The following is a 128,817-nucleotide window of genomic DNA, read 5'->3' as shown; positions in this document are numbered from 1 at the left end:
CTTTTAAATATATGTAATGAGGGAGACTGTTTAATGTCAATGCTTAATTCATTCCATATTTGTGGACCTCTATAGCAGACACTAAAGCTGGTACATTTGAATTTCCTAAATTTTCCTTTTAATATACATTTATTCCTTGTGTTGTGCTGATGAGAGGATGATTGTAGTGGGATAAGGTCACACAATCGACTGTTTAGTTTGTGAACCACACTGTACATTGTACAAGCATTGTGATATATGTTACTTTCACGTAGCTTTAGAAGACCATATCTGTGGAAGAGTGGATTTGTTGGGGAGTTTGACAAGGACCAGGTGATCGCCCTTATGGCTTTTTTTTGTAATATCTGAAGTTTAGCAGTGTAAGTGGGATCGGTGTTGCACCATATCACATTGCAATAATTCAGGTGCGTCTCAAACAAGGATCTATACAGTGTCAGCAGAGCTTATGATGGAAGTACATGTCTTATTTTAAACAGTAGGCCAACAATTTTTAAACCAGCTCATCAATGTGTTTTTTGAAATTTTAAGATTTATCAATATACATTCCTAAGAATTTAGTGGAATCAAGTTGTTGGATAACTTGGCCGTCTATTTTTATGCATATGTCTCCATCACAGGATTTATGTCTGTTTGGCAGGAAGACAATAAAGAAGGTTTTGTTAATATTTAAAGACAGTTTGTTGCATTTGAACCAGGTATTTACCTTTACGAGATGTTCATTTAGAAGTTCCCCTAACTGATCCAGGTTTTTATGTGACATAAACAGATTCGTGTCATCAGCAAATAGTACTTTGTGAATGTTGTTGGAACAAAAGACAAAATCATTTGTATAAATAATAAATAAGAGTGGCCCCATAATGGATCCTTGTGGGACTCCTGTCTCAATGATTTTTGTGTCTGAATTTTGTTCCTCAACATGCACATATTGCTCTCTTCCACAGATATAACTTCTAAACCATTGGAGTGCTACTCCTCTGACACCATAGTGCATCAATTTACCAAGAAGAGTTTCATGATCTATAGTATCAAATGCCTTCGAAAGATCTAGAAACACCCCAATACCATACTCTCCTTTTTCAAAAGCATCGTTCATTTTCTCAACAAGATCTAAAATAGCCATACATGTAGTGCTGTTTTTCCTAAAGCCATATTGTGAGGGTACTAATATGTTATACTTATCCAATATTAAGTATCAGTACTTGTAGTACCTGTGCCTGCAGTACAAATACCTGCAGTACTAGTACATGTAGCACCAGTACATGTAGTACATGTAGTATCAGTACTTGTAGTACCTGTACATGTAATGCATGTAGTATCAGTACTTGTAGTACCTATAGTACCAGTAGTACCTGTAACATTAACTTGAAATTGCCATGACACTGCACCAGCAATTTAAAGCCACACTTTGTAACTTTTCTGGTGGAAGTTTGGCTACCTGCTCATGCCCATGGAGATGTTATGTCTGGAATGTTCCACTGTAAGACATTAAACTTATTTAATATATATATTAATATATATATATTAAATATATATATTAATATATCTTATACATTATCTCCATGGAAAAGAACAGGTAGCTCCACCGGGCCAAATGACAAGTGAGATCTGTGGAGATGACCCTGTTTTGAAATAAAACCAGATGTGTTTAATGCCATACTGTGGAACATTCCAAACAAAGCAATAACTCTCCAAGGATACTATCTCTAGAATTGATTAGGATCTGATTTTCATACTTTGGACAAGCTTCTAGATATTTTCTTCTACTAGTCTGAAGTTTCTGACCGTGAGGCCGTCCAGCTGTTGTTGTCATGGTAACGCACAGACAGCAGTTCCACCCCCGACCACCAGGACTCACCCGAGCACATTTGGCTTTATAACAGCAAGGTGGGTTCAGACTATCTCAGACTCAGCTTTTGTCCTTCTGACATCCGGCTGAGTTAGAGGGTTGTTCATTCAAAGCGACTGGGACAATGGCGCGGTGAAACGGGGCTCGTTCCGGCCGGCGCCGTTACGCGGTTGCCCTGGAGACCTGCACTTAACATGGAAAAGTCGCTGTTTTGACGTCACCCCTGAAGGAGCAGATACTGGGGGGACCTGATTTATTTGTGTGGGAGGCGGCTCTGGAGAAGGCTTGAGTTGAGCTGAAGAGAAAAGATATTTTGAAACGTCAAATGGACAAAAAGGATAATGATTATTGAGGTTCTTTTTCTGGTTCTGGTTCTGGTTCCACATCAGACTTGGGTTGGTCTTGGATTTGTCTTTTTCACTATACTGTAATGGAACTACAACAAAAAAACAAAACAAGAGGGAACTCCATAGACCAGACATAGGCAAACTATGGCCCGGGAGCCGAACGTGACCAAATTGTATTAAAATAAGTAAGGGTAAACCGTGTTCAACGTTTTTCTGCTGTGTTAATCAATTATTAATTTAATTAATGCATTTGGAAAACAATTAGTTTGAGCCTTGCATATTCATGCTTTGCTAAATGTTACAGGCCTAATCTCCAAAGTAATATATACATATCCTGGCCTGTTGTGGCCCGTGTGTCAAAAAGTTGCCCACCCCTGCCATAGACCATGATCCTTTGCTGTTTTAGTGCAACGACATGAAGAAACAACTGTTATTAACGCACATGTACACACACGTACACACACACACACACACACACACACGTACACATTCAATTCAATTCATTTATTTTTATAACGCCCAAAATCACAACAACAGTTGTCTGAAGGACGTTCATGTTTTGGTTGATGGGGGAAACCGGAGTACCCGGAGTACCCGGAGAAACTCCACACAGAAAGGCCTGGGTAGTTCCATTACTTTGTTGTAGTTCCATTACAGTATAGTAAAAAAGACACATATACATGTACACATATACACACACGTACAGAGACACACACATACACACACACATGTACACATACACAGACACACACATGTACATGTACACACATGAACACAGACACACATGTACACACACATGTACACCCCCACATGTACACTCACATGTACACACACATGTACACACACGAACACAGCCACACATGTACACACACACAGACATGTACACAGACACATATGTACACACACATGTACACACATGTACACACACATATGTACACAAACACACACATGTACACCCCCACAGACATGTACACATACACACATGTACACACACATTTACACATGTACATGTACACAAACCCACATTTACACATACACACATGTACACACACACAGACATGTACACACACATGTACACAGACACACATGTGCACACACATGTACACACACATACACACATTTACACATGCACATGTACACAAACCCACATGTACACATACACACATGTACACATACACACATGTACACATACACACATGTACACATACACAGACATGTACACACACATGTACAGACACACATGTACACACACATGTACACACACATACACACATTTACACATGCACATGTACACAAACCCACATGTACACATACACACATGTACACACACATGTACACATACACACATGTACACACACATGTACACATGCACACATGTACACAGACATGTACACATACACACATGTACACACACATGTACACATGCACACATGTACACACACATGTACACATACACACATGTACACACACATGTACACATACACACATGTACACACACATGTACACACACATGTACACATACACACATGTACACACACATGTACACATACACACATGTACACACACATGTACACATACACACATGTACACATACACACATGTACACACACATGTACACATGCACACATGTACACACACATGTACACATACACACATGTACACACACATGTACACATACACACATGTACACACACATGTACACATACACACATGTACACATACACACATGTACACACACATGTACACATGCACACATGTACACACACATGTACACATACACACACATGTACACACACATGTACACATACACACACATGTACACACACATGTACACATACACACATGTACACAGACACATGGAGAACATTCACACCTCCTCAGAATCAGCCCATCATCAGAGGTGAAACTATGACTGTATCCAATTCTAATGAGGCTTACAGTGCTGTGGTGCCCTTGGGCAAACACTGTGAGATAAACATGTTTGCATTTCTTGTTTCCCAGCTGCTGTTTCTATGGCGACATGAACGTCTTTGATTGCCCTGTTTGTATATAAGAGCAGATGGGCCGCACTGATCTGACTCCACAGCTGCAGAGCCGTTTCATTCACTTAAACAAGTGTCTGTATAAAAGAGCCGTCATAAAGGGGGCGGGCGCATAACAACGCTGTCAATCAAACCTGCGGCTAATGCTAGCAAGAGTGACTTCGGGGAAAGAAGGCGCCTGATTTGTCTGTTATTAATGTTCATATCTTGATTTACAGACACAATAGTGAAATAAAAACCCCAGGATCATGTAGAGGGTTAATACGAACATTTAAGACCAGAATGAGTCTGAAGCAGCAGAGACAGAGAGAGGGGACACGGTTTTTCAATGTAAAGTGATTTGGAGCCAGAGTCGATGGAGCCGAAGTGCGCCCATGATATAAAAACAGTCTACGGTTCATTAGGAGCTGAGGGACTTCAAGATAAATCGGTTCATGGCTTGTTTTGAGTTGAGTAAAGGCCCCTGGGATAGGCTGATAAAAAAGGGGCTGCCATTCAACGCCATCGAACTCTCAGACCAGCACCATCTCTCACACAGCATTCATACACAGGCCACGTGAATGAACTAGGTGTTTTGCCCAAGGACACAATGACAGTGTGCACAGCTGGTCCAAACTGCGTTCAAACTCACACTATTATAATAAAAGTCTTAAAGCAATATAAAAATAAGTTTTACTTTATCCCCACTCCCCAGTGTTATTTTAAGAAACCCTGTTTTTACCCCAGTCCACACTCGTCTGTCGTCTGATCCGGTCTCAGCAGGGGGCAGAAGGGGAGGGACTTTAGCCTGGACTGTCTCGTGTTGCGTGGAATAAACTGGAGACTGGGGCCTGAGGTGGAGCCAGCCCCACTCCCCTGTGGATTTTGTTTCACCCATTCAACACTCGTCCTCTTTGTATTTTTTATTAGCAGCTCCCTTACAATAGACTTTCCCAGTGTGTTATTGTGGCGGACAGTGCCATCGACTGGGACAATGCAGCTCCAATGGACTTTTATAGTGTGTTATTGTGGCGGAGCTGGACAGTGCTATCAACTGGGACAATGCAGCTCCGGTGGGGAATTCACAGAAATGAGACTCACCTCTGGAAAAACAATATCAGGATTTTCCAAGAGCCAGATCACTCTTTCGATCTGATTACAATTCATGTAAACGCACATTTATATTTCCTTAAAGAGATAACTACAGTCATCGACTTCTGCTGAAAATTCACACACACAACACCGCCCCCAACCTCACTGTTAGCGTTACTACTTCCTGTCCAGTTTTGTCTCTATGAGGTTTTTGCCGAGTCACGTTAAAATGAATAAATGTTTAAAGATGAGGCAGTGGACAAGGAGCTGCAGGTGGGTCAGGGGTTAGAGGTTATGGGGTTAGGGTCAGACAATGGACAGGGAGCTGCGGGTGGGTTAGGTGGGTTAGGGGTCAGGGGTCAGAGGTTAGGGGGTTAGGGTCAGACATTGGAAAGGGAGTTGCGGGTGGGTTAGGTGGGTTAGGGGTCAGGGGTCAGAGGTTAGGGGGTTAGGGTCAGACATTGGACAGGGAGCTGCGGGTGGATGTCACTGACAACATGTTAAACACTACACAAATTAGAGAAGTGCGTGTGTCTCTAACGCTAATGCTAACGCTAATGTTAATTCTAAGGCATAATAATTATAAAAGAACATCATAAACTGGAGTATTCTACATTTAAATTAATTGGGTGAGCTTTACTGTAATTCATTTGAATTTTAATAGTTTGTTTATTTTACACTTTCCAATTTTAATAAAACTGACAGGACAAAAGTGGATTGGCAATAGGTGGTTTAAGCAGGGGCAGCGTCAGACATTTTAGGCTGGAGGAGCTAAGGGGGGCTAAGGTCAGTGAGGGTGCTCACTTAACATTTAAATATATACAGCCTTTTAACAATGGAGCACAAAGACACAATGTAAAGTGAACTGGAGCCAGAGTCGACGGAGCTGGAGGTGTGCCCATGATCACTTCCTGTTTGGAACGAGGCAGCTAGCAGGTTAGCTATGTCTATTTAAATATACAGTCTATGCTAGCAGGTTAGCTCGGCAGACCATAACAGTGCTCATCATGGGCTCCTTCTGTTGCGATACTGATGTTGATACTTCGATACTTGATCCGATATCTGGAATATCTGAAAATTGATACACAATCCACCAAACTGTTCATTACTGACACGGATATCTTATACCAGTATCTTATCAATGCATCATTCATCATTTGGAGTGCTCAAGAAGGCTCGCTTTTACAAGCCAAACTCAAGCTCAAATCTAGCACATAGTGTGTAGCATCTTGTTATCTGTATAAATAATAAAAGGTAAGATACATATAACTCCACATTTTTCTATGCTGTTAACCTGTGTGCATCACAGACAGCTGGCATCGCTCTAGCACTGAACACACACAAGTAATTATGTTATTAGCTCTTCTCAAACAAACATGCTAACCCCAGATGCAGTGTAAATAAACCCATCGCGAGAATACGTTTCACTGTTCCTTTTTGCTGTCCCTTTATGTCACTGTTGATGCATTATTCCCTGTGCCACCTGTGCTGATTTGAATGTGAGGCGTGGCAGTGCTGGGGAGGACACTATAGTGTGCTCTGTGTGACGTGGGCTTGCACTGTGATAAGACGCTGTAAACAAGCCTGATGCCACCTGTGCCCCCTGTGTCCCCTGCGCCCCCTGCCCTTCAGCTCTCCTCTGTCATCCTGGGGCTCACCGCTGCATTCCAAAACAGTCATTGGGATTGTGGAGCTGCCAGCTGTAATCTGTAAAGTCTAAAGATCTTGTTGGAGACACAGGGGACTCTTAGGAGACTTATGGTAATCTGTTGAGAGGCTGTGTGATTGTGTGCATGTGCGGGCGAGCAAAACAGAGCACAAACATGTTGTGAAAGATTATTTTAAGGACACATCTTAGGCTCAGCGTCTCATCAGAGCTGAATAGACTCAATCAGACAAACACAAACACAGTGTTTGTGTTGATCTATTCTATTCAGCTCAATTTTGGCACTGAAAAAAAACAAAACAAAACATGGGATTTTGAATTTCCCAGGGTTGTTACATCACAGGTAAGTCCGGACGTCCACTGCATTGTCACTAAAACACATTCACTCTAAGCGTTTCTGCCGTCAGCTCTTGTTCTTTACAGCTGTGTGCTTCTGTTATCATATAGGAACAAGTTAAATGCCCCATATTACACTATTCTATGAGCTGTTAACTTAAAAACGACTGCTTCATGACAAGCTTCATTCACAAGGTGGAACAGAGCCTTTTGAGCACTGGAGATGTAGACAGACTAATAATAAAAAGTGAAACATGTGTGAATGAAACAAAACAGAACTCCAGGTCTGTTTTTGAGGAGGGAATAGCATTAGAACATGGATTAAAGCTACAAGAGTCAGTTTTGTGTCGTATAGGGCCTTTATCAGGAGCACGATGTCTGCTGTCTGAGGATGACTATGACTGAAGTTCTAAAACATTTCAGGCCAAAGTTCAAGATTTATGTTTAAAGGCCTGTATAATAAAACATAATATCTGAGCTTTAAAGATGCATTCTGTAACATTTTCGTAGGAGAGTTCACCACCTGCTTGTCTCCATGTAGATGTCATTACTTTAGAATGAAAAACAAGCAACCACCACCAGAACAGATTACAGCTCAGCTCTGTGGAGAGGCGACCCAGTTCACAGGAAAAGTTATTTTTTCAGCAATGAAAATAGAATTTGTTTAAGTGTTTAATGCCATACTATGTAACATTACCAGCAAACCCATCTCCAGCCATGGACACTGCAGATGTGGGACACTCTACCAAAAAAGTAGACCTGTCACCATAACACATTTTGAAGTTCAATATATCGCTGAAGTGAATATAGTTGATTAACAATAATATTGAAACCGAGCCAAAAACAATTTTAAACTTAAATATGACAGCAGTAAATAACTGAAAAAATAATGTTTATAATGAGTCAGAGGAGTTCATACATACAACCAAAGAAAAAATCCCCATGTTAAAAACTGACCTGTTTTGTGTTAAATGTTACGTCGATATGGGGACTATCGCAACAGGTCTGCAAAAAAGTTGCACAGTAAAGCTTTAAATGAGCCGTCTTTTGGATTTTGGCAAACCGCTCCTGTGTTTGATGCCAGCTGTATAACAGCAGTGTGAAGTCGCTGGGTGGTTTGGAGCTGAGTTAGCAAACGATATGATTTGTGATCATGACATTTGGCAGCGTGGCTTTTAATTCTATAAAGTTCTATTCCATTACTTGTTTAAAGATCCCCATGGACATCTGAAGTTCTATTAAATGAGTAACATTTTAACCAAGAGCAAGTTTACTGAATGTTGGCACTGGGCTCATATTGTATGGGTAAGAAGAGGGAATGGAGAGGGTGAGGAGGTGCATGAGTCTGCTGCTGTAGTGAAAGATAGAGGAGGGAGAGAAGGTGCATTTATCGATTAATCGGTCGATGGAGTCTGAGTCAATCAAAATCTGTTTTAGTCTAATCATGTTTTTTAGGATTTAGAACGACATGCAGAGACATGAGGGAGCTGGAGGTTTGGAATTTTTTGTATTTATCTGTAAAAAAAGATTCATCTGTCTTTATGTAAATACATTGTTTTCTGTTTTTTTCTGCCCCCCTTTTTAGTAGACAAATCGATGGGCAGCACGTCTTTAGTCAAAAAAGGGTTTCTTTTGTAGAGTACAGCTCTGCAATTTGAAAGAGTGACTGAGAGGTTGTGATGGTGACAGGAGCAGGTTGTGATGGTGACAGGAGCAGGTTGTGATGGTGACAGGAGCAGGTTGTGATGGTGACAGGAGCAGGTTGTGATGGTGACAGGAGCAGGTTGTGATGGTGACAGGAGCAGGTTGTGATGGTGACAGGAGCAGGTTGTGATGGTGACAGGAGCAGGTTGTGATGGTCTGACAGCAGCAGGTTGGATCGTGACAGTGGCACTCCGGAAACACAAGTGCAGCTTAAACCTCTCAGATGCAGGTTGGATTAGTCTTCTCCTTCTCAACATTTCCTCAAAACTTCAAACTTGATTAAAGCTCATTAAGATATTTGTCCCCGTCATAAATCAGACCTATTAAATGTCCCACATAAATAAGTAGGTCATTTAGACTTTTGCCTTGTTATGCAAGTTGATCCAGGAAATTTGTCTGGAACGGGTATTGGCCTCATGATGGCTGGGCCTTTAATTTGATGTTATATGATTATTTTGAACTATTTACAAAATGGCCACTATAACTGCTACCCTCGATGAGCTTCATTTGACTGGAGCTGAACATTACGGGTGGCGTCACACTCACTTAGTCCACTTTCTTATACAGTCTATGGTTTCCTGTCAGTGATGGGAGAAGTTAAAGTCACAAGTAACTGTACTCTGAATGCCACCAAATGAAAGTAACTGTATCAGAATACAAGTACTCTAGATACATTCAGTATTCATTATTCTTAGTACAAGTATTAGTTATTTCCCCACTATTTAAACAATGTAATAATCGTCTCAGGACTGATTTCACGTCTCACATTGAGTCCATTGTGTGGGGGATAAGCCTTTTGTTTCACTCAGGGACTTTTCCTCATGAGGCAGAAGGTGAGGTGGATTTGACTGTTATGGAGGCGACCTAAATCAGCACTGGCCCCCACTGTGCCCCCCCAAAAAACAATGGATTATTATCACTTGGATCCACACAACAAAAAGACCTTCATATTTTTTTTTTTCTTTATTTTTACTACTTTCTACATTTTATAAACACACGGAAGACATCAGATATATGAAGTATGATATAGGGGTAAGGTAAATAACTATAACTATATTTTATATTTAAATCTTCAAAGCTTCCATCCTTTACTTTGTAGAAGAATATTAAGTGGAGTTATTTCACTTTTTTTCCTTGTTACAAAATTCCATATACCTTACTTCATATATTTAATGTCTTATGTTTGTATATAAAATGTAAATAGTCGTAAAAATAAATAAAAACAAACACTGAAGAGATGCGTGTCCAAACTTTTGACTGCTAGTGTAGCAAAATAAACTTGTACAACAGTTCTGAGATGGGGTTCCACAGGGGTTAATACTAGGCCTCATCATATTATTAATTCTGCCAAATAACTAATAGAAGTTTTGCTCAAGGTGGTAAATAATTGACCCAGCGTAGTCCTCCAGGAAAAGACTTAGACATATTTGATGAATCCTGGTCTTAAAGTATATTAATAAGTCACTTGTTACATAAATTAGAGGAAGAGGAGGACATGGAGTGTGTTTTTACGTCAGTGTGTAGTGCGCCTAATTTTACAGGCAAATCAGTGTCCTCTTAGAAAACTATGTGAGTGATAGAGCTGGATCACAGTGTGAAGTGTGATGTCACTCACAGCGTTCAACTCCAAATGAAGCTCATTAAGGCTAGCAGTTATAGGGGCCAATTTGGAGCAGAGTTCCATATTTGGAATTCTGAGCATGAGTATCATAGCAAATTTTATACTTTGTCCACTTTGGTGATATGTGAACTTTATATAGTCCTGTCGATATCTTCCCCAAGCACGGCACGTTCACAGTGTCATCTCCCGTGTCACAGTGATCCACACAGAACAGATGAAACTTTAACAGTTTGTGGGGTCAGTGTGTTTATCATGGGGACTTTCTGTGTACCAGTGTGCTAAACTTTTTTTTTCTGTTCAACGATAACATTTGAGCTGTGGAAGATATAATAATTGATTTCATATTATATCTATAAAATGGAAGTAGAAGAGAGTTATCAGGCTGTATGTGACACAAACATGGAACAAATGTTTTTATATCCCAGATAAACACATTTTATTTGTACAAATGTGAAAAGTTAATATGTGATCTTTACTACAATTTAAGTTACGTTTGTGGGCCTCGCTATGGATTTTAAAAGCTAAATATCAGTATTGGCTCAACCGATCCGTATCAGCCGTCCCTAATGAGTTATCGTTTCTTTAAATCCTGCTTCATGGTGATGGTGTCAGTGTCTTAATGGTCTTTCACTGCAGCACACCCAGAACCATTTCACTTTGTCAGTTTGAACATGAACGAGTCCTGATGAACCTGGACGTGCGCGCTGTGAAACGCACCCTGCTAACGAGCGTCTCCGTGGCAACAGTGATGCGGCGGGATGGGCCCAGTGACGCTCAGGAAATTGAATTAGAAGTTAACAACAGGAGACCACAGACTGCTGTGGCATTTTGACCTTAACGTGCTGACTTTGGAGAATGAGAAAGACGTCTTTGGTTTGGAGGCCAGCGCTGAGATTTGATTTATGTTTTAATGAGGATTCTGTTTAAAGTGCACATTTCAAACACAAAGACATTACAGAAAGGCTGAAATCTGGCAAACTCAAACAAGAATCACATTTCAGAACACGTTTATTCAGATCAAAACTACAGGATTTTAAGCTGTACATGTTGACCACACTCTGAGGGCTCCTGTGGTATTGTCCATATTAATGTAATGATGTTCTGTTTGAAAACTGGGGGTGAGCATTCATTATTTTTTTCTTCACAAAACTCAAGAACTGAAGGGAAATCAACAGAATGAACCATAGACTGTGTATGTAAGTGGACATAGACTATGTATATAAATGGACGTTGCTTACCTGTCAGCTGCCGCGTTCCAAACAGGTGATCACGCTTCCAGCTCCATTGACTTGAAAAACTGTGTCTCCTCTCTCTGTACCTGCTGCAGTCAGACTCATCATTTTGGTCTTAAATGTTCGTATTAACCCTCTACATGATCCTGGGGATTTTATTTTACTTTTGTGTCTGTAAATCAAGATATGAACATTAATAACAGACAAATCAGGCGCCTTCTTTCCCAAGGTCATTCCCGCTAGTGTTAGCAAAAGGTATGGCAGGGGCATTACCTTCAACAGCCTCGCTCCTGATTGGCTCTTTGGTTGCTATGATAGTCACAGTTGGAATTCCAAATATGGAACTCTGTTCCAAATTAGCCCCTATAACTGCTCTAGCCTCGATAAGCTTCATTTGGAGCTGAATGCTGTGGGGGATGTCACACTCCCTTAGTTCACTTCCTTTTACAGTTTTTGACATGAACTTTAAACTTCTAATAAATAAATAAATAAATAAATAACTAAAATGTCTGGATGTTTTTCATCCTTCTGTGTTGACTCATGTTGTTCTTCATGTGATCATATTGTACCTTTAATACAAAGCCGTGCTCTATCTGTATGTCTTTTATTATGACATCCCTCAGCAGAGCGCATCCACCTAACCCTGCCTTTGTCTCCTCAGGGCGGAGCTGCTAACCACATTCTGCAAACAGTCTCCCCTTTGACATTCTGCTCCACCGCAGTGCCCATCAGGTGGATGTGGGTGTGGTTAGTTGATGGCAGTGAGCACCTCAGGCCACAGCTACTTCATCAGTCAAATAGCAGATGGTACATATGTTGACAGATTTTACTTTTGGATTTTACTGTAGATATGTTAGAATTCAATGAGGAGCTGTATATGAAACCGCAGAGCACATGGCTCCTCTTTGTTTATTGTTGTTACCACGTCTACAAACATCTCACTTGTGAATGTGAAAAGGCTGTTCTGTCTGTAAATGTCTCAGACAGGAATTATTTATTATTAGTGTCTTAAAGTAAGCTAGTCCCTACAGTATACTAAGAGCAGGTGAGCGTTTGCTTACATGTTGTTATGGTGATGTCATGGCGACGGCAGCAGAGCAGTGATATAGAATGTGATTTAACCATTGCCAGAACTACTTGTGCCTTATGCAGAATTAATGCACATTGGTTAGACATTACTATTATATCTTAACCCTTTTGTGGCAGATAGAGCGCGGTTGCGGACTTTCCATTACCATAACGCCGAAACCAATATTGTGCTATCATGTAAATTCAAACGGTATCTCAAAGCAGATACATTGGGCTTTTTAAATATTTTACTGTCATTACAGTAATCTGCCTCCGTTGTCCCTTGAAGATGACCAATCAGAGCGCAGGTGCCGCGGGGATTTTCACAGTCAGTTATTCGTTGAGTCAAAGAAAAAATATGGATGGATATGTAAAATAGAGGTAGTTCTGTGAAAAAATGCAGTACATTCTGATACTTTCTTTAACGTAATTTTTATGGCTAAACTGGTCTATAGTGTGCTCAGTCCTTAAAGGGTTAAACATGCTGAAGCTGGTCGTTTCTGTGGTGTTTGGGTTGGTCAGGTCTGTGGGACTAACCTGCTGACCATTGTGAACCATTTCAAAACATCTCACATGTGATGGCAGCATTTGACTATTCATATATGTCCTCAAGCACTATTGTTGACACACAGGGGGCAAAAGAGAGCAGTGGAGGAAAAAGGCCTTCAGGCGTGGGAGTGTATGGGTGTGGCTCACACTGGTGGGAATGACTCCATGCTGACAGCAGTTAGACCTCAAGACCCCCACTCCTCCATCACAGTACAGCATTTAGCATGCTAGCAGTAATTAGCAGCAGGTGTATGTGAAGAATGTGTCTGTTTTCCTCTGGGTGGCTCTGGGTCGTGTTGCTGACAGTTGTTTCCTCCACTCTAAATCATGTCATTTCCCAACAGCGCCATCTTGTAGGGCCTTCTGAGATGTACCTAAAAGGAGTGGACACCTGGCAGAAAGTGAGGCTACCTGGAGTGAGGAGTTATGTAATTGTGTGGGAGTGGGTTTTATGGGGAGTTCCAGGTTCAGTTACAGAGTTAGAGAGCATCAGTGATTTCAGTCACCAGTATTTATAAGTTAAAGTGACTGTCGTAATGGCTGGTGTGAGGCGGACCAAAGAGTGCAGAACTCGGGGCAGATTTACAGTGTTTATTTACAGTTTGTGCAATAAGACAAGAGTTCATTAAACCAACAGGGAGCGGGGAGCAGGGTGCGAGTCGGGGTCCCGGAACGCGTCGCGGAGAGCCGAAACAGGAACAGGGAGCGGCCAGGACGAGGACGAGACCGGGAACGGAGCCAGAGAGAGAGCTGAGCAGGGGTAGTCCGAGGAGCAGGAGCCGGGGCAAGAGACGTGGAGCAAGCCGGAGCCCAAGATGATACAAGGAAGTGAAGACAAGGGGTTGACTGTACCGGAGCTGGAGCGCAGAGTCAGGAGCAGGACCAGAGACCAGGAGCAGGGACGAGAGAGCAGGAATGTGGACACGCGGACGATCTGGCCCCGAGTGTCTGGTCCTAGACGGTCCTGGGAGCAGGGGGAAGACAAACAGACGATCTAGCCCCAAATGTTTTGAGCTGGTCCATCTTATACCCAGCAGGAGGTGGAGATAATTGCGCTGATGGGCTGCAGGTGCACACGGGAAGATCCAGGGGCTCCGCCCAGCTCCAGGCTCAGACAGGTGGGGGAGGGGAAAGCACACAGGGAGACAACACAGGAGGCAGATAATGCGTGCATCATGACAGTGACACTATGTTATTTTATGAGTTAAAGTGACAGTATGGAACTTTATGGAGGTCAAAAGTCAACTGCACAATTCTACTTCAGATTCTCCATGGAGATACAATGTATGCCGTACTCTGGAATATAATAGCTGACGGAACGAGGGGTCGCTCTGCATTCTTCCATCCTTCAGTGCCGCTCGGGCATCAGGAGCAGTGGTGCCGCAGTGCCACGCCTGAGGACCCATCTCCAGATCTTGAGCTGGTCTTAGTCAGGACCATTGCTGGAGGATCTGACTTGGAGGAAACACACCTAGACACAGGGAGAACATGCAACCTCCACACACACACGGAGAACGTGCAACTACACACACACACACACACACAGAAAGAACATGCAAACTCCACACAGACACAGTGAGAACATGCAAACTCACTGAGAGAACATGCTAAGTTCACCCAGAAAGAGTCAAACTCTGAACCTTCTTAGTAGTGCCTGTACCCTGTACTAGTACCTTCTACTGGTACCTTCCAGTGGCAGAGGACTGAGTGGGAGGTCAACCTGCATCAGTGACCCATGAGGAGGCTCTGGCCGCTCTCAGGATGAGTGAGTGCTCCTGGACTTGGTGTTGGAAACATGAGGCCGTCTGTGACGTCAGCTCCATGCATTATTGAAACTGCAGTGTATCCTGTAGACAGCACCATGAGCTAATGGGACAGTACTGACAAACAGGTTGTGTAAGAAGTTAGCCTGTGCTAAGTTAGTGATGATATCTTTACTGTCAAAATGATGTAGCTTGGCAAATCCAGATTTGTATCTGCATTTTTATCCAGAGGGATATCAGTCTGGTCTCCATGCCCTCCGTTGTGCCTCGAGCCAGAACAAAACATGATCGTCCAATCAGATTGTCTATTTCAGTGACACATGTGAAACGAAGGAGCTCATTGGTCATCATTTACAAATAAAATCATATTCCTCTCCCTCAGTTTCACAGTTTAGCTTCACTCCCTGACTGCAGAAATCTGCCATGTTTTTCAGTCATGTTTCTTTTTTTCTTGTAAACAGCCATGTTTGTTTTGATACTAACAGTGATGGTGGGGGAGGGGGGAGACATCATTATAAACATCATTATATGTTTATAATGATGTCTCTATATCTTTCACACAAAAAAAACCAAAACAAAAAAACTTGCCACCTGGATTTAACTAAGCAAATAGGTCCAAGCCTCCTCCAGTTGCTCAGGTCTATGTGCAGAAACAGTCTGTGCTCAAAGAATGAGGTCAGCTGACACCTGAATATACTGAATGACCTGGTTATTCCATCAGTGGATTTGTTCTTCCCTGATGACACGGGCATATTCTAAGATGACAATGTCGGGATTCATCGGGCTCAAATTGTGACAGAGTGGATCAGGAGCATGAGACATCATTTTCACACATGGAGTGTCCACCACAGAGTCCAGACCTTAACCTCATTGAGAATCTTTGGGATGTGCTGGAGAAGGCTTAAAAATAGAAATAAATCAATCTTGAAAGAAATAAATCTTGTGACATTGCAGAAGCTTATCGAAACAATGCCACAGCAAATGTGTGGGGTAATCAAAGCTAAAGGCAGTCCAACGAAATATTAGACACATAGACTAGTATACACCCACTATGAACCTACTGGACACTGAGGGATTACACAGATATAAGGAAACATGGGAATAGACCACAAAGTACAACATTTAATGTGGAACATCACAGTAAATTGATTAAAGAAAGAATTGGAATCAGTATTGAATATCCAGTATCGACTCTATTCCTCAATGTCGAAATCGAGTTTGAAATTTTAGCACTGGGACACACTATGTGGGCAGGTCTTGTCTTGCTTCAGGCGTGGAACCAGCAACCTCACAGCTCTGATCCATTGTGTCCTGTTTGTGTATGAAGTCCCATGGAACTCTTTGTTGGCGCCGTGTCAGGTTACACTGGTCATGTCAGGGCTGGAGCCTGACGGATGTGTTTCCTGCAGTTACATTGAAAGGAAAACATGGCAGTACTTCATCATGTAATTGTACTTTGAACTGCACAGTATTAGTGGAAAAAAAATAAAGTGCCCTCCTCCGGTGAGTATGTGCACAATGTTGACAATGTTGAGGGTTCTACAGTAGAGTTCTTTGAGCCCCTGGTATTTCTGTAGTTTCTCATGTTCCTTTTTCCTGATGTTCAAATCAGTTGGTTCTGTGATGTCCACCACAGCGGCTTTGCTCTGTTGTTTATCCACCACCACAATGTCCGGTTGGTCCATCACCATTCTGTCAGTCTGTATCTGAAGTCCCACAGGATCTTGGCTCATTCTTCATGACCTTTGGAGGTGTTTCCTACTTTGACCTTGGGGTTTCCAGTCTGTACTCTGCACAGATGTTTCTGTACACTATGCCCGGTACTTGGTTATGTCGCTCCACGTTTGCTTTCCCTGCAGCATCTTACACCTGCAGTTATGTGCTGGACTGTCTCAGGGGCCTCTTTGTCTTGTCTGGTGTGGTAGATCTGGGCCTCTATCGCTCTGGTGCTCAAGGCCAGCTCCTGTGCAGCCAGGATGAGTGTCTCTGTGCTGTCCTTCAGACCAGCTTTCCCAAACTGTAGATTGAAAATGGTGAATCTCATCCCTGAGCATACACTGTATATATAAATTGACATAGCTAAGCTGCTAGCTGTCGAGTTCCTGAAGTAAATACATACAATAAACAATAATATTTAAACACATTTCTGCCACTGACACAAAAACCCAAGAAATTTAAACCACAAAAAACTATTATAAATCTACAATATTGATGAAAATCATGAGCTGCAATAAATAAACAGCAGAATGAAACACTTCAGTTGATAGTTTGAGTCTCTAATGATCCAGACAAGTTATTTATACAAACCTTTACAGCTTAAAATTGATCATATAGACACAAAATAACCAGAAATGTCCCAGTTGTGCAAAGAAAAAGTAACACAATAAATATTGACCCCAAAATACGATGAGTTGATGTGGTGATTATTATGAGTGCTAAATGCCTAACCTCCTGGTGATGGCTGGACCCTAGATGCCCCTCCTGTGCCCTCCTGCTCCATGGACCCAGATCCTCCCTTCTTTCACCTGGCTGGATGACCCAATACCCACCTTACTGTGGCCTCCCTCTGACCCTTAGTTGAGTGACTCTGTCCCTTATTTGAGTGGCTCTATCACTTAGTTGAGCGGCTCTGACCCTTAGCTTTTTTTTGCCGAGAAGGAGGGTCTAAGGACAGGGGGCGCTCTCGGACACGTCCATTTGCTTGTGTGTTTCTGTTTCATTGTAGATTTTCTAACTTTCTGTTGGCTAAATCACTTCTCATGTTAAGTCCCAAGAGGCGACTGCTGCTGTGATTTTGGGCACATAAATACATTCAGTTGAATTATGGCAGCAGACCTGTCTGTCACAGAACTGAAACTTTGGAATGAGCTCCTGATCCATGTAAAGAACGCCACTTCTGTAGATCATTTTAAAGCCCTGACCTGAGCCTCCCCCGAGCTTCACCCGAGCCTCCCCCGAGCCTCCGCCGAGCCTCCCCCGAGCCTCCCCCGAGCCTCACCCGAGCCTCCCCCGAGCCTCCCCCGAGCCTCCCCCGAGCCTCCCCCGAGCCTCCCCCAGCCTCCCCCGAGCCTCACTTTTTATATCTTTGTTTTATGTTTTATTTTGCTGTACGTGCAGTTTTTCATTGTGTTGTATAATTAAAGTGGCCCGGTTTGGCTGGGTTCCGTCTGGTCCTGATGTCGTCTGCTTGGCCTTTACTACGTACCGTTCTCCTAAGTTCTTTGTCTCCTCTGTTTTTGCTCAACTCAGCCTCACAAATTGGCCTGGCCTTATTCAGCGCGTTGAGTTGTGAGGTCAAGGGTGTTGCTACACGACCAGCTCGTCTCCATGGCAGCGCATGATGCTCGCAGCACTACGTTTAAGAGCGCACGCTGTTTTCCATAGTCTCTGTCCCACGGTGTTGCCTATAAGGGCCTGTGGCTCCGGCCTCGTTTGAATAGGGATGTGTCTGCTATAGGGCAACTACACAAATCAAGGCAAACAGCACTGACTAGAGCTGTCAAAGGTATTTGGAAATCTGATACTAATGATACTAAAACTAGTATCGAAACTAGACATTCATTTTTATCGATTAGAGATTGATCACTGTGGGTGTTTTCAGTTCTGCCGATATGTTGGGCCTATTTTGATTATATTTCTCAAATGATGTAATATCTCTATGTATTAAAGTGTTAATATAAAGATTTGTAAGGATTTTCTAGGCAGATCGGCCAAAACAAAATATTGTCCTGAGCTGGAGATTTAAGGCAGATATCAGATAGACTGAAAAGTCGAAATATTGGACCAAGATATCGGCCAGCCAATGTAATGGCTCTTAGACAGAAATGGACCTTTCCTCAAATGGTGATTTAGAATGATGTTGAGCTGATTCTGAACAAGTATAAGACACATATACTAGTATACACATATGGACCACTATGAACATACTGGACTAAACCAGGGCTAAACCAGGGCTAAACCAGGGCTAAACCAGGACTAAACCAGGGCTAAACCAGGGCTAAACCAGGGCTAAACCAGGGCTAAACCAGGACTAAACCAGGGCTAAACCAGGGCTAAACCAGGGCTAAACCAGGGCTAAACCAGGGCTAAACCAGGGCTAAACCAGGACTAAACCAGGGCTAAACCAGGGCTAAACCAGGACTAAACCAGGACTAAACCAGGGCTAAACCAGGGCTAAACCGGGACTAAACCAGGACTAACCCAGGACTGAACCAGGGCTAAACCAGGGCTAAACCAGGACTAAACCAAGTCTAAATCAGGACTAAACCGGGACTAAACCAGGACTAAACCAGGACTAAACCAGGGCTAAACCAGGACTAAACCAGGGCTAAACCAGGACTAAACCAGGGCTAAACCAGGACTGAACCAGGGCTAAACCAGGGCTAAACCAGGACTAAACCAGGGCTAAACCAGGGCTAAACCAGGGCTAAACCAGGACTAAACCAGGGCTAAACCAGGGCTAAACCAGGACTAAACCAGGGCTAAACCAGGGCTAAACCAGGGCTAAACCAGGGCTAAACCAGGGCTAAACCAGGACTAAACCAGGGCTAAACCAGGGCTAAACCAGGGCTAAACCAGGACTAAACCAAGTCTAAATCAGGACTAAACCGGGACTAAACCAGGGCTAAACCAGGGCTAAACCAGGGCTAAACCAGGGCTAAACCAGGGCTAAACCAGGACTGAACCAGGGCTAAACCAGGACTGAACCAGGGCTAAACCAGGGCTAAACCAGGACTAAACCAGGACTAAACCAGGGCTAAACCAGGGCTAAACCAGGGCTAAACCAGGGCTAAAACAGGACTAAACCAAGTCTAAATCAGGACTAAACCGGGACTAAACCAGGGCTAAACCAGGGCTAAAACAGGACTAAACCAAGTCTAAATCAGGACTAAACCGGGACTAAACCAGGACTAACCCAGGACTGAACCAGGGCTAAACCAGGGCTAAACCAAGTCTAAATCAGGACTAAACCGGGGCTAAACCAGGACTAAACCAGGGCTAAACCAGGACTAAACCAGGGCTAAACCAGGACTGAACCAGGGCTAAACCAGGGCTAAACCAGGACTAAACCAGGGCTAAACCAGGACTAAACCAGGGCTAAACCAGGGCTAAACCAGGGCTAAAACAGGACTAAACCAAGTCTAAATCAGGACTAAACCGGGACTAAACCAGGGCTAAACCAGGGCTAAAACAGGACTAAACCAAGTCTAAATCAGGACTAAACCGGGACTAAACCAGGACTAACCCAGGACTGAACCAGGGCTAAACCAGGGCTAAACCAAGTCTAAATCAGGACTAAACCGGGGCTAAACCAGGACTAAACCAGGGCTAAACCAGGACTAAACCAGGGCTAAACCAGGACTGAACCAGGGCTAAACCAGGACTAAACCAAGTCTAAATCAGGACTAAACCGGGACTAAACCAGGACTAAACCAGGACTAAACCAGGGCTAAACCAGGACTAAACCAGGGCTAAACCAGGACTAAACCAGGGCTAAACCAGGGCTAAACCAGGGCTAAACCAGGGCTAAACCAAGTATAAATCAGGACTAAACTGGGACTAAACCAGGACTAAACCAGCACTAACCCAGGACTGAACCAGGGCTAAACCAGGGCTAAACCAGGACTAAACTAGGGCTAAACCAGGGCTAAACCAGGACTGAACCAGGGCTAAACCAGGGCTAAACCAGGACTAAACCAGGGCTAAACCAGGGCTAAACCAGGGCTAAACCAGGGCTAAACCAGGGCTAAACCAGGACTGAACCAGGGCTAAACCAGGGCTAAACCAGGGCTAAACCAGGGCTAAACCAGGGCTAAACCAGGACTGAACCAGGGCTAAACCAGGGCTAAACCAGGACTAAACCAGGGCTAAACCAGGACTGAACCAGGGCTAAACCAGGGCTAAACCAGGACTAAACCAGGACTAAACCAGGGCTAAACCAGGGCTAAACCAGGGCTTAAACCAGGGCTAAACCAGGGCTAAAACAGGACTAAACCAAGTCTAAATCAGGACTAAACCGGGACTAAACCAGGACTAACCCAGGACTGAACCAGGGCTAAACCAGGGCTAAACCAGGACTAAACCAGGGCTAAACCAGGGCTAAACCAGGGCTAAACCAGGGCTGAACCAGGGCTAAACCAGGGCTAAACCAGGGCTAAACCAGGGCTAAACCAGGACTGAACCAGGGCTAAACCAGGGCTAAACCAGGACTAAACCAGGACTAAACCAAGGCTAAACCAGGGCTAAACCAGGGCTAAAACAGGACTAAACCAAGTCTAAATCAGGACTAAACCGGGACTAAACCAGGACTAACCCAGGACTGAACCAGGGCTAAACCAGGGCTAAACCAGGACTAAACCAAGTCTAAATCAGGCTAAACCGGGACTAAACCAGGACTAAACCAGGACTAAACCAGGGCTAAACCAGGACTAAACCAGGGCTAAACCAGGACTAAACCAGGGCTAAACCAGGGCTAAACCAGGGCTAAACTAGGACTAAACCAGGACTGAACCAGGGCTAAACCAGGGCTAAACCAGGACTAAACCAGGGCTAAACCAGGGCTAAACCAGGACTAAACCAGGACTAAACCAAGGCTAAACCAGGGCTAAACCAGGGCTAAACCAGGGCTAAAACAGGACTAAACCAAGTCTAAATCAGGACTAAACCGGGACTAAACCAGGACTAACCCAGGACTGAACCAGGGCTAAACCAGGGCTAAACCAGGACTAAACCAAGTCTAAATCAGGCTAAACCGGGACTAAACCAGGACTAAACCAGGACTAAACCAGGGCTAAACCAGGACTAAACCAGGGCTAAACCAGGACTAAACCAGGGCTAAACCAGGGCTAAACCAGGGCTAAACTAGGACTAAACCAGGACTGAACCAGGGCTAAACCAGGGCTAAACCAGGACTAAACCAGGGCTAAACCAGGGCTAAACCAGGGCTAAACCAGGGCTAAACCAAGTATAAATCAGGACTAAACTGGGACTAAACCAGGACTAAACCAGCACTAACCCAGGACTGAACCAGGGCTAAACCAGGGCTAAACCAGGGCTAAACCAGGGCTAAACCGGGAGTAAACCAGAACTAAACCAGGACTAAACCAGGACTAAACCAGGACTAAACCAGGGCTAAACCAGGACTAAACCAAGTCTAAATCAGGACTAAACTGGGACTAAACCAGGACTAAACCAGCTCTGACCCAGGACTGAACCAGGACTAAACCTTTTTTTTTGTTCCTCATGGCAATGTCAAAATATTAAAATTTCAAACTCGATTTTGATACTAAGAAACAGACTCGATACTCGATACCGATCTCAATGCCAGGATGATAATAAAAACAGTATTCTCGTGTGTCTTATATCTGTGTAATCCTTCAGTGTCCAGTAAGTTCATGGTGGTGTGTATGTTCGCGTGTATGTGTGTGTGTCTGTGTGTGTGTCTCTGTGAGTGTGTGTCTGTGTGCGTGTGTGTATACTTGTCTGTGTCTTATACTTGTGAAAGATACAGCTCAACATCATTATAAAGATGTAACTATTTTAGTATCGATACCTGTTTAAAATCAGTATCTAGTTTTGTTTTGATACTAGCTTTAGTCTCCATTAGCATCTGAGTTTCGATGCTTTTGACAGCCTTACCTCCTCGTTGTTTTGTTATTTACACATTTCATTTTTTCCACTCTATAATGATGTTTGATTGGAGCGTAGAACATAACCCTGTGTTTTCACCTCTTCACAGCCCACAGCTCCACTTCAAAGCTGCTCAAAATCCCTTTGAGTTTAGCCCCATCAGGCCAGGCCCCTCGCCACATGCATGAGTGCCCTGCTCTAATCCTGTCCCATGTTGTTTTGTGTGTGCCCTACAGATCGCTGGAGGTGACTATTAAAGGCGGAAGAGATGAACGCACACGCACCTTCTGGGCGGACAGAGGAGGCATGTTCCACGCCATTTTGAATTTTTGAACCACTAATTACAGAACTGTTTTTAAAATGAGATGAAGGTTGAATGGATGGAGTGTACACCTTCAAGGATAAAAATGTGTGCTCATATTTTTGTTTCAAAGATCTGATTATTTTATTTTTTTAATGACAAGATTTATTTTAAATCAATGCCGCCGATACGTATAAACATTTTAAATCAGGAAATAAACCAAACTGATCCCTGACTCGTAATGTGAAGAGCTGAACCTTGAGATGCTGATTATGAGTGTCCCATGCACGCCTTTGGACCCAGAGAGCAGCAGTGAGGCCAGCAGCAGCTCCACCTCCATCACCACCACCTCAGACTCTTCCAAACATGCCGCTCCGCCAGCCCCGCCCCTGCCTCCGCCCCCGCCGCCCGGAGCCCCACCCCCTCCACCGTTCCTGGGCAACCAAGTCGGCCGGAAGAAGCGGCGCGTGCGGAGCTTTTTCTGGAAGCCCATCCCAGAGGAGAAGGTGCGGGGGAAACCCAACATCTGGACCATGGCGGTGCAGCAGCAGCAGTTCCACATCGACGTGCGCTCGGTGGAGGAGCTGTTTGGCCAGCAGGAGGCAACAGAGAGCAGGGGGCTGACCACCACCCCCGGGGCCTCCACACAGGTGTCCAGGGTCCGATCCTTCAAGGAGAGCACCAGAGAGGAGGTGAGTACACACAGACACATACACACTATTACATCTACACACATATACAACACAGACACATGCACACTATAACATCTACACACATATACAACACAGACACATACACACTATAACATCTACACACATATACAACACAGACACATACACACTATTACATCTACACACATATACAACACAGACACATACACACTATTACATCTACACACATATACAACACAGACACATGCACACTATAACATCTACACACATATACAACACAGACACATGCACACTATAACATCTACACACATAGACAACACAGACACATACACACTATAACATCTACACACATATACAACACAGACACATACACACTATTACATCTACACACATATACAACACAGACACATACACACTATAACATCTACACACATATACAACACAGACACATACACACTATTACATCTACACACATATACAACACAGACACATACACACTATAACATCTACACACATATACAACACAGACACATGCACACTATAACATCTACACACATATACAACACAGACACATACACACTATAACATCTACACACATATACAACACAGACACATGCACACTATAACATCTACACACATAGACAACACAGACACATGCACACTATAACATCTACACACATATACAACACAGACACATACACACTATAACATCTACACACATATACAACACAGACATATACACACTACAACATCTACACACATAGACAACACAGACACATGCACACTATAACATCTACACACATATACAACACAGACACATGCACACTATAACATCTACACACATATACAACACAGACACATGCACACTATAACATCTACACACATATACAACACAGACACATACACACTATAACATCTACACACATATACAACACAGACACATGCACACTATAACATCTACACACATATACAACACAGACACATACACACTATAACATCTACACACATATACAACACAGACACATGCACACTATAACATCTACACACATATACAACACAGACACATACACACTACAACATCTACACACATAGACAACACAGACACATACACACTATTACATCTACACACATATACATCACAGACACATGCACACTATAACATCTACACACATATACAACACAGACACATACACACTATAACATCTACACACATAGACAACACAGACACATACACACTATAACATCTACACACATATACAACACAGACACATGCACACTACAACATCTACACACATAGACAACACAGACACATGCACACTATAACATCTACACACATAGACAACACAGACACATGCACACTATAACATCTACACACATATACAACACAGACACATACACACTATAACATCTACACACATATACAACACAGACACATACACACTATAACATCTACACACATATACAACACAGACATATACACACTACAACATCTACACACATAGACAACACAGACACATGCACACTATAACATCTACACACATATACAACACAGACACATGCACACTATAACATCTACACACATATACAACACAGACACATACACACTATTACATCTACACACATATACAACACAGACACATACACACTATAACATCTACACACATATACAACACAGACACATGCACACTATAACATCTACACACATATACAACACAGACACATGCACACTATAACATCTACACACATATACAACACAGACACATACACACTATTACATCTACACACATATACAACACAGACACATGCACACTATAACATCTACACACATATACAACACAGACACAGGGCACATATTAGTGCCCACTGTTTCGTACACGCCCACTGTGATGTACACGCCCACTGTGATGTACACGCCCACTGTGATGTACACGCCCACTGTGATGTACACGCCCACTGTGATGTACACGCCCACTGTGACACACCCATTGTGACGTGCGCTCTTCCTTTTATTTTCTTAATCGGTGATACTCGTAGGATTCGGCAACGTCACATCGTCATTTTGGTACAAATGGAAAAAAATTTGCTGCTCGCTAGTGTGATGTGCAGCTATAGGGGGCGCCGTCAGCATGTGGGGTTTTGCTATGATGACGTTTACGGTCCATTGGACACCGCAGTTTTCTAACGCGGAAGTCAGTGGAGTTGTTTCTTTTATGAAGTGCTTTTAGATGAATATTATGATTTAAAATGTGTAAATTATAACAAAATGATCCACAGAGATGAGAACCATAGAGACACAAGCACAGCAGCTCTTGTTTTGTTCCAGTACAATAGGGCGTCTGGAACACTTGGTGATAAGTAATGGTAGTATAGTGTGCTTGACAGTAAAGCCCCACAGTGAAAGGGTATTCTATAACTCCTGTTGTTGTACACGGCCCCACAGGGACACATTAAAGATGGACGCCAAGGTTCCCCTTCATGGGAACATGTCTGCGTCATCATAAACAGTACAGAGAAACCTGACTTACCCTCTGTCACCACAGTGTATGCTAACAGTTCAATGCTAACACCTCAATGCTATCAGCTTAATGCTAACAGCACAGTGCTGACAGCTCAGTTTTAATGGCTCAGTGATAACAGATGTGTTCTGATGTGTTCTGATGTGTGCAGATGTGTTCTGGTGTGTGCTGATGTGTTCTGATGTGTGCAGATGTGTTCTGGTGTGTTCTGATGTGTTCTGATGTGTGCTGATGTGTTCTGATGTGTGCAGATGTGTTCTGGTGTGTTCTGATGTGTTCTGATGTGTTCTGATGTGTTCTGATGTGTGCAGATGTGTTCTGGTGTGTGCAGATGTGTGCTGATGTGTTCTGGTGTGTTCTGGTGTGTGCAGATGTGTTCTGGTGTGTGCAGATGTGTTCTGGTGTGTTCTGGTGTGTTCTGATGTGTTCTGATGTGTTCTGATGTGTGCAGATGTGTTCTGGTGTGTGCTGATGTGTTCTGATGTGTGCAGATGTGTTCTGGTGTGTTCTGATGTGTTCTGATGTGTGCTGATGTGTTCTGGTGTGTGCAGATGTGTGCAGATGTGTTCTGATGTGTTCTGATGTGTGCAGATGTGTTCTGGTGTGTTCTGATGTGTGCAGATGTGTTCTGGTGTGTTCTGATGTGTTCTGGTGTGTGCAGATGTGTTCTGATGTGTTCTGGTGTGTGCAGATGTGTGCAGATGTGTTCTGGTGTGTGCAAATGTGTTCTGGTGTGTTCTGGTGTGTTCTGGTGTGTTCTGATGTGTTCTGATGTGTGCAGATGTGTTCTGGTGTGTTCTGGTGTGTTCTGATGTGTTCTGATGTGTTCTGGTGTGTGCTGATGTGTTCTGATGTGTGCAGATGTGTTCTGGTGTGTTCTGATGTGTTCTGATGTGTGCTGATGTGTTCTGGTGTGTGCAGATGTGTGCAGATGTGTGCAGATGTGTTCTGATGTGTTCTGATGTGTGCTGATGTGTTTTGGTGTGTGCAGATGTGTGCAGATGTGTTCTGATGTGTTCTGATGTGTGCAGATGTGTTCTGGTGTGTTCTGATGTGTTCTGATGTGTGCAGATGTGTTCTGATGTGTTCTGATGTGTGCTGATGTGTTCTGGTGTGTGCAGATGTGTGCAGATGTGTTCTGGTGTGTGCTGATGTGTGCAGATGTGTTCTGATGTGTTCTGATGTGTTCTGATGTGTGCTGATGTGTTCTGATGTGTGCAGATGTGTTCTGGTGTGTGCTGATGTGTTCTGATGTGTGCAGATGTGTTCTGGTGTGTTCTGATGTGTTCTGATGTGTGCTGATGTGTTCTGATGTGTGCAGATGTGTTCTGGTGTGTTCTGATGTGTTCTGATGTGTTCTGATGTGTTCTGATGTGTTCTGGTGTGTTCTGATGTGTTCTGATGTGTGCAGATGTGTTCTGGTGTGTGCAGATGTGTGCTGATGTGTTCTGGTGTGTTCTGGTGTGTGCAGATGTGTTCTGGTGTGTGCAGATGTGTTCTGGTGTGTTCTGGTGTGTTCTGATGTGTTCTGATGTGTTCTGATGTGTGCAGATGTGTTCTGGTGTGTTCTGGTGTGTTCTGATGTGTTCTGATGTGTTCTGATGTGTTCTGATGTGTGCAGATGTGTTCTGGTGTGTGCAGATGTGTGCTGATGTGTTCTGGTGTGTTCTGGTGTGTGCAGATGTGTTCTGGTGTGTGCAGATGTGTTCTGGTGTGTTCTGGTGTGTTCTGATGTGTTCTGATGTGTTCTGATGTGTGCAGATGTGTTCTGGTGTGTTCTGATGTGTTCTGATGTGTGCTGGTGTGTGCTGATGTGTTCTGATGTGTGCAGATGTGTTCTGGTGTGTTCTGATGTGTTCTGATGTGTGCTGATGTGTTCTGGTGTGTGCAGATGTGTGCAGATGTGTTCTGATGTGTTCTGATGTGTGCAGATGTGTTCTGGTGTGTTCTGATGTGTGCAGATGTGTTCTGGTGTGTTCTGATGTGTTCTGGTGTGTGCAGATGTGTTCTGATGTGTTCTGGTGTGTGCAGATGTGTGCAGATGTGTTCTGGTGTGTGCAAATGTGTTCTGGTGTGTTCTGGTGTGTTCTGGTGTGTTCTGATGTGTTCTGATGTGTGCAGATGTGTTCTGGTGTGTTCTGGTGTGTTCTGATGTGTTCTGATGTGTTCTGGTGTGTGCTGATGTGTTCTGATGTGTGCAGATGTGTTCTGGTGTGTTCTGATGTGTTCTGATGTGTGCTGATGTGTTCTGGTGTGTGCAGATGTGTGCAGATGTGTTCTGATGTGTTCTGATGTGTGCTGATGTGTTTTGGTGTGTGCAGATGTGTGCAGATGTGTTCTGATGTGTTCTGATGTGTGCAGATGTGTTCTGGTGTGTTCTGATGTGTTCTGATGTGTGCAGATGTGTTCTGATGTGTTCTGATGTGTGCTGATGTGTTCTGGTGTGTGCAGATGTGTGCAGATGTGTTCTGGTGTGTGCTGATGTGTGCAGATGTGTTCTGATGTGTTCTGATGTGTGCAGATGTGTTCTGGTGTGTGCAGATGTGTGCAGATGTGTTCTGATGTGTGCTGATGTGTGCTGATGTGTGCAGATGTGTTCTGATGTGTTCTGATGTGTGCTGATGTGTGCAGATGTGTTCTGGTGTGTTCTGGTGTGTGCTGATGTGTTCTGGTGTGTTCTGATGTGTGCAGATGTGTTCTGATGTGTTCTGATGTGTGCTGATGTGTGCTGATGTGTTCTGGTGTGTGCAGATGTGTGCAGATGTGTTCTGGTGTGTTCTGGTGTGTGCTGATGTGTTCTGGTGTGTTCTGATGTGTGCTGATGTGTTCTGGTGTGTGCAGATGTGTGCAGATGTGTTCTGATGTGTGCTGATGTGTGCTGATGTGTGCAGATGTGTTCTGATGTGTTCTGATGTGTGCTGATGTGTGCTGATGTGTTCTGGTGTGTTCTGATGTGTGCAGATGTGTGCTGATGTGTTCTGATGTGTTCTGATGTGTGCTGATGTGTTCTGATGTGTTCTGATGTGTTCTGATGTGTGCTGATGTGTGCTGATGTGTGCTGGGGGTGGGCAAAGTGCACAAAATGAAGAACTCAATATTTACTTTTACATTTTGAACTGCAACTAAACTCTAAATGGAAAAAATCTCTCCCAGTGCCCTATACAAACCCTCCTTATGGTTAACAGTACAAGCCTGTACAAGGCTCAGAACATTAAAAAACTCTTTAATACCCCATATAAATCAAATACTCCCCTTTAATACCCCATAGAAGTCAAATACCCCCTCTTTAATACTACACAGGAGTAAATACCTCATCTTTAATACTCCATAGGAGTAAATATCCCCTCTTTAATACCCCATAGAGGTAAATACCCCCTCTTTAGTTTATTTATTTGCAGTGATGTTAAAGTGGGTCATTCACTTGTCTCCACACACACGCACCTGACTGTGCCTGTTCTGCTTGTTCTCTCTATGGCAGGTCAGCATCCTGGACTCAAAGAGAGGGATGAACGTGGGCATCTTCCTCAAGCAGTTCAAGAAGTAAGTCTAGTTTACCTGTGTCACAGTGCTGTGTGCTAGGGCTGGCAAAAGGATCCAAACTCAGACGCTAAAGCTAAGACCAAAACTAGATATTCAGGTTGGTATCGATACTAAAAAGGTCTCATTCACAGAAATAAACCTTTCCTGAATATGTTTATAATAATGGTGAGCTGTATCTGTATAAGACACATAGACTAGTTTAGTCTATACTAATTTTTGACAGTTTTTCTAGGCCTTTCTAGAGTTTTGTTTAAAATCACTTCAGATAATATTGCAGTACACTCCATAGCAAAAGATGAAGTTTAAATCTGTCAACTGGACAAATCTTGTAGGAGTGAAGACATTTCACTGCTCATCCAAGCCGCTTCTTCAGTGCTGGTCAGAATGCTGGTGGCCACTGCCTTAAATCTAACTGAGGGGAGGGGCTAACCACACTGGAACTGTAAACTCTAAACAAAGTAATGTAGTCTAAAGAAATGGTTTGAGAGGAGAGTTAAAGAAGCTATTTTTGTTAGGAAAGAGAATCCTTCCTTAAACAGAAACGGGGTCCTGAGACATAATCTCTCCCCCATCTACAACTCCATCCTCAGACCCAGAACAATGAGAACAATAGCAGGGTCGTTAAGGCCTGAATAGGGTAGTTTCAGCTGAAACTGGAAACAAATGCTGTTTACAGTTTCAGTGTGGTTAGCCCCTCCCCTCAGATAGATTTAAGGCAGTGGCCACCAGCATTCTGACCAGAACTGAAGAAGCGGCTTGGATGAGCAGAGAAACGTCTTCACTCTTACAACGATTTGTCCAGTTGACAGATTTAAACTTCGTCATTTGCTTTGAGATGGAGATGCACAGCAGACTGGGGTCCTGAGTTGCTCTTGTGACAGTGTTGGTTCATTCTCTTGTGAAGTGGCTGTTTAATTTCTCCAGTGTAACACTCACTGCACTCTTCACTGAATGGAGTAGACACATTACTTTGTTTATGGTGCAGGGTTTTGTCCTTTGGGTGAACCAGTTTTTGTCTTAAAGTGTTTGTAGATAGATATAAGGCAGTGTCCAGCAGCAATCTGACCAGAACTGAAGAAGCGGCTTGGATGAACAGTGAAACGTCTTCACTCCTACAACGATTTGTCCATTTGACATATTTAAACTTTGTCTTTTGCAATGGATCAGACATGGACGACTGAGGTATTAAACAGAGTACTCTTCATAGTTAAATTTTTTCAGGAGTATTCTGCATCCAAAACATGTATGAAGAGGTTTTAAATGTCATCCATGCATGTCTGAGTAATCTGGAGATCTCTCCCAGGCCCTATTCAAATCCTCCTTACTGTTAGCAGTACGAGTCTGTACAAGGCTCCGCCCACAAGCCTACGTCACCTATGTACGAAGGGGGAGGGACTTTGCACAGGGAGCAAAGGGAGGGGAGACTCAGAGCGTAAAAAACGCTCTGAAACTTACAAAACACGTCACGTTTTGGGTGAATATAGCATTTTAAATGGTGATACCCCATTGAAGTAAATAAATACCCCTTCGTGAATACTCCATCAAAGTCAAATACCCCCTCTTTAAATATATTCTGCTCCTGTGCTTCTGTTGAACAGCTGGTGAATAAAAAGTGAAACATTTGGCTGTGAATCAATCCCGTTGTATTGTTCTGGTGTAATCGGTTTAGGAAGTGGATCACTACCAGTCTGTGTTGTGTTCTGTACAGTCCAGAGCCACAGACGGCGTAAAGAAGTGACCGAGTGAGTGTGACGTCACCACAGCGTCCAGCTCCAAATGAAGCTCATCGAGGCTAGCAGTTATAGCGGCTAATCTGGAGCAGAGTTACATGTTTGGAATTCTGACTGCAAGTATCATAGGGAGAGGACGCTTAGCAACACTGTCAATCAAACCTGTTGCTAACACTAGCGGGAGCAAACTCAGAGAAAGAAGTCGCCGGATTTGTCTGTTATTAATGTTCATATCTTGATTTACAGACACAATAGTGAAATAAAAACCCCAGGATCATGTAGAGGGTTAATATGAACATTTAAGACCAAAGTGACGAGTCTGACAGCAGCAGAGACAGAGAGAGGAGACACAGTTTTTACACAGAAAGTAAATTGGAGCCAGAAGCGATGGAGCTGGAAGTGTGCTCATGATCACTTCCTGTTTGGAACACAGTGGCTAGCCAGTTAGCTAGGTTCCTTTATATATACAGTCTATGACCTGGACAGAGGAGTCTAGAGTGTTGTTTTGTTCAGGTCAGATACATTTGCAAGGCTCCCACATGATTTCACTGATATTTGACTATGAGGCCTCAGACTCAGACTCAGACTCAGACACTTAAGAACTTAATGTCTGATCGTACTCTGTTTATGTTTCAAGAGGGGGGATTTACTTCTATAGGGTATTAGAGAGGGGGTATTTTATTCTTTAGGGTATTAATTGCTAACTAACTAATGCTGTAGCTCCCATATTACGCAAAACTGACTCTTGTAGGTTTAATCCATATTCTAACACTGTTCCTCCTCAAAAACAGACCTGGAGTTGTGTTTTGTTTCATTCACACATGTTTGATTAACACTTTATTATTAGTCTGTCTACATCTCCAGTGCTCAAAATGCTCTGTTCCACCATGTGATGTCATGAAGTAGTTTTCAAGTGAACTGCTCCTTTTAACTTTTGGGATGTTACACATAAACTGCAGTATTACTCTGCATTACTTACACATTCACACTATGCTTTGCTCTGAGTGACTTCAATTGTCTGTCTTTTTCAGGTCTAATCGCGCCATTGTGGAGGACATTCGCCGAGGGGAGGGTCAAACGTACGGTGCAGAGCTGCTCAAAGACCTGCTGAAACTGCTTCCGGATGCAGACGAGGTTTGGACTTGTGTTGGGACTCGTGTCTGACCTCATGCCTGGACTCGTGTTTGGACTTGTGTCTGGACTCTCATTTGGACTCATGTCTGGACTCGTGTCTGGGCTCGTGCCTGGACTCGTGTTTGGACTTGTGTCTGGACTTTCATTTGGACTCTCATTTGGACTCGTGTCTGGGCTCGTGTCTGGGCTCCTGTCTGGACTTGTGTTTGGACTCGTGTCTAGGCTCACGTCTGGGCTCGTGTCTGGGCTCCTGTCTGGACTCCTGTCTGGACTCGTGTCTAGACTCGTGTCTGGAGACGTGTGTGGACTCGTGTCTGGACTCGTGTTTGGAGTAGTGTTTGGACTCGTGTCTGGACTTGTGTTTGGACTCCTTTCTGGACTTGTGCCTAGACTTGTGGCTGGACTCCTGTCTGGACTCGTGTCTGAACTCGTATCTGGACTCGTGTTTGGACTCCTGTCTGGACTCCTGTCTGACTTGTATCTGGACTCATGTCTGGACTTGCGTATGAACTCGCATGTGGACTCCTTTCTGGACTCGTGTCTGAACTCATGTTTGGACTCCTGTCTGGACTCCTGTCTGGACTCCTGTCTGGACTCCTGTCTGGACTCCTGTCTGGACTCCTGTCTGGACTCCTGTCTGGACTCCTGTCTGGACTCCTGTCTGGTCTGTTTTGTGTTTAATGTCACGGGGAAGTGTTTTTAATAATGTGTTTTTGTGATCATGTCTGTTTGTGGTGAGCAGGTGAAGAAGCTCCAGTCATTCAAAGGTGACCCGGACAAGCTGGCACTGGTGGACTCCTTTATGTACCTGCTGATCCAGGTGCCGCGGTACGTTGGGTTTAAGGTGTGGGAGAAGCTGAAGAGGGATTGGAAATGAAAACAAGGCAGTTTCTGTGGCAAAAAGCATTAGCGTAAATCCCATGAACAAAGATGATGTTTGGATAACTGTTTCGGCCATTTTGAAATCTGACAACTGCTTGGTTACCATTTAAAGGTGCATTATGAAACTTCTAGTGGTGTTGTCGTTGCTTTGTATAGAATGTTCCTCAGTATGGCATTATATGATCTATCTCCATGGAGATAAGCAGATGAAGTTACAGGTCACATTAAGGTGCTGCACCTGACTTCTACCTTCTTCTTTTTAAACGTTTGCATTGGTCAAAGGTTATTCGTCACATACCTCATGTATCCAGAGCTTCCTAATGATTCACCATGATGAGTTTATTAGCAGCTCTGATACTGCACATATTTCAGGGTTCTGCTTCTTCACACTGATATCAGTATCTGTGAGAACTCCAAGGCCAAGTCGGAACAGCACTACTTCTGAGTGGTATTCACAACTTTCAGTAGTGGAATGCCATACGTACGCACCACCAGAAAAGTCCCACAGTGCATCTTTAAGAATATCCAGTGGAGATTTTTTTTTTTTTTTAAATGCTCCCAAAGCTTAAAAAATCACGTGTTTTTAAAAATCCGCTCTGCTTGTCCAACTATTTAGATGTTTATCCATGTTCTAGTTGTTTCTTCTCATTTCCCTCTGAAGTTGTATTTGGAGTGATTCATATTGGAGTAATATTTAATCCACTATTCTCAAGACGCCATTTTGCCGATCCACCCCTGTTTTCACCTACGTCAGTCTTATTATCTTTAACGGTGATCGTAGCATTTGGCAGCGTCGTAGTCATTTTGGTACAAATGAACAAAAACTGTGCTGCTCACTAGTGTGACGTGCAGTTCTGCATAGGGGGCGCCGACAGCATGCGGCGCTTTGATGTGATGACGTTTACGGTGACGTCAGCTCCCATTGGACACCACAGTTTTCTAACGTGGAAGTCTTGTCTCTTTTATTACGTGGTTGTAGATGAATATTGTGACAGAGTCATTCTGGGTTAACAGTTAAATTTGGCCTCTCTTAGGTTCGAGCTGCGGATCGAGGCCATGGTTTTGCGTGAAGAGTTCTTTCCGTCCTGTGCAGTGATGAGCAACGAGATCAACATCATCCATGTGGCCACTAAAGGTACTACAGCATGCCTTGTTCACACAGGTGACCCAGAAATGTGAGCTGTGAGCTGGAGAGATCACCCCCGAGGTCCAGAGTAAACCTGATCCACTCTGACACAGCACTTTGAGCAAGACACTGCTCGACTCACACTCACAGATCTACTTACCTTAAAGCTCCAATGTCACACAAAACTGACTCTTGTAGCTTTAAGCCATGTTCTAATGTCCTCCTCAAAAACAGACTGGAGTTGTGTTTTGTTTCATTCACACATGTTTGAGTCACACTTTATTATTAGTCTGTCTACATCTCTAAAAGTCAAAATGCTCTGTTCCACCTTGTGATGTCATTACTTTTAGTTCAGTAGAGATTGATAGGTCCAGGTGCTGAAATGATCCAAATGATTCTACTGAAGGTGTATGGAGTAACACAGCGGAGCACTTCCTGTATCGCCACATGATGACATCACAGGGTGGAACAGAGTGTTTTCAGTTGGAGAGAAGAACTCAGCCTAAATCTGTAGGGTTTGTGTGAATGAAACAAAACTGAATAAAGTAGTGAAGTACTGAGGGGGCGTGTCCAAACATGCGGTTCATCTGATACTCTGCGGAGCATCAGGTGTGATTTGAACCACAGCTCAGGTAACGTCACAGGCCCGGACCTTAAGGGTGAGGTGAAGAGGAGGAGAGGAGGAGAAGAGGAGGAGAAGAGGTGGAGAGGAGGAGGAGAGGTGGACAAGAGGAGGAGAAGAGGTGAAGAGGAGGAGGAGAGGTGGAGAAGAGGAGGAGAAGAGGAGGAGAAGAGGAGGAGAAGAGGAGGAGGAGAGGTGGAGAAGAGGAGGAGAAGAGGTGGAGAAGAGGAGGAGGAGAGGTGAAGAGGAGGAGGAGAGGTGGAGAAGAGGAGGAGAAGAGGTGAAGAGGAGGAGAGGAGGAGAAGAGGAGGAGAAGAGGTGAAGAGGAGGAGGAGAAGAGGAGGAGAAGAGATGGAGAAGAGGAGGAGAAGAGGTGAAGAGGAGGAGGAGAAGAGGTGGAGAAGAGGTGGACAAGAGGAGGAGAAGAGGTGGACAAGAGGAGGAGAAGAGGTGGACAAGAGGAGGAGAAGAGGTGAAGAGGAGGAGGAGAAGAGGTGAAGAGGAGGAGAAGAGGTGAAGAGGAGGAGGAGAAGAGGTGGAGAAGAGGAGGAGAAGAGGTGGACAAGAGGAGGAGAAGAGGTGGACAAGAGGAGGAGAAGAGGTGAAGAGGAGGAGAGGAGGAGAAGAGGTGAAGAGGAGGAGGAGAAGAGGAGGAGAAGAGGTGAAGAGGAGGAGGAGAAGAGGTGGAGAAGAGGAGGAGAAGAGGTGGACAAGAGGAGGAGAAGAGGTGAAGAGGAGGAGGAGAAGAGGTGGAGAAGAGGAGGAGAAGAGGAGGAGAGGTGGAGAAGAGGAGGCGAAGAGGTGAAGAGGAGGAGGAGAAGAGGAGGAGGAGAAGAGGTGGAGAAGAGGAGGAGAAGAGGTGGAGAAGAGGAGGAGAAGAGGAGGAGAAGAGGTGGAGAGGTGAAGAGGAGGAAAAGAGAAGAGGTGGAGAAGAGAGAATAGATGGTGGTGTTTTATAAAGTTTCAGATGATTTTGATAAAGATTTGAGCTAAGTTTCGTTCAACAGAAACAATTTCATAGTTTTTTTCAGTTTTTATTTGTATATTTTTGTCTTGTTCAGATTCTGAACGTGTTAATAATAAACCCTCAGCCTTTTCCGCAGGTCTCACACTATAATAAAAATACTTTTACTTTTCAGTCCTGTTCAAAAATGTAGTGGAGTAAAAAGTACAGATACTGCTCTCTCATGTACTCAAATAAAAGTAAAAAGTACACACTGTAAAATGTACTTAAGTAAAGTAGAAGGTACACGCATTGTAAGTGCAGTACTTTAGCACTTTTACTTGGTCACGTTCCACCTCTGAGTTTTAGCTCCAGTCAGAGGCAGGAAGTGACCACATTTCACTGAGGGAAAGCAGTGGCAGTAAAATCACTACATCTCGACAGTGGACACTGCCGGTAGGTCAGGGGTCAGGGGGTTAGGGTCAGACAGTGGACAGGGAGCTGTGGGTAGGTCAGGGGTCAGGGGGTTAGGGTCAGACAGTGGACAGGGAGCTGTGGGTAGGTCAGGGGTCAGGGGGTTAGGGTCAGACAGTGGACAGGGAGCTGTGGGTAGGTCAGGGGTCAGGGGGTTAGGGTCAGACAGTGGACAGGGAGCTGTGGGTAGGTCAGGGGTCAGGGGGTTAGGGTCAGACAGTGGACAGGGAGCTGTGGGTAGGTCAGGGGTCAGGGGGTTAGGGTCAGACAGTGGACAGGGAGCTGTGGGTAGGTCAGGGGTCAGGGGGTTAGGGTCAGACAGTGGACAGGGAGCTGTGGGTAGGTCAGGGGTCAGGGGGTTAGGGTCAGACAGTGGACAGGGAGCTGTGGGTAGGTCAGGGGTCAGGGGGTTAGGGTCAGACAGTGGACAGGGAGCTGTGGGTAGGTCAGGGGTCAGGGGGTTAGGGTCAGACAGTGGACAGGGAGCTGTGGGTAGGTCAGGGGTCAGGGGGTTAGGGTCAGACAGTGGACAGGGAGCTGTGGGTAGGTCAGGGGTCAGGGGGTTAGGGTCAGACAGTGGACAGGGAGCTGTGGGTAGGTCAGGGGTCAGGGTCACTCTAGTAAACAGTGTATACATAACCTCTGAACCCTGACCCTTAATAAACAGTGTGATGTTTCCTCAGAGCTTATGGGCTGTGTGGAGCTTCATGCCATTCTCCATCTGGTGCTGCAGGCCGGGAACATCATGAACGCTGTGAGTCCACACGACACAAATTTGACAATCGCTACGGCAACCAGTTACACTCTGAATTTGACAATTGCTATGGCAACCAGTTACACTCTGAATTTGACAATTGCTATGGCAACCAGTGACACTCTGAATTTGACAATTGCTATGGCAACCAGTGACACTCTGAATTTGACAATTGCTATGGCAACCAGTGACACTCTAAACTTGACAATCGTTACGGCGATCAGTTAGCTTCAAGTTTTTTACATGGACTTAGTCACAAGGAAAATGATTTGGACTCAGCCGCTCACACATCATGGTATACAACAAAGCACACATAGAAACGGTAAACACACATTCAGACGCAGTGGCTCAGTTGGTAGAATGTTTGTTGACTGACCTCATGGTTAGCAGTTTGAATCCCACGCTCATATAATAAATACAAAACCATATACAGAGGTGGGGAAGGAGAAACAAGCAAAGATGAAACCATGACTTACATTTGGATGGTGAATGTTTTGTGTTTTTGCTGTAAAACTAGTATTTTATTAGTTTTGTTTGAATATTTTATGTTAAGTAAGTTTATATGAATCAAAATACACTATACCAACATGAAAATCAGATAAAACCAAAACATCAGGACTGAATCTAAACTAACTTCTAAAACCTGTCGCCATTTAAATAATCCACCAAAATGCAAAAGAGAAAATATTTAAATCAGTTAAATCTGATTTTGATCTAATTCTGTAAAAAGTTTGTGACTCAAAAGGAGCGAGTTCCTGTTGGTCATGACCCTCGTTACTTGTTGTTATATCATTATAAATGTAACTTACAGGTTTTGTGCCAGTATCTGAACATGTGACATCATGGCTCTGTGGTAACAGGGTGTACAGTGAGCTGTGGTTGCCATGTTGGTGTGGTGTAATTATCATGTGTTTGTGTTTGTCAGGGTGGATACGCTGGGAACGCCGTGGGATTCAAACTGTCCTCTCTGCTCTCGTTAGCAGACACCAAAGCTAACAAGCCCGGCATGAACCTGCTGCATTTTGTGGCTCTGGTCAGTATCAGTGTGAACGTTTGTACAGAGGCAAAAGTGTGTCACTGTAAGAAAAAGTAATACTGAAGAACATGCTTTTAATCACATAGTAGTACACAGAATATTTCAAGTGTTTTACAGAAAAAAAGATGTTAAAATCACAATACAACAAATCAAAACATAAATAATCATCATAAAAGTGACATTAAAAGAGAAGAGGCAGAATAAAACCCTTTCAGTCACATGCACAGCTAAGGTTTAACTGCACAAAACTCAAACACTGGCTCACCAGGTTTTTTCCTGGTTTCGTCCTGGTTTTGTTCCAGTTTAGTCCTGGTCCTGGTTCAGTCCCGGTTCAGTCCCGGTTTAGTCCCGGTTCAGTCCCGGTTTAGTCCCGGTTTAGTCCCTGTTCAGTCCCGGTTCAGTCCCGGTTCAGTCCCGGTTCAGTCCCGGTTTAGTCCTGGTTCAGTCCTGGTTTAGTTCCAGTTTAGTCCTGGTCTAGTCCCGGTTCAGTCCCGGTTCAGTCCTGGTTCAATCCTGGTTTAGTCCTGGTTCAGTCCTGGTTTAGTCCTGGTTTAGTACTGGTCTAGTCCCAGTTCAGTCCTGGTTTAGTCCTGGTTTAGTCCTGGTTCAGTCCTGGTTTAGTCCTGGTTTAGTTCCAGTTTAGTCCTGGTCTAGTCCTGGTCTAGTCCCGGTTCAGTCCTGGTGCAGTCCTGGTTTAGTCCTGGTTTAGTCCTGGTTTAGTCCCGGTTTAGTCCCGGTTTAGTCCCGGTGCAGTCCTGGTTTAGTCCCGGTTTAGTCCTGGTTTAGTCCCGGTTTAGTCCTGGTGCAGTCCTGGTTTAGTCCAGGTTTAGTCCTGGTTCAGTCCTGGTTCAGTCCTGGTTTAGTCCCGGTTTAGTCCCGGTGCAGTCCTGGTTTAGTCCCAGTTTAGTCCCGGTTTAGTCCTGGTTTAGTCCTGGTTTAGTCCTGGTTTAGTCCCGGTTTAGTCCCGGTTTAGTCCCGGTTTAGTCCCGGTTTAGTCCTGGTGCAGTCCCGGTTTAGTCCTGGTTCAGTCCCGGTTCAGTCCTGGTTCAGTCCTGGTTCAGTCCTGGTTTAGTCCTGGTTCAGTCCTGGTTCAGTCCTGGTTCAGTCCTGGTTCAGTCCTGGTTCAGTCCCGGTTTAGTCCTGGTGCAGTCCCGGTTTAGTCCCGGTTTAGTCCTGGTTTAGTCCCGGTTTAGTCCTGGTTTAGTCCTGGTGCAGTCCCGGTTTAGTCCTGGTGCAGTCCCGGTTTAGTCCTGGTTCAGTCCTGGTTCAGTCCTGGTTCAGTCCTGGTGCAGTCCCGGTTTAGTCCTGGTGCAGTCCCGGTTTAGTCCTGGTTCAGTCCTGGTTCAGTCCTGGTTCAGTCCTGGTTTAGTCCCGGTTTAGTCCTGGTTTAGTCCCGGTTTAGTCCCGGTTTAGTCCCGGTTTAGTCCCGGTTTAGTCCCGGTTTAGTCCTGGTGCAGTCCCGGTTTAGTCCTGGTTCAGTCCTGGTTCAGTCCTGGTTTAGTCCCGGTTTAGTCCTGGTTTAGTCCCGGTTTAGTCCCGGTTTAGTCCCGGTTTAGTCCTGGTGCAGTCCCGGTTTAGTCCTGGTTCAGTCCTGGTTCAGTCCTGGTTCAGTCCTGGTTTAGTCCCGGTTTAGTCCTGGTTTAGTCCCGGTTTAGTCCCGGTTTAGTCCCGGTTTAGTCCCGGTTTAGTCCCGGTTTAGTCCTGGTGCAGTCCCGGTTTAGTCCTGGTTCAGTCCTGGTTCAGTCCTGGTTCAGTCCTGGTTTAGTCCTCAGAGTGTGAGATGGTTCATGTGGCTCATGTGGGGGATGTTCTTTGGTGCTGGTCCATGGAGAGACTTGTACACACAGAGCTGTGTCTCTGAGCCACAGGAGCCAGAGACCTGAGCCACAGGACACATGTGTGAGGTACTTCCTGGTTCTAGACCTGAGCACAGGACACATGTGTGAAGTACTTCCTGGTTCTAGACCTGAGCCACAGGACACATGTGTGAAGTACTTCCTGGTTCTAGACCTGAGCCACAGGACACATGTGTGAGGTACTTCCTGGTTCTAGACCTGAGCACAGGACACATGTGTGAGGTACTTCCTGGTTCTAGACCTGAGCCACAGGACACATGTGTGAGGTACTTCCTGGTTCTAGACCTGAGCCACAGGACACATGTGTGAAGTACTTCCTGGTTCTAGACCTGAGCCACAGGACACATGTGTGAGGTACTTCCTGGTTCTAGACCTGAGCCACAGGACACATGTGTGAAGTACTTCCTGGTTCTAGACCTGAGCCACAGGACACATGTGTGAGGTACTTCCTGGTTCTAGACCTGAGCCACAGGACACATGTGTGAAGTACTTCCTGGTTCTAGACCTGAGCCACAGGACACATGTGTGAAGTACTTCCTGGTTCTAGACCTGAGCACAGGACACATGTGTGAAGTACTTCCTGGTTCTAGACCTGAGCACAGGACACATGTGTGAAGTACTTCCTGGTTCTAGACCTGAGCACAGGACACATGTGTGAGGTACTTCCTGGTTCTAGTCAGGACCTGAACATCATCATTCTGGATGTAGTGCATGGATGTCTCTCCAAGTCTGGTTTTGACAGTTTACCTTTAATTTTTGACATGTTTTTAGATGGTGAAAAGCTGCCGATGTTACTGATTTGATGTGACTGTTAAAGTTCCATTGTAAATCTTTTCATCTCTCTTCAGTTTTGAGGACACACCAGTGTGTGCTTGTGACTGTGGGTTGGTTTAGTCAAATTCTGAGTAAAACAGGTGCCATCTAGTGGTGCTTTGAAGTCATTACCAAGGCCATTGTCAATATCTACATTAAAATGTCCTTTTCCAAGTGAATCCTAGACATGATATAAAGTCAGAGAATTCAAAAACTCGGAACAGGACCCAGGAGCTTGGTAGATCACTCAGTTGATGATGATTTATTTTATTTTTGGTTATTCTTTTTAAAATAATTTACATAATACATACATTACATAATTTACAGCATTTTTAACTGAAAGGTTTTAAGAAAACTCCCGCACACTGTCTCACTCATAAAAGTCATGCCTCCATCGCACCTGTGGCTCTGTCAGGTGAGTCCTGTCAGGTGAGCAGAGTCTGTCAGGTGAGTCCTGTCAGGTGAGCAGAGTCTGTCAGGTGAGTCCTGTCAGGTGAGCAGAGTCTGTCAGGTGAGTCCCGTCAGGTGAGCAGAGTCTGTCAGGTGAGCAGAGTCTGTCAGGTGAGCAGAGTCTGTCAGGTGAGCAGAGTCTGTCAGGTGAGCAGAGTCTGTCAGGTGAGTCCCGTCAGGTGAGCAGAGTCTGTCAGGTGAGCAGAGTCTGTCAGGTGAGTCCCGTCAGGTGAGCAGAGTCTGTCAGGTGAGCAGAGTCTGTCAGGTGAGTCCCGTCAGGTGAGCAGAGTCTGTCAGGTGAGCAGAGTCTGTCAGGTGAGTCCCGTCAGGTGAGCAGAGTCTGTCAGGTGAGTCCCGTCAGGTGAGCAGAGTCCCGTCAGAGTCTGTCACGTGTCTTTCCTACGTACAGAACTCCGGAACAGCTTTACAGAAACATTCAGAGGTAAAAGTGTAAAACCATGACCACAGAGTCATCCTTTAAGCCTTCAGAAAGAAGCACATCATTTCAACTTTACATCAATAAAACACAGATTTAACTTGTGTTTTTACTTTATCAGATTCAAAATGAAGTAACCTTTTTAAATTACCAGTGTCTAACCCAGTATTTGACCCAGTATTTGACCCTGTTCATATCTGTTGTCACAGGAGGCAAAGAAGAAAGATGAGAATCTGCTCAGGTTTCCAGAGAAGCTCCAGGACGTCCAGAGTGCAGCCAGGTATAACACACAGCTCCTATTGGTGGATTTCAGATGACATCACAATTGTCTTGGCCAATCACATTTATCACAGAGGGGGGCAGCTAACGTGATACTGGTGAATATTTGTTGTTTTAATCTGGTAAGTTTTAGGAACTAGTCTCTCAAAGAAATCATCAGTTTCAACACACATATTCCAGGCAACGCAAGAACATCTCCTTGGAGACAAGAAGGTCCACGGACCCCTGAAGTTACGCAGTGCTGCTTTAAACTATAAGCCGCCTCAGGTTTATATCTCAGATGAAACGAAGCATAAATTAGTGTTACAAAATGGAAGTGAATGTGTCTGTGTTTTAATGACGAGTTGCATTAACCTGCTGTACACCACAGAAATCCCACAGGCTAAATCAGCTCTGCTCAAAAGGTTCACATCTTTAACCATGTTCCACAGTGTGGCTTTAAATCAGACCTGTCCAAGCTGTTCACATCTTTAACCATGTTCCACAGTGTGGCTTTAAATCAGACCTGTCCAAGCTGTTCACATCTTTAACCATGTTCCACAGTGTGGCTTTAAATCAGACCTGTCCAAGCTGTTCACATCTTTAACCATGTTCCACAGTGTGGCTTTAAATCAGACCTGTCCAAGCTGTTCACATCTTTAACCATGTTCCACAGTGTGGCTTTAAATCAGACCTGTCCAAGCTGTTCACATCTTTAACCATGTTCCACAGTGTGGCTTTAAATCAGACCTGTCCAAGCTGTTCACATCTTTAACCATGTTCCACAGTGTGGCTTTAAATCAGACCTGTCCAAGCTGTTCACATCTTTAACCATGTTTTACTGTGTGGATGAATATTGTGATTTAAAATGTGTAAATTATAACAAAATGATCCACAGAGATGAGAACCATAGAGACACAAGCACAGTAGGGCTGATTTAACGGTCATATTTGAGGCAGAGGATAAACGTGCTGTTGATGTTAATATGCAGTAGAAAGTATTTGTTGGTGTATAGCAGAAAGTGCTAGAGCGAGGCACTGCAGAGACTGCTGCAGTCTGCAGCCACACGTCTCAAGGTCGTCCCTGTGTAATGCAGCTCTCTTATGTAAGTCTACAACAGAAAGTGACTTTGACTTTACCGATGAAGACACCTCATCTCATCAGAATCTTTATATTTGGTATTTAGTTTTTACATAAACAGACCTGTCACTTTAACAAACTTTGAAGCACCATATAAATATTGAGATCAATGAAAATATTAAAGCTACAGTTTAAGTAATTCAGGATAATCCCAATGAACCATTTTCAAATAGAGTCCCATAAATATATATATATATATATATATATATATATATATATATATATATATATATATATATATATATATATATATATATATATATAGCCCCTGGTATTTCTCTAGTTTCTCATGTTCCTTTTTCCTGATGTTCAAATCAGTTGGTTCCGTGATGTCCACCACAGCGGCTTTGCTCTGTTGTTTATCCACCACCACAATGTCCGGTTCGTCCATCACCATTCTGTCAGTCTGTATCTGAAGTCCCACAGGATCTTGGCTCATTCTCCATGACCTTTGGAGGTGTTTCCTACTTTGACCTTGAGGTCTCCAGTCCGTACTCTGCACAGATGTTTCTGTACATTGGCTCCACTTGGTTATGTCGCTCCACGTTTGCTTTCCCTGCAGCATCTTACACCTGCAGTTATGTGCTGGACTGTCTCAGGGGCCTCTTTGCACAGCCTACACCTTGGGTATTGTCTGGTTTGGTAGATCTGGGCCTCTATCGCTCTAGTGCTGAAGCCAGGATGAGTGCCTGTGTCCTTCAGTCCAGCTCTCTCAAGTCACTGGTAGGATTAATTAACATCAGTCACTTCAGTTCTGTTCCGGTGGTACATCCCAAGCAGGGGCTTGTCCTCCCATGATGGTTCTTCCAGCACCTCTTCCTCTGTACTCCACTGTCTGAGACACTGATCACGTCATCTGTTGGGGCCTTGTCCTTGATGTACTTATGGATGTTGGACGTTTGATCCTGGACTGTGGCTCTCACACTCACTAGTCTTGGGCCTCCTTCCTTACGGCTCGCGTGTAGTCTTAGGGTGCTGAATTTTTATCCCTGCATGGTCAGGAGCTTTCATCTCTTAACATCTGTGGTCTGTATCTCCTCCTTTAGCCAGCTCATGACTCCTGCTGGTATCTGATTACTAGCAGGGCATAACTGTTTATTGCCTGGGTCTTCTTGCCATTGAGCTGACTCCTTAGGACTTGCCTTACTCGTCTGAGGTATTTGGCCGTGGCTGCTTTCCTTGTTTCCTCTTCAAGGTTGCTTGTTTGTGGGGAGTGAGACCCCTTCTGTGTGGACTACCTTCCCTCTCTTTGTCACCATCCGGTTACACTTCTCAAGCCCGAATGACATTCCAAATGACTTGCCCCTATATCTTTCGAAATGGGCTGAATGACGATGTAGTGATGATTCTGACAGGCCTATATATAAACTCATTTATAAAGTCTGTTCAAAAAGACACTGCCCTGGAGGTGAACAGAGATTGGGTCAAAGCAGAAACAAATATTGGTTCCAAATATTGGCTACATTTAAAATATTACAAAACTATACATTAAAAACAGGAGCAGGTGTAAGTATAAATGTTTACCTCCACATTATTAATTATTAGATCTGGGATTAAGAGTTCAACAAACAAATGAGATATTGAGTCTGCCATTGTAGTCCCATAAACACATTTATACATTATAATACCTTTAATAAATACATCTAATAAATACATTTATACAATGTTGTTCTTCTGACAGATGGCAATGGCCAACCTACTTTTTCATAGAGTGATGGGTTTAAACTTATGAAACGAAAGGCTGAGGATTGAAAGGCAGATAAACCATCTCCACCTTGCTCTGTGTTTTTGTAGGATCTCGGTGGAGAACATAGAGACAGAGTTCTCCTCTCTGTACGTCCGCATCAGAACTCTGGAGGAGAAGGTTCAGGGAGACCAGGATCTCCAGCAGCAGCTCCAGCCCTTTCTCAAGGTGACTCACGTTCATAATGAAGATCAAACTATATCACAGATATCGTGTTGTTTGTGATATCAAAAGTCCCACTATTGATGCCGTACAAAAGTTCTAAGTTCTGCTGTGTCCCAGAGTGCGGCCCAGACTCTGCAGGATCTGAAGAAGAGGAGACTGGAGCTGCGTAAAGAGGGAAACGGCCTCATCGACTTCTTCTGCGAGGACAAGGACACGTTCAAACTGGACGAGTGCTTCAGGATCTTCCAGGACTTCTGCCACAAGTTTAAGAAGGCAGTCAAGGTCAGTGCCCACGCAGTCACATGACCACAGCCACAGTGCACCAGGGCAGAAAACATCATGTATAAAACATTATGCACACGACCAGTTTAGAGAATTAAGAAATATGTACAATTAGAAATGGCATTTTACATCAAGGAACCACTCACACATTCACACATTCACACACCAGTGTACACAGACACTGGGGGCAAGGGGGGGAAGTGTCCGGCCCAAGGACACAACAGCAGCATCCATCTGTGAGAGTGAGATTCAAACCACCAACCTTCAGGATCAGTGGACGAATGCTCTACCATCTGAGGCTGTGTCCAGACTTTTGTTTGTGATTCTATGTAGGAAATACATAACCTGTTCATTAATGACACGAGTGTGATCGGTCTGGTCTCCACCTGTCACCTCGAGCCTGGACCAAATGTCATTGTCATCATCTACATTGACTTCATCATCTTCATTGTTGTCTTCATCTTCATTGTTTTCGTGCAGTCAGACACATTTTTTTCAGTGACTTGTGAAGCCTTTCTCACCCCATTTCGCTCGTTCTGCAGAAATCCACAGTGTTCTTCAGTGTCCTGTCCATCCTGGATGGACATTCTTCAGTGTCCTGTCCATCCTGGATGGACATTCTTCAAGTTTTGGAGATGTGTGTATTCTGGATCCTAGGCTTGTTTTGAGTTTCTTATTTAAAAATACACCCTGTACCTTCGACGGGCAGCCATATATAGAGACGTTTGCTCATCACAGAAGGCTGTTTTTTGTGTCTGTGCGTAAGGCACTTATGGCATCTTCTATTAATTGTTTAAAACCATTTCAATATTGGTTGGTGAAAATATTTCACTAAGGCAGGTTTATTTGTCCAGCACTGTTCATATAGAAAGTACAGAACAAAAACATTCAAATCACAATACAACAAAGCAAAACCAATAAATATTAGGGATGCACCAATACCGATACTGGTATCAAATATCGGTGCCGATACTGAAAAATGAGCTGGATCTGTTCAGTCAATATCTCCTGGTTGGGCTTTCAGATGTAAAGAGACTTAAGTTCGAGTTAGGGACAGAAAAATTTGGATTGGGGCATCCTTAATAAATACTGTAGATATATGCATTCCAAGAAAAACTGAAAACAGAATACATAGCATTTGAATAATAACAATCTGCCTTCTTCTCAGGACAACACAGAGCGCGAGCTGAAGGAGGCGGCTCGTCAGCGCCGCCTGCGGGAGCTGGAGGAGCGTCGCAGCGCCTGGTCCGGTCCTGACCAGAGCGGAGGCTTCGGACGCAGCAGCAGCGAGACCGATGTGGATATGCTGACCAAGGACGGCCTATTGGAGTTCTTACACCGCTCCCAGAGCCCTCACAACCCCCTGAGCCGCTCCACCAGTGCCCGTCGCCACCGCCACACCATGACCAGCATAGCAGACCGGCAGCTGCAAGGCTACATGGACGTCTTTGTGCGCAATGACAACGACTGTTCTAAGTTCAACAGCCTACCGCGCTCAGGGAGACCTCACCAGAGAAGAACCGCTCCATGGATGCCAGCCCAAGATGACAACCGAGAGCTGGGCTGGGACAGACGCACAGACACAGAGCCAGTTAGCCCGCTTGCTAGGTGTTCCACCTCCGGGCTAAATGACAACACAGACTTTTACAGTAACAATAATCAGTACTCCTCTGTGTCGGAGGGCAGCGCCTTGCCACGGCCATTTTGTGTCTTTCCAAATGCCGCACAAGTCCCCAACACAAATGTTTCCGGACTGATGAACGTGAGTGTAGAGAAACACACTTTAGTCCAGGGGCCGCGGTCGTTTGAGCTGCCCAGCCCCAACGACAACAGCAACCAAATGCCCTTTGTAAGACCAGAGGATAGAGTTGTGACCACCTTTGAACGTGACAATCCTGAAGTGTATGTGGACTCCGGAGATAAAACCATCCAAAAACCCCCAACGGCAGCTATGGAAGAGGAGTCCCATCCTCTTCAAAAATCTGGATCGTTTGCAAAGGAAAACGAGGAGTTTGACAGTACGATTTCATCTACAACGTGTGACACAAACCTTCCCCTGGACCCCTCTGTATCCAACAAGACGCCCGCGTTTTACATTATAGACTGCACCGAAACAGACTGCTCAGTTACACTGGATTACTCTGAAACAGACCTATTCAGAACAGGCAAAAACCAAGAACAAAATCCCAGTTCTGTGTCGTCAAACCTAGAATCTCCAAATGAGCTGTCAACTAGCGACACCTCTGCACCAAACCGTGTGGATTTCGATGCTAGCTTTGTTAGCCAAACAGAGGAGTGGGACACGGAAAGTGCAGAAACAGCAGAGGGCAAGCAAGGCACCGAGAAAGAAACACAAATAGCCAGTAAGAAGCAAGCTAAAGGTAAAGTTGCTAAATCTAGCAAGAATAGCGCAGCTGGCCGTGGTGTCCGAACGCTAACTAGCAATGAAACTCAGGGTATGAGGAGAGTGGTGCCGATTAGCAAGCAAACAAGATCTGGAAGCAGCAGAAGAGCAGATAGACAAACAGAAAATACAGAAACGCGCAGAACGCTGAGAGATCAAAGCACGCCAGCGAGAGGCCGGAGTGAGAAGGCTACGAGAACACCGCGGCACTCTAGCATGCCGCCTGACGAGTCCAAAGCTCAAAGAGGTCTTACCGGATCTGCGTCACGATGGACCAGAGAGTCCACACCCAGGAAAGCTAACACCCACAAACCAAGTGCTAAACCGCTGCGCAATATTCCCAAACCGGAAGAAAAAATGTGTAGGTCAACAATGAGAGCGTTAGCACAAGCTCAACCACAAGCTAATTCTGAAAACTATAGCCCAAACACAGCTAAGAGTGTGTCGGAAGTACCAAGTTTTGCACGGAACACAGTGGCATTTTCTTCGAGGAGCAAGAAGGAGCCCTCAACACCATCCCGTACGCCATCTGTTCTAGCAAAACAGGCTAAACAGAACAAGCCCACATCCTCAGAGGAGCGCCCCCAAGCTGCAGGACTGAGAAGAGTGCAAAGTGTGAAAGCAGCCAGTCGTAGCTCATACCGAAGTGAGACCCCGCCCCCTCCAGCTTCACGAGAGGACCAGCGCAAGGCGAGTAGTTTTTCAGAAAAGTCCATTGCAACCAAAGACTTGGTGACCGGCCGCAGCCCGAAACCCAGCTGGAAGTGACTTTATGAAGACTTCTGTGGTGAATGTAGACAGATCAGGCAAAAGACGCATCACGGTTGGTTAGTGGATCGTGATTAGATGTTCAGTAATCAATCAAAAAGTACATTATCGATGACTGGATGATTGTGTGTGTGTGATACTAATACTTTAAGTCCTTTATTCAAAAGGAAAGTTGACAAAGGCAATGCTCAGAGTCTGTCTTTAAAGTTGATCACATAAACAGGAAGTAAACTCTGACAGCTGCATTTTCACATTGTTTCATTCAGGTCACATGACCTTAGTGCTTGGCTGCTGTTACACAGGTCTTTTAGGAGCAGCTTCGTTTGGCTTAATACCTCAGAATGTTTCATCAGTGGCCTTTTATCAGCAGCCTCTTTTTTAACAATGTTGCTATTGTATATTTCTTCAAATATGAAAACATTTCAGAACATGAACAAAAAAGTTCTCTCAATATTACGTATTATTTGCTATACAAATATATGGAAATATACAGACAACTAAAATGTCCCCAGATCAACCTGATCTGCATGTGGAATTTCAGAAAATTGTTATTATTATATATATTGATTTTTCTCTCCAGAGTTGTTTTTAGCCGTAAACTAGCACATAAGGCCCCACATCCTGAAGAACACAAATGCAGCAGGTGGCCACAAATATTCTTTTCTTTATATATTATCCATTTTAAGATTGTGTTATGACATGTTCATTTTATGACATGTTCGTGTTATGACGTGGATCATGTAAAATGATTTGATTTAGAATTACCAAAACAGGAGTTTGGGGCACTTTCTACAAAGATACTAACGTCTTGATCTCATGTAATTCAAATGTAAAGTGTGGTGTGAGCCACAGGGCATTTGGTTCTAAACTTGAAGAAATGTACAATGATGACTGTTTGATTAGTAAACAGTGACATGCTACATAAGAATGTCTCTCCTCTGCAGGCTGAATCTACTGTGGTGCAAACTGTACCTCATGCACATGTTAGTAGCATTAGCATTAGCATTAGCACTTCACAGCTATGGAGTTAGTGCTAAATTGCAGCTCACTGTCCTCCATTTTGTTTGCCTTCCCCTCATGGCCTTATAGCTTAATGTAGCCTCACCTGTAGACACACACAAGTGCTAAACAGGCTAACATACTTTTACATAAACTGCTAATTATGTATATATTGTAAAGACATAGTATTTTTCTGACTAAAGATGTTTACGTTATAACAAAATCTAAACTCTATCTCATGGTAGCGCCAGGGCATAGAGCGTTATACTGGAGAAACTAAAGAGCCACTCCATAAAAGAATGTACCAACACTGCTGTGAGAGCAGCTCAGATCCCCAGTCTGCTGTGCATCTCCATCTTAAAGACACTAACCACTCCTTTGAAGATAGTGAGGTACAGATCTGACCCTAACAAAGGAAAAGGTTTGAGAGGAGAGTGAAAGGAGCTTTTTTTGTTTGGAATGAGAATCTATCTTTGAACAGGAATGTGGATCTTAGACATAATTTATCTCCTATTTATAACTCCATCCTCTCACCTAAATCAAAACAAGGAAAACAATAGCGCTAGCCAGTATGCTAACAACCAATATGCTAATAGCTAGTATGCTAATAGTCAATATCCTAATAGGCAAGGCAAGGAAAGTTTATTTGTATAGCACAATTCGCACACAAAGTAATTCAAAGTGCTTTACAGAATAAGGACATTAAAATCACACAAATCAAAACATAAATAATCACAATCATCATAAAATTAACATTAAAACAGAGGAGTGCAGAGTAAAAACAGCCAGTATAATAGCCAGTATGCTAATAGTCAATATTCTAATAGCCAGTATGCTAAGAGCCAGTATGCTTATAGGCGTGAGAGCACCCGCTAGGGCCCGAATGCTAAATATGACTCAGGCACACTTCACACTTAGTGGAGCTCAATGCAGGGGTGTAGCAATAAATTCTGGGCCCTGGGTACAAATGATCCTGGTGGGCCCACGCTACAAGTTGTCAAATGGAAAATGCCCATTACAAACTTTCTGTAATGGGCAGAAAGTCTGAAACTGTAAACAAACAGGTGTCTTAGTTTCAGTGTAATTAGCTCCGCCTTTCAGACAGATATAAGACAGTGTCCAGCAGACCAGAACTGAAGAAGCGGCTTGGATGAGCAGCCAAACGTCTTCACTCTAAAACTTTTATCCAGTTTAAATTTTATATATTTCTTTTGCTGTGGATCAGACCTGGACAACTGAGAGACATACAGACGAGTCCTCATGATGCTGGCTGTTCTGTGTCTTCCTGTTTCCTCTTATGCAAATGAAGAGGACACAAACACGGTCACATGACACAAACACGGTCACATGACACAAACACGGTCACATGACACAAACACGGTCACATGACACAAACACGGTCACATGACACAAACACGGTCACATGACACAAACACGGTCACATGACACAAACACGGTCACATGACACAAACACACACGGCACAAACAATGACACCAGCACAGTCTCCATAATTTTATTCTAGTTCTTTTTATTGAATGAAAATGTTACACAGTTGGGCTTTAATGCTATTGAATACATTTTTCTTTTTTAATCTGACTCCAAATCAGACACAGAACTCTTCACCAAATCATACCAAATTATAAAAAATTACATTTGACTAAATAAATGCGTTCTCTTTTTCCGTCCAGATATTTGATGTTTTGTGAAGGTAGCCCATCCGTGGTCTTCAGAGCGATGAAAAATCACAACTGTTGCCAGGGGTCTTTTGAACCATGAAGTCCTGAAAATGTCTCCTATGTAACAGCTGAAACTCATGAATACATTTACAAATACATACAATTATTTGAATTTAAAAGTTTGAATTTACAATGGTCCATTAAGATCCATCTGGTCTGATCATCCTCGACAGTCTGGACCGCTCACTAGCGCCTCAGGGTGGTCACATGTTGCTGTGATCTGACTGGTCAGCTGATTTAAACATGTTTTGGACACAGAATGGACATACACAACCTGTTAGCTACAGTATTCAAAACAGGAATTGATCATGTTCGCAGTCCCGGCTCCATCGACTCTGGCTCCAATTCACTTTCTATGTAAAAACTGTGTCCCCTGTCTCTGTACCTGCTGCTGTCAGACTCATCATTCTGCACTTTGGTCTTAAATGTTCGTATTAACCCTCTACATGATCCTGGGGTTTTTATTTCACTATTGTGTCTGTAAATCAAGATATGAACATTAATAACAGACAAATTATGCGCCTTCTTTCCCCGAGGTCTCTCCCGCTAGAGTTAGCAACAAGTTTGATTGACAGCGTTGCTAAGCGCCCACTCCCTGTTAAACCAGCGGGAAGGGGCGTCGCCTTCAACAGTCTGACTCCGGATCGTCTCTTTGGTTGCTATGATCCTGAAGAAGACTGCAGTCGGACACAACACAGCAACATCATGTGACCGCTCTGAAGCGCTAGTGAGCGGTCAAAAACTGTTAGGGATGAAAACAAATGCAACCTTGGTCTGGAAAAAGAATCTATGAAAAACACTATAAAATATATGACTTAATAAATGGAAGGTTAGAGTAAGTCGCCTTTTAAAAACATTGGCTTGTTGTAGAGCTGCAGAACTGCCCTTTTACCATTTGACGTACCATTACAAGTACTACCTTTACTACACTGCCCCCTGCTGCTTTCTCCTATAGCTTTACACAGTGCCCTCTACGTAACCATGGCTGATGTGGCATTTGCACACCGGCCTCTCCTCATACCGCTCTCTGTGCCGCTTCCTTATGGCTAAACCGTCACCATGGCAACACAGTGTAAACATCCGTCATGCAGGAAAAAGGAGGCCGGTGAAAAACAAAGTGACCACCACACTTAGCAGCATGTGACCTTTAATGTATGTTCAATGTACAGTGGAAATAGACTATAGTTTTATACTTGTGATTCATGTGATGTAAAGTGCACACTGCGGCCTCCCTCCTGGTCGGTGCACTGAAAAACACTGGAGCGATGACCACACGATTGTCACGTCATACGGCTGCAAATGTTGTTCTTCTGCTGACCTCAATAAATGTCTATGTTGCTGTGTGAACCATGTGAATGTGTTTGTCTCACTTAAAGACGGTGATGGAAGAAAACTGCAGTAAAATGTATGTAGTTACATAATACTCAATGCTGCAGTAAAATGTATTTAGCTATATAAATGTATTCTGACTCATGGTCTAATCCGATTACTGCATTCTGAATACTCTAAATACTTTTATTCAGAGAAGGAAAAATTGTGCACACACTCACCAAAATAGGGTGCTTTTATTTATCCTCACTAATACTGTGTATTTCAAAGCTAAACTTACAAGATGGTGTAAAAAGTAACTGTAATCTGAATACTACCAAATGAAAAAGTAACTGTACCAGATACAGATAAAGGCAAGGCACGTTTATTTGAGTGGCTCATGTCTCACAGCAGAAGGTTTGGTTGATCCCCGGGTCACCAGGCCTTTCTGTGTGGAGTTTTTCATGTTTCTCCTCGTGTCTGGATGGGTTTCCTCCGGGTACTCCGGTTTCCCCCATCAACCAAAACATGAACGCCCTTCAGACAACTAATGTTGTCATTTTGGGCGTTACAAAAATAAAATGAATTGAATTATTTTGTGCACAATTTGAGCTATTCAAAGTGTTTTACAGAATAAGAAAGACATTAAAATCAATACAACAAATCAAAACAAATAATCATCATAACATTAACATTAAAAGAGAAGAGGCAGAGTAAGAAAGTGAGAGCTGTTGTTTGTGTGGGTTTAGTGTCAAGTCCTGACATTTGAACCCATTTTTTCAGGCTAGTTGGATTTTAACTTGGGTCGGGCGGGTCAGATACTGTTTGGATTTAATGGCACTAAGCACCGCACTGAAGTGTGTGAAGTGTTAAAAGAAACATAAAAGACCAGATGTCCTATAGGCTATGTGTCTGTAGTGTAGTAGTGTCTGAATTCACAGACAGGGGGCGCTCAGTGTGCTGAGAGCAGAGGCAGAGCAGAGAGGGGTTAGGGCTCCACTGGGAACCACTGACACAGGAGTTGGACACATATGAACAGCAGCATGTGTAAAACATGTGAGGTTAATAAAAGTTCCTTATATTTGTACTAATAAGAATAAAGGTAAAAGCCTCTGGGGAGATAATCCTCAGGCTGCTACATCTAGTTATTCAACTAAAATCCACCAGACTACAGGGAATTTCATGGATTTTATGATAAGTTTCCTGAAGGGCGGATGTATAACTGCACAGTCTACAACAGATGTTACATTTGAATGAATAGTGTGAGCCAAAATGAGATTGATTTCGTGCTGGTTCATGGCAGCCCTGCTACAAACCCTGGGGTCCATTGTACAGTGAAGCTCATCTTCAATCTTCAACCAAAATGTCACGTGCATGATGCAGCAACTTTAGAAGATTGCTGGGAGTTGTATATAAATGGGAGCATGCATTAAAAGGCTTTAAGGTGACTTCCTCTTACACTCCCAGGTCTAACACATCATGTGCAACAACACCCGCAAGCAGAGATGAGCCGCTTTCTGACAAGCTTCACCAAACATGAAAGGAACCAGGCTGATCTTTCTGATGAATGACTTGATGCCATTAAGCAACCTTCTACAGATGTTTGCTCTCTGAAGTTACATGCTACTGCACAAGGCGTTTCCAGACAAAGCCATGCTCCAAAGGTGGATTTGACCATTCGGACTCCAGAAGCAACTGCGGCAGAGAAAAGTATCGATACACTTCATCCGTGTCTCCTGTCTGAGAGCTTCACCTATCACAGTCCTACAGCGGCTATGGCTTCTCCAGGCGCTTTACAGCGACCTCATGTTGTCCCTAGAGCTGTGACTGGTGACTACCTGGGCAACCTTCACACTCTGAACATGAGATTAGGCAGAGAGATGGTCACACACACGGACATGGTCATGAATGTGACACGGCCCGTCGTATTCTGTTCGGACTTTCTCTTTGCACAGTTTGTTTTAGGTTTGAAAGAATTATCCAAAGTGGATAATTATGCTGGGGTTCCAGTTTTGCTCACTACAGAAACAGCCCTGTTTTTGACCAGTTCAGATCAGCTGGCACACACTCCACAGAGCACACACTCCACAGAGCACACACTCCACAGAGCACACACTCCACAGAGCACACACTCCACAGAGCACACACTCCACAGAGCACACACTCCACAGAGCACACACTCCACAGAGCACACACTCCACAGAGCACACACTCCACAGAGCACACACTCCACAGAGCACACACTCCACAGAGCACACACTCCATCTCCACAGAGCACACACTCCACAGAGCACACACTCCACAGAGCACACACTCCACAGAGCACACACTCCATCTCCACAGAGCACACACTCCACAGAGCACACACTCCACAGAGCACACACTCCATCTCCACAGAGCACACACTCCACAGAGCACACACTCCACAGAGCACACACTCCACAGAGCACACACTCCAAAGAGCACACACTCCACAGAGCACACACTCCACAGAGCACACACTCCACAGAGCACACACTCCACAGAGCACACACTCCACAGAGCACACACTCCATCTCCACAGAGCACACACTCCACAGAGCACACACTCCACAGAGCACACACTCCATCTCCACAGAGCACACACTCCACAGAGCACACACTCCACAGAGCACACACTCCACAGAGCACACACTCCACAGAGCACACACTCCATCTCCACAGAGCACACACTCCACAGAGCACACACTCCACAGAGCACACACTCCACAGAGCACACACTCCACAGAGCACACACTCCATCTCCAAAGAGCACACACTCCACAGAGCACACACTCCACAGAGCACACACTCCACAGAGCACACACTCCAAAGAGCACACACTCCATCTCCACAGAGCACACACTCCATCTCCACAGAGCACACACTCCACAGAGCACACACTCCACAGAGCACACACTCCATCTCCACAGAGCACACACTCCACAGAGCACACACTCCACAGAGCACACACTCCACAGAGCACACACTCCAAAGAGCACACACTCCACAGAGCACACACTCCACAGAGCACACACTCCACAGAGCACACACTCCACAGAGCACACACTCCACAGAGCACACACTCCATCTCCACAGAGCACACACTCCACAGAGCACACACTCCACAGAGCACACACTCCATCTCCACAGAGCACACACTCCACAGAGCACACACTCCACAGAGCACACACTCCACAGAGCACACACTCCACAGAGCACACACTCCATCTCCACAGAGCACACACTCCACAGAGCACACACTCCACAGAGCACACACTCCACAGAGCACACACTCCACAGAGCACACACTCCATCTCCAAAGAGCACACACTCCACAGAGCACACACTCCACAGAGCACACACTCCATCTCCAAAGAGCACACACTCCACAGAGCACACACTCCACAGAGCACACACTCCAAAGAGCACACACTCCACAGAGCACATTGTACGCTGTCCATTTTCCACTCACTTTTGGGTCAGTGTATAATCTATAATCCGAGGGACTTCTGTTGGTGCGTTTTTGCCTTATTGTCATTTTCAAATGCGGGTTTCTGTTTTTTAACTAAACTAATGACAGTATATTCACTTTTTACTGTGCGGGGGTCAGATTAGTCAAACAGAGACATCCGGGATATTTCTTTTATAAAACTGGGACAAGTCACTGGTTTTGGATAAGTCTGCTGGGACAGGGGACACAGGGATCCAAACTGGGACTGTCCCGGGTCAATAGGGATGTGTGGTCACCCTGTCCTATTGGGACCTCTGTAAACATGGTTGGCCTCGGGGTTCATAGTCTAGTTCTATATAATCTGTTTAGTCCTGGTTCAGTCCTGGTTCAGTCCTGGTTCAGTCCTGGTTCAGTCCTGGTTCAGTCCTGGTTCAGTCCTGGTTCAGTCCTGGTTCAGTCCTGGTTCAGTCCTGGTTGTGACCAGCAGAGGGAGACACAGATCAGACCTCTGGGCGTAGACACATTTCACATTAACTCCACATCTGAGGCCTGTTGGTAGAAGCAGGTTTAGTTTAAGTTTGGGCTAAGTTCAGGTTTAGTTTGAGGAAACTCAGTTTTCTGCCTCTGAAAAGAGGTTTGGTTTAGTTCAGTGTGAATCACCATGGTAACAGACTCCACACGGCGACCTGCTCTGGACCAGGGTAAGATCTGGTTTAGAGTTAGAAAAACCAACATGGATCAATCAGCCGTGAGCACAGTGCCATTTATAAAACTGCACAGACACAGCTCTGTCTTTACATTTTTAGTTTTATTTCACTAAAATGTTGAAGGTTCCACAAGAAAAGGTCAGGACAGGCAAAGTAAATATTACATATGAAATATAAATGAGAGAAATAAATAAATACATAATAAAAATACATGAAAACATTGTGTTCAAATGGACTCTTCTGATTCCAGCTCCTACAACATGGACCCACCTGGACCTGGCCCCGGGTCTAAACCCAGACCTGCACCCAGCTCTGAGTCTCTGAAAAGTGACCGCTCCAAAGACAATCCTCCTGCATTTAGAGAGGCTCCTCCTGAAGACCAGAGGTAAGACCTGCTTAATCCAGAGCTCTGGACATGTTCTCAGGACAGCGCCACCTGCTGCTCGTCCTTCATCAGTGCAAACAGTGATCCTGTGTTTGAATAGAGCTACTCTGTGTGAGAACGACAAGTTCAGGTGGGACAGGATCACGGGGTCTTCTACAGATTGTACAGAGGTCTCAGAGAATCAGCTGATCTGAACCTGCCCTGAATCCACCATCAGAGAAACAACTGTCCTACAGGAGATTATGGATTTGACTTTTTTCGACTGCATTTTTAAAAATCCTTATTTTATTTCAGGAGGAACAGACATTACAAGTACAAACACATTCCTTCCAGTTCAGATATGATATGAAACAGCATTATTCTTTTAAGTACTACTTTTCATAACTGCACCATGTTCGTTTAGTCCCATCCCATTTTAGTGTATCACAAGAATAAAAGGGAAAAACAATACTATTTACAAGAACCGAGAAGCTCACAGGAAAAACAAAGAGTAAGACACTGTATATGTGTTGTACAGTGAAGTAAAATAATTCTTCACCCGAAATGGAGAAGTTACAAAAAGTCTGTTCTAAATGGGGTGATATAATTGTTCCACTTGTTCCAAATACAATACATTTTTTTTTTGAATGTTTATTGTGTAAGTTAGCTTTTCCATCCTAAATATTTCAGATACTATATCAATCCAGTCATCCACTAAGGCGGAGCAGAATTTAGCCAAATCTATTTTTCATTACCTGAAAACTGAGGAAAGTGTTTCTCTCTGTGAATGACAAGTAAGCGGTGAAACCCCTCCCTATCCAGGATTTAAAAACACAATCGCTTCTGTTAGGGGAAAAGTCTGTATCATAAGCACACCATCTGAATAGAGTCAAATCTACAGCTTTTTCCCCAATCTTCAAGGTTAGATTCATGCAGCAGTTGCCTAATTCACCGATTCCTATCACTGATTAAGGCCTGCACAGGGAACTTTTTATCATTTTAAACTCCATTTACTTCCATTTTGCTTTATAATCTTTATTGCACCAATAGAGACGAGGAACAAACTGAGAGGCATAATAATAATAATAGGGCCAGTAGTAGTTTAGGGAGTGTGGCCATTTTGATGGAGTTTACTCTAGAGGTTCAATTTAAAAATGGGATAAGACTCCATCTATGCAAATCCTCTTTAATCGCATTTGTTTGAAATAACTTTGATAGATCTTTAGTCATTGTGACACCCAAATGTTTAGGCCCGAGCCCATACAGGGCGTAGGGCCTATTGCTTCTGCCACGATGAGTGCTCTTGACCTATGGGAAGGTCAAGAGCTTTCAAAAGACACATAATATGTGTTTCTAATGTTACTGGATATATTGTTTTTGCTAAAAATATTATTATGATTTATTTTTATTTTTTTATTTCTTCCTTCTGCTCTTTGAGCAGGAATTTGACCCCTGAACATATTCAAAAACTCACCAAATTTTGCCCAAAATTCAGGTCTGGCGAAAAATTTATTTTTTTATGTGGTGCATCATCGGGCATAAAAAAATGGCGCAACAGCGCCCCCTGCAAAAGTCAAAATACATTGCATCAATGGGAGACGTCCCGACTTTGCCGTAGAGCCATGAAATTTGGTACATGGATTTCCATTGGAATTTTTACAATTTTCAAAAGTCAAAATTTGCTCCCGTTTGCACATACAAAGTCTGATTTGGCTCAAATTCAAATCAGTTTCCTGGCTAACTTTCCTGTCTAATTCTACTGTTTGTGAAAGAAATTAATTTGGAATGACAGCGCCCCCTACAGAATAACAAATAAATTTGTATCGAAGGCTGAAAATTATGTATTATTATTATTATGTTATCAAATTTGACACAAAATTCCATTGGGTCATCCCAATCAATAAAGTCAATAAGGCCCATGCTTTTTGTTGCACCGTGTTGCCATGGCGATGCGCCAAACTGCCAATGTTATCCTAATGGGAAACCTTCCAAATTTTCCCTTTCATCATAAAAATATTAGTTTCATGGAATAATGTGAAAATTGGCACCATGCTTTGCTGAAGCAGTGATGTTTATGGCCATCAACTCTGTTTTAGAAATATTAAGCCTGTAACCAGATCAATTCTCAAATTCTTTCAACATCATCATCAGCTCATTAAATGACTTCTCAGGTTCCTCCGTGTAAACTAGTACATCGTCTATGGACATTGTCACCTTATGTTCGACCCCTGCCATTGTCACCTCTTTCATTTGGAGACTTTGTCTAATCAACTGTCCAAGAGGCTCAATGAACAGAGAAAATATGAGCGGAGAAATTGGGCAGCCCTGTCTACTTCCCCTTTCCAACTGAAATGAGTCTGAGAGATCACCGTTAATCTTTATCTATCCAATGTTTGTCTTTGATGTGTAAATCCTGTCTGAGCTAGATTAATTATCTCTAGCAGAATATTTTCTAATCAACATGCCAATATGGAAGTAAATAATTTATAGTCTACACTGGAGACACTTAAGGGTCTATCATTTCCACATTCTTGTTTGTCTTTATTTTCTTTTGGGATCAGTGAAATAACAGCTTCACTCCAGGGGGGAGGTATTTCACCCGTTTATAACACTCAGTTAAATGTTCGCAACAACAGTGGTGCCAGACTCGCTTTCAGACATTTATACCACTCTCCTGTGAACCCGTCAGAGCCTGGGGATTTACCAGATTTTAACTTTGTTATTGCAGAGTTTACTTCTTTAATTATAATGGGCTGTACTAAAATCTCATTCTGTGAGTCTTTTAGGCTGCTCAAGGTCAATACACTTCTCATTAACTTCTGATGGTTGGGCATATAACTGTTGATAGAATTTCCCAAAACATTCTTTAATTTTCTCCCTGGAGTCTACAACCTGACCAGTCGTGGATATTTTTATCTTATAAACTGTATTCTCCCTTTGTTGTTTTTGTAATTTAAAGACCAGGATATTGCTGATCTTGCTCCAACCTCATAGTGTTTCTGTTTCAAAAATGTCACCTTTTTTGCACTTCTAGATTATAAATCTCATGGATTTGTTTTTGCACCCTCTTTATTTCAGATGCACATTGGTGTTTTGGCTGTCCCTGTTTGGCCTCTGTTTCAATTTTGCCTGTAGATCTGCCAGACATTGACCTTTATTTTATTTTATATTTTCATAAATGCACTTAGGGAGATAGGTTTCCCTCTTAAAACTGCTTTTAATGCATCCCATAAGATTTTGGGCTTAATTTTGCCATCATTAATTTCCAGATATTCTTTAATGTCTTTTTTTAAATTTTCTCCACTGTTGTTGAATCATTAAGAATATATGAATTCAGTTTCATTTATTTCATTTTTTTATTTCAGGGACAATGCACATTAATAAACATTTGCATGTAAATATGCCAGAATTAGCCCGAGAGCTGTTTTTCATCCGTTGTCCTGGGACAGGTGTAAAATGTCGACCTGTAGGAAATAAAATACAATAGAATAAAAACAAGGTTATTATTTACACTCTAAAATCATTCTTACATATAACTCCATTCTTATAGTCAGAAAACCACATTCAGCCACAAACACAACATACCGTTGTCTACAGACACACACAGACACAAACAGACATACACAGACACAGACACACACACAGACACACACAGACACACCCCGACACACACAGACACACACAGACACACACAGACACACACAGACACAAACAGACACACCCCGACACACACAGACACACACAGACACAAACAGACACACACAGACACACACAGACACACACAGACACAAACAGACACACACAGACACACACAGACACACACAGACACACACAGACACACACAGACACACACAGACACACACAGACACACACAGACACACCCCGACACACACAGACACACACAGACACAAACAGACACACACAGACACACACAGACACACACAGACACACACAGACACAAACAGACACACACAGACACACACAGACACACACAGACACACACAGACACACCCCGACACACACAGACACACACAGACACAAACAGACACACACAGACACACACAGACACACCCCGACACACACAGACACACACAGACACAAACAGACACACACAGACACACACAGACACACACAGACACACACAGACACACAGACACACACAGACACACCCCGACACAAACAGACACACACAGACACACACAGACACACCCCGACACAAACAGACACAAACAGACACACACAGACACACCCCGACACACACAGACACACACACACAGACACAAACAGACACACACAGACACACCCCGACACACACAGACACAGACACACACACACAGACACAAACAGACACACACAGACACACCCCGACACACACAGACACACACAGACACACACAGACACACCTCGACACACCCCGACACACACAGACACACACAGACACAAACAGACACACACAGACACACACAGACAGACACACACAGACACACCCAGACACAAACAGACACACACAGACACACACAGACACACCCCGACACACACAGACACAGACACACACACACAGACACACCCCGACACAAACAGACACACACAGACACACACAGACACACACAGACACACACACACAGACACAAACAGACACACACAGACACACCCCGACACACACAGACACAGACACACACACACAGACACAAACAGACACACACAGACACACCCCGACACACACAGACACACACAGACACACACAGACACACACAGACACACACACACAGACACACCCCGACACAAACAGACACAAACAGACACACCCCGACACACACAGACACACACACACAGACACAAACAGACACACACAGACACACCCCGACACACACAGACACAGACACACACACACAGACACAAACAGACACACACAGACACACCCCGACACACACAGACACACACAGACACACACAGACACACACAGACACACACAGACACACACAGACACACACAGACACAAACAGACACACCCCGACACACACAGACACAAACAGACACACACAGACACACACAGACACACACAGACACACACAGACACAAACAGACACACACAGACACACACAGACACACACAGACACACCCCGACACACACAGACACACACAGACACAAACAGACACACACAGACACACACAGACACACCCCGACACACACAGACACACACAGACACAAACAGACACACACAGACACACACAGACACACACAGACACACACAGACACACAGACACACACAGACACACCCCGACACAAACAGACACACACAGACACACACAGACACACCCCGACACAAACAGACACAAACAGACACACACAGACACACCCCGACACACACAGACACACACACACAGACACAAACAGACACACACAGACACACCCCGACACACACAGACACAGACACACACACACAGACACAAACAGACACACACAGACACACCCCGACACACACAGACACACACAGACACACACAGACACACCTCGACACACCCCGACACACACAGACACACACAGACACAAACAGACACACACAGACACACACAGACAGACAGACACACACAGACACACCCAGACACAAACAGACACACACAGACACACACAGACACACCCCGACACACACAGACACAGACACACACACACAGACACACCCCGACACAAACAGACACACACAGACACACACAGACACACCCCGACACAAACAGACACAAACAGACACACACAGACACACCCCGACACACACAGACACAGACACACACACACAGACACAAACAGACACACACAGACACACCCCGACACACACAGACACAGACACACACACACAGACACAAACAGACACACACAGACACACCCCGACACACACAGACACACACAGACACACACAGACACACACAGACACACACAGACACACACAGACACAAACAGACACACCCCGACACACACAGACACACACAGACACAAACAGACACACACAGACACACACAGACACAAACAGACACACACAGACACACACAGACACACACAGACACACACAGACACACACAGACACAAACAGACACACCCCGACACACACAGACACACACAGACACAAACAGACACACACAGACACACACAGACACACACAGACACAAACAGACACACACAGACACACACAGACACACACAGACACACACAGACACACCCCGACACACACAGACACACACAGACACAAACAGACACACACAGACACACACAGACACACCCCGACACACACAGACACACACAGACACAAACAGACACACACAGACACACACAGACACACAGACACACACAGACACACCCCGACACAAACAGACACACACAGACACACACAGACACACCCCGACACAAACAGACACAAACAGACACACACAGACACACCCCGACACACACAGACACACACACACAGACACAAACAGACACACACAGACACACCCCGACACACACAGACACAGACACACACACACAGACACAAACAGACACACACAGACACACCCCGACACACACAGACACACACAGACACACACAGACACACCTCGACACACCCCGACACACACAGACACACACAGACACAAACAGACACACACAGACACACACAGACAGACAGACACACACAGACACACCCCGACACAAACAGACACACACAGACACACACAGACACACCCCGACACACACAGACACAGACACACACACACAGACACACCCCGACACAAACAGACACACACAGACACACACAGACACACCCCGACACAAACAGACACACACAGACACACACAGACACACCCCGACACACACAGACACAGACACACACACACAGACACAAACAGACACACACAGACACACCCCGACACACACAGACACAGACACACACACACAGACACAAACAGACACACACAGACACACCCCGACACACACAGACACACACAGACACACCTCGACACACCCCGACACACACAGACACACACAGACAGACAGACACACACAGACACACCCCGACACAAACAGACACACACAGACACACACAGACACACCCCGACACACACAGACACAGACACACACACACAGACACACCCCGACACAAACAGACACACACAGACACACACAGACACACCCCGACACAAACAGACACAAACAGACACACACAGACACACCCCGACACACACAGACACAGACACACACACACAGACACACCCCGACACACACAGACACACACAGACACACACAGACACACAGACACACACAGACACACCCCGACACAAACAGACACACACAGACACACACAGACACACCCCGACACAAACAGACACAAACAGACACACACAGACACACCCCGACACACACAGACACAGACACACACACACAGACACACACAGACACACCCCGACACACACAGACACAGACACACACACACAGACACAAACAGACACACACAGACACACCCCGACACACACAGACACACACAGACACACCTCGACACACCCCGACACACACAGACACACACAGACACAAACAGACACACACAGACACACACAGACACACAGACACACCCCGACACAAACAGACACACACAGACACACACAGACACACCCCGACACAAACAGACACACACAGACACACACAGACACACACAGACACAAACAGACACACACAGACACAAACAGACACACACAGACACACCCCGACACAAACAGACACACACAGACACACACAGACACACCCCGACACAAACAGACACACACAGACAGACACAGACACACACAGACACACACAGACACAAACAGACACACACAGACACAAACAGACACACACAGACACACACAGACACAAACAGACACACACAGACACAGACACACACACACACAGACACACACAGACACACCCCGACACAAACAGACACACACAGACACACACAGACACACCCCGACACAAACAGACACACACAGACAGACACAGACACACACAGACACACACAGACACAAACAGACACACACAGACACAAACAGACACACACAGACACACACAGACACAAACAGACACACACAGACACAGACACACACACACACAGACACACACAGACACACCCCGACACAAACAGACACACACAGACACACACAGACACACCCCGACACAAACAGACACACACAGACACACACAGACACACACAGACACAAACAGACACACACAGACACACACAGACACAAACAGACACACACAGACAGACACAGACACACCCCGACACAAACAGACACACACAGACAGACACAGACACACACAGACACACACAGACACAAACAGACACACACAGACACAGACACAAACAGACACACACAGACACAGACACACACACACACAGACACACACAGACACAAACAGACACACACAGACAGACACAGACACACCCCGACACAAACAGACACACACAGACAGACACAGACACACACAGACACAAACAGACACACACAGACACAGACACACACAGACACAAACAGACACACACAGACACAAACAGACACACACAGACACAGACACACACACACACAGACACACACAGACACACACAGACACACACAGACACACCTCGACACACCCCGACACAAACAGACACACACAGACACACACAGACAGACAGACACACACAGACACACCCCGACACAAACAGACACACACAGACACACACAGACACACCCCGACACACACAGACACAGACACACACACACAGACACACCCCGACACAAACAGACACACACAGACACACACAGACACACCCCGACACACACAGACACACACAGACACACCCCGACACAAACAGACACAAACAGACACACACAGACACACCCCGACACACACAGACACAGACACACACACACAGACACACCCCGACACACACAGACACACACAGACACACAGACACACACAGACACACCCCGACACAAACAGACACACACAGACACACACAGACACACCCCGACACAAACAGACACAAACAGACACACACAGACACACCCCGACACAAACAGACACAGACACACACACACAGACACACACAGACACACCCCGACACACACAGACACAGACACACACACACAGACACAAACAGACACACACAGACACACCCCGACACACACAGACACACACAGACACACACAGACACACCTCGACACACCCCGACACACACAGACACACACAGACACAAACAGACACACACAGACACACACAGACACACCCCGACACAAACAGACACACACAGACACACACAGACACACCCCGACACAAACAGACACACACAGACACACACAGACACACACAGACACAAACAGACACACACAGACACAAACAGACACACACAGACACACACAGACACAAACAGACACACACAGACACACACAGACACACCCCGACACAAACAGACACACACAGACAGACACAGACACACACAGACACACACAGACACACACAGACACAAACAGACACACACAGACACACACACACACAGACACACACAGACACACCCCGACACAAACAGACACACACAGACACACACAGACACACACAGACACAAACAGACACACACAGACACACACAGACACAAACAGACACACACAGACAGACACAGACACACCCCGACACAAACAGACACACACAGACAGACACAGACACACACAGACACACACAGACACAAACAGACACACACAGACACAAACAGACACACACAGACACAAACAGACACACACAGACACAGACACAAACAGACACACACAGACACAGACACACACACACACAGACACACACAGACACAAACAGACACACACAGACAGACACAGACACACCCCGACACAAACAGACACACACAGACAGACACAGACACACACAGACACACACAGACACAAACAGACACACACAGACACAAACAGACACACACAGACACAAACAGACACACACAGACACACACAGACACAAACAGACACACACAGACACAGACACACACACACACAGACACACACAGACACACACAGACACACACAGACACACACAGACACACACAGACACAAACAGACATACAACAAAACTCAAACAGAGGCAGGATGGAGACAGGAGCAGATGGAGAGGTGGATGTTAGTCGTGACAAGACTGATTTTCAATGAACCATTTGTTTAACTATAATTTAAATGAGGTGTAAGTGGGAGACAAAGCTTCTCTTTGTATCTTTTTTAGAATCTACCTATAGGATTATTGGGCTATGGATGGAGCTGTATCTACAGTTACACCACATAGACTGATTAACAGAAGGACAGTTGGCCTTAGATTCACCATTGGACGTGTGCGTCGAAGGGCAGTTACGTCATTTCCAGTGCGACAAGGGCTGTCCCATTTAAACCCACCCTACTCGCCCGACAAACCTGCCCTTCCCTTTCCACCGTTTCCATGGAGATCGGACGTGGCCGAAGCGTGCATCCGTGCACACTTCATGCACTTGCACTTGTACTAAAATATCTGCACTGGCTTCCTGTCGAGCTTAGAATCAAATTCAAAGTCGTCCTCCTGACATACAAAGCCCTAAACGGTATGGCCCCATCCTATCTGCAAGATGCTATTGTCCCGTACCAGCCAAACAGAGCACTCCGCTCTCAGAATGCAGGACTATTAGTGGTTCCTAGAGTGTCCAAAAGTACAGTGGGAGGGAGAGCATTCAGTTACCAAGCTCCTGTGCTATGGAATCAACTCCCTGCTGATGTTAAACAGGCCCCCACAGTCTCTGTATTTAAGACCAGGCTTAAAACCTTCCTCTTCGGTTTAGCGTATGACCAGGTTACTTAGTGAGGGAGTTAGGGTTATTAAAACCCGGGATAAGACAGGCTGCAGTAGGAGTAACTAGCTGGGGGAAGTATGGCAACCTGAGCACTATCCTCTACTTTGCCCTATTTTCTCATCAGCAATGCTATTCACATGTTGTCCCCTGTCCCACTCCCCCTGTGGAGTGTATCTCTTTCAGATGCCCCGATGACAGTTGGACCTCCTCCTTGCCTGGCTCTCCTCCTCCTCGCCCGGCTCTCCTCCTCCTCGTCTGGTCTCCTGGCCGATTTCTTATGTTGTCTGATTTTTCCTGTTGTGTCTGATTTTTCCTGTTGTGTCTGATTTTTCTTGTTGTGTCTGATTCTTCCTGTTGTTTTGTTTTTTGTGTCTTGGCGGCACGGTGACTGAGTGCCATCACTCATGTCTCACAGCAAGAAGGTTGGTTTGATCCCCGGGTCACCAGGCCTTTCTGTGTGGAGTTTTTCATGTTTCTCCCCGTGTCTGGATGGGTTTCCTCCGGGTACTCCGGTTTCCCCCATCAACCAAAACATGAACGCCCTTCGAGACAACTGTTGTTGTGATTTTGGGCGTTACAAAAATAAATGAATTGAATTGAATTGAACTTCTATATCCCATCATGCACCGCGACTACGCAAAAAAGAGAAGAAAATGTTCAGCGTAGAGTACATGCTTAAATGTAAGTGCTGCTTCACGTGGATTCAACTGGTTCAACAGTGCGACATGAAACTGTTGCTACATGAAACTGTTAGAATTAAATTCAGATCTGTATGAGGCGACTCAACTTAGTCAAGTCCTGTTAAATAGAGTTTACAGTAATCGCTGTGTAACTGACCAAACAATGAGCGAATTATCGCTTACACTTCTATATTTGTATATTAATCGTAATGTTTTATATTCTTCCTTATTTAAGAATATTCTTTTGTCTTTAGGGAGCAAGGAGCAGACGGGGGAGTTTATCTGCCTGAGGGGGGAGAATGTGCACCTGTTCAGAGGGGACAAATTCTCTGCACAGGCGGCGTGGAAGTAAGTGCAAAAACACTGTATACACTGTATAAGAAGGACCCTAGAAATACATAAAAGTTGCCCTTACTGCGAATTTAATACCTTTACATTTGTACATATGTGGATAGTAATGACTTAACCTGGATTTCACCATTTCATTCCCGTCTTATCCACAGCCTGTACTTCTGTGAGCAGAGGCGTGTACTTCTGTGAGCAGAGGTGTGTACTTCTGTAGCTGAAGTACAGAAGAGGCTCACTGATGGCCCTGAAGATGTTTATCTGAGTGGAGAACTAAACGTACCTGTTTTTCAGTAGACTGTTGCTCACAAAAACATGGGAATTATTAATTTGATCATCATCAAAACTACCTTCTTTACCAAAGAAGACTCAAAAATATATAAAAAAAAAGACATAATGAACTACATAAATGGAATGAGCGAATGTGCTGCATAGTAACTGAACAAATGGAAATGTGTAAGTGTTGTAGAACATTCTGATTGTCATTGTATTATACGCTGCTGTATTTATAATTGGGTAAATTGTGAATGTTTTTCTGTCACTCAGAAAAATACTGCAGAAGCTGGGCCTGGAGGGGAAGGTCACCCCCTTCAGGCAAAAAAAAAAAAAAGGGAAAATCTCCAGACAAAATATAAAGTATGTACATGATCTGAATGTGTACTGTTTTCATTTGTACTTATAAACCATTGTGTTAATGTTGTTTTCACATGTCCTGTATTAACATTTGTTCTGTCAAAGGACTGCAAGTATCCACAGAGCGGCGAAGGTGTGAAGGGGAAACTCACGGCTGAGACTTGGCCCTGGTTTGTTCCCATGGATGAGGTGTTGGGGCAGAGGGCCTCCATCAACCCCCCTGTCCTCATCGCCTCTGTCCCTGAGTACACACCAGGGCCAAGTACTGCCCGACAGCTGCAGGAGGAGGAGGAGGAGGTGGTGGAACTGCAGCAGGAGCAACAGCAGCAGCAACAGCAGCGGGAGGAGGACCAGCAGCAACAAAACAGAAGAGGGAAAGGAAGAAAAAGGAAACGGGAAAATGAAATGGTCAAGCTCTACAGAGAAGATTTACAAATGCAGAGGGAGCGAGATGAGAGGGATGCCCAGGAGAGGAAGGAGCACTTTGATAAATGATTTGGTGTACTGGAAAAATTCATAGATAAAAATTAAATATTTTGAAACATTTATAAGTTTTTCTTTACAAATATTTACATTCATCTTACATGTCTTAAACAAAGGAAAATAAAGTACTATTTACAATTTATTAACGTAATAAAGACGCTTAAAGACTAAAGTAAAGTGCAAATGAATAAACCTGAGTGTGCCAGTGCAGGTTTTAATCATGAACACACACTTCCAGGGACCTTGGCAGTGCTAATAAACCTTCTCTGCCTGGACTGACTTGACAGTGCTGAGACTGAGGTCTTCATCTTCTGGCTGGTACGTGGGGCCCTCACACCGGGTGCTGCTCCACTGTCCACTGCACCGTTCATGGGCGGGGTTTGCGGGGCTGGCTGGGACAATAGATGACTGGCATGTCACTTTAGAGAAATTGGAAAGAATATTGATAGTACTGCCCATGTTACATCACATCTATTTACAGTTACAGTGTTTACAGGTAATCACCCTGAAACACTTCTAATAACAATTTGAAACTGTTGCTATTATGTAAATACCTGGATATTATCATGATCCATGGAAACCTCCCCCAGGGCAGAGACCGCAGCACACAGCTGGTCACACCCCTGTGATCTCAGATCTCAACCCCATAGAAAATCTTTAGAGGGAGTTGAAAGTCCTTGTTGTCCAGCGACAGCCCCAAAACCTCACTGGTCTAGAGGAGATCTGCAGGAGGAATGGACCAAACTACAGCAACAGAGAAACGACCTGTCACTGCCAACAAAGGGAATATAACAAAGTACTGAGATGAACCTATTGACCAAATACTTATTTTCCACCATAATTTGCAAATAAATTATTTAAAAATCAGACAATGTGATTTTCTGGATTATTTCTCATTCTGTCTCTCACAGTTGAAGTGAACCTATGGTGAAAATTACAGGCCTGTCATCTTTTAAAGTGGGAGAACTCGCACAATTGGTGGCTGACTAAATACTTTTGCCCCACTATACTCAACATAATCATACAACCCTTCACCCTTCAACATCTTCATTCCTACAACTTTTGGTCCATCTGACAGATTTTACTTTTGGCTTTTACTGTGGATCAGACCTGGACGACTGAGGGATTACACAGACCACACTGTAAACAACAAACTCACCTCATTTACACAATATAAATATGTTTATTATATTCCAAATAAATCTAGTTTTATTTTTGCTCACAAACGTCTGCTGGTGAAAGATTGAGTTAAATAGTTTTCATGACAGGTACGATCCCACTAAACGTACAAACAATTACAACAAAATAATAAGATGAAATGTTTTGTGTTTCAGACTCCTGTGAGTTCTCTCTGGACCCAAACACAGCTCACAGACGTCTCCTTCTGTCTGAGGACAATCAGACTGTGACATGTGTGAAGGAGGAGGAGGAGTATCCAGATCATGACGACAGGTTCACAGACTACTGCCTCCAGGTCCTGAGCTGCACTGGCCTGAGGGGGCGCTGTTACTGGGAGGTGGACTGGAACTGGAGGGTTTCTATCGCAGTGAGTTACAGAGGGATCAGACGGAGTGGACGGCAGAGTGGGTTTGGATACAATGATCTGTCCTGGAGTCTGTGGATCATTGGTGATGGAGAGAACACGACCCCCCCCCTCATGTTGCTCAGAGAGAGGGGGCGTGTCCTCGGGTAAAGGGGGCGTGTTCTCTGGCAGAGTGGGCGTGTCCTCTGGTAAAGGGGGTTGTCCTCTGGCAGAGTGGGTGTGTTCTTGGACTCTGAGGCTGGAGCTCTGTCCTTCTATGACGTCTCCTCTGATGGAGAACTGTTCCATCTCTGGACCTTCTCCTGGTCCTTCTCTGAGCCTGTGTTCTCTGGGTTTAGACCGGTGGAAGAAGGTTCCTCTGTGACTCTGGTGAAAGAGACGATGAACTAAACACAAGGGAAACTGTATTTGTCCCATGATGAGACAGAAGAATGAGAACAACAGATATGCAAGAGAAATAATACAAAAGTTTGAACTGTTTAAATAAAATAAAGACACAAAATACAGTAAATGAGCGACAGGAAAGAACATGTAGAGTTCTAGTGCTTTACTTTGACTCCAAACTGTTTTGGACCAGTGGATAAAGGTGAGCTGTTTTTTCTGTAGTTTCACGCTTAAAGAGGAGGTATTTACTTCTATGGGGTATTAAAGAGGAGGTATTTACTTCTATGGGGTATTAAAGAGGGGGTATTTACTTCTATGGTGTATTAAAGAGGAGGTATTTACTTCTATGGGGTATTAAAGAGGAGGTATTTACTTCTATGGGGTATTAAAGAGGAGGTATTTACTTCTATGGGGTATTAAAGAGGGGGTATTTACTTCTATGGTGTATTAAAGAGGAGGTATTTACTTCTATGGGGTATTAAAGAGGAGGTATTTACTTCTATGGGGTATTAAAGAGGAGGTATTTACTTCTATGGGGTATTAAAGAGGAGGTATTTACTTCTATGGGGTAATAAAGAGGAGGTATTTACTTCTATGGGGTATTAAAGAGGAGGTATTTACTTCTATGGGGTATTAAAGAGGAGGTATTTACTTCTATGGTGTATTAAAGAGGAGGTATTTACTTCTATGGTGTATTAAAGAGGAGGTATTTACTTCTATGGGGTATTAAAGAGGAGGTATTTACTTCTATGGTGTATTAAAGAGGAGGTATTTACTTCTATGGTGTATTAAAGAGGAGGTATTTACTTCTATGGGGTATTATACAGAGGGTATTTCATGGTCAGATGGGGTCAGCGGGGTTTGGTCAGTGTCTCTTTTATTGTTCTGTTTCTGTGACCTTGCGCCGCAGACAAATCACAGCCATCTGCTCAGTGTGTCCTTCTGCCAGTCTCAAACATTCACAACTGTTCTGTTTAAACGTTATTATGATTGTAGTTTTATTTCATATACAGTGTGTAAGTGTGTAAGTGCGGCTTACACGCTCAGTCCTCCACAACACAGTTTATTGAAGTAGGAGTAAAAGTATGCTGCTCGAAAAATACAATACAAATATAGAATTTCTTAAAAAAGTGACTCAAGTAAATGTGTGCCCCAAAATTACAAACGTGTACCCCAAAATGACAAGTCAGACAGCAGCAGTTACAGAGAGAGGGGTCAAGGTTCAACTTTATTTCTGTGTTGCATTAAAAACAACTTGAGCTCAACCAAAGAGCTTCACATAAAAGTCACAAAAACAAAGAGGCGGGACTAGTGTTAAATACCAGGGAGAAGAGGCGGGGCTAGTGTTAAATACCAGGGAGAAGGACCTCACACTGTGAGACCGTCCTGCAGAGCTCTGTGTTCTGTCATTGTCATTCAGTAGATGGATTTTCCATAGAAAGTGAATTGGAGCTGGATGGAGCTCACTTACAGCTGAAAGCTTGTGTAGGCAGCACGGTGGCTGAGTGGCTACACTCATGCCTCACAGCAAGAGGGTTTGTTTCGATCCCCAGGTGGCCCAGGCCTTCCTGTGTGGAGGGGGTTGATCTGCTCATTTCAGACCAAAGTGCGTTCATCTCTGGGACACATCTCCTTCCTGAGGGGCATGATGGCTGGACACTCCCATGGGCTTTATTCTTGTGTATAATTGTGTGAACAGAATGTGGAATCTTCAGGTATCTGGAAATTGCACCAAGGAAGAACCAGACTTGTGCAAGTCCACAATTCTCTTCTGGATACCTTGGCTAATTTTTTTTTTTTTTTTGACTTTCCCATGATGTTACACAAAGAAACAGTTTCAGGTGTGTCTCTAATCAACTCAGATATCACCAATAAACCAGCCTCCAAAGACATGACAACATCATGTGGGTTTTCCTAAATTGTTTAAGATTACTATGACTTTAATGTATACACTTCTGACTTTGAAGAAAGTCATGAAAAAATGTCTAAAAGTCCTTCTCTCATTATTCCGACATTTAGCAAATAGAAATAATGTTAGTAATCCTAATCGACATGAAATCAGACTAACCTTTTCCTGGTTTAGGTCAGACAGTGAGAAAAAAAACAACAACCACGTGTCTTTTTATATACTGCTGTTGTGAAAAAGTATTTGCCCCTTCCTGATTTCTTACTTTGTTGCTTGTGTCACACTTAACCGTTGTGATGATTTTATTTGTTAAGAGAAAAATACTATCCAAACCTACATGATCCTGTGTGAAAAAGTAACTGCCCCCTTGTTAAATGAGGTAAATGTGATTAATCATATTATTGTGGAAAGTCGAGTTTAATTTCACAGCCACATCCAGGTCTGATTCTACCAGACCTTTCAAATCAAGAGATCACTTAAATGTCTGAGTCTGGAAAAGGTTACAAAGCCATTTTTAAATCTTTGGGACTCTAGCAAACCCCAGTGAGATCCATTATCCACAAATGGAGAAAGCATGGTACAGTGGCTGGCCCACAAAAATGACCCAAGAGCACAGTGACAACTGATCCAAGAGGTCACAAAGGAACCCAGAACAACATCTAAACAACTGCAGGCCTCATGTGCCTCAGTAAAGGTCAGTGTTCATGACCATAAGAAAGATACTAGGCAAAAATGGCATGGCAGAGTTCGAAGGCGAAAGCCACTGCTGACAAAAAAACTACATAAAGGCACATCTCACCCACGCCAAAAAACATCTTGAGGATCCCCAAAACATTTGGGGAAATATTCTGTGGACTGACGAAACAGAAGTGGAACTTTTTGGAAGGAGTGCATCCTGTTACATCTGGCATGAAATTAACAGAGCATTTGATAAAAACGAACATCATGCCAACTGTGAAACATGGTGGTGGTAGTGTCATGGTTTGGGGCTTTGCTGTTCAGGACCTGGACGACTTGCTGTGATTGAAGAAACCATGAACTCTGCTCTACCAACAAATCCTGAAGGAGAATGTCCGACCATCAGTTCATGACCTCAAGCTGAAGAGCACTTGGGTTCTGCAGCAGGACAATGATTCAAAGCACAGCAGAAAGTCCACTTCTGAATGTCTTAAAAAAAAACCTGTGGCCTAGTCAAAGTCCAGACCTGAAATCAACAGAAATGCTGTGGCATGACCTTAAAAAGGCAGTTCACATCCTCCAATGTGGCTGATTTAAAACAATTCTGCAAAGAGTGGGCCAAAACTCCTCCTCAGTGACATGAAGGACTCAGTGCCAGTTTTCACAAACACTTGACTGCAGTTGGTGCTGCTCAGATTCAACCAGTTATTTGGTTTAGGGGGCAGTTACTTTTTCACATGGGCCATGTAGGTTCAGATGTTTTTTTTTTCCCCTTAATAAATAAAATCTGCATTTAAAACTGCATTTTGCATTTACTTGTGAGTTATTGTTATCTAATATTCAAGTTTGCTTGATCTGAAATGGCTAAGAGTGACAAAGGTGCAGAAAAAGTAAGAAATTGGTAAAGGGGCACACATCACTGTAGTGTATGTAAACTTCTGGTTTCAACTGTTTATTCAGAATGTGGCTGGTTGGCTGTATATTACCTGAAATTAGACCTGGTGGCACATATTTTCTTGTGGACTGAACATATTTGTTTTGTTTTTCCCCTCACAGACTGGACGCCTGTACGGTCTCCCTCTTCTGGGTGTGTTTGTATTTCACATGTGACCTGAGATTAGACCTGGTGGTGCAGGTTTTCTTACATTGTGAACAGCTGAAAGGTCTCTCCCCTGTGTGCATTCTCATGTGCACTGCGATATGACTCTTGTGGGAGAAGGATTTGTGGCAGACTGTACAGCTGAATGGCTTCTCACCAGAGTGAGTCCTCATGTGAGATGTGAGCGTGGAGTTCACTCTGAACACTTTACCACAGACCGAACAGCCGAATGGTTTTTCCCCCGTGTGAGTCCTCATGTGGATCTCCAAATGAACCTTTTGAGTGAACGCGCTCTCGCACACGGAGCAGCTGAATGGTTTCTCCCCCGTGTGAACTCGGATGTGTTTCTGTAAAGCCTGTTTTGAAGCGGAGATCTTTTTACAAAATGGACACTGGTATTTACTAGCTCGAGTTCCTTCGGCGGCTCCGACATGTGGGTCTGAGCAGCTGTAGGGAGCGCTCCACTCTTCATCATCGTCGGTGTCAGAGGACGACTCTGCCTGTTCAAACTCCTCTGTCTTCACACACGCAATGATGAGCTCAGGTGCAGACCTGAAAAAATAAAGTAAAAACGCAACATTTTCTATCACCATGGGAACAGCTCAGGTTTAAAATGGCCGCTTGAAAGAAACCTTTTGTAAGATTTGTGGGAAGGAAAAAAATAAACACAAAAAAGTATATATTTACACAAAAATGCACTAAATCCATTTACACCATGGTCCCACAAACTTTTCTTTCATTCTTAAATCTGACAACATTTGGCTGTGCGCACATACTTTGCAGATAGTGTCATCAACATTTTCTAGGGGTGTGAAGCTAACTGTAGGCACTGCTCTGTCTGAGGTTTTGTTAGACTTTAATCTAAGTTTTGTTTCAATCTAATCAGAAAGACTTAACTCATCTGGACTCCAACAGGTGAGCTGATCTGTGCTGTTACACAAGTCCCTCTCAAATAACATCACAGTCATAAACTAGCTAGTATTAGCATTAGCCAACAGTTTTTCAGTTAGTGACTCTCAGCTTTTTATGTAAAATCAAACTCCTAAACAGGACTATGAACGCTCAGATCGATCACAGGAAAATCGAAACGCGCTCTTTAAATCACTTTTGTATTTTTTCTTGAGCTTTCAAATCATCTTTAAAACATTCTTTGTCAGTGTTAGCTAATGTGTGTGTTGTGTCGCCATGGTAACTGCTGAACATTCCCCATAGACACACATGCAAAAGTGTTTGCCTTTAAGGCTGCACCCTACTGCCCCCCACTGTCTGAAGCTGGTCCTGTAGAGACACTGCCCCCTGCAGTCACAAACATGCGCTGAGGCTCTGTTATGCTCATGTGGCTGGATCCTCTTTGACTGATGTGATCAGACGGCCGAGGGCAATAAAAACGCAGAATTATGCAAATATAAAAACATATAAGCTCTAAATATATAAAATTAAGTGTCTTGCCTAAAAAACTGTTTCCTTAGACTCTCTGCTGCCCCCTGTGGCATCTACTGTTCGTGGGTTTCAGCTGCAACATGCAACGTTTTGAGGAGTTTTCTTATTCAAAAAGTAAAATTGTTTTGTTTAAAACAGTTAATCTGAGCTGGAGGAGGGAACAGAGGAGAAGAGGAGAAAAGGAGCAGAGGGAGCAAAGGAGCAGAGGGAGCAGAGGGAGCAAAGGAGCAGAGGGAGCAGAGGAGCAGAGGGAGCAGAGGAAGCAGAGGGAGCAGAGGGAGCAGAGGGAGCAAAGGAGCAGAGGGAGCAGAGGGAGCAGAGGAAGCAGAGGAGCAGAGGGAGCAGAGGGAGCAGAGGAGCAGAGGGAGGAGAGGAGCAGAGGGAGCAGAGGGAGCAGAGGAGCAGAGGGAGCAGAGGAGCAGAGGGAGCAGAGGAGCAGAGGAAGCAGAGGAGCAGAGGAGCAGAGGGAGCAGAGGGAGCAGAGGAGCAGAGGGAGCAGAGGGAGCAGAGGAAGCAGAGGGAGCAGAAGAAGCAGAGGAGCAGAGGGAGCAGAGGAGCAGAGGAAGCAGAGGAGCAGAGGGAGCAGAGGAGCAGAGGAGCAGAGGAGCAGAGGAGCAGAGGGAGTAGAGGGAGCAGAGGAGCAGAGGGAGCAGAGGGAGCAGAGGAGCAGAGGGAGCAGAGGAGCAGAGGGAGCAGTATTTCAGTTAGATGAGTTTAAATGAGGCCTACACTGGCAGCTGCTCTTCCTCCTCTTTGACAGGCCACGCCACCTCCTCCTCCTCTTTAATCTGAGTCGTCTCTGGGACCTCCTGTTTCAGAGAGGGGGTCTGGACACCTGCAGGAGACACGAGGAAGTGCATGTGAAAAAAGCTAAACTAAATCAATAGAACAGTGTAGGAGGAAGAGGAGGAGGAGGAGGAGGTGCAGTTTACCCACATTTTCTCTGTTCTTGTGTAGTTTCATTCACACATTTAATGCACAAACCTGCAGATTTAGTTCTCTTAAACTGAAAACACTCTGTTCCACCTTGTGATGTCACCATGTGGTGATACAGGAAGTGCTCCTCTGTGCATCCCACACCCAAAGATCCTATTCTGGTGAATTTTAGATGATGTGGTCTTACAGTGAGCCTCCTCCTCCTCATCCACTCTCCTCCTCCACTCTCCTCCTCCTCCTCCACTCTCCTCCTCATCCACTCTCCTCTTCCACCACTCTCCTCCTCCACTCTCCTCCACCACTCTCCTCCTCATCCACTCTCCTCCTCCACCACTCTCCTCCTCCACCACTCCTCCTCCACCACTCTCCTCCTCCACTCTCCTCCACCACTCTCCTCCTCCACTCTCCTCCACCACTCTCCTCCTCCTCCTCCACTCTCCTCCTCATCCACTCTCCTCTTCCACCACTCTCCTCCTCCACTCTCCTCCTCCACTCTCCTCCTCCACTCTCCTCCTCATCCACTCTCCTCCTCCACCACTCTCCTCCTCATCCACTCTCCTCCTCCACCACTCTCCTCCTCCACCACTCTCCTCCTCCACTCTCCTCCACCACTCTCCTCCACTCTCCTCCTCCTCCTCCTCCACTCTCCTCCTCCACTCTCCTCCTCCACTCTCCTCCTCCACTCTCCTCCTCCACTCTCCTCCACCACTCTCCTCCTCATCCACTCTCCTCCTCCACCACTCTCCTCCTCATCCACTCTCCTCCTCATCCACTCTCCTCCTCCACCACTCTCCTCCTCATCCACTCTCCTCCTCCACCACTCTCCTCCTCCACCACTCTCCTCCTCCACTCTCCTCCACCACTCTCCTCCACCACTCTCCTCCACCACTCTCCTCCTCATCCACTCTCCTCCTCCACCACTCTCCTCCTCCTCCACTCTCCTCCTCCTCCACTCCCCTCCTCCATTCGCCTCCTCCTCCTTCACTCTCTCCCACTCTTCTCCTCTTCCTCCACTCTTCTCCTCTTCCTCCACTCTCCTCCTCCATTCTCCTCCTCTTCCTCCACCCTTCCACCCCCCTCCTCCACTCCCCTCCTCCACTCTCCTCCTCCATTCTCTCCATTCTCCTCCTCCTTCACTCTCTTCTTCCTCCACTCTCCTCCTTAATTCTCCTCCACTCTTCCTCCTCCTCCACTCTCCTCCTCCTTCTTCACTCTCCTCCACTCTTCTCCTCTTCCCCCACTCTCCTCCTCCTCCTCCTCCTCCACACTACTCCTTAACTCTCTTCCTTCACTCTCCTCCTCTTCCTCCACCACTGTTCCTCCTCCTCTTCCTCCTCCACTGTTCCTCTTCCTCCACTCTCCTCTTCCTCCTCCACTGTTCCTCCTCTTCCACTCTCCTCCTCCATTCTCTCCATTCTCCCCCTCCTTCTTCACTCTACTCCACTCTTCTCCTCTTCCTCCACTCTCCTCCTTAACGCTCTTCTTTCACTCTCCTCCTCTTCCTCCACCACTGTTCCTCCTCCTCCTTCACTTTCCTCCTCCTCCACTCTCCTCATCCTCCACTCTCCTCTTCCTCCTCCACTCTCCTCCTCCTCCACTCTCGTCCTCCTCCCCTTTCTCCTCCACTGTTCCTCCTCCTTCACTCTCCTCCTCCTCCACTGTTCCTCCTCCTTCACTCTCCTCCTCTTCCTCCACTGTTCCTCCTCCTTCACTCTCCTCCTCCTCTATTCCTCCTCCTCCACTATCCTCCTCCTCCACTGTTCCTCCTCCTTCACTCTCCTCCTCCTCCTCCTCCTCCACTGTTCCTCCTCCTTCACTCTCCTCCTCCTTCACTGTTCCTCCTCCACTCTCCTCCTCCTCCATCCTCCTCCACTCTCCTCCTCGTCCACTGTTCCTCCTCCTCCACTTCCTCCACTGTTCCTCCTCTTCCTCCACTGTTCCTCCTCCTCCACTCCCCTCCTCCTCCACTGTTCCTCCTCCTTCACTGTTCCTCCTCCTCCACTGTTCCTCCTCCTTCACTGTTCCTCCTCCACTCTCCTCCTCGTCCACTGTTCCTCCTCCTCCACTTCCTCCACTGTTCCTCCTCTTCCTCCACTGTTCCTCCTCCTTCACTCTCCTCCTCCTCCACTCTCCTCCTCCACTGTTCCTCCTCTTCCTCCTCCACTGTAACTCCTTCTTCACTCTCCTCCTCCTCCACTGTTCCTCCTCCTTCACTGTTCCTCCTCCATTCTCCTCCATCCTCCTCCACTGTTCCTCCTCCTCCACTCTCCTCCTCTTCCTCCACTCTCCTCCTCCTCCTCCTCCTCCACTGTTCCTCCTCCTCCATCCTCCTCCACTGTTCCTCCTCCTCCACTGTTCCTCCTCCTTCACTGTTCCTCCTCCACTCTCCTCCATCCTCCTCCACTGTTCCTCCTCCTCCACTCTCCTCCTCTTCCTCCACTCTCCTCCTCCTCCACTGTTCCTCCTCCACTCTCCTCCTCCTCCATCCTCCTCCACTGTTCCTCCTCCTTCACTCTCCTCCTCTTCCTCCTCTTCCTCCACTGTTCCTCCTCCTTCACTCTCCTCCTCCTCTATTCCTCCTCCTCCACTATCCTCCTCCTCCTCCACTGTTCCTCCTCCTTCACTCTCCTCCTCCTCCTCCTCCTCCACTGTTCCTCCTCCTTCACTCTCCTCCTCCTTCACTGTTCCTCCTCCACTCTCCTCCTCCTCCATCCTCCTCCACTCTCCTCCTCGTCCACTGTTCCTCCTCCTCCACTTCCTCCACTGTTCCTCCTCTTCCTCCACTGTTCCTCCTCCTTCACTCTCCTCCTCCTCCACTGTTCCTCCTCCACTCTCCTCCACTCTCCTCCTCCACTGTTCCTCCTCTTCCTCCTCCACTGTAACTCCTTCTTCACTGTTCCTCCTCCTCCACTGTTCCTCCTCCTTCACTCTCCTCCTCCTCCACTGTTCCTCCTCCTTCACTGTTCCTCCTCCACTCTCCTCCTCGTCCACTGTTCCTCCTCCTCCACTTCCTCCACTGTTCCTCCTCTTCCTCCACTGTTCCTCCTCCTTCACTCTCCTCCTCCTCCACTGTTCCTCCTCCACTCTCCTCCTCCACTGTTCCTCCTCTTCCTCCTCCACTGTAACTCCTTCTTCACTGTTCCTCCTCCTCCACTGTTCCTCCTCCTTCACTCTCCTCCTCCTCCACTGTTCCTCCTCCTTCACTGTTCCTCCTCCTCCACTCTCCTCCTCTTCCTCCACTGTTCCTCCTCCTCCACTGTTCCTCCTCCTCCACTCTCCTCCTCCTCCACTCTCCTCCTCCTCCTCCACTGTTCCTCCTCCTCCACTGTTCCTCCTCCTCCTCCTCCACTGTTCCTCCTCCTTCACTCTCCTCCTCCTTCACTGTTCCTCCTCCACTCTCCTCCTCCTCCATCCTCCTCCACTGTCCTCCTCGTCCACTGTTCCTCCTCCTCCACTTCCTCCACTGTTCCTCCTCTTCCTCCACTGTTCCTCCTCCTCCACTCCCCTCCTCCTCCACTGTTCCTCCTCCTTCACTGTTCCTCCTCCACTCTCCTCCTCGTCCACTGTTCCTCCTCCTCCACTTCCTCCACTGTTCCTCCTCTTCCTCCACTGTTCCTCCTCCTTCACTCTCCTCCTCCTCCACTCTCCTCCTCCACTGTTCCTCCTCTTCCTCCTCCACTGTAACTCCTTCTTCACTCTCCTCCTCCTCCACTGTTCCTCCTCCTTCACTGTTCCTCCTCCATTCTCCTCCATCCTCCTCCACTGTTCCTCCTCCTCCACTCTCCTCCTCTTCCTCCACTCTCCTCCTCCTCCTCCTCCTCCACTGTTCCTCCTCCTCCATCCTCCTCCACTGTTCCTCCTCCTCCACTGTTCCTCCTCCTTCACTGTTCCTCCTCCACTCTCCTCCATCCTCCTCCACTGTTCCTCCTCCTCCACTCTCCTCCTCTTCCTCCACTCTCCTCCTCCTCCACTGTTCCTCCTCCTCCACTCTCCTCCTCCTTCACTGTTCCTCCTCCACTCTCCTCCTCCTCCATCCTCCTCCACTGTTCCTCCTCCTTCACTCTCCTCCTCTTCCTCCTCTTCCTCCACTGTTCCTCCTCCTTCACTCTCCTCCTCCTCTATTCCTCCTCCTCCACTATCCTCCTCCTCCTCCACTGTTCCTCCTCCTTCACTCTCCTCCTCCTCCTCCTCCTCCTCCACTGTTCCTCCTCCTTCACTCTCCTCCTCCTTCACTGTTCCTCCTCCACTCTCCTCCTCCTCCATCCTCCTCCACTCTCCTCCTCGTCCACTGTTCCTCCTCCTCCACTTCCTCCACTGTTCCTCCTCTTCCTCCACTGTTCCTCCTCCTTCACTCTCCTCCTCCTCCACTGTTCCTCCTCCACTCTCCTCCACTCTCCTCCTCCACTGTTCCTCCTCTTCCTCCTCCACTGTAACTCCTTCTTCACTGTTCCTCCTCCTCCACTGTTCCTCCTCCTTCACTCTCCTCCTCCTCCACTGTTCCTCCTCCTTCACTGTTCCTCCTCCACTCTCCTCCTCGTCCACTGTTCCTCCTCCTCCACTTCCTCCACTGTTCCTCCTCTTCCTCCACTGTTCCTCCTCCTTCACTCTCCTCCTCCTCCACTGTTCCTCCTCCACTCTCCTCCTCCACTGTTCCTCCTCTTCCTCCTCCACTGTAACTCCTTCTTCACTGTTCCTCCTCCTCCACTATTCCTCCTCCTTCACTCTCCTCCTCCTCCACTGTTCCTCCTCCTTCACTGTTCCTCCTCCTCCACTCTCCTCCTCTTCCTCCACTGTTCCTCCTCCTCCACTGTTCCTCCTCCTCCACTCTCCTCCTCCTCCACTCTCCTCCTCCTCCTCCACTGTTCCTCCTCCTCCACTGTTCCTCCTCCTCCTCCTCCACTGTTCCTGCTCCTTCACTGTTCCTCCTCCACTCTCCTCCATCCTCCTCCACTGTTCCTCCTCCTCCACTCTCCTCCTCCTCCACTCTCCTCCTCTTCCTCCACTCTCCTCCTCCTCCACTGTTCCTCCTCCTCCACTCTCCTCCTCCTTCACTGTTCCTCCTCCACTCTCCTCCTCCTCCATCCTCCTCCACTGTTCCTCCTCCTCTTCCTCCACTGTTCCTCCTCTTCCTCCTCCTCCTCCTCCACTGTTCCTCCTCCTTCACTCTCCTCCTCCTCCATCCTCCTCCACCCTCCTCCTCCTCTTCTGAGAGTGGAGTCTGGATGAAGCAGAGTTTAAATAAAACGTTTCACTTCAATAAAAATAAAAATCATTTAAAAAGTTATGATGACGCCAAATGTATTTTTTGCACAAATGTTTCTCTCGTGTTTCCTGCTTCGGAGCCGATTCTTGTGTCGGTTCCACGTTCATCAGCGTAAAAACATAAGGATTAGAACGAAAAAGATTCGGCTCTTTTCAGATCCGGATACAGACACATCCCCGGGCCACGGCGCACACTCACCCGCTCGGAGCAGCTCTCCTCCCGGCTCCTGGTCCAGGGGCTTTCCTCCCGGCTCCTGGTCCTGGGGCTCCGGTCTGGGTCTGGTCCGGTTCTGATTCTTTCGGGAGGGACTCGGCTCCTCCTCTTCCTTAAACGTTCTCGTGTGGATTTGAAACATCTTTATAAATGTTTTATCTCAGAGAAAACGACAAAATCCCACACACCACAGATCTGTTAAAGCGCCACCTCGCCCACGTGACTTCCTCCTGCAGCCTGCACAGTGTCGCCCCCTGCTGGGCCCTGTCTGTCTGACGCTGCACACGTCATCAGTAGTACTCACAAGTACTCAATTCTGTTACTTAAAAGTACAGATACTGGACCAAAAAATACTCGAGTAAAAGTAAAAGTATCACATGAAAAAGTCTACTTAAATAAAAGTATTAAAGTACCTATTTAAAATGTACTTAAAGAGTAAAAAGTAAAAGGATTTGTTAAGATAAATAACTATGCTTAGCTTTTCTGCATAACCAAGGTCAGTGTTTATTATTATATGGCTATAGTTCATTATTGTACCAGTCTCATGTGCAGACGAGGACTAGATTACAGACGCAGAAATGTGTTCAGGACAGATACAAGTGACTTACTGATACTGACTCATCACCCTGGTCAAGCAAAATATGCTTCAGCAAGAGACACCCCCCGAAAAGAACACACACTGTACAGACACAGTCCTCCAGTTCAAATATAGTATGAAAGTGTTCTTTGGTCCCATTTTGGTATATTAAAAGAGTAAAAATAAAAAACAAAACTGTTTACAACAAACAAAATGTAATCAATCAGTGTATATGCATTGTGCAATAAAATAAAAGAATTCTTCACCTGAAATGGAGAAGTCACAAAAAATATATTCTAATGAAAGATTTGAACATTAATAACAGACAAATCAGGCGCCTTCTTTCCCCGAGGTTGCTCCCCTTTAGCGTTAGCAGCAGGTTTGATTGACAGCGTTACTAAGCGCCCGCTCTCTGCTAAACCAGCGGTGACGTCACTCTCACTTAGTCCACTTCTTTTTACAGTCTGTGGTTCGAACCAATACAAATACAAATACTTTTATGGAAAACAAAGATGAGCCATGGGCTATAAACCCAGTACTTTACCAGTGTGTGGACAGTTTTTCAATGTAAAGTGAATTGGAGCCAGAGTCGATGGAGCCAGAAGCGCACCCATGATCACTCCCTGTTTGGAAGGCGGTGGGTAGTAGATTAGCCATGTCCATTTGTATAAACAGTCTCACAAAACAATGATCATTTATCCTCATTTACAGAAGTTTTCACCAGTTTGGAATAACCCTGAGCGATGTACAGGGACCAAACCAATGTTTTGGAAAAATCCAGTGAAAGCTTTAATTTTTGTTAATTTTATGGCTAAAATGTCCATACTATGGCATTAAGTGTTTTATTTTAGACGTTAAAGATTATTCACCATGAAACCATTTTAGGATAAATGAAATAAACCAGAGGCCATTCTTATAATGAGGTAAATATCTTTATATCAAAATACAATATACAAAGATGCTTTTAATCTGAAAGGACAAAGACAGGCTTTTGTTTTGAAAGGACTCCTATAAAAATAATGCTTTGGCCTTTACTGTGCCGGTAGTCAGGGTTTTAGACCTGGTTTAGTCCTGGTTCAGTCCTGGTTTAGTCTTGGTTCAGTCCTGGTTTAGTCCTGGTCTGGTCTCTGGTCCGGTCCCCTGATCTGGTCCTGTCCTGGTCTGGTCCTAGTCCAGTTCTGGTCCCGGTCCAGTCCTTTTCCAGTCCTGGTTCATAGATTAAACGTGGGGTTGCTGAAGTTCCCGTTGGTTTCGTCTTCATTGAAATCTTCAGGATTGAGGTCGTTCTCAAACATTCTCTGGATCAGAGCGTCCACTGTGCGGTACCCTGCAAGACACCAGAGTCAGAACTAAGTCAGGACTGAGTCAGGACTAGACTAAGAGTAGACCTGGACTAAACCAGGACTAAACCAGGACTAAACCAGGACTAAACCAGGACTAAACCAGGACTGAACCAGGACTAAACCAGGGCCACACCAGGTAATGTAATTCTAGTGTAATCAACTCCACCCAACTTCAAAAAGGGTGGAGGTGTGTGTGCATTTTTAGAGATAATTTAGTTGCTCACAGATTGTCATTTGGAGTGTTTTCATCTTTTGAGTATGTTTCATTCAAAATGGCCCTAAAACAATCCCCCTCCAGACTCTACTTAGTCATATACAAACCTCCCCAGCACTGTCTGAGTTTTATTGATGATTTTACTGAGATGCTTTCAGTCGTATGCACTGACTTTGATGGTTTAGTCATTACAGGTGATTTTAATGTACATGTGGATAATGTGTTTGACAGAAACACTAAAGAGCTCAGTTCTGTCCTTGAAACCTTTGGTCTGACTCAGCATGTCAGCGAGCCACAACAGAGGACACACTCTGGACCTGCTCATTACAAAAGGAGTAAATATTTCAAATGTCAATGTGGTGGATGTTGCTCTGTCTGATCATTTCTGTGTCTTCTTTGACCTGTCTGTTATTCCCAAACCAGCGGCTGGTCCTGCAGACACTCTCTTGATGATACTCTTTGAAAATGCCTCATGTTCTAAAGTTGATGATTTGTTGAATTCTGTGACTTCGAGCGTTTTGAATGTTCTGGACACCGTTGCCTTGATGAAGGTTGGAGGAATGTGCCATGGAGGAATGATGACTCGGTGAGGGCAACAGAAAAGGGAGTGCCGGAGGGCCGAGCGGGAATGGCGCAAGTCAAAGCTCCAGGTTCATTATGAGATTTACAGAGAAAAGATGCACATGTACAACCACAGTTTATGTAGAACAAGGCAAAGGTATTTTTCTGACATTATTGGAAGTTGTAGTAACAACTCTCGTGTCCTGTTTGCAACGGTAAACAGATTAACAAACCCTCCAGCTCCACTGCCGTTAGAACTAATTTCCACATCTAAGTGCAATGAGTTTGCAGTATTCTTTAATGACAAGGTTCAGGGCATTAAAAATGCCATCAATTCGACAACGCAAAAAACAACCCAGCACCCACCTAGACACTTGGGGCTGACTCACTTTGCACCTGTAACTGACAAAACTGTCCAAGAGATTGTCACCAGTCTGAGTTCATCTACATGCTGCCTCGATGTGTTACCCACTAAATTTCTAAAGTCTGTGCTCAACAGTTTGCTGTCACCACTCACTCACATAATTAACATGATGCTTCAATCTGGAACATTCCCAAGAGCTTTGAAAACTGTGGTTATCAAGCCTGTCCTAAAGAAGATGCCACAATATTGAACCATTACCGACCGATCTCAAATCTGCCATTTTTAGGCAAAGTCCTTGAAAAGGTTGTTTACCAACAACTTATTAACTTCCTCGAAATTAACAACTCCTTTGATGTTTTCCAATCAGGTTTTAGACCCCACCACAGCACTGAGACTGCTCTTATCAAGGTGACAAATGACATCCGCCTGAACACTGATGCAAAGTCTCAGTCTTGATCCTGTTAGATCTGAGTGTTTCCTTTGACACTGTTGATCATGGGATCCTCTTACAGAGACTAGAGGACTGGGAGGGCATCTGTGGTACGGCACTAAACTGGTTCAAGTCCTATCTACAAAGCAGAGAGTACTTTGTTGAAATTGGAAAATGTGTCTTGGATAAAATATCTCTGACCTGTGGGGTGCCCCAGGGGTCAATCCTGGGACCCCTGTTGTTTAGTCTCTACATGCTGCCATTAGGCCAGTTAATATGTTAATAATAATAATGTGTCCTACCACAACTATGCAGATGACACAGTAGTAGTAGTAGTAGTAGTAGTAGTAGTAGTAGTAGTAGTAGTACTCACTCCTGGAGGCGATCTTAAAGAGCAGGGCTGGTCTCTTCTTTGGTCCGTTCTCACTGTCCATCGTCTCCATCGAGTTCACCAGATTCTGCTCCAACTTCTCCCTGAAACACAGAATCCTCTGCATCATCTGATCCTCTCCTCCTCTGACCCTCTCCTCTGCCTCCTCTGACCCTCTCCTCTGCTCCTCTGACCCTCTCGTCTTCTTCCTCTATTTTTCCTCTCTTCCTCCTCTGACCCTCTCCTCTGCTCCTTTCCTTTGACCCTCTCGTCTTCTTCCTCTCTTCTTCCTCTGACCCTCTCCTCTGCTTCTCTGACGCTCTGCTTCTGTCCTCTGACCCACTCATCTTCCTCCTCTCTTCCTCCTTTGACCCTCTCCTCTGCTCCTCTGACCCTCTCCTCTGCTCTTTTCCTTTGACCCTCTCATCTTCTTCCTCTGACCCTCTCCTCTGTTTTCTCCTTCCTCCTTTCCTCCTCTGGCCTTCTACTCCTTCTCCTCCTCTCCCTCCTCCTCTTCCTCTCCTCTTTCTCCTCCTCTTGCTCCTCTTCTTACTGTTTTACTCCCAGTTGTAGTTCTTCAATCTTCTTCTCCACCGAGTTCTGAAGGTCGCTCTTTTCCACAGAATACTCCACAAAAAAGGCCTCGAGGACAAACGCCACGAAAATACTGCAAAACAGAAATACTCCAATCAGAACAGCTACCACTGCTACTGCTACTGCTACTACTACTACAGTTACTTGATGATGATGATGACGACGGTGATGTGAAACAGAAGGAAGTAGAGCCTCGCCGCAGGGTGAGTCGTGAGAGAGAAGCCACTGCTCAGGAGTGCCCCCTAGAGTCAAGGACAAGAACTGCACTCTAGGCCAATCAAGTAATATGAACCGTTTAGTCCAGGTTCTGTCCTGGCTTAGTCCAGGTTTAGTAACGGTTCAGTCCCAGTTCAGTCCTGCTTTAGTCCAAGTTTAGCCCAGGTTCAGTCCTGGTTTAGTGTACTGCTCTGTACTGTATGAAATAAAAATGTCATGTTGTCATTTTAAAGAGGGGGTATTAACCTCTGTGGGGTATTAACTATTTTCACCATCCCTTTGCTCTCTGTGCCAAGGCCCTCCCCCTTCAGAGCACTATCACAACACAATCCACTCCATCCCACTAATGAAACTACTGCACATCACATCAGGTTTGTGAAGTTGCTGTGTATAGTTTGTTTTGTAGTTTGTAGTCATGTTTTTGTCTGTTTGGACAATTGTCGTGTGTACATGGGTGATGTAGTCTTGTGGGTGGGGCCTTGTACGTGGGTGTCATAGCCTTGTGGGTGGAAGCTTCTACATGGGTGACGTAGGCTTGTGGGCGAAGCCTCATACAGGCTGGTACTGCTAACCATAAGGAGGGTTTGAATAGGGCCTGGGAGAGATCGTTAGATTACTTAAACATGCATGGATGACGTCTGAAACCTCTTCAGACATGTTTTACTGTTTTTCATGTTTCAGTAAATATAGTACAGCGCCTTTAAAGTTGATCAATAGAAGGATATCGTGCCATTGGTTGACCACAGTGAGCTCCAGCAGCAGCACAAACGACGCCACCACCTGTTCAACATAAGAACAACATGACATTTCTGTTGTGTTTGGCGAGTAACGTGTGAAAGTGAGGACCTGGTTGAAGTTGTTCTTGCAGTAGTTGTGTCGGGCGAACGCCGTGTCTTTAAGGAGAGGATTGCCGCAGTAAACCCGCTCAGGAGCCTCCGAGTCTGGGCCGAAGAACTGCACCCTCCCCTGAAAAAGCTCCATGCCCACCATCGCAAAGATGTAGTACACCACCTGCTCGAGAGCACTGTGTCAGATGCCCTACCTGTGTCCCTCTGTATATCAAATGCCCTCCCTGCGTGTGTCAGATGCCCTCCCAGTGTGTCAGATGCCCTCGCTGTGCATCAGATGCCCTCCCCGTGTGTGTCAGATGCCCTCCTCGTGTGTGTCGGATGCCCTCCCTGTGTCCCTCTGTGTGTCAGATGCCCTCCCTGTGTCCCTCTGTGTGTCAGATGCCCTCCCTTACCAGGATAAGTTGTCCAAACGTGAGGATGGCTGGTCCGATCCTGATCAGAGTGTTGATTATGGCTCGGAACCTAAATATAAAAGATAATTGTTGAATTATAAGAACGTTAAGAAACCCCACCCCCACTCTCCCCTTCAGTCCTCCAGACCCCGCCCCCCCACTCTCCCCTTCAGTCCTCCAGACCCCGCCCCCCCACTCTCCCCCTTAGTCCTCCAGACCTCCCGCCCAGTATAGCAGCTGTATTTAAAATGTGGTTGGGGGTGGAGTTTCAGTGTTCCTGCCTTAAAAAGGAGGTGTCACCTGTTGATGCTGTCCACGACTCTGATGAGCCGCAGGACTCTGAGGATGAAAACGATGTCCAGGACTTGTCTGCTGGTGTATCCACTGGCTGTACTCAGACAAACACAGAGACCAAACAGAACAAGTGAAAAACACCAAAGACACAACCAGAACAAGTGGAAAACACCAAAAACACAAACAGAACAAGTGAAAAACACCAAAAACACAAACAGAACAAGTGAAAAACACCAAAGACACAAACAGAACAAGTGGAAAACACCAAAGACACAAACAGAACAAGTGGAAAACACCAAAGACACAAACAGAACAAGTGAAAAACACCAAAAACACAAACAGAACAAGTGAAAAACACCAAAGACACAAACAGAACAAGTGAAAAACACCAAAGACACAACCAGAACAAGTGGAAAACACCAAAAACACAAACAGAACAAGTGGAAAACACCAAAGACACAAACAGAACAAGTGGAAAACACCAAAAACACAAACAGAACAAGTGAAAAACACCAAAAACACAAACAGAACAAGTGAAAAACACCAAAGACACAAACAGAACAAGTGGAAAACACCAAAGACACAAACAGAACAAGTGAAAAACACCAAAGACACAACCAGAACAAGTGGAAAACACCAAAAACACAAACAGAACAAGTGAAAAACACCAAAAACACAAACAGAACAAGTGAAAAACACCAAAGACACAAACAGAACAAGTGGAAAACACCAAAGACACAAACAGAACAAGTGGAAAACACCAAAGACACAAACAGAACAAGTGAAAAACACCAAAAACACAAACAGAACAAGTGAAAAACACCAAAGACACAAACAGAACAAGTGAAAAACACCAAAGACACAACCAGAACAAGTGGAAAACACCAAAAACACAAACAGAACAAGTGGAAAACACCAAAGACACAAACAGAACAAGTGGAAAACACCAAAAACACAAACAGAACAAGTGAAAAACACCAAAAACACAAACAGAACAAGTGAAAAACACCAAAGACACAAACAGAACAAGTGGAAAACACCAAAGACACAAACAGAACAAGTGGAAAACACCAAAGACACAAACAGAACAAGTGAAAAACACCAAAAACACAAACAGAACAAGTGAAAAACACCAAAAACACAAACAGAACAAGTGAAAAACACCAAAGACACAAACAGAACAAGTGGAAAACACCAAAGACACAAACAGAACAAGTGGAAAACACCAAAGACACAAACAGAACAAGTGAAAAACACCAAAAACACAAACAGAACAAGTGAAAAACACCAAAGACACAAACAGAACAAGTGAAAAACACCAAAGACACAACCAGAACAAGTGGAAAACACCAAAAACACAAACAGAACAAGTGAAAAACACCAAAAACACAAACAGAACAAGTGAAAAACACCAAAGACACAAACAGAACAAGTGGAAAACACCAAAGACACAAACAGAACAAGTGGAAAACACCAAAGACACAAACAGAACAAGTGAAAAACACCAAAAACACAAACAGAACAAGTGAAAAACACCAAAGACACAAACAGAACAAGTGAAAAACACCAAAGACACAACCAGAACAAGTGGAAAACACCAAAACACAAACAGAACAAGTGAAAAACACCAAAAACACAAACAGAACAAGTGGAAAACACCCAAAACACAACCAGAACAAGAGAAAAACACCAAAAACACAACCAGAACAAGTGGAAAACACCAAAGACACAAACAGAACAAATGAAAAACACCAAAAACACAACCAGAACAAGTGGAAAACACCAAAGACACAAACAGAACAAGTGAAATACACAAACAGAACAAGAAGAAAACACAAAAAACACAAACAGAACAAATTAAAATCACCAAAACACAAACAGAACAAGTGAAAAACACCAAAAACACAAACAGAACAAGTGAAAAACACCAAAAACACAAACAGAACAAGTGAAAAACACCAAAAACACAAACAGAACAAATCAAAAACACAAACAGAACAAGTGAAAAACACCAAAAACACAAACAGTACAAGTGAAATACACAAACAGAACAAGAAGAAAACACCAAAAACACAAACAGAACAAATTAAAATCACCAAAAACACAAACAGAACAAGTGGAAAACACCAAAAACACAAACAGAACAAATCAAAAAACATAAACAGAACAAGTGAAAAACACCAAAAACACAAACAGTACAAGTGAAATACACAAACAGAACAAGAAGAAAACACCAAAAACACAAACAGAACAAGTGAAAAACACCAAAGACACAACCAGAACAAGTGAAAAACACCAAAAACACAAACAGAACAAGTGGAAAACACCAAAAACACAAACAGGACAAGTGAAAAACACCAAAGACACAAACAGAACAAGTGAAAAACACCAAAAACACAAACAGCACAAGAAGAAAACACCAAAAACACAAACAGAACAAATTAAAATCACCAAAAACACAAACAGAACAAGTGAAAAACACCAAAAACACAAACAGAACAAGAGAAAAACACCAAAAACACAACCAAAACAAGTGAAAAACACCAAAAACACAAACAGAACAAGTGGAAAACACCAAAAACACAAACAGAACAAGTGAAAAACACCAAAGACACAAACAGAACAAGTGAAAAACACCAAAAACACAAACAGAACAAGTGAAAAACACCAAAGACACAAACAGAACAAGTGAAAAACACCAAAAACACAAACAGCACAAGAAGAAAACACCAAAAACACAAACAGAACAAATTAAAATCACCAAAAACACAAACAGAACAAGTGAAAAACACCAAAAACACAAACAGAACAAGAGAAAAACACCAAAAACACAACCAAAACAAGTGAAAAACACCAAAAACACAAACAGAACAAGTGGAAAACACCAAAAACACAAACAGAACAAGTGGAAAAACACCAAAGACACAACCAGAACAAGTGAAAAACACCAAAAACACAAACAGCACAAGAAGAAAACACCAAAAACACAAACAGAACAAATTAAAATCACCAAAAACACAAACAGAACAAGTGAAAAACACCAAAAACACAAACAGAACGAGAGAAAAACAACAAAAACACAACCAAAACAAGTGAAAAACACCAAAAAACACAGCCAGAACAAATCAAAAACACAAACAAAACAAGAGAAAAGCACAAAAAACACAAAGAGAACAAGTGGAAAAACACCAAAAACACAAACAGAACAAATGAAAAACATCAAAAACATAAACAGAACAAGAGAAAAACACCAAAAACACAAACGGTACAAGTGAAAACTGTTTCATGAGAAAACACCAAAACAAAACACTCACATGATTTAAGAGCAGAGTTCACAATGGTGGCAATGAGGGCAGCTACGACGATAATGGTATCAAACCTGAAAATCAAACACAGGGTCAGAGGAGCAGAGGAGGGGAGGAGCAGAAGAGGGGAGCAGAGCAGAGGAGGAGCGGAGCAGAGGAGCACAGGAGGGGAGGAGCAGAAGAGAGGAGCAGAGCAGAGGAGGAGCGGAGCAGAGGAGCAGAGGAGGTGCGGAGCAGAGGAGCAGAGGAGGAGCGGAGCAGAGGAAAAGAGCAGAGAAGCAGAGGAGCACAGGAGGGGAGGAGCAGAAGAGAGGAGCAGAGCAGAGAAGGAGAGGAGCAGAGGAGCAGAGGAGAAGAGGAGCAAAGGAGAGGAGCAGAGGAGGCGAAGAGCAGAGGAGAGGAGCAGAGAAGCAGAGCAGAGGAGGAGCAGAGGAGAAGAGCAGAGAAGCAGAGGAGGGGAGAAGCAGAGGAGGGGAGGCGCAGAGGAGCAGAGAAGCAGAGGAGCAGAGGAGAGGGTCAGAGGAGCAGAGGAGGGAAGAAGCAGAGGAAGAGAGGAGAGGAGCAGAGGAAAGGGTCAGAGGAGCAGAGGAGAGGAGGAGCAGAGGAGCAGACGAAAGGGGCAGAGGAGGAGAGGATCAGACCAGTTCCAGAAGTTGTGTCTGGAGAAGAAGCCTCTGGGTTCATGGACGTAGAGTTTGAGGAGGATCTCGAGGAGGTACACGACCAAGAAGAACCACTCTGAGTTGGAGATGAGCGGATTCTCCTCGTCCAAAGCGATGAAGACGGCGTTCGCCAAAATGATCAGATCGAAGAGGATCACAAAACCTCTGAGAGACAAAATCAATTTAAAGTGATTCTGTAAAATCATATTTTTGGAGGTTTCGATATCACACTTTTAAGATTTTTTAAATGAAAAATTTACTTCCAGAACCAGAGGAAGCGCTGTTCACTCCATCGTATTTGGAGTGACTCATGTTTCAGTAATCTTGAATCTATTTTTTTCAAGACGCCATTTTGTCCATCTACACCCATTTAACCTCCACCTGTACACGCCCACTGTGACGGACACGCCCACTGTGACGGACACGCCCACTGTGACGGACACGCCCACATACTCACATCCTTCCAGTTTTATTTTCTTCATCGGTGATACTCATGGAATCTAGAAAAAATGTGTTGCTCTAGTGTGATGTGCATTTATCCATAGGGGGCGCTGACAGCATGCGGCGCTTTGTTATGATGATGTTACGGCGACGTCAGCTCCCATTGGACACCACAGTTTTCTAACGTGGAAGTCAGCAAACTTTTTTCTTTTAGTAAGTAGTTTTAGATGAATATTGTGATTTAAAATGTCTCAATTATAACACACAGGGGTCAGAGATGAGAACCATAGAGACACAAGCACAACGGCACTCATTTAATAAACACTTCTTTGTCCTAAAAATATTTGATGGAAAATAAATATATTTTGTGCCTAATACTTGATTTATTTTATATTATTTTTGTTCTCTCTCGGTCAGGACGCAGTCAGGACGCGGTCAGGACGCGGTCAGGACGCGGTCAGGACGCGGTCAGGACGCGGTCTGGACTTGGTCTGGACTCGTGTCTGGACTCGTGTCTGGACTTACCTGTGCTGAACGATGGAGGAGAGGAGGCGGCTGGGTTTGGACAGGTAGAGGGCGGGGCATAGGTTCTGAAGGGGGTGTGGCCTCTGCTTCACTGTGATAACCTCAATGTTCAACAAGTCAGCAAGCTGCACGAACGCCAGCTTACCTACAGAAGAAAACTGGGTCTAAGCCTGGACTGAATAAGGTCTGAACCAGGACTAAACTAGGACTAAACCATGACTAAACTAGGACTCTACCAGGACTAAACCAGGATGAAACCAGGACTAAACTGGGACTTAACCAGGACTAAACCAGATCTAAACCATGTCTAAACTACGATTAAACCAAGATTAAACCAGGATTGAACCAGGACTAAACCAGATCTAAACCAGGTTTAAACCAAGACTAAACAAGGACTAATCCAGGACTAAACAAGGATTTATCCATCACTAAACCAGGATTAAACTAGGTCTAAATCAGATCTAAACCAGGTCTAATCCAGGACTAAACCAGATCTAAACCAGGACTAAACCACAACTAAACAAGGACTTTTTCAGGTCTAATCCAGGACTAAACCAGGACTAAAACTGTTTTACCTATAACACCCTTCTCCTCGGGGTCACAAACGCTCCATAGCAGCTCTTTATGGGCGTGGCTTATATCGGGGCGAACTCGACGGACCAATCGGCTCCACCGGTCATGTGTGACCACCGGCTCCGCCCCCTCGCCGCTCTTCTGCTGCAGCACGGCAAAGGCACGCGCCATTTTGTGCCTTTTGGCTCTCACCAGCTGCCGTACCTCCTCCTGAACACAAGGGGGAAGGGCAAAAAATACTAATAAGTAAAAGTATTACATGAAAAAAATCTACTCAAAAGTATTAAAGTAATTAAAGTACAATAAACGTGTTAAAAATAAACCCTCAGCCTTTTCAGCAGGTTTGACATTTTACTTTTCAGTACAGTTCAAAAATATAGTGGAGTAGAAAGAACAGATACTGCTCTCTCATGTACTCAAGTAAAAGTAAAAAGTACACACTGTAAAATGTACTTAAGTAAAGTACAGATACATAAATTGTACTTAAGGGCAGTACTTTACTACTTTTAATTCATTATCTTCCATCTCTGAAAACATTTGTGCTAGAGCTCAAGTACCACATTAGTACAGAGACCCCTAGGGGTACGGGGTAGTAGTAGCAGTAACAGTAGGTAGTAGTAGCAGTAGTAGTAGCAATAGCGATAGCAGTAGTACTACCTTGAGGTGCTTTTTGTAGTTGTTGTAGACCACAGCGAGGAACACAGACATAAAGATGTAAACATTGACCAGGATGAAGATGATGAAGAAGATGGAGAAGATGGAGCTGGAGTTATACGCTGGCATCCTGTAGAAACACACATGAGAAGAACGCACACACACATACACACACTCACACAGATGCAGTATCGGACTTAGAAAACAGCTTATTCATTGACATTTCATTCACTTCATTCAACCTCCAAGAATCTCACCTGCAAGTACTAATACTGTGCACACCTGCAAGTACTAATACTGTGTACTCCTGCAAGTACTAATACTGTGTACTCCTGCAAGTACTAATACTGTGTACACCTGCAAGTACTAATACTGTGTACTCCTGCAAGTACTAATACTGTGTACTCCTGCAAGTACTAATACTGTGTACACCTGCAAGTACTAATACTGTGTACTCCTGCAAGTACTAATACTGTGTACTCCTGCAAGTACTAATACTGTGCACACCTGCAAGTACTAATACTGTGTACTCCTGCAAGTACTAATACTGTGTACTCCTGCAAGTACTAATACTGTGCACACCTGCAAGTACTAATACTGTGTACTCCTGCAAGTACTAATACTGTGCACACCTGCAAGTACTAATACTGTGTACTCCTGCAAGTACTAATACTGTGTACTCCTGCAAGTACTAATACTGTGTACACCTGCAAGTACCAATACTCTGTACACCTGCAAGTACTAATACTGTGCACACCTGCGAGTACTAATACTGTGTACACCTGCAAGTACTAATACTGTGTACTCCTGCAAGTACTAATACTGTGTACACCTGCAAGTACTAATACTGTGTACACCTGCAAGTACTAATACTGTGTACACCTGCAAGTACTAATACTGTGTACACCTGCAAGTACTAATACTGTGTACACCTGCGAGTACTAATACTGTGCACACCTGCAAGTGCTAATACTGTGTACACCTGCGAGTACTAATACTGTGTACTCCTGCAAGTACTAATACTGTGTACACCTGCAAGTGCTAATACTGTGTACACCTGCAAGTACTAATACTGTGCACACCTGCAAGTGCTAATACTGTGTACACCTGCGAGTACTAATACTGTGTACTCCTGCAAGTACTAATACTGTGTACACCTGCAAGTACTAATACTGTGTACACCTGCAAGTACTAATACTGTGTACACCTGCAAGTACTAATACTGTGTACTCCTGCAAGTACTAATACTGTGTACACCTGCAAGTACTAATACTGTGTACACCTGCGAGTGCTAATACTGTGCACACCTGCAAGTACTAATACTGTGTACACCTGCGAGTACTAATACTGTGTACACCTGCGAGTACCAATACTGTGTACACCTGCGAGTACTAATACTGTGCACACCTGCAAGTGCTAATACTGTGTACACCTGCGAGTGCTAATACTGTGCACACCTGCAAGTACTAATACTGTGTACACCTGCGAGTACTAATACTGTGCACACCTGCAAGTGCTAATACTGTGTACACCTGCGAGTACTAATACTGTGTACACCTGCGAGTACTAATACTGTGCACACCTGCAAGTGCTAATACTGTGTACACCTGCGAGTACTAATACTGTGTACACCTGCGAGTACCAATACTGTGTACACCTGCGAGTACTAATACTGTGCACACCTGCAAGTGCTAATACTGTGTACACCTGCGAGTACTAATACTGTGCACACCTGCAAGTACTAATACTGTGTACACCTGCGAGTGCTAATACTGTGTACACCTGCGAGTACTAATACTGTGCACACCTGCAAGTGCTAATACTGTGTACACCTGCGAGTACTAATACTGTGAACTCCTGCAAGTACTAATACTGTGTACACCTGCGAGTACTAATACTGTGCACACCTGCAAGTGCTAATACTGTGTACACCTGCGAGTACTAATACTGTGTACACCTGCGAGTACTAATACTGTGCACACCTGCAAGTGCTAATACTGTGTACACCTGCGAGTACTAATACTGTGTACACCTGCGAGAACCAATACTGTGTACACCTGCGAGTACTAATACTGTGCACACCTGCAAGTGCTAATACTGTGTACACCTGCGAGTACTAATACTGTGCACACCTGCAAGTACTAATACTGTGTACACCTGCGAGTGCTAATACTGTGCACACCTGCAAGTACTAATACTGTGTACACCTGCGAGTACTAATACTGTGTACACCTGCGAGTACCAATACTGTGTACACCTGCGAGTACTAATACTGTGCACAGCTGCGAGTACTAATACTGTGTACACCTGCGAGTAGTAATACTGTGTACACCTGCGAGTACCAATACTGTGTACACCTGCGAGTACTAATACTGTGCACACCTGCAAGTGCTAATACTGTGTACACCTGCGAGTGCTAATACTGTGCACACCTGCGAGTACTAATACTGTGTACACCTGCGAGTACTAATACTGTGTACACCTGCGAGTACTAATACTGTGCACACCTGCAAGTGCTAATACTGTGTACACCTGCGAGTACTAATACTGTGCACACCTGCAAGTGCTAATACTGTGTACACCTGCAAGTGCTAATACTGTGCACACCTGCAAGTACTAATACTGTGTACACCTGCGAGTACTAATACTGTGCACACCTGCAAGTGCTAATACTGTGCACACCTGCGAGTACTAATACTGTGTACACCTGCAAGTACTAATCCTCTGTACCCCTGTAAGTACACACGTTGACAAACTTGTTGGTGCCCATCGGTTAATGAAAGAAAAACTCCCAATGGTCACACTTGACAACTTGAATCTGTCAAAAGTATTAATAAACAAAAATTCTATGAAATTTAACCAATGAAAGTCAGACATTGCTTTTCAACCATGCTTCAACAGAATTATTTAAAAAAATAAACTCATGAAACAAGCCTGAACAAAAATGATGGTACCCTTAACCTGCAATCACTGCAATCAAACGATTCCTGTAACTGTCAATGAGACTTCTGCACCTCTCAGCAGGTATTTTGTCCCACTCCTCATGAACAAACTGCTCCAGTTGTCTCAGGTTTGAAGGGTGCCTTTTCCAGACGGCGTGTTTCAGCTCCTTCCAAAGATGCTCAATAGGATTTAGCTCAGGGCTCATAGAGGCCACTTTAGAATAGTCCAGTGTTTTCCTCTTGTCCATTCTTGGGTGTTTTTATCTGTGTGTTTTGGGTCATTGTCCTGTTGCAAGACCCATGACCTGCGACTGAGACAAAGCTTTCTGACACTGGTCAGCACATTTCTCTCTAGAATCCCTTGATAGTCTTTAGATTTCATTGTACCCTGCACAGAGTCAAGACACCCTGTGCCAGATGCAGCAAAGCAGCTCCAGAACATAACAGAGCCTCCTCCATGTTTCACAGTAGGGACAGTGTTCTTTTCTTGATATGCTTCATTTTTCCATCTGTGAACATAGAGCTGATGTGTCTTGGCAAAAAGTTCCATTTTTGTCTCATCTGTCCATAGGACATTCTCCCAGAAGCTTTGTGGCTTGTCAACATGTAGTTTGGCAAATTCCAATCTGGCTTTTTTATGATTTGTTTTCAATGGAGTCCTCCTTGGTCGTCTCCATTAAGTCGACTTTGGCTCAAACAACGACAGATGGTGTGATCTGACACTGATGTTCCTTGAGCTTGAAGTTCACCTTTAATCTCTTTAGAGGTTTTTCTGGGCTGTTTTGTTACCTGTCATATTATCCGTCTCTTTGATTTGTCATCAATGTTCCTCCTGTGGTCACGTCCAGGGAGGTTGACTACTGACCCATGGATCTTAAAATTCTGAATAATATGTGCAACTGTAGTCACATGAACATGAAGCTGCTTGGAGATGGTCTTATAGCCTTTACCTTTAACATGCTTGTCTACAATTTTCTTTCTAATCTCCTGAGACAACTCTTTCCTTTGCTTCCTCTGGTCCATGTTGAGTGTGGTACACACCATGTCAAACAGCACAGTGGCGACCTGTAGCTCTATATATAGAGGGTCTGTTTCATGAGTTTATTTTTTTAAATAATTCTGTTGAAGACTTTCATTGGGTAAATTTCATAGAATTTTTATCAATTATTACTTTTGTCAGATTCAAGTTATTTCTGTGACCATTGTGAGTTTTTCTTTCATTAACCGACGGGTACCAACAATTTTGTCTACGTGTGTACTAATACTCTGCACACCTGTTGTACACCTGCAAGTACTAATACTATGTACACTTGCAAATACTAATACTCTGTACACCTACAGGTACCAATAGTACTAGTATCTCACATGATGCTTGTGGTTTGGTAGTAGTAGTGGTCGTAGTAGTAGTAGTAGCAGTAGTAGTAGCAGTAGTAGTAGTATCTCACATGATGCTTGTGGTTTGGTAGTAGTAGTGGTCGTAGTAGTAGTAGTAGCAGTAGTAGTAGCAGTAGTAGTAGTATCTCACATGACGTCAGGGCTGTTGGCCGTGGTGACGAGGACGTAAAGGTCGAAAACGATCTGGAGAAAGTTTGTGAAATACGGAGCTCCATCTGTTGTCCGCAGACCTCTGACGGAAACAAGCAAATACATGTTTAGAATAAATAAACAACAACTCCGCCCACAAGCGGACTAAAGAGGAGAGAGTGGAGGAGGAGTGGGGTCTGGAGGACTAAAGGGGAGAGAGTGGAGGAGGAGTGGGGTCTGGAGGACTAAAGGGGAGAGAGTGGAGGAGGAGGAGCGGGGTCTGGAGGACTAAAGGGGAGAGAGTGGAGGAGGAGGAGTGGGGTCTGGAGGACTAAAGAGGAGAGTGAGGAGAGAGGAGGAGCGGGGTCTGGAGGACTAAAGAGGAGAGAGTGGAGGAGGAGGAGTGGGGTCTGGAGGACTAAAGGGGAGAGAGTGGAGGAGGAGGAGTGGGGTCTGGAGGACTAAAGGGGAGAGAGTGGAGGAGGAGGAGTGGGGTCTGGAGGACTAAAGAGGAGAGTGAGGAGAGAGGAGGAGCGGGGTCTGGAGGACTAAAGAGGAGAGTGAGGAGAGAGGAGGAGCGGGGTCTGGAGGACTAAAGGGGAGAGAGTGGAGGAGGAGGAGTGGGGTCTGGAGGACTAAAGGGGAGAGAGTGGAGGAGGAGGAGTGGGGTCTGGAGGACTAAAGAGGAGAGTGAGGAGAGAGGAGGAGCGGGGTCTGGAGGACTAAAGAGGAGAGTGAGGAGAGAGGAGGAGCGGGGTCTGGAGGACTAAAGGGGAGAGTGTGGAGGAGGAGGAGTGGGGTCTGGAGGACTAAAGGGGAGAGAGTGGAGGAGGAGGAGTGGGGTCTGGAGGACTAAAGGGGAGAGAGTGGAGGAGGAGGAGCGGGGTCTGGAGGACTAAAGAGGAGAGTGAGGAGAGAGGAGGAGCGGGGTCTAGAGGACTAAAGAGGAGAGTGAGGAGAGAGGAGGAGCGGGGTCTGGAGGACTAAAGAGGAGAGTGAGGAGAGAGGAGGAGCGGGGTCTGGAGGACTAAAGGGGAGAGAGTGGAGGAGGAGGAGTGGGGTCTGGAGGACTAAAGAGGAGAGTGAGGAGAGAGGAGGAGCGGGGTCTAGAGGACTAAAGAGGAGAGTGAGGAGAGAGGAGGAGCGGGGTCTGGAGGACTAAAGGGGAGAGAGTGGAGGAGGAGGAGTGGGGTCTGGAGTACTAAAGGGGAGAGAGTGGAGGAGGAGGAGTGGGGTCTGGAGGACTAAAGGGGAGAGAGTGGAGGAGGAGGAGTGGGGTCTGGAGGACTAAAGAGGAGAGTGAGGAGAGAGGAGGAGCGGGGTCTGGAGGACTAAAGAGGAGAGTGAGGAGAGAGGAGGAGCGGGGTCTGGAGGACTAAAGGGGAGAGAGTGGAGGAGGAGGAGTGGGGTCTGGAGGACTAAAGGGGAGAGAGTGGAGGAGGAGGAGTGGGGTCTGGAGGACTAAAGGGGAGAGAGTGGAGGAGGAGGAGTGGGGTCTGGAGGACTAAAGAGAAGAGTGGAGGAGGAGGAGTGGGGTCTGGAGGACTAAAGAGGAGAGTGAGGAGAGAGGAGGAGCCGGGTCTGGAGGACTAAAGAGGAGAGTGAGGAGAGAGGAGGAGCGGGGTCTGGAGGACTAAAGGGGAGAGAGTGGAGGAGGAGGAGTGGGGTCTGGAGGACTAAAGGGGAGAGAGTGGAGGAGGAGGAGTGGGGTCTGGAGGACTAAAGGGGAGAGAGTGGAGGAGGAGGAGCGGGGTCTGGAGGACTAAAGAGGAGAGTGAGGAGAGAGGAGGAGCGGGGTCTAGAGGACTAAAGAGGAGAGTGAGGAGAGAGGAGGAGCGGGGTCTGGAGGACTAAAGAGGAGAGTGAGGAGAGAGGAGGAGCGGGGTCCTGGAGGACTAAAGGGGAGAGAGTGGAGGAGGAGGAGCGGGGTCTGGAGGACTAAAGAGGAGAGTGAGGAGAGAGGAGGAGCGGGGTCTAGAGGACTAAAGAGGAGAGTGAGGAGAGAGGAGGAGCGGGGTCTGGAGGACTAAAGGGGAGAGAGTGGAGGAGGAGGAGTGGGGTCTGGAGGACTAAAGGGGAGAGGAGTGGAGGAGGAGGAGTGGGGTCTGGAGTACTAAAGGGGAGAGAGTGGAGGAGGAGGAGTGGGGTCTGGAGGACTAAAGGGGAGAGAGTGGAGGAGGAGGAGTGGGGTCTGGAGGACTAAAGGGGAGAGTGAGGAGGGAGGAGCGGGGTCTGGAGGACTAAAGAGGAGAGTGAGGAGAGAGGAGGAGCGGGGTCTGGAGGACTAAAGGGGAGAGAGTGGAGGAGGAGGAGTGGGGTCTGGAGGACTAAAGGGGAGAGAGTGGAGGAGGAGGAGTGGGGTCTGGAGGACTAAAGGGGAGAGAGTGGAGGAGGAGGAGTGGGGTCTGGAGGACTAAAGGGGAGAGAGTGGAGGAGGAGGAGTGGGGTCTGGAGGACTAAAGAGGAGAGTGAGGAGAGAGGAGGAGCCGGGGTCTGGAGGACTAAAGAGGAGAGTGAGGAGAGAGGAGGAGCGGGGTCTGGAGGACTAAAGGGGAGAGAGTGGAGGAGGAGGAGTGGGGTCTGGAGGACTAAAGGGGAGAGAGTGGAGGAGGAGGAGTGGGGTCTGGAGGACTAAAGGGGAGAGAGTGGAGGAGGAGGAGCGGGGTCTGGAGGACTAAAGAGGAGAGTGAGGAGAGAGGAGGAGCGGGGTCTAGAGGACTAAAGAGGAGAGTGAGGAGAGAGGAGGAGCGGGGTCTGGAGGACTAAAGAGGAGAGTGAGGAGAGAGGAGGAGCGGGGTCTGGAGGACTAAAGGGGAGAGAGTGGAGGAGGAGGAGTGGGGTCTGGAGGACTAAAGAGGAGAGTGAGGAGAGAGGAGGAGCGGGGTCTAGAGGACTAAAGAGGAGAGTGAGGAGAGAGGAGGAGCGGGGTCTGGAGGACTAAAGGGGAGAGAGTGGAGGAGGAGGAGTGGGGTCTGGAGGACTAAAGGGGAGAGAGTGGAGGAGGAGGAGCGGGGTCTGGAGGACTAAAGAGGAGAGTGAGGAGAGAGGAGGAGCGGGGTCTGGAGGACTAAAGAGGAGAGTGAGGAGAGAGGAGGAGCGGGGTCTGGAGGACTAAAGAGGAGAGTGAGGAGAGAGGAGGAGCGGGGTCTGGAGGACTAAAGGGGAGAGAGTGGAGGAGGAGGAGTGGGGTCTGGAGTACTAAAGGGGAGAGAGTGGAGGAGGAGGAGTGGGGTCTGGAGGACTAAAGGGGAGAGAGTGGAGGAGGAGGAGTGGGGTCTGGAGGACTAAAGAGGAGAGTGAGGAGAGAGGAGGAGCGGGGTCTGGAGGACTAAAGAGGAGAGTGAGGAGAGAGGAGGAGCGGGGTCTGGAGGACTAAAGGGGAGAGAGTGGAGGAGGAGGAGTGGGGTCTGGAGGACTAAAGGGGAGAGAGTGGAGGAGGAGGAGTGGGGTCTGGAGGACTAAAGGGGAGAGAGTGGAGGAGGAGGAGCGGGGTCTGGAGGACTAAAGAGGAGAGTGAGGAGAGAGGAGGAGCGGGGTCTAGAGGACTAAAGAGGAGAGTGAGGAGAGAGGAGGAGCGGGGTCTGGAGGACTAAAGAGGAGAGTGAGGAGAGAGGAGGAGCGGGGTCTGGAGGACTAAAGGGGAGAGAGTGGAGGAGGAGGAGTGGGGTCTGGAGGACTAAAGAGGAGAGTGAGGAGAGAGGAGGAGCGGGGTCTAGAGGACTAAAGAGGAGAGTGAGGAGAGAGGAGGAGCGGGGTCTGGAGGACTAAAGGGGAGAGAGTGGAGGAGGAGGAGTGGGGTCTGGAGTACTAAAGGGGAGAGAGTGGAGGAGGAGGAGTGGGGTCTGGAGGACTAAAGGGGAGAGAGTGGAGGAGGAGGAGTGGGGTCTGGAGGACTAAAGAGGAGAGTGAGGAGAGAGGAGGAGCCGGGTCTGGAGGACTAAAGAGGAGAGTGAGGAGAGAGGAGGAGCGGGGTCTGGAGGACTAAAGAGAAGAGTGAGGAGAGAGGAGGAGCGGGGTCTGGAGGACTAAAGAGGAGAGTGAGGAGAGAGGAGGAGTGGGGTCTGGAGGACTAAAGAGGAGAGTGAGGAGAGAGGAGGAGTGGGGTCTGGAGGACTAAAGGGGAGAGAGTGGAGGAGGAGGAGTGGGGTCTGGAGGACTAAAGAGGAGAGTGAGGAGAGAGGAGGAGCGGGGTCTGGAGGACTAAAGAGGAGAGTGAGGAGAGAGGAGGAGCGGGGTCTGGAGGACTAAAGGGGAGAGAGTGGAGGAGGAGGAGTGGGGTCTGGAGGACTAAAGGGGAGAGAGTGGAGGAGGAGGAGCGGGGTCTGGAGGACTAAAGGGGAGAGAGTGGAGGAGGAGGAGTGGGGTCTGGAGGACTAAAGGGGAGAGAGTGGAGGAGGAGGAGCGGGGTCTGGAGGACTAAAGAGGAGAGTGAGGAGAGAGGAGGAGCGGGGTCTAGAGGACTAAAGAGGAGAGTGAGGAGAGAGGAGGAGCGGGGTCTGGAGGACTAAAGAGGAGAGTGAGGAGAGAGGAGGAGCGGGGTCTGGAGGACTAAAGGGGAGAGAGTGGAGGAGGAGGAGTGGGGTCTGGAGGACTAAAGAGGAGAGTGAGGAGAGAGGAGGAGCGGGGTCTAGAGGACTAAAGAGGAGAGTGAGGAGAGAGGAGGAGCGGGGTCTGGAGGACTAAAGGGGAGAGAGTGGAGGAGGAGGAGTGGGGTCTGGAGTACTAAAGGGGAGAGAGTGGAGGAGGAGGAGTGGGGTCTGGAGGACTAAAGGGGAGAGAGTGGAGGAGGAGGAGTGGGGTCTGGAGGACTAAAGAGGAGAGTGAGGAGAGAGGAGGAGCCGGGTCTGGAGGACTAAAGAGGAGAGTGAGGAGAGAGGAGGAGCGGGGTCTGGAGGACTAAAGGGGAGAGAGTGGAGGAGGAGGAGTGGGGTCTGGAGGACTAAAGAGAAGAGTGAGGAGAGAGGAGGAGCGGGGTCTGGAGGACTAAAGAGGAGAGTGAGGAGAGAGGAGGAGTGGGGTCTAGAGGACTAAAGAGGAGAGTGAGGAGAGAGGAGGAGTGGGGTCTGGAGGACTAAAGAGAAGAGTGAGGAGAGAGGAGGAGTGGGGTCTGGAGGACTAAAGGGGAGAGAGTGGAGGAGGAGGAGTGGGGTCTGGAGGACTAAAGAGGAGAATGAGGGGGGAGAAGAAGGGGCAGGGTCTAGAGGTATAAGGAGCACTGTGATTGGTCTAATGGCTTGTTTATGCTCCACTTTTGTACATAAACAGATCTGTTCCGAGCATTGTAGCGGTCACGGCATTTATATTATTATTTAACTTTTCTATGTCAAGGCGGGGTTCTGTTAAACAACCACCAGAGAGCGCTAACAGCCTTGAGTATTGACCAAAAACGGACAAAATAGAACAACAAATAAAACATGGAGGCGCTGGCGGCAGGTTCTAGATCGCATCTGTTGGAAAAGAGCCAAGAAAAAACGAGGTGAGAAGGATTTGATTTGCAGTTTGTTGTAGTCACATTTCAAAAAGCTGAGCTTCCCCTGTTCAGCTGCGTTCACTACTGCCCCCAGTGGTCAGTGCATGTACTGCTCCGGTCCACAGAGGACAGACAGAAGCCTCCAGTGTATCTGTATGAGTCTAGAACATAGAGCAGAAAAGAGCCAGGTATTCATACTTCAGACTCCGCCCTGGCAGCCAGGTGTTTAAAATCAAAAACACCTGGCTATGATCAGGGTAGTCCTGTGTGATGTCACGTAGTACTTGAAATTGCAGGGGCCACTAGAGGCAGCTCACACTTTAGGTGTTTTCAACTGTAATTTTAACTAGTTTGCATTGAAACAACCAAAAAATGACTAGGAACAGTAGATAATATGATTCAAACATTACAGACCGTTTGGAGAAGAGCTTGAGGGCCATGAGCGAGAAAATGAGAATGCTGAAGATGAAGAGGAGGAAGACGAGGAGAATCTGTGGAAGGGCGTTCCTGATGCTCCTGAAGGCTTGACGAAGCTAAAATAAACACACAAGTAAAAAGGTGAGGAGCTCAGAGTAGAGACAATGCTCCAGTGAGGGAGCAGCCAAGGCCCCTGGAGCCAAAGTCCTGCTGCTCTGACCGATCCTTCAGTGCCAAAGTTAACAGATTATCAAAATGTCAGGTGAAATTACCGATCTTGATACCACAATGATAAAAACCTTCTTTCATTAGACACTGTGCTGTTTCACATTAAATGCTGAACTTTGTGTTATATTGTGTTTCTTAAATCTGTGTAATCCCTCAATGGATCCAGGAGGGTCCATAGTGGTGGTGGTCCTGTTTAGTCCTGGTTTAGTCCTGGTTTAGTCCTGGTTTAGTCCTGGTTTAGTCCTGGTTTAGTCCTGGTTTAGTCCTGTTTAGTCCTGGTTTAGTCCTGGTTTAGTCCAGTAGGTTCATAGTGGTCCATGGGCATATACTAGTCTATGTGTCTTATACTTTTTCAGATTCAGCTGAACGTCACCAAGGCATTCTCAGGCCAGCCCAGAGACATAGTCACTCCAGTGTGACCTGGGTCTTCCCCGGGGCCTCCTCCCGGTGGGACATGCCCAGAACACCTCCCCTAGAAAGGTGTCCAGGAGGCACCCTAAACAGATGCCTGAGCCACCTCAACTGCTCCTCTCGACACTCCGAGCTCCTCCTGTGGAGCTCGGTCACACGGGAGTCCAATACAGCGACTGCATCACTGCAGACGCTGATCCAACTGTCAATCTCACGCTCCATCCTTCCCTCACTCATTAACAAGACCCCAAGATACTTTAACTCCTCCACTTGAGGCAGAGACTCACCACCCACCCGAAGAGGCAAATCAACTTTTTCTGGCCGAGACCCATGGGGTTGGATTTGGAAGAGCTGATTCTCATCCCAGCCATTTCACACTTGGCTGCAGACCGCCCCAGCTGCTGCTGCAGGTCCTGGCTTGATAAAGCCATCAGGACAACATCATCTCCAAACAGGAGAGATGAGATTCTGTGGTTTCCAAACCAGACCCCCTCCAGCTCCTGAACCGGACTCCTTCCGGCCCCTGACTCTGCCTAGAAATTCTGTCCATAAAAACAATGAACAGAACCGGTGACAAAGGGCAGCCCTAGTCCAACATGCTCTGAACAGGTCTGACTCACTGCAGAGAACACAGCTCCTGCTCCGGTCATACAGGAACCGGACAGCCCTTAGCAAAGAGCCCCATACTCCCACAGCGCCCCCCACAGAACACCACGAGGGACACGGTCCAGTACATTCACACAGCACATATGGACTGTGGCAAACTCCCATGAGCCTCGAGGACCTGATGGAGAGTGTAGAGCTGCTACAGTGTTTTGTGACCGGGACAAAAACCAAACTCCTCCTCCTGAATTTGTGGTTCGGTCAGATTCTCCTGTCCAGTTTGAACATGATGCAAATACATATTGCAAAGACAAAAATGAGAGAAGCAGTGAAACACCACAGTGAATGACTAAAAATCATTGGTTTAAATATATATGGACCATTTATACAGTAACACCTCCGTAATGCTCTGCGGGTGTGATGCTAACTAGAGGCTCTGCTCTGTCTGTTTTGTTAGTCAAGTTAGACTTTAATCAAATTTTTTTTTTTTTATCCATCTGACCATAAAGAACTGACTTATCTGGACTCCAACAGGTTGCTAGCTAACTAGCATTAGCATTAGCCAACAGTTTTTCAGTGAGTCACTCTCACCTTTTTGTGTAAAATCAAACTCTTACAGAGGATGGTGAGCCTTGATTGTGGTGCACGTGAGTATTACCTGTCTCCCTTTGGCGTGTTGCATTTAAGGACCCTGTGTTTTTACCCGTCTCCCTCTGTGATGTTGACGAGCAGCAGAGCTCTGAGGACTAGTTTAGGCTTGGTTTTAGCAGTGCATGTTATGGCTGTTTGATGACATGTTCATGGACCTTGGTGATGGGAGTGCTACTGCAACATTGCGTTTAAGGACCGTGGGTTATTTACCCGTCTCCCCTCTGTGATGTTGACGAGCAGCAGAGGTCTGAAGACTCTGGACCAGCGAACTCCAGAACAATCCAATGCTCGGAGAGACCCATAGATCAGCATGTCCAACAGGGTCAGCTGAAAGAGAAGAGCTTGTTTAGACCTGGTTTGGACCCAGTTTAGACCCGGTTTAGACCTGGTTTAGTCCTAGTTTAGACCTGGCTTAGACCTGGTTTACTCCTAGTTTAGACCTGGCTTAGACCTGGTTTACTCCTAGTTTAGACCTGGCTTAGACCTGGCTTGGACCTGGTTTAGACCCGGTTCAGACCTAGTTCAGTCCTGGTTTAGTCCTGGTTTTGACCCGGTTTAGACCTGGTTTAATGAACCATGGCTCTAGTTTAGAACCAGTTCTTCCTAAAAAACAACATCCAAACGTGGAGCAACTCTGAGTGAAAAGCCCAGGGCCAGCTGACACTGCCCACTGACACATGTGGACTGAACGGAGAATGGAGAGAGGGGGGGTCAGAGGAAATCAGAAGAGTTGGGGGGGGGGTGGGTTGCGGGGAGGAGGAAGTGATTTGAGCTGACGGAGCTGGACTCAGGTCATTTCTCAACTTCAGCAAAAAAACATGATTGAAACTGGACAGAGCCAGACAGAACTACACAGTGTGACTTTGACTTCTACAGAAGTGTTTTTCCTCTTAAGCATTTTGCTCTGTATAAAACTCTTCCACACCGTCGTTACTCTCCTCATGCTTCTTACTAAAGTGATGTAAAGCAACTGCGTTTGTGGTTTAGTTTGTAATGCTCTTCTCTTTGAAGAGGGCTCATGAAACACTAGACAAATAAACACACATAAAAATTCACATTCATCCTGTATTTTTCCTTTATCCATTAGCATTAGCATTAAATTATGAATAATTCAGAGGGTACCAGCTGGTACTAACCCAATGACCAGTTTTAGACCTACATGCCGTGTCTCAATTCGACGGTTGCACACTTCAAAGTACCGAAATGGGACAGGCCTATGCCACAGAGCATACGTCAACTGCTATGTGCTTACGTTACGTCACTTAGCAACCGTGACGGCTGCTGACAAATGAGTTAAGCGTCTAAAATGTACTCCGAAATAGTATATATATATATATATATATATATATATATATATGTTCTAAAAATAAAACTAGAAGTGTAGTCTGAACAGGATGACAAATCAGTAGCGGCCAACTCCAATTTTTTCCCGTGGAAGAAGTCACGCGCAGTGCATCATGGGATATAGAAGTGCACGAAGTCGCGAAGTCTGCTTGGATGTACCCTTCATTCACGGCCGATCTCCATGGAAATGCAGGGCACATTTGTTGGCAGGTGGATGAAATGGGACAGGCCTTGTTGCACCAGAAGTGAGGTAAGCGTCCTTCAAATGCAGCCGACGAAGAGTGCAACTGACAAATTAAGACACGGCAATAATCTGTATAAAGAAGTGACTGAGTGAGTGTGACATCACCCACAGCTTTGGGCTCCAAATGAAGATCATCGAGGCTAGCATATATAGCGGCTAATTTGAAGCAGAGTAGCAAGAGACCGCTGAGACCCACATACTTAACACATGAAGATACAGCTGAATGAACTCTCCCTGTGTGTGAGACGCCCTCCCTCCCTCCCTGTGTGTGAGACGCCCTCCCTCCCTCCCTGTGTGTGAGACGCCCTCCCTCCCTCCCTGTGTGTGAGACGCCCTCCCTCCCTCTCTGTGTGTGAGACGCCCTCCCTCCCTCCCTGTGTGTGAGACGCCCTCCCTCCCTCCCTGTGTGTGAGACGCCCTCCCTCCCTCCCTGTGTGTGAGACGCCCTCCCTCCCTCTCTGTGTGTGAGACGCCCTCCCTCCCTCTCTGTGTGTGAGACGCCCTCCCTCCCTCTCTGTGTGTGAGACGCCCTCCCTCCCTCCATCCCTGTGTGTGAGACGCCTTCCCTCCCTGTGTGTGAGACGCCCTCCCTCCCTCCCTGTGTGTGAGACACCCTCCCTCCCTCTCTGTGTGTGAGACGCCCTCCCTCCCTCCCTGTGTGTGAGACGCCCTCCCTCCCTCTCTGTGTGTGAGACGCCCTCCCTCCCTCTCTGTGTGTGAGACGCCCTCCCTCCCTCCCTGTGTGTGAGATGCCCTCCCTCCCTGTGTGTGAGATGCCCTCCCTCCCTGTGTGTGAGACGCCCTCCCTCCCTGTGTGTGAGACGCCCTCCCTCCCTCCCTGTGTGTGAGACGCCCTCCCTCCCTCCCTGTGTGTGAGACGCCCTCCCTCCCTCCCTGTGTGTGAGATGCCCTCCCTCCCTGTGTGTGAGATGCCCTCCCTCCCTGTGTGTGAGACGCCCTCCCTCCCTGTGTGTGAGACGCCCTCCCTCCCTCTCTGTGTGTGAGACGCCCTCCCTCCCTCCCTGTGTGTGAGACGCCCTCCCTCCCTCCCTGTGTGTGAGACGCCCTCCCTCCCTCTCTGTGTGTGAGACGCCCTCCCTCCCTGTGTGTGAGACGCCCTCCCTCCCTGTGTGTGAGACGCCCTCCCTCCCTCTCTGTGTGTGAGACGCCCTCCCTCCCTCCCTGTGTGTGAGACGCCCTCCCTCCCTCCCTGTGTGTGAGACGCCCTCCCTCCCTCCCTGTGTGTGAGACGCCCTCCCTCCCTCTCTGTGTGTGAGATGCCCTCCCTCCCTCCCTGTGTGTGAGACGCCCTCCCTCCCTCTCTGTGTGTGAGACGCCCTCCCTCCCTCTCTGTGTGTGAGACGCCCTCCCTCCCTCCCTGTGTGTGAGATGCCCTCCCTCCCTGTGTGTGAGACGCCCTCCCTCCCTCCCTGTGTGTGAGACGCCCTCCCTCCCTCCCTGTGTGTGAGACGCCCTCCCTCCCTGTGTGTGAGACGCCCTCCCTCCCTCCCTGTGTGTGAGATGCCCTCCCTCTCTGTGTGTGAGACGCCCTCCCTCCCTCCCTGTGTGTGAGATGCCCTCCCTCCTTGTGTGTCAGATGTGAGCGCCCCCTACCGCCAGGATAGAGATGATGCAGAGGTTTTTAGGATCCCTCCAGAACTTGTCTCGAGGTATGACTTTGGCGTAGTGCACGAGGCGAGCCATGAAAACCACCACACACAGCAGCTCCACAGACATGGTGGCCTATGACACAAACAAGTCAATGCCCTCCCTGTGTCTCAGATGCCCTGCCTGTGTGTTAGATGCCCTATCTCTGTGAGATGCCGTCTCGTGTGCAGAGACTCACCCAGAGTGGCAGAGGGAGCACAGCTGGTTCCTCAAACAGAGCAAGTGACAGATCCACCAGAATGAAGATGTACAGAGTCACCTGCAGGCCCCAGTGGTTATACAGCATGTACAACCTGAAAATAGATCATTTCATCAGTGACAAGCTTCACAGCATCAGGGAGGGCATCTGACACACAGATACAGGAGGGTGGGAGAGCATCTGACACAGTACCTGACGGCCTGAGGGGAGGAGTCAAAGAAGATGTTTCTGTTGAACTGGGCATCAGACACAAAGACAGAGGCCAGGTCTAGGTCCAGGTCCTGGAACAAAACCAGATCTCAGGTGCGAGATTAAAGCCACACTGTGTCACTTTTGTGGTGGACATCTGACCTGCTCGTCTCCATGGAGACAACACAGATGAACTGAACCTTTCTCTCCTTAAAGAACATGATTCTGAGTCTGTGTGCTCAGGACACAACAGCCCCAAAAACAAAAATGAGGCAACTGAACCTTTGCAGTTGATGTCATCAACATTCTCTTCGGGTGTGAAGCTAACTGTAGGCACTACTCTGTCTGAGGCTCTGTTAGACTTTAATCTGAGCTTTATTTTAACACAATCTGACCATAAAGAACTGACTTATCTGAACTCCAACAAGTGAGCTGATTTGTCTGTTATTAATGTTCATATCTTGATTTACAGACACAATAGTGAAATAAAAACCCTAGGATCATGTAGAGGGTTAATACGAACATTTAAGACCAAAATGATAAGTCTGACAGCAGCAGAGACAGAGAGAGGACACAGTTTTTACACAGAAAGTGAACTGGAGCTGAAAATGCAGTCTCTGTTTGGAACGCGGCAGTTAGCAGGTTAGCCATGTCCATTTATATATACAGTCTATGGTTCATACACAGATGTCTGTAGTCGCTGTCGTCATTGTCATTGTCGTTGTTTTTGTTGTCATCATTGTCGTTGTCATTGTCTTTGTTTTTGTTGGTCTTGGTGTTGTTGTGGGTGTTGTTGTTGATGTGTTTGTTGTTGGTGTGGTTGTTACAGTTGGTGTGGTTGTTGTTACGGTAGGTGTGGTTGTTGTTGGCATTGTTGTGGTTGTTGAAGTTGTTGTGGTTATTGGTGCTGTGGTTGCTATGGTTGTGTTAGTGTTGGCGTGGTTGTTGTCGTCATTGTGGTTGTTGTTGTAGTCATTGTTGTGGTTGTTGTCATCGTTATGGTTGGCGTCTTCATTGTTGTCGTCAGCATTGTCGTCGGTGTGTTTGTTGTTGTCGTCGTCATTGTGGTTTTTGTTGTCATTGTTGGTGTGGTTGTTGCTGTTGTTTGTCACACAGCGAGTTCTTGCTCTAGTCTCGTCGTCACAGTGAGTTCTTGCTCTAGTCTCGTCGTCACAGTGAGTTCTTGCTCTAGTCTCGTCGTCACACAGTGAGTTCTTGCTCTAGTCTCGTCGTCACAGTGAGTTCTTGCTCTAGTCTCGTCGTCACAGTGAGTTCTTGCTCTAGTCTCGTCGTCACACAGTGAGTTCTTGCTCTAGTCTCGTCGTCACACAGTGAGTTCTTGCTCTAGTCTCGTCGTCACAGTGAGTTCTTGCTCTAGTCTCGTCGTCACAGTGAGTTCTTGCTCAAGTCTCGTCGTCACACAGTGAGTTCTTGCTCTAGTCTCGTCGTCACACAGTGAGTTCTTGCTCTAGTCTCGTCGTCACAGTGAGTTCTTGCTCTAGTCTCGTCGTCACAGTGAGTTCTTGCTCTAGTCTCGTCGTCACACAGTGAGTTCTTGCTCTAGTCTCGTCGTCACAGTGAGTTCTTGCTCTAGTCTCGTCTTCACACAGTGAGTTCTTGCTCTAGTCTCGTCGTCACACAGTGAGTTCTTGCTCTAGTCTCGTCGTCACACAGTGAGTTCTTGCTCTAGTCTCGTCGTCACACAGTGAGTTCTTGCTCTAGTCTCGTCGTCACAGTGAGTTCTTGCTCTAGTCTCGTCGTCACAGTGAGTTCTTGCTCTAGTCTCGTCGTCACACAGTGAGTTCTTGCTCTAGTCTCGTCGTCACAGTGAGTTCTTGCTCTAGTCTCGTCGTCACAGTGAGTTCTTGCTCTAGTCTCGTCGTCACAGTGAGTTCTTGCTCTAGTCTCGTCGTCACACAGTGAGTTCTTGCTCTAGTCTCGTCGTCACAGTGAGTTCTTGCTCTAGTCTCGTCGTCACACAGTGAGTTCTTGCTCTAGTCTCGTCGTCACAGTGAGTTCTTGCTCTAGTCTCGTCGTCACAGTGAGTTCTTGCTCTAGTCTCGTCGTCACACAGTGAGTTCTTGCTCTAGTCTCGTCGTCACACAGTGAGTTCTTGCTCTAGTCTCGTCGTCACAGTGAGTTCTTGCTCTAGTCTCGTCGTCACAGTGAGTTCTTGCTCAAGTCTCGTCGTCACACAGTGAGTTCTTGCTCTAGTCTCGTCGTCACACAGTGAGTTCTTGCTCTAGTCTCGTCGTCACAGTGAGTTCTTGCTCTAGTCTCGTCGTCACAGTGAGTTCTTGCTCTAGTCTCGTCGTCCACACAGTGAGTTCTTGCTCTAGTCTCGTCGTCACACAGTGAGTTCTTGCTCTAGTCTCGTCGTCACACAGTGAGTTCTTGCTCTAGTCTCGTCGTCACAGTGAGTTCTTGCTCTAGTCTCGTCGTCACACAGTGAGTTCTTGCTTTAGTCTCGTCGTCACAGTGAGTTCTTGCTCTAGTCTCGTCGTCACACAGTGAGTTCTTGCTCTAGTCTCGTCGTCACACAGTGAGTTCTTGCTCTAGTCTCGTCGTCACAGTGAGTTCTTGCTCTAGTCTCGTCGTCACACAGTGAGTTCTTGCTCTAGTCTCGTCGTCACAGTGAGTTCTTGCTCTAGTCTCGTCGTCACAGTGAGTTCTTGCTCTAGTCTCGTCGTCACACAGTGAGTTCTTGCTCTAGTCTCGTCGTCACAGTGAGTTCTTGCTCTAGTCTCGTCGTCACAGTGAGTTCTTGCTCTAGTCTCGTCGTCACACAGTGAGTTCTAGCTCTAGTCTCGTCGTCACACAGTGAGTTCTTGCTCTAGTCTCGTCGTCACAGTGAGTTCTTGCTCTAGTCTCGTCGTCACAGTGAGTTCTTGCTCTAGTCTCGTCGTCACAGTGAGTTCTTGCTCTAGTCTCGTCGTCACAGTGAGTTCTTGCTCAAGTCTCGTCGTCACACAGTGAGTTCTTGCTCTAGTCTCGTCGTCACACAGTGAGTTCTAGCTCTAGTCTCGTCGTCACACAGTGAGTTCTAGCTCTAGTCTCGCCGTCGTCACACAGTGAGTTCTAGCTCTAGTCTCGCCGTCGTCACACAGTGAGTTCTTGCTCTAGTCTCGTCGTCACACAGTGAGTTCTTGCTCTAGTCTCGCCGTCGTCACACAGTGAGTTCTTGCTCTAGTCTCGCCGTCGTCACACAGTGAGTTCTAGCTCTAGTCTCGCCATCGTCACACAGTGAGTTCTTCGCTCTAATCTTGTCGTCGGTGTAACGCAGTGACTTCTTTCTCTCGTCTCCAGTAGAAATAATCAGGTTCAACATTCGTGGCTTCACCTTTCATTTATTTCATGGTAAAGTTCAGTGTGATCAGTAGAACTGTGTATGACCCCTGACCCCATATGGAGCATGACATCATCACTCTACAGAACAACACCAGCAGCTTTGTCTGGCTTCAACTACAGAACAATCTCCACGGAGACAAGCAGGTGACACCATCAGTCCAAGTTACAGGTCACATCCATGGAGAAGCAAACCCACTAAGAATACTTGTTTTTCAAAGTGTTTTTTTCTTGCACAATAAAAACATCTGTAATTAAATAAATGCAGCATTTATGATATGTTTAACACACAAACCCTGCATCTTTAGGAGTTCTTCTCTCAAACTGAAAACACTCTGTTCCACCTTGTGATGTCATCATGTGGTAATACAGGAAGTGCTCCACTGTGTTTTTAAACTCCATACACCTTCAGTAGAATCATTTGGATCATTTCAGCCCTGGAATTGACTACCACTTCATGACATCACAAGGTGGAACAGAGCATTTTGAGCTTTGGAGATGTTACAGACTAATAAAAAGTGTTAATCAAACCTATGAGAATGAAACAAAACACAACTCCAGGTCTGTTTTTGAGGAGGGAACAGCCTCAGCTTTAAAGCTCAGAGTCATTTTGTGTGATACAGCAGCTTTATTCCCTTCAGCCCTTCTTCACAGATGCCATGTAGCACAAAGGTTCCACAGTACACCTTTAAATAAGTTTTATTTACGTATTCTTTCCACATTGACCTCATATAAAAAGCAACTTCAGTCAAAAATTGACTTAAGAAAACGCTGACTCCACTTTCAGTCACATGACGCGTCCTGGACAAGAGTCAAGCACAGACTCACGTTCATTTAAAACACAACAAACATGCAGAGAACTGCGGTTAAATTTAAAATATGTCATTCAAACTGGACTTTTAGGAACATTTTATATAAACAAATGTCATCCTTAACTAAATGACCTCCCCCAAAATTAAAAATACATAATAAATACATGACATAAACTTGAATTGAGAGGACAGGAGCTGTGTGTGACATGTTTTGACTAAATTCTCTGCAGGACTTTAAACTGTGCTAAAATCAAAACCTCACTCAAATGACGTCTCCAAATTTTTTACTTTGGGCGTTTATCAAGTTAAGTTTCGGACGTAAGAACCAGGCGACCCCGCAGACCCACTTTTACCCCACGGGCGAGCTACTGTTCCCGGTCCAGGTTCGGTCCACAGCTCCGTTAGCTCCGTGCGCAGCTGTGGATGCACTCACCTCCTCCCCGCTCCGCTCCGCGCTCTCCGCCGCTGTCTCCTCCACGCTCACGGGGCTCTTCTCCCCCACGCTCACGGGGCTCTTCTCCCCCACGCTCACGGGGCTCTTCTCCGGCTCCGACATGTCTACAAAGTTCCCCCAAAACTACCTCCGGACAGCGCCCAGAGTTTACCCCCGAAAAGGCGCACCAAACTCGGACACGACGCGCTCCAAAGCCGCGGTGCAGCTGGAAGTCGTTTCGTCCTCGTCTCGTCTTCGTATTTTTTCGGGTGTTTCCGTGAGGATTTGGACCGAGGGCGCAGCGTCCGGGGCAAACAAATGTGGAAAGACCAAACGCAGCCGTGGCGCACACTTCAGGACTGGTTCCAGCTGTTCCAGAGCGCAGCGGGTCTCTGGACTCGCTCTGTCCGAGGAGAAGCGGAGGAATGCGGGGAAGAGGGGCGGAAGGAGACGTGGAGACATCTGGAGGACGCGGCCTACTGCACTGGATGGACCTCAACTGATGTGGTGCAAACAAACTCGAGAAGAGAGACAAATATGAAAGAGCTCAGGCCCATATTAAAGCCACAGTGCGTAACTTCACTAAAATAAAAGCTTTTTTCATTTTGAATGTTTTTTGCTCTGTGAGTGTTCTCGCATCTCCACAAACCTGACTCCTACTGTCCCTTCTCCTGCTTGTTTCTATGGAGATGTTGTTCCTTTGGTAGAAATATTCCACAGTATGACATAAAGCCTATCTATCTCCATGGAGAATGTTCCAAAGTATGGCTTTAACTTTCTGTTTCCATAGAGTCATGTAGGTGACAGGGTGGACTTTACATTTGATACAAGAAGTCAAACTATAAGACTCAGACGGACCCAGTGAGGACGGGTGTAAATATATAGAGTCGTTTAAGTTGAGGACAAACGTGGAGCAGTGGCGCCCCCTGCTGTGTGGGCCTGTACACGCACACATACGTCAGAACTAAACAAATGTACATCTGCAGATCACTCAGTCGTTGGATTCTTTTATTTTGCAGAGGTTAAGGTTCCACACAGCAGTAAAATCCAGCACACACAGAAAAAATGAGCAGTATAAAGATAAAAAAAGTATCAGGCGTGTAAACAGTGACAGCACTTCAAACTTTCACCACATGAATTTTATTTTGAAATTAAAATAAAAGTCTCAGAGTGTAGTAGTCATCTTATTGTGAAACCGAATCCCTTTTCGTGTCATTTCAACGTTTAGTCAAAGTCTTAAACCAGCAACAGTGATTCAAATGATATGGGTCAAATACTGAGTTACATTACAAAGAACATTTCACGGGGTTATCTTTGGATTCACTAAAATAAATTAAAAGTGCTGATTTAGGAAGAATAGAACCTCTGACTATCATAAAGTCGAGTGTATTACTGTTAATTATAATGTCAAGGCAAAAAAAAGAATAATAATTTTAAAAAAAAATCATTCTGATCATATTAATCATACCATCGGCCACAATTTCAGGAATTTAACTTGATTATCTGGCCATACTGACATCCTTTTGCGCATATGCTAAGCTAATGTTGAATGCTAAGTTAATGTTGTATGCTTAGCTAACATTATATGCTAAGCTAACGACGCGTTCCACATATTTCATTCTATTAGACAAATAAATGTTTCGTATTTGAAACATGAGGCAGACGTGACTCAGGATTCAGGATCATGTTCACTTAAAAATTTTAAGGCCCAAGAATCAAAGGAAGAGTTTATTTCGTTCATGTTTTTGTTTTTGGTCAATTTCAAAGACACAGGAAAGTCCAACAGGGGGCAGTGATGAGCTCAGATCCAGCAGATGGGATTCACGACAGCAGAGACAGGGTTAATCTGCGCCACTGTGCCGCACAACGAATGGGTCTCCAATTTTGTCTCCTTCAACTAGGTACTGCTGCCCAGGATTCTAGCTAAGACCTGGTTCTGGACAGGTTCAACCCAGAGACGGACGGGTCAAAGGCAAGTTTAACCCACAGACTGTATAAAGAAGTGGACTGAGTGAGTGTGACGTCACCACAGGGTTCAGCTCCAAATGAAGCTCATCGAGGCTAGAGCAGTTATAGCGGCTAACCTGAAGCGGAGTTCCATATTTGGAATTCCGACCATGATCATATCATAGCAACCAAAGAGCCAATCCAGAGTGAGGTTGTTTAAGGTAACGCCCCTTCCAAATCTGTTGCTAACGCTAGTGGGAGCAACCTCAGGGAAAGAAGGCGCCTGATTTGTCTGTTATTAATGTTCATATCTTGATTTACAGACACAATAGTGAAATAAAAACCCCAGGATCATGTAGAGGGTTAATACAAACATTTAAGAACAAAATGTTGAGTCTGATGGCAGCAGAGACAGAGAGAGGAGACACAGTTTTTACACAGAAAGTGAATTGGAGTCGACGGAGCCGGAAGTGCGCCAATGATCACTTCCTGTTTGGAACGCAGTGGCTAGCAGGTTAGCTATGTCCATTTATGTATACAGTCTATGGTTGAACCCAGTGCTGGAGATTTCAGGCCGATAGCTGTCTCCACTTTCTGCCACTGACACAAGCACTCGGGCCCTGACGTCATAACTTTACACAAACGGAATTTCTACATTTAAACTCTGTCAAACCAGAAATTGTGTGAGAAATAAGTTACTGCTATAGAATGTTGGAAGTGGAAATGAGGCATACTGGCGTTGCTTTAGAGTCTGTTTGTCTAAGCGCTATTTAAAGGGCCCATATTACCCAAAGGGCGCATATTCCTCTATTCGCTGATCTGTTCTAATGTTGTTTCCTCATCAAAAACAGACCTAGAGTTGTGTTTTTTCTCATACACACATGTTTATCACACAAAGCCTGTATTTGGATCATTTCAGGAATCTTGTAATTGCCAATCTCTATTCTACCATAAGTAAAAGGAGCTGTTGACTTTAAAACTACCACTTCATAACATCACAAGGCGGAACAGAGCATTTTGAGCTTTGGAGATGTAGACAGACTAATAATAAAGTGTTACTCACGTGTGAATGAAACAAAACACAACTTCAGGTCTGTTTTTGAGGAGGAACAGCATTACAACGTGGCTTGAGTCAATTTTGCGTAATATAGGACCCTAAAAAAAGGCTGATATATTGGTTCTGCGTAAGGCACAGCGTGAACGGCATCACAACAGTCTTGGGCGTGCGGGGTTGGGTCTAACCGAGGAAAACGCCCCTATGTGAGTGATGAGATTGGGCTCAAGGCAGTGGGCACGCTCCCCTGTCGCCCGCACAGACCGGTACAGAACCAGGTCTTTGGCGTTCCCTTTGGAGCAGAACGCTGCGTCCAAAATGTCCGCCGCACGCAGGGACGAGTTACCGGGAAACAACATGGCGGGCGTGCAGCATTCGGTCGCTGGGGAAACTGCGTAAAGCTGCGGTGAAAAACGACGCAATTCGAGAAGGTAGTGACGGCCGAAAAGCTCTGCAAAGGCCATGAAATACAGTGTATAGAAGAGCAGGTTAGCGTGAGACAGGGAAGGGCTGACAGGGAAGCGCTTACAAAAAGGCAACGCTAGGAGTAGAGCTGTAGCTAGCACTGAACCGAGCCCAATCCACTCCAAAATACGGTAAGGTTCAGGGTTGAAATAGCGCTGCAGTCTCTCCGGATGGTACAGTTTAACATAAAGAGAATCTTGAATAAAACTGCGTGAAAGAAGATTATTAACAACATGAAAAAAATCAGATTTTGGCAAAGCGTCGTCTTCCAAAACGACGATGTTTTTAGCATGTGTTAGCTCCCAGCCTTTACGTAAACAAAACACGTAATCGCGCTTTTCCCTTTCGAATGTGTTCACAAAGTCCAGGTCCGCCTCACGCTCCTTAAAAGAGCGGCGGACGATGTTGAAATGGTTTTGGAGTAAAATGGCGTCTTCGTTTTGCTGGTCTCCATGTTGTACGTCGCAGATCACAACGTCAGCACAGCGTCGGATGCCCTCACAGCTCCGCAACAGGTCGTGCAGGGTCCTTGTTACCTGCAGGAGATAATGAAAATCTCGTGCTTCACTGCGTCTAGACGTCACAATCGTCACTAACAAATCTGGCCGATCGGAGAGTTCAGAGAGTTTGGTGTTTTCTTTGGTTTTCCAGAATGTGAGCGCATCCTGTCCACGCTGTAGACTCTGTCTGAGCACGGCTTCGCTCATGGAGTTCAGGAACAGCGGTTTGATGTAGTAGTAGGAGTAGAGCAGGCGGTGGCAGCAGAGAGGCAGCAGGACGCAGAAGGTGAGGCCACACAGAAGAAGATTCTGGCACGTGATGCTGGTGCAACGCAGGTGTGGAGCCAGCAGAGGGCGCCATCGAGGCATCGGAAACACATCGACTGAAACAGAGAGAGGAGGGAGATAGAGTGAGGGGTTACTGGACAATAACTCTCCATTTTCTGAAGATGCTGTTTCATGTGGACAGGCCAGAGGTCAAACCTAACAGAGTAAAATAATAAAGTGCACTTAAGTACAAATGTATGTATCTGTACTCTCTATCCATCCATCCACTTTCACCAGGGAGGAGACATCCAGGCAGATGCCCGAGCCACCTCAGTTTGCTCCTCTCGACGTGTAAGACTAGCGGATCTACTCTGAGTTCCTCCCATGTGACTGAGCTCCTTACCCTATCTCTAAGGGAGCACCCAGTTACCCTGCGGAGGAAGCCTATTTCAGTCGCTTGTATCTGTGAGCTTGTCCTTTCGGTCATTACCCAGAGCTCAGGACCATAGGTGAGTGCAGGAACATAGATTGACCGGTAAATTGAGAGCTTCTCCTTTCAACTCAGCTCCTTCTTTACCACAATGGTCCGATACAGCGACCGCATCACTGCGGACTCTGCACCGATCCGCCTGTCAATCTCACACTCCATCCGTCCCTCACTCGTGAACAAGACCCTGAGGCAGAGACTCCCCACCCCCACCCACCCGAAGAGGGCAAGCCACCTTTTAGTGATAGAGAACCATGGCCTCGGATTTAGAGGAGCTGATTCTCATCCCAGCCACTTCACACTCGGCTGCAAATTGCCCCAGTGCCTGCTGCAGGTCCAGGCCCAAAGAAGCCATTAGGACATCATCATCTGCAGACAGAAGTGGTGAGATCCTGTGGTTCCCGAACCAGACCCCCTCCAGCCTCGGGCTGCACCTAGAAATTCTGTCCATAAAAACAATGAACAGAACCGGTGACAAAGGACAGCCCTGGCAGAGTCCAACATGCACCTGGCGCAGGACTGACTTACTGCCGGCAATGCAAACACAGCTCCTGCTCCGGTCATACAGGGACCAGACAGCCCTTAGCAAAGAGGCCAGGATCCCATACTCCCAGAGCACCCCCCAAAGGACACCACGAGGGACATGGTCAAATGCCTTCTCCAGATCCATAAAGCACATGTGGACTGGTTGGGCATACTCCCATGAGCCCTCGAGGACCCGATGAAGAGTATAGAGCTGGTCCGGTGTTCCACGACCAGGACGAAAACCACACTGCTCCTCCTGGATCCGAGGTTTGACTATCAGCTGGATTCTCCTCTCCGGTACTCTGGAATAGACCTTACCGGGAAGGTGTGATTTCCCTGTAATTGGAACACACCCTCTGGTCCCCCTTCTTATACAGAGGGACCACCACCCCGGTCTGCCAGTCCAGAGGTACCGTCCCCAACTGCCACGCAATGTTGCAGAGACATGTCAGCCAAGACAGCCACACAACATCCAGAAACTTAAGGTACATGGGACAAATCTCGTCCACCCCCGGGGCCTTGCCACCAAGGAGCTTGTCAACCACCTCGGTGACTTCAGCCGGGGTCCGCCAACCAGGTCCCCAGTCTCTACTTCCTCCTCGGAAGACATGACAATGGGAATGAACAGATCCTTTAAGAATTCCTTCCTCCGTACAACAACATCCCCAGTCAAGGTCAGCAGCCCTCCACCCACACTGTAAACAGTGTTGGTGAAGCACTGCTTCCCCCACCGCGACAGCACGAGCCACAGCATGCTTGGCTCGCCGGTACCCGTCAACTGTCTCAGGAGTCCCACAAGCCAATAAGACTCGATAAGTCTCCTTCTTTAGCCTGACAGCATCCCTTACTTCCGGTGTCCACCACCGGGTTCAGGGGTTGCTGCTGTGACAAACACCGCAGACCTTACAACCACAGCTACGAGCGGCCGCATCAACAATAGAGGCAGAGAACATTGCCCACTCAGAATCCATGTGTCCAGCCTCCCCTGGGAGAAGATCTCCTAGAGGTGCGAGTTGAAGATCCCCCTAACAGAGGGCTCCGCCAGATGTTCCCAGAAGACCCTCACGATTCCCTTGGGCCTGCCAGGTCTCTCCGGGTTCCTCCCGGAGGCTGTCGGTTGACAGCTGTGCCCCTCTCTTCACCCGAGTGTCCAAGACATGCGGCCGGAGGTCAGATGACACGACAACAAAGTCGATCATCGACCTCCGACCTAGAGTGTCCTGGTGCCACGTGCACCGATGGACACCCTTGTGCTTGAACATGGTGTTTGTTATGGACAAACTGTGGCTAGCACAGAAGAACAATAACAAAACACCTCTCAGATCAGGGAGACCATTCTTCCCGATAACACCCCTCCAAGTGTCACTGTCATTACCCACATGGGCACTGAAGCCCCCCGGGAGAACAACAGAGTCCCTGGTCGGTACACTGTTTAGTACCCCTCCCAGGGAGTCCAAGAGGGTCGGTACACTGTCTAGTACTCCTCCCAGGGACTCCAAGAGGGTACTCCGCACTGCTGTTTGGCCTGTTGGCTGACACAACAGTGAGAGACCTGTTCCCTAACCGAAGGCGCAGGGACGCGACCCTCTTGTTCACCGGAGTGAACTCCAACACGAGGTGGCTGAGCAGTGGGGCAATAAGCAAGCCCACACCAGCTCGCCGCCTCTCCCTCCCAATATATACTCTCCAGAGAAATGGAGAGTCCAGCCCCTCTCGAGGAGTTGGGTTCCAGAGCCCGAGCTGTGCGTGGAGGTGAGGTGGACTATATCTAGTCGGTAACGCTCAACCTCCCAGCTCAAATCTTTATCAAAATCACCACAATTGAAGAGTTATAAGACTCAAAATCTGTGAGAAATACTTTAATTTATATAGATTTTTTCATTTGATACTTTTACTTTTACTAAACCAGTTAGCCCTGGTTTAGACCTGGTTTAGACCTGGTTTAGTCTCTGGTTTAGTCTCTGGTTTAGTCTCTGGTTTAGTCTCTGGTTTAGTCTCTGGTTTAGTCTCTGGTTTAGTCTCTGGTTTAGTCTCTGGTTTAGTCTCTGGTTTAGTCTCTGGTTTAGTCCTGGTTTAGCCCTGGTTTTATTTCTTTGCCACACACATTTAAACTTTAGTACATTAAATACTTCCTGTGAAGAACACATTTCTATAAAACACTTTCCTGTTACATAAACAAGGATAAGACCTTTATCATTTTAACAGCAGCAGAACAAGAACAGCGCAGGAGAAAAGGAAGTAGTACTAGTAGTAGTAGTACTAGTACTTCTAACAGCAGCAGATGCTGTAGAAGGACTGAGCCAGGACTAAACCTGTACTGAACCAGGACTAAACAAGGACTAAACCAGGACTAAACCTGTACTGAACCAGGACTAAACCTGTACTGAACCAGGACTAAACCTGTACTGAACCAGGACTAAACAAGGACTAAACCAGGACTAAACCTGTACTGAACCAGGACTAAACCAGGACTGAACCAGGACTGAACCAGGACTGAACCAGGACTGAACCAGGACTGAACCAGGACTGAACCAGGACTGAACTAGGAGTAAACGAGGAGGATAAGAGAACCAAACCAAGCCTTAGTGTCCAGTAGGTTCATCATGGTCCATGTATGTATGTATGTGTGTGTGTGTGTGTGTGTGGGGGGGGGGGGGTGTGTGTGGGTGTGTGTGGGGGTGTGTGTGGGGGTGTGTGTGTGTGTGTGTGTGGGGGTGTGTGTGGGGGTGTGTGGGGGGGTGTGTACTAGTCTATGTGTCTTATACTTGTTCAGAGGCAGCTTCACATCATTATAAACATTTTCAGGAAAGGTTCATTTCTGTCTGTGGAACAGCGCTGCGGCTGATTTGAACCTGAAGACAGCAGGAGGCGGGGCCAGAGGCACCGGTGGGTGTGGTTGATTTACTAAAGGAGTAGCTAACATGAATTCAGAAAGGACTTTTATGAATGGAAAGGAGGACTGAATGAATGTCCTGGTCTATTATGCTGTATTCATCCCAGATGAAGTTAGCTTAAACATGCCATGTCTTTACATCGTTAAAATCAGTGCTACATTATGTGTATCTTACTTTGTTCTGTAATAAGCGCCTTTATGAATCCTTTCTCCAGGTTAACTGGAGTGGTGTTGCTGCTAAACATTTAGGATCTAATGTTTGTGACCATATTGCCACATTAGGCTTATTAGCAGGAAACATCAAGGAAAAGTACGCTAGCATAAGGCGCTAGCTAATGCTAAAACTTTTGTTGCCACACTGACTTTATCTACGCAATTTACCTTGGTATACAACTTATTAAAATAATGCACATCATAATATCACATAAAGGTGACGTACTGTCTGAATTCAGGTTAGCTCTTCCTTTACTGTATATGGACCAGTTTAGCTGTTGCCACAGCAACCCCGCCACTCTAGCCCCGCCCCCTACTGTCTAACACGTGACGCGAACAAACCGTCCAGTCTAAACCGAATGTCTCAAAACTCATGAAAGAGTAATTTTCAGATTAGTACTTGTAAAATGAGCTTTAGCTGTAAAACTAATTTGTAAGTGTAAAAATATAAATATTTGGATTTACCAGTGAACAAATCAACACATCCACATTCTGACCTTTTTTAGTTTTGATACTTGCGAAAAATGTGTCTGAATCTCGATACGTTTGATAACAACAGTGTGAGTCTGACGTTTTTCTCAAAAATGATGTTCCTCATTCCACTAAAGAGCAACAAGACCGGTTTAAACACCAGCCTCAAGAGTTATTACTCAGGACTACAATAGAACTAAACCAAGACTAAACCAGGTCTAAACCACATCTAAACCAGGCCTAAACAAGGACTAAACCGTGTCTAGACCCAGACTAAACCGGGACTAAACCTGAACTAATCCAGGGCTAAACTAGGACTAAACTAGGAGTAAACCAGGTCTAAACCAGGTCTAAACCAGGACTAAACCAGGACTAAACCAAGACTAAAACAGGACTAAAACAGGACTAAACCAGGACTAAACTAGGTCTAAACCAGGACTAAACCAGGTCTAAACCAGGACTAAACCAGGACTAAAACAGAGACTGAACCAGGTCTAAACCAGGTCTACAAATCAGGACTAACCTGGCACTAAAGCAGGATTTTACACCAGGTTTAAATGTATGGTTAAATAATGCGTGAGCTCCGTCCCTGTGACGTCAGCGCGCAGTTGTCTGTACCCCGTCCATGATTTATATCACAAAAATAACCCACAATATAATCCCAAACTCCACCAAAAACCCCTTTAATCCAGATCTAGTCCCGGATCTGGTGCCGCGGACTGTCCACGAGTCTACAGGGGCATGTGCCGAGCTGTGTCCGAGATCAGAGCCTCTAGAGCGGCCACAGCACCACCAACAGCTGCCTGGACTAAACTAAACCAGGACTAAACCAGGACTAAAACAGCGCTGAACCAGGACTAAACCTGGACTGAACCAGGTCTAAACCTGGAGTGAACCAGGACTAAACCAGGACAAAACGTGGACTGAACCTTGACTGAACCGGGACTGAACCAGGTCTAAATCAGTACTAAAGCAGGACTTAACCAGGACTATGGACTATTATGTCTGAACCAGTAGGATACTAGAACTGAACCAGGACTAAAGGCGGACTTTACGGAGCATGGGCCCGTTCTCGGCCTGTTTCCGGGGCTGTACATGCTTGTACCTGTTCGGAGAAGGCCTGTAGGCAGCGGGGTGAATATGGAGGGGTCGGCCCGGGAGGAGCGCTCTGAGGCCGGGGAGAATCCTGGGAAAGCGCCCTTATGGTCAGAATCGAAGCCGAAATGCGCTCCCGTAAAGCCCAGAGTAAAGGTGTGCGTCAGAACGTGGCACTGCGCGAGACACCGCTGGTACCGTAATAACCGGAGAGTGCGCAACACGGGACTGCACTACCGTAAAACACACGGGAAACGCCCCCGTAAGAAAAGGATATGAAGTACTGAGAGCGACCTGAGGGGGCAGCACTGTGCCAAACAAACACGCTGTGGTTAGATACGACTCCTCATAGATTTAATTTAGGGTTTAGTCCTGGTTTAGTCCTAGTTTAGACCTGGTTTAGTCCTGGTTTGGTCCTGCTTTAGTACTGCTTTAGTCCTGGTTTAGACCTGGTTTTGTCCTGGTTTAGTCCTGGTTTAGACCTGGTTTAGACCTGGTTTAGTCCTGGTTTGGTCCTGCTTTAGTCCTGGTTTAGACCTGGTTTTGTCCTGATTTAGTCCCGGTTTAGACCTGGTTTTGTCCTAGTTTAGTCCTGGTTTACACCTGGTTTTGTCCTGATTTAGTCCTGGTTTAGACCTGGTTTTGTCCTGGTTCAGTCCTGGTTTATTCCTGGTTCAGGCCTGGTTTAGTCCTGGTTTAGACCTAGTTTAGTCCTAGTGTAGTCCTGATTTGTAGACCTGGTTAAGTCCTGGTTTAAATGTGGTTTAGTCCTGGTTTAGTCCTGCTTCAGACCTGGTGAAGTCCTGGTTTAGTCCTGGTTTAGTTCTGGTGCAGTCCTAGTTTACTCCTAAAGTGGAAAAACAAACATGCTAACAGCTAAACACTGTGTTGCTATGGTAACAAACATGTGCTAGTATCAGATGGAAAACAGCACAGAACCAGCACCTATAACACAGTCTGTCAGGGGCAGGGCTTGAGCTCAGGGGCGGGGCTTGTGTTCAGGGGGCTGGGCTTGTGCTCATCTTAAACACACCTGAGCAGGTGACAGGTCTCGAGACCCATCTCAGACCAGGTTTCAGACCCAGATCCAGTTTCACGGAAACTTGAGACGCTTTTATCAACAACATCTACTGAGGCGACAAGACTGAAGGGACGCCAGGACTAAACGGGTGGAGCAGGGCCAGGAGCCCAGATGCCCTCCCGTCCTCCTGTATATGTGTGTCAGGTGCCCTCCCGTCCTCCTGTATCTGTGTGTCAGGTGCCCTCCCATCCTCCTGTATCTGTGTGTCAGGTGCCCTCCCATCCTCCTGTATCTGTGTGTCAGGTGCCCTCCCATCCTCCTGTATCTGTGTGTCAGGTGCCCTCCCGTCCTCCTGTATATGTGTGTCAGGTGCCCTCCCGTCCACTTGTATATGTATGTCAGGTGCCCTCCCGTCCTCCTGTATCTGTGTGTCAGGTGCCCTCCCGTCCTCCTGTATATGTGTGTCAGGTGCCCTCCCGTCCTCCTGTATCTGTGTGTCAGGTGCCCTCCCATCCTCCTGTATCTGTGTGTCAGGTGCCCTCCCGTCCTCCTGTATATGTGTGTCAGGTGCCCTCCCGTCCACTTGTATATGTATGTCAGGTGCCCTCCCGTCCTCCTGTATCTGTGTGTCAGGTGCCCTCCCGTCCTCCTGTATATGTGTGTCAGGTGCCCTCCCGTCCTCCTGTATCTGTGTGTCAGGTGCCCTCCCATCCTCCTGTATCTGTGTGTCAGGTGCCCTCCCGTCCTCCTGTATATGTGTGTCAGGTGCCCTCCCGTCCTCCTGTATCTGTGTGTCAGGTGCCCTCCCATCCTCCTGTATCTGTGTGTCAGGTGCCCTCCCGTCCTCCTGTATATGTATGTCAGGTGCCCTCCCGTCCTCCTGTATCTGTGTGTCAGGTGCCCTCCCGTCCTCCTGTATATGTGTGTCAGGTGCCCTCCCGTCCTCCTGTATCTGTGTGTCAGGTGCCCTCGTGTCCTCCTGTATCTGTGTGTCAGGTGCCCTCCCGTCCTCCTGTATCTGTGTGTCAGGTGCCCTCGTGTCCTCCTGTATCTGTGTGTCAGGTGCCCTCG

General features: G+C 46.0%; 4 protein-coding genes across 4 annotated transcripts; 1 reads left to right on the top strand and 3 right to left on the bottom strand.

The window, feature by feature from the left end:
* Positions 1 to 23,447: 23,447 nt before the first annotated feature.
* On the top strand, positions 23,448 to 48,919 carry fhdc1 (FH2 domain containing 1). The gene is made up of 11 exons (XM_033975464.2): positions 23,448 to 23,867; positions 29,841 to 29,902; positions 32,664 to 32,766; positions 33,509 to 33,594; positions 34,683 to 34,783; positions 37,497 to 37,567; positions 38,493 to 38,600; positions 42,368 to 42,438; positions 45,351 to 45,468; positions 45,583 to 45,747; positions 46,916 to 48,919. The coding sequence occupies exons 1-11, from the start codon at positions 23,448 to 23,450 to the stop codon at positions 48,917 to 48,919; spliced, it is 3,309 nt and encodes a 1,102-aa protein (XP_033831355.2).
* A 27,141-nt stretch (positions 48,920 to 76,060) lies between these two features.
* LOC129456555 (gastrula zinc finger protein XlCGF8.2DB-like) lies at positions 76,061 to 84,187 on the bottom strand. Its single transcript, XM_055224597.1, has 3 exons — positions 83,948 to 84,187; positions 78,280 to 78,385; positions 76,061 to 76,662 (listed from the first exon to the last, which is right to left on the bottom strand). Exons 1-3 carry the CDS (start codon positions 84,102 to 84,104, stop codon positions 76,062 to 76,064), a joined length of 864 nt encoding a protein of 287 aa, XP_055080572.1. The 5' UTR covers positions 84,105 to 84,187; the 3' UTR covers position 76,061.
* Positions 84,188 to 85,549: 1,362 nt separating this feature from the next.
* On the bottom strand, positions 85,550 to 117,370 carry tpcn3 (two pore segment channel 3). Its single transcript, XM_055224527.1, has 20 exons — positions 116,809 to 117,370; positions 112,222 to 112,310; positions 112,009 to 112,123; positions 111,777 to 111,905; positions 108,785 to 108,901; positions 106,679 to 106,797; positions 100,796 to 100,897; positions 96,332 to 96,458; positions 95,677 to 95,884; positions 95,102 to 95,246; positions 94,115 to 94,300; positions 93,483 to 93,547; positions 90,175 to 90,262; positions 89,875 to 89,944; positions 89,478 to 89,642; positions 89,357 to 89,411; positions 88,560 to 88,650; positions 88,375 to 88,488; positions 87,825 to 87,925; positions 85,550 to 85,866 (listed from the first exon to the last, which is right to left on the bottom strand). The coding sequence occupies exons 1-20, from the start codon at positions 116,929 to 116,931 to the stop codon at positions 85,751 to 85,753; spliced, it is 2,325 nt and encodes a 774-aa protein (XP_055080502.1). The 5' UTR covers positions 116,932 to 117,370; the 3' UTR covers positions 85,550 to 85,750.
* Positions 117,371 to 117,797: 427 nt separating this feature from the next.
* pgap4 (post-GPI attachment to proteins GalNAc transferase 4) lies at positions 117,798 to 126,934 on the bottom strand. The gene is made up of 2 exons (XM_033969919.2): positions 126,736 to 126,934; positions 117,798 to 121,157 (listed from the first exon to the last, which is right to left on the bottom strand). Exon 2 carries the CDS (start codon positions 121,141 to 121,143, stop codon positions 119,962 to 119,964), a length of 1,182 nt encoding a protein of 393 aa, XP_033825810.1. The 5' UTR covers positions 121,144 to 121,157; positions 126,736 to 126,934; the 3' UTR covers positions 117,798 to 119,961.
* Between the last annotated feature and the right edge of the window lie 1,883 nt (positions 126,935 to 128,817).

The sequence above is a fragment of the Periophthalmus magnuspinnatus genome, chromosome 1 (genome assembly GCF_009829125.3).
Source record: "Periophthalmus magnuspinnatus isolate fPerMag1 chromosome 1, fPerMag1.2.pri, whole genome shotgun sequence".
Classification (NCBI taxonomy): Eukaryota; Metazoa; Chordata; class Actinopteri; order Gobiiformes; family Gobiidae; genus Periophthalmus; species Periophthalmus magnuspinnatus.
Note: the sequence above shows the minus strand (reverse complement) of the source record. Positions and strands in the feature narration are given on the sequence as shown.

Coding starts and splice junctions, on each gene's coding strand:
- fhdc1 (XM_033975464.2), top strand. CDS start 23,448: ATGAGTGTCCCATGCACGCCTTTGGACCCAGAGAGCAGCAGTGAGGCC. Junction 34,784..37,496: donor CATCCATGTGGCCACTAAAG/GTACTACAGCAT, acceptor ATGTTTCCTCAG/AGCTTATGGGCTGTGTGGAG. Junction 45,469..45,582: donor AGCTCCAGCCCTTTCTCAAG/GTGACTCACGTT, acceptor GCTGTGTCCCAG/AGTGCGGCCCAGACTCTGCA.
- LOC129456555 (XM_055224597.1), bottom strand. CDS start 84,104: ATGTTTCAAATCCACACGAGAACGTTTAAGGAAGAGGAGGAGCCGAGT. Junction 78,386..83,947: donor AGGAGAGCTGCTCCGAGCGG/GTGAGTGTGCGC, acceptor TGTCTCCTGCAG/GTGTCCAGACCCCCTCTCTG. Junction 76,663..78,279: donor GAGGAAGAGCAGCTGCCAGT/GTAGGCCTCATT, acceptor TTATTTTTTCAG/GTCTGCACCTGAGCTCATCA.
- tpcn3 (XM_055224527.1), bottom strand. CDS start 116,931: ATGTCGGAGCCGGAGAAGAGCCCCGTGAGCGTGGGGGAGAAGAGCCCC. Junction 89,412..89,477: donor GCAAGAACAACTTCAACCAG/GTCCTCACTTTC, acceptor TATGTTGAACAG/GTGGTGGCGTCGTTTGTGCT. Junction 88,489..88,559: donor GTCGTCATCATCATCATCAA/GTAACTGTAGTA, acceptor TCTGTTTTGCAG/TATTTTCGTGGCGTTTGTCC.
- pgap4 (XM_033969919.2), bottom strand. CDS start 121,143: ATGCCTCGATGGCGCCCTCTGCTGGCTCCACACCTGCGTTGCACCAGC.